Source organism: Argiope bruennichi, chromosome 5, assembly GCF_947563725.1.
Source record: "Argiope bruennichi chromosome 5, qqArgBrue1.1, whole genome shotgun sequence".
Classification (NCBI taxonomy): domain Eukaryota; kingdom Metazoa; phylum Arthropoda; class Arachnida; order Araneae; family Araneidae; genus Argiope; species Argiope bruennichi.
In genome coordinates, this window is record NC_079155.1 from 44,911 (window position 1) to 189,089 (window position 144,179).

General features: G+C 31.4%; 1 protein-coding gene across 3 annotated transcripts; it reads right to left on the reverse strand.

Moving 5' to 3' along the window:
- Window positions 1-23,740: 23,740 nt before the first annotated feature.
- Window positions 23,741-113,191, reverse strand: LOC129969382 (uncharacterized). Of its 3 annotated transcripts, XM_056083938.1 has the most exons (14): window positions 113,073-113,191; window positions 104,052-104,335; window positions 99,634-99,751; window positions 98,129-98,235; window positions 94,978-95,093; window positions 93,701-93,888; window positions 87,116-87,214; window positions 71,961-72,060; window positions 66,671-66,761; window positions 60,836-60,887; window positions 60,699-60,721; window positions 51,409-51,475; window positions 43,220-43,370; window positions 23,741-23,931 (listed from the first exon to the last, which is right to left on the reverse strand). In XM_056083938.1, exons 1-14 carry the CDS (start codon window positions 113,103-113,105, stop codon window positions 23,744-23,746), a joined length of 1,617 nt encoding a protein of 538 aa, XP_055939913.1. In that variant the 5' UTR covers window positions 113,106-113,191; the 3' UTR covers window positions 23,741-23,743. The 3 variants fall into 3 exon arrangements, with proteins under 3 accessions (XP_055939913.1, XP_055939915.1, XP_055939914.1); XM_056083940.1 differs by lacking the exon at window positions 51,409-51,475 and having other exon boundaries at window positions 23,890-23,931; XM_056083939.1 differs by lacking the exons at window positions 23,741-23,931; window positions 51,409-51,475 and having other exon boundaries at window positions 42,997-43,370.
- Between the last annotated feature and the right edge of the window lie 30,988 nt (window positions 113,192-144,179).

Consider the following 144,179-nt stretch of genomic DNA (forward strand, 5'->3'; position numbering starts at 1 on the left):
AAATAAAAAATTCAATTAAATTTGCATCAAAAACTATTGTTATGACTGTTTCAAAATCTATCAATAGAAGGATATTGGAAAACCTATCAGGAAAAATAATAGAAAAAAAAAAAAAAAAAAACCAGGAAGGAGCCCGAAGTGGAGCAGTTCTCTTAGTTTTCGGAAAGGGGATATCCTATAATGGCAAATTTTCAGGCATTGTGTTTTAATTTTGTTCAATTAAATCCTATTACTCCTTCCAATGGTTAATCCATTTATCTTATTTGGTATCAATGACATCATGTAATTTTGACCACTTGTTATCTGCTAGGAGAAAACAGATTAGGGAAAAAAAAATGTTTTTGACGGCAGATCAAAAAGATCCTTATATTTTCTAAAAACTACTTATATTCTCTTTTCAAATTTATCACAGAAATTATACAAAAAATAAATATTAAGGTGATTCGAACCTTTAATTCGAAATATCGTAGTATAATAATATTTTAGGCTTCATTTTAATCTATCTTTATATTATTCTTTTCCCTTAATTGCAACAGCAATAAAGTAAATAAAAATGGTGTTTAATATCGACAATATCAAACACATTCTTAAGATCAAAAATTAAGCAGGATCGGTCTTTAGTCGATTGCTTCCAATTGGGCGACGTTCATAAGGTCTCTTTTATATTTCCTGCATACAGGGTTAATTTTTCTTCCGCCTTGCCATGGACCTTAACAAACATAAAAGAATCCTAGTAGTCTTTTTACGAAGGGTATTGTATGTTCGTAACTTAAAATGTATAGCTACTGTGTCTATTTAGTAGGGGAAAAAGGGGGCACGAGAAGGGTATTGGGATCGGACATTTCCGTACGAGTCAAACGTCCAATAAATTATTCTTAGTTCATTTAAAAAAGGGGCTAGGGAGTGATTAGTCTTTGCTAAAAACATATAAGCCTGCTAGCCAGAATGTTTAGTGAGAAAATGCTTTGGTATTTTAATTAAATTTTGATACTTAAACATAAGAAAAAAGCTTCTGTCTGTTTGTACATGTGCTGACTTTACAAACCAGCCTTTTTGACATGTATAAATCAAATTTGGCAAATATTTAGTTTGGTGGGTAGAAATGTGCTTTTCAGAGCGATTTTTTAAATTTTTTTAGCTATTTTAGTTAGAATTTTTGAATAAAGTTTGCAAATAAAATACGAACAGAGTTAAATTTTTAAGGTTAAAGGAAAATATTATGTTGTATTTAGAGATTTTACTATTATTGATGCTATTTGCTATTGTTGTCAGTAAATTACAATGTATGTATTACAATGTCAATACAGAACATGATTTTAAAGCTGAATTGAATTGTCGATCAAGGAAGTGCTTTGAAATTTTATCAAAGCAAATGATGAAAAATTAAAAGTTTGGTTTCAAATCTTAAGAAAACTGATCATTAAAAAGCAATACGGAATAAAAAATTTCATTTATGAAAGGATATCTTTTTATCGATTATATCTGAATTCCTTAATGTTTCCTGCTATATTCATGAAATATTAATGAATTCATTGATTAATATTTCATGTCAATATTTGCACTGAATGCAATAATATGTATATTATTAAATAAAAAATTTTGAAAGAATTTAGAAGTTTCAGTAACATTCTGCGATATTTGGAAAGTAATTGAGGGCGGTTTTTTTTATTAATTTAAATTACAAGGATCTTGAGTACTAATTTTCAGAACAGTATTCTACAATATTCCTAATTAATTTCCTCTTGCAATTTTTATGTTTTTTTATTAAACTTTAAAATGTTGCTTTATAATTAAAAATGTATGATATTATAATTAAATATTAGATTGTATTAAAAATGTTGTCATTTATTTGTAGTTCTGTATAAATTATTTTTAAATTTATATTTGGAATTATTTTATAAGTAAAACATTGAAACCAGATTTCCATTCACAATTAAAAATGTTGTTATTTCAGTGTTTCAAAATTTTCTATTTGAAATTACTTATGCAGAAATGAAATAAAAATGAATAAAAAAAGTTGCAGAAGTTAGAGAAAGGACAAGGGGGCACCCAAAAATTTAATTCGACCTGGCACTTTAACTGTTATATTGGACTTAACTTCATAAGAAACTGGTTTTCAAACTTGCAGTCATTTAGCGTTTAGACTTAGCAGTTTTCGAAAGAATAGTGTTCCGAAAAAGTTACTTCCCAATTTCTTTGAAGAATAATTGGTTTCTATTTTAAAACTTGTGAGCTTTATTTTTCAGCTGCTTTTTAATTTTTAGTATTTTATCCCCATTAACTACATTCTTATACGTTGTAATGAAAATATATGTTATTGGAATATGTCTTTTTTTTTGTTTGTTTGTTGGTTGGGTAAACTCTTCTTTGCACATTTCAATTTGAGTTCTTTTGCATCTGAAGTCAATACATTTTTAGGAATAAATGTAATTTGAATTTTCACTTAAAAACTTTTGTTATCTGTTTATTAAATAAAAGCTTTCGAATAACAAATTGAAAATTACTCCCCCCCCTACGAAAAAAATCCTTAAAATTAGTAAGTTATTAACAATATGAAATTACAACAAGTTACATATTTTTTTAAAATTCAATTCCTACTTAGGTCAACGAAGAAAATTTTCATTTTAATTACTTTTTATTAAATTATTATCAAAAAAATTATTAAATATCAAAAAATTTCAGATTAAATTAAAGGCATTATTTAATAGAACCTATCGATTTTTTTTATTCTAATCATAAAATTTCTAGGACTTAGAAAAGTGCAAAAAAAAAAAAAAAATACTTTGAGAAACTTACAATTTACTTCGATAAGTACTTTGGGATTGTTCCATCGACCTGTCAACGCTCGCGAAAATGCGATAAAGGATTGGAGAGAATAAGCCAATCCTTTGGCGCCATCATAATGAAAAGCAATTTGTGGTTATTGGCGCAAAGCTACCTTTTGGCAATAATATCGGGTTTAGTGAAAATGGTCGAGGGAATAAATTAAATTTTCTTAATGAATTAATATTTGAAAAAAAAAAAAACTGTATTCACATCAAGTGTCATCCACTAAAACAGGGATTATCAATCTGTGAGGAGCGCCCCCTAGGGGGGCGCGAGCACACTATAGGGAGGGCGCAGGAATATCCAAGTGAAATTTTAAAAAAAATTGATTAACTGACTGAAATGAAAGCACACATACACAAAGAGAACAAAATACATTTCGACATATTTAATAACTTATTAAAGTAAAACAACTTATAAATCAAAACTTACTTAATCAAAACATTCTAAATTAAAAACAAATTTAATAATTATTAGTGACTTCCTTGGGCCTGTCTGGCAGAGCAAAGTTTTTCGAAGGATGGCTTAGTATTAGAAATAACCACTCTCAGTTCTGTTTCTATATTTTGTCTTCAAAGAAGCCACAGCAGAAAATCCAGTTTCACAAAGATAGGGTGTTGAATGGTAATAGAATGCGAAATGTCCTTGTTTTTAGTGCAGAAAATCACCCTTACTCCTGTCCAAAATTCAAATAGTGATTTATTACTAAATTGTCTTTTAGTTTCGCCACTTGTCGTGAAGTCTATAAAATTTTCTTCCTCATCAATTCAGAGTCCTTCGGGAGTCTTATGAAATGGATCCATAATCCACTCGTAACTTGATATCAGTTTGTCGTCAGCATGAAAATACTTTTTAAAATTCTTTGGCAGCATGGCTGAAGGATTTTCATGGTTACAAAAACAACTTTTATATGTTCTTCTTCAGTCTTATAAGTTTTAGTACAATCATCCCCATTTGCAAACATTGTTAGGTTTTTTGCTTTAAATTTCTTCTCCACAATTCCAATTTTCTACAAAAAGCATTAACTTTATCATTCGTATCCAACATATGTGTATTTGCTCCTTGGAGTTGAAGATTCAAGTTATTTAATTTCACGAATATGTCGACAAAGTACTTCAATTTCATCACAAATAAACCCTCGCGAAAATTCTCGGCCTCCTGTCTGTTTTCTTCTTCTAGGAAAATGGCGATTTCTTCTCTTAATTCATAAACACGTTGCAAACATTTCCCACGTGATGACCATCTTGCTTCGCAATAAAATAGTAACTCTGAAGGTACTGAACTCATGTCTTTACAAAGTGCGGAAAAGATTCTCGATTTCAGGGGTCTTCTTTTTATATAATTTACTACAGTTACAGCCGTAGTTAACACAATTTTCAAACCAGGACTCATTTCTTTCGAAGCCAAAGCTTCTCTGTGGATCATGCACTGTGTGCACTGAGGCGAATTTTGTTTTACAAGTGCTTGTAAACCATGGAATCTTCCGGACATTGAACGAGCACCATCGGTGCATATTCCGACGCAATTTTTCCATTCTATGTTTGCCTCGTTCATAAAATCATTTAAAATAGCAAATAACGTGAGCGCTGATGTTATGAGTTCTATTGGTTTGCAGAAAAGCAGTTCTTCTAATACTGACATATTATCATAAATTTGAACATAGGCAATTAAATGAGCACCTTTATTACTATTTGTTGCTTTGTCAAGCTGTATTGAAAACAATTTCTCACGCAACTTCGAGAAACGCATATAATGTACATCTTCAACTATATAGCCAATTCGACGAGCAACAGTATCATTTGAAAGAGGTATGTACTGCAATTGCTTTGAAAAATTATTTCCAAACATAGTTTCTACAATCTCAATTGCTGCTGGCAAAATAAGCTCTTCACCAATGGTGTGAGGTTTTTTACATCTGGCTATTTTATATGAACTTTGTAAGATGCAATTAAAGCTTTTTTATTCACAGACAAAGTTTCTTTAAAAAATGATTTTTACTTTTTATATGATTTTAATTTTAATTCGAAGAATTCTCTGGGTTTGTTGACGTACTCACTATGAAGCGTTTCCAATTTTCTTTTAAGTTTATTAGGTTTCATGCTGCATGCGACCAACATTTTCGGGCAAATGATACACAGAGGCCTTTCTTCATTTACTTCAGTACTGGTAAACCCAAAATTTAAGTATTCTTGAGAATATTTCCTTGATTTTACTTTCGGAACCACGCTCGTCTGGTACTTGTTGATGGTTGACTATCGTCTAATGCTTGCGTTCTTCCGCTTGAAAATTTATTCATGAATCTGCATAAATCTGCTGCCGTGAATATTTAATATGGTGAATTGCAATTAACACGAAAACATATATAACATACACGTTCACGATAGATTCGATAGCGATAAAAGGATCGACTCCAATGAGACTGGTTGGAATTGAAACTTGCGTTATCGAACATTTCCCTTCTTCCTGTGAGAAAACATTTGCTCGGCGCATGCTCGAGACGGCATCGGTCGTGGGGATTCCCTCCCACAAACATTGCTATTTTTTTCACTTTTGTTCTGTCATGCTTCTGTTTTATTTCTTTTATTATTTGAAAAAATATATTCCCAGTTTCTTAATTTAGCTCACCCCGTCTAGGTTAACTTTCATTAACGAATTTTCTATTTTCATATTGTAATAAACGACTTCTAAACGCAAACGCAAACACAAACGTAATTCGAATTCTTGTTTTCACTCAAACTTCAGTAGAAACGTAACAACAGTTTCAAACATAAAACAAAAGTGAAGAGTTGAGTTGATACAGCTATATACAAAGAGTTGAGTTGTTACAAAATGTAATGTGAGTATCTCGTGTACAAGCAATAACTGTTTAACGTCACAACAGAATTATCATTTACATTCAACCATCCTGACTATGGGACGACCTCGTCCCTCTAATACAGTTTATAGTCTTTCAAGTGGTGTGGTATGCGTCTAACCCTTGTTGGTTGAGTTTTCTCTATACATGAATTTTCATCGGAACCATCATTGCAGTAACTAGTAATTAGGTTCTCACTGCCACCATCAGATAGATCTTCATCTTCTGTGATAAGATGAAACAGTTTCAACTGAGAAGCGTGAGTGGTAGTTGTATAACTAGGTTGTTGTTGAGATTTGCAGAAACAAATTGTTTCCCTTTCTCCTAAAGCTTTTAAAAGTAAAAATAATCAGACATCTAAATTAAGAGCAACTTCGTTCAATCCATTTATTTTGACTCTGATTTTTACATGTTGCCACTTTCAAAAAGTGAAAGTGCTACAAGAAAGTAAGACAATGTTTCGTTCCTGGTTTTACCAGTTCAGTCTCTTTTAACAGTTGTCTTTTTCTCCCTTGTCCAACTGTGCGTAGGACAGTAACTTGATAAGTATCCGATGGTAATACCTTGATGATTGTTAAAGGACATCTGTACTTAGCTTGAGTTTTAGAATTTGGTAATAAAATTTGTTCAGGCAGTCGTCTTACAGCCACAATATCACCTATATTGTAATTTTGTGCTCTACATCGATGTTTGTCATAATTCTTTTTCATCTTTTCTTGCGCAACCCTAATATTTTCCTGGGCATCTCTTTGCAATTCTGTCGGCTTTACGTACTCATTGGACGTTGGTAGCAGATCTTGAGGAAAATATCCCAATTTTACTGGTGTGTATCCATACAAAAGTTCAAAAGGAGGATTCCCAGTCGACTCACTCGGGGACCAGTTAATGCATCTTCTGGCAATATCTTACCCCAATCTTTGTGAGATTCTGTTTGAATACTGGATGATATCATTGGAATGAGTATTCGATTAATGCGTTCAACTTGTCCATTAGCTTGCGGTCTTTGACTAGAATTTAATGTATGCTTGATTCCAAACTATTTGAAATAGTCTTCAAATAAAGATTATTAGAAACAACTTCCTCTGTCTGTAACGATACGCCTTAGACAACCAAAGTCATTTGTAAATTCGTCTAGGTACTTTAAAACGTTTTTAGTTGAAGAGCTAGGACATGGACGAAGACGTACAAATTTAGTCATATTGTCGATAAAAACTAACTGTTCCTTATTCCTAGACGTACTTGTTACAAAAGGACCAAGAAAATCCATGTGAATAACTTCAAATGGCCGACTTCCAAGTGATATAGAATTCAATTTGCCTTGGCTTTTCCCCCCTGATACTTTTGAATATGCACATACAACACACTGTCTAATATGTTGCTTAACCCTTCAACCGGCTGGAACGTAGAAAGTCGCTCCAACGTGTCTCTTGAAAACCGGCTGGAACGTAGGAAGTTGCTTTCCGCAAACTGCTATAACCCGGCTCCAACGTAAAAAGTCGTCAATGCTTTCCCCCTTAAATGCAATAAACGGGGTGGGTCATCTCCTTGTTAAGGTCATTTTGTGGTTTTCGCTGACAATTAGAATTTGGGTGGTCTCTCTAACTAGGGGAATGAACTCCCGAGAAGAGGAAATGATGTTTTTCGTAAGAATTCACGATTGCAGGATCGATTGGGGATATGAGCTGTATACTTCATTCCTGATTTGAATATTTCATTATTTCGCCACAAATTTAATATCCAAAGGAAAACTATTATACTTATTAAAGGGAATCCCTCATATTTACATGTCATAATCATGTATAACAGTTAATGATTGTGATTAATTCGCAAAAAAGTACGTTTTAACTTTTAATAATACTTTTATTAAAATGCAGTAAAATATAAAAAAAATTATTTAAATTTTTAAAATTTATTTTCATCCCGATTATTAAGCGAGACAAATATTTATTCATAAATGTAATTTTAACTATTGCTTAAGCTTTGTGCATAGATTTTGGTGAAGCATTTAATACGTAAGGAAAGGCAAATTTGAAAATTTTTTGATCTAATTATTTATTTTTTACTGTTTAGAGTGAGTTTTTAGAGAAAGCGTTTTTAATTATTTTTATAGACGTTTTTATTTAAAGTATCTTGATAAATGTAGTTACTATTATTCTTTTTTACTGCTTAATATTATTTTTTATTTCATTATTTGAATACAAGCGTTCTTTACTGCTTTTTGCAAATCATATTTGTCTTTCTTTTTTGGGGGAAGGGGGGGACTCAGGTAGAAAAAAACCCCCCGCTTCTTTTATAAATATAAAAAAATATTTTTTAGAAATTATATCTTTAAAATATATAATTATATTATTAATATATATTTAAAATCTCTATAAAAAATCAAGGCACACTCAAATTGGAGGAAGATTTGTATCTTGTAACGAGCAGCGAAAGGCGTAAATGAACAAAATTATTTAGTAATAATAAAGACTATTAAAAAAAAGTTTAGCATATGAAAGAAAGAAAATATATTTAATAAATGGAAAATATTTATTTATATTCAACAAAATTCGATGATGAGTATGATATTACTTTGAAGAATAGAATTAATAAATGTATCTGTGCAATTATAATTATTGCTTTGCATTAAAACAGCATTAGCTATTTAATGAAATTAAATAAATGCATTAAAGGCTGATACGATTTCTAACTGTTTGAACGTATCACAAGTCTGTGGATTCAGAACTTTTTTTATCTATGGATCTCGGTTCCTTTCAATTGCTAGTATTCGGTAAGAAAATAAATGTGTTTCTCTATGTGAAAGTAGTTTTTCGGCTTGTCCTCATTGTTAATAGAAGTTTTACGATCAAATCAAGCAGTAAAATGGCGGTAGGTTTAGTGCTTAAAATTGCCCAAGTTACATTACAAGAAGCGTTACATCTGGGGACAACAGCCCATTCAATAAAAATTAGTGTCTCAAAATGGGTTATATAGAACATGCGCCAGGCAGATTGTACAATAGAAGTACTTTTAATACGAATCTTGCATTGAAAGGGAGGATATTTTCCCTTGCTAGGCATTCAGCAAGACACGAATGAATTCTTGAAAGACGTTCTGAGTAGTTCTTTTAATCTTTACCATTCTTGAAATTTATGAGTCTTGGATGTAAAAGATTAATTCATCACTCCTGAAAGCGCTGTTCTTTTTATAAATTAACGTGGGTATTATGGCAATAATCTATGAAAAAAAGTTTTTAAGCTTTGCTCTTTAATCAGTTTTAGATTTTATGTCAAACAAAGTGTGTGCTCTACTATTTTTGATTTTCATATCCATTAAAGTTTTTTTTCATAGAACATTTAAAGACGTACTTCTTAATATATTTAATAATAATTAATGACTAAAAAGTAAAATAAAAAATTCAATTTATCTCTTCACTAATACAAGGCAAGTGGATTTTCTTACTAAATATGTTTATATTCTGATTGAAATTCGGCTATTGATCAGATACTACTGAATATTGTTTCCAATAGAAAAATTGCTTCTTTTAGGAAATTTATTTCTAATGCACCTCCTAAGGTCAATCCTAATAACAATTTTCAAAAATGAACTAAAAACTTTTCACCAGTGCTTGATTCTGCGCTTGAACTTTATCTAAAGTATAACAAAATTTTTAACAAAAGCATACCACTGAAACATACTCACCATTAAATAATTAGTTGGATCATATCTTGATATCAACAATGGAAAAAAATTAGGTTGAAATGATAGAAGCAATAATGAAGACAATTTAATTTCACTTCCATCATGAAATATATTGATGTAAAATATACTTAAATTCGATAAATTAATATACAAATGTCAAATTAATTAATTTACTTTCCTTTGAATTACCAGGAAGAAAATTTTAATTAAAATTTTTATTATGCTTTAAAAATTAATAATTTACGAAAATATGAGCTTTTGCATTTTTTAAAAGCTATTTGTGAATATTATTTTTACTTTGATAAGAAATGGTTACAGATGCTAAGAAGATTTTAACATCATGAGACTCCGATGAGTCATCTGTGACTAGACCATCAATAACTCGCTGCTTTACCACACCAACATGATTCTCCCACCCAGTCTATGCTAATTAATTCTATGACGTAAAAATTCACGCTTCTCTCTAGTTTTCTTATATATTTCTTATATGTATATTATTTCTGATTTAGCACAACCTTCTTACTATGTAATGTCATTGTTAAGCCACTTTTCTTCCATCCAGTTTTTGTGACCGGAGGAGAAGATCCTTTAAATGAAGAAATCTGCCCTTCCTCCACAAACTGGCAAAATTATTACAGATTCATTAATATCTATAATTTGTTTTATTTTAATTAATGTGCTAAAATTTGTAGTAAGTATTTTTATTGTTGCAATGAAATAAAAACCTTATTTTTCACTTACGGGTTTTAAACGTTGCTGAAGTTATGATTATTTACTCTATATTGTTTTTCTTTTATTTTATTGTGCATCCATCTTTTGAAATTCACATGCAGTGAAATACCTTATAAATATTTCCAATGAAATTCGTTTGAATTGTTCAGAAATGAAGAGCATGGAAGCAAGTGTCTGAAAGGGTAATTCTTAATTGTTGGACACATGCAGCTAAGTCTCATTTTTATCTACAAGAAAATTTACGAAATTTCATAAAAAAATCATAGTATTGTAACTTAGTAAAATGGGTACAATTGAAATTTTGATTGCATTCATGGAGTAAGATGAAGGAAAGATTCTTCGCAATATTTGTCAGCAGAGAAATGCATGGATTTATGAAAGTATTTCTGCACTGACTATGAGTCATTTTTACCAAGATTTGTGACAGGATTAGGAATGATATAAGAAATTGAAATTCAAAATATTCACTTATTAAAACTATGAATGAAATGATGATTTTTATCAGATATAAGCCTCGTGAGTAAATGGATGCATTAATATGTTTTCTTATTTTAGTATTAAAATTAACTTTAAAAATTTATTATTTCAATTTATTTTTTAATCATTTAAAAATACGATAATAAGTCAAAAATATTCAAGTGAATAATATTTTTATCAACATATTATCAATAAAATATTCACCTACTATATATTGACAAAAGATTATTTTATTATTTTCAGAATTTAAAAAAATGGAATGAAAAACAAAAATCTAAAAACAAACAAAAAAATACACATTTTTATTTATTATTTTCAATAACAGATTTATATCCGAAATGAATTTAGTATTTTAAAATTATTAATAATAATTTTTTTATAATTTATTTTAATCAGAGAACTATATATTCATCCATTATATTATATATATAATATGCAAGTAAAATGCTTACAACTAAAAATTAGAAAAAACTGAATTAAAATTCACTGAATGTCAGTAAAAAGAATGTATTATATTCGTATTGCAATTTGATGAATGATAATTCCTTTTAAATAATTTATTAAACAAATTTTTCTATTACTAATAAAAATGTATAAAATCATATTGAGGAATTTTTTTAAAAAAATTCATTTTTGAACAAATTCTATTTTCTGTAAACATTGCAGATTAAAAGACAAGTTCTTAGTTCTCAGAGCGAAAACCAACTTCTTAGTTGAAAAACCGCATGGCAATTGCCTTGCGTCGACAGTTTTATTACTTGATTGATCAGTCAGTACTATTCAAAATCCCCGGTGTTTAGGGGGCGGTGATGGTCGAGACGCGGGGAAGTTTACCTCCTGTTGTGAATGGTCAGGGGAAAGCAAAAACATACCAGGCCGGTTTACGAACATTCTGCCAATTTCTTATCTAGTAAATTGTGTTCAACCTTTATTTTGACTGCGGCCGTTTTAAGAACATTCTTAAGCTACACAGCCGGCGCTTGATGCGTTAATGTAGCTTGTCATACGGGGAAACTAAAATTGTTTACGTATCATTTGAACTACTTTTTCCATTCCAAAATGACCAGCGAAGTCGTGGAAGCGAACTGCAAGGTACTTTCGCATTGATTTAGGCATTACAAACAGTTTTCGCATATTTTGCAAATCGCCAGATTCATGATGGATGCATTCATCGCCAGATTCATGATGGATGGAAAGTATTCCATCTATGAGATCAAACCTTTCAGCCAACTGCTTTTCTTTTCGGGTTCTTACTTTCTGTGGCTTTTTTAAGGAAGGTATAATTTTTTGTAGATCCTTATCTTGAGCTTGTATAAGAGCTACCCGGTCTTCTTCAGAAGAGATGTAAAATACTTTAGGCTGACTAGTTAGTTCTACAGGACTCGTAACTTCTATTTCATCTAATGGTGCACATGTTATCTCTTCAATTGGTGATCGACTAAGAGCATCTACATGAGCCATTTTTGCACCATCTATATGTTTAACTTCGTAATCAAATTCGCTTAATAATTCAGTCCATCTTGCAATCTGAGGTTTAATGTTTTTTTGTGTATGCAAATATTGTAAACAATGTCAGTAAAAATATCGTTGCGGACGCCTTTTCTATTACAATTCACTCAAATGATCAAAAGATCCCCAGATGAGTGATATACTCATGAAAAAGTGTATTAATCAGTGTTCTTAAATGCAATTAACGACCTGATTGCATATCACAGCTCTTTATTAACGGACAAACACATTCAAAACAAACTACACTATTTACAAGATGTTGCCATACAGTACAAGCTAAATCAAAACAAAACAAATAATTCTTAGGTTATAGGTGGACGGTTTGTATTCAGACATTGAAAATAATATTGCACAATCTTAAATTGAACACATACCTAAGACAAAAAAATAAACAGAGTGAAATATTTTACAACATGTTACAAATATGTTATGGCTGAGCAATCAGCGACCAACGTGAAATGTAAACCTAATAAGAGAGGCCTAAGCCTAGTCATCGACCAGACAGCAGCTATTAGTTCCAAACGGCTTGAATGATACTTCTCTTCTTCTTGAGTGGTTCGACGGCTTATACAATAAACTAACTGAAATGCATTATTATATTTATTTCGTTGTAACAGCATACCTGCTAATCCTACTGAACTAGCATCGGTGTGTAATTCAGTTTCATCCTTTGGATCAAATAATTTTAATGGTGGTCTAGATATTAACTTAGAGAGTAATTCTTCAAATGCTTCCTTTTGATCTACAGTCCATATAAATAAGGATTTTTTCTTTAGTAACCTTGTGAGGGGTTCAGCTACTGAAGCGAATCGTGTTATAAAACGCCGAAAGAAACTAGTTAAGCCAAGAAAACGATGTAATTCCTCTTTGCTCTTAGGAACCGGATACTCGGCAATTGCAGCAACCAATCTTGGACCTGGTCGTATTCCATCTTTATCGATTACAAAACCCAGATATTCTATTTCTGACATCCCAAATTCACATTTAGACAATTTCAATGTCACTCCAATATTTAGCAATTTTTCGAGCACTTGTCCCAGCTTCGCTATCATATCATCAAAATCGGTCGAACCAAAGAATATGTCACTACAAAACATGAGGCACCGCTCTATAGCAAATCTCCTAAAGCCAAAGGCATGGCTCGTTGAAATACAGGAAGTCCATTCGACAATCCAAAAAATAAACTTGTTGGCTCCATCAGGTGTAGTAAACGCCGCTTTTCGTGAAAATTCTTCATCCATGGGTATCTGATTGAATCCCTGGCAAGCATCAATGCAGAACAAATTAAAATCTGAAAGTCTCTCAAGCAAATCATCAATGCATGGAAGCGGAAATTTATCTTTAATAGTCTGCGAGTTCAAATGTCTGTAATCAATTACCATTCTTTTCTCTCCAGTTTTCTTTTATACCAGCAAAACTGGACTACTATATTCTGAACAACTATCCCGAATGACACCCTGTCCTTTCAGTTCTTGAGCTATTTCTCTTAAAACTTGCCTTTCATAGTTAGATGCTTGATATGGTGAACGAGATACAGGTTTGCTACCTGGAGACTCAGTTATATGCATTGTTGTGTTGTTAATACATCCTAGTTCATCTGACTTTAGAGTAAAATACAGTCTAAATTCATTTAATAACTTGCGTAAAATTTGTTGTTGTTCTTCATTTATGGATGGACCAAATTTATCAGACTTTAAATCGATAGGATTTCGCAAAATTTCTTTTGTTAAAAGTACAGTAGGCGCTGAAGTCTTTTTTTCCTTCGATGTTAAAGTTACATTTGTTTTCAGGCACCCAATTTCCTCTAAAAATTGCACGATTTTTCTTTAGTTGTAAATGTAAATTGCTTGAATTCATTATAGGTACTTGTGTTTTGCCATCATATACAGCCAAAGTAACACCATTAGACATATTGTCTTGAGTACTGAAGGATACATACCCATCACTTTTTTTACCCTCACTAAAAACGGTGACCCATTGAACTGTGCGTGGTTCAATCACAAATTCTTTAAGAGTCCTTAACACTGCTCTATCAGGCATTTCATCCATTTGAAAATCACGTAAAAAGCTCAACTCATCAATATTAACTAATTTGGATCTCCCTTGATTTCGAACCATAACCACATTGGGAGAATCAATAATATCATTGCCTATGAGGACGTCAGGACCCTCAAAAGTATCATCAGTCACAACATAAAATAGCACTTCACGTAGCTTTACTTTGTCAATAATCACGTTAACAATAATGATTCCGAGTGATTCTTTCACACCTCCAATACCTCTAATTGGAACAGTAACTTTTCTGTTTATGTTTTTATTTAACCGTTGAGAAAACTATATTTCAACATAGATATATCAGCTGCAGTATCCATAAGAGCACTTGTATTTTCTCCTTCAATACGGATATTCTTTGTTGTATTATTAACGCGACTGGCAGCCGAAATTGCATTGACCGATGGTGAAGGTATTTTATTTGGACATTCTTTTGTCCCGTGACCCTCCTTCTTACATGCAGTGTAAAATTTTGGTCCCTTGGGCTGTGCACAATCACGAGCAAAATGTCCACTTTCAAAGCAATTATAGCAGATAGTTGGATTGTTTTTAAATCTACTTGGATCAGTTTGCTTACTAATGGCGTAATTTTCTTCTTTTGCAAACTTAATGCTATTGAGTTTACTACTAAAATGACCACTTTTCTTGAAATTATCCTTTAGTTCAATAAATTCATCAACCTTTTCAGCAAGCATGTATGGGGAAACTATTTGTGTCCAGTGATCCAAATAATGTTCACGAATTTATGGAGGTGTGAGAATTTCATTTGATATGCGATGATTAAATCCTTCAAACTCGCAAAACTGTTTATTTTAAGCTCTGCGGTCCACCCATTAAAAAATATTTCCAGCTCATGATAATATTCTTTCCATGTCTTACCACAAGTACTCTCATGTGAATAAAATAATTGCCTAAATTTTTCAGCACTCAATTTATAACGCTTAAGTAAAAGTGACTTCACATACTCAGAATTTTCGGTTCTCTCATAATCATTTGCACAATTTCAGTTGGTAGCTGATTAACTAAGCATGCCACCCACAGCGTATTTGGCATTTGTACTCGTTTCATGATCCTCTCAAAGTGAACTAAATAAAGGTCGATGTCTTCACTAAATGTTCAAAATTTTCTCAATTGTGACTGCCAATCAATTTTTGGCGCCGATGAGCCAACAAAATCTGAAGTTTCATCAGCAATCTCTAACTTTTTAAGTTCTAAAGCATGTTTTCTTTCTGCTTCTTCCCGATTTTCTTGTCTCTCGGCTTCTTCCTGTTTGGCCTGTCTCTCGGTTTCTTCCCGTTTGGCTTGTCTCTCGGCTTCTTCCCACTTGGCTTGCCTTTCGGCTTCTTCTCGCTTGGCTTGTCGATCCTGTTCAACTTTTTCAATTAAAATATCAACATTTCCTCTTACCATTTCTTCATCATAGTTTTTACTATTTAATATTAACTTCCGCAAATCTGGAATTTTCAAGTCACCAGATGTAACATCGGATAATTCTTCGGCTACGAAACGTAACTGTTCCTTACGAAGTTGCGTTAGAAACGACATTTTGTACTTTAAACAGAATTAAAAATTAAAATGGCCAGTAAATCCCACTTCTGAATTGTAATAAACGAGTTCTAAACGCAAATGCAATTCGAATTCTTGTTTTTACTCAAACTTCAGTAGAAACGTAACAGCAGTTTCAAACATACAACATAAATGAAGAGTTGAGTTGATCCAGCTATACACAGAGAGTTGAGTTGTTACAAAATGCAATGTGAGTATCTCGTGTATAAGCAATAACTGTTTAACGTCACAACTGAATTATCTTTTACAATATTCTTTTAACGTTTTCTCCCTGTTTGGCTTTCATTTCAAATATAATATTTAAATTTTCTCCTCTTTTATTCGCTTCATCTGTTCACCGCCCGCTTGTCCAAAATTCAAGATGTGGTTTCTCGCCAATGTTGGCTCGATTTTTCTCTTGTTTTGGCAGTTAGTTAAAAACAATTTAAAAACATAATCAAAAATACTCAATACACATTATTGTTGTATACATTTTATTGTTAGAGGGGCGCGCGATGAAAATTATGATTGAAAACTGAGCCACGAATACTGAAAGGTTGAGAAACGCTGCACTACAAGTTTTAAAATTTTTTTTCCAACTTGAGTGGATGAATAAAAAGTATATTATTAACGATTGAAATTTGAACAAGATATATAAATAAGTATATATAGGGTGAGTGTGGACTAATAATAGGAATTGAAAAAAGGTATTTTGCAAGGTTAATACATAAGAACACATTTCATATAAAATTTAAATAACTTTTAGAATAAGCAGTTTTGTTTCAATACATTCGTTTTTTACATAATTTAAAGACAAACCTGAAAGATCTTCGCATCTCATACCATTTCATTATATATATATATGATGGGAAAGAGATATTCGTTAGGTAAATATGATATACTATTTCGAAGAACTTATATATGCCATGCATATTCTTTGGGATCTATAGTGGATCTAAATTCAGGAAAAGTGGCATATTCACCTTTCCGTGTCAATGATATCGCCATCCAAGTCTGAAATTATCGATTCAGTTTCGAGGAGTAAAAATTTTGAAGAATGCGTTTTGACTTACGAGGAAATTATCCATTTCGGGGATCGAAAACCGAAAAAATCTTGAGGAGGAAGTTAGGCTTTAAGGGCTCACTTACATGGAATCAGTTCCAAAGGATCGGTTCAGAACATTTTTAATAAGCTATTATATTTCCATAAAAGTAAAAGGCTTCCTCAATTCAATTTAGCTATGTTAAACCTTTATAATCAATATCAATTGAGCGTTATTTTTTTTTTATCTACAGATAAATTATTTATTTGAAGAATGCTTTTTTTAAAAGTACAAATTTTTATACACACCCATGCTTGTAATATTTGATATGAATATCCTTAAAGATTTATTTCAATACTAACCGCCTTTGGCGACCAGGTGATTAGCTGCTATTAATGCTCACCAAAATTGTCAAATAAATATTTAATGTCACTTGGTCCCTTAATAGCTCCTTCAGCAAAATAATTTTAAGATTCAAAATTGATAGTCATATAACTCACACTAATAATGGCTATAAGCCGTTCCGTTCTTTGTACGATGCATCTCTCTAATTTTTTATCTGATCCAGTCAAGTTTGATCTTTAAATTAAAGTGAAAATGATTAAACTTCAATTAATAATTTTTTTTTTTTGCTGAAGTATGTTTTTTAAAAATATATAAAAATCGTTCGGCATTGAAGTCTTATACGAACAACAGAATAGTTTTCATAAACTATACAATACCTCAAAGAATTATTCATGAAAAAACATCTATTCATCATAAATTTTAGTTTTTAGTTTTACTTTCAAAAGAATTTAAACGACGTGAATAATGATGTTATATTTTGTTTCAATCAATAAAGGTACTTCAAAAGATCATGAAGTCTAAATTTTATAACCACACACCTTTATTTCTTTTATGATGAAATCCGACAGAATTAAGAAATTACGAACATTACTTAAAAGAAATAGCATTTTCATAATCGTAAGTCAATCAGTCTTGGGGAAGTCTGGGCGCTGATTGGCTTATGTTCGTTGAGACGGTTAACTAAGTTGTCTAAAATCGTGCGTTTTTATAAGATAGTAATATTCGAATTTTCATAACTCTCTCAATTTTATTTGCAGTAGAATGAACCTTCCTTTTTATTTAAAACTATTCGCCTTTGGAGACTAAATGGTTCGCTAGGAATATTGCTTATATTAAATTTTTTTAAAAAAATCGTGTATTAACTTCATGTTTTATGATAATAATTTCATGCACTATTTATTGTGAACATGAAACTTTCAAATGGATTTAAGTACTACGACATCAGGGCTCTATAAAAACACAGATATCCAGTTGATCTCAATTTCACGATATTACAACTTCATTTTTTTATACGTCTCGTTACTACACAGATATTAAACGGAATCTTCATTCATTGGCTTTCAACAATGGAAAAAAAAATTGCGATCAGATAGTTGATGGAACAATGAAAGCAGTCTGAACTTCAGGGCAAAGAGGCAATCTGGTTTTGGAAATCAAGAAAAAAATTATTTTTAAAAAATGCATTAAATTTAGCAAAAATTTACATTATTAGGAAATTGGTATCATGAAAGAGATTCTTTTTTAAATTCGAAACGATATAAAATTTACTTTTTTGGGTTAATATTTTCGGAAGGTAAATGCTAAAATTCGGCTTTATTTTTAATTAATTAAAATTTAAAAAATTTGCTTCGAGATATACTACATTTTTGACTCCAAGGTATACTTATGTCAAATTTGGTAGCTATAGGCCAAAAAGTCTGCCTTGTAGAGCGCCAACAAGAGCGCGCGCACTCGCACATATACACATACACTTACACTCATCTTTATTAGTATAGTGGCGAGAAATGTATGGAGTTGTGAGTACATGGAAATATAAAAATTTAGTCAAACTGAATTATAATAGATATAGAATTAAAATACCCATCTTCAATGGCACAATATTTAGAAATAATTAAAATATTAAAATTCGCACCAGATCATCAGTAGAGTTATTTTGTTCTCGTTTTTCAATTTTAAAAAACTATAATTAAGAAGTTGCTTTCCTTAAGAAGAAAGCTCTAATTAAGAAGAATATATTTCATAATAATCATTCTTACAAACTTATTAATTTCCATCTATGCTTTTGAATCGAAAAGGTCAAAGAAATATTTTTTTAAATAATTTTAGTTAACATTCCTAATTTCAAAAAAATGGCAGAAGATATTTTTGCTAATTATTGAAATGTATCATTTCGTAAAAAGATTAAAAGGTTAAGATTAAAGAAAGATTAAAAAGATTAGAAAGAAAGATTAAAAAGAAAAAGATTAAAAAAAAAAAACCTTATTCCAATGAAATATAAGAACTTGTATCTTACTTTTTTGTCTTTTCGATGCTGTTTTTTGCTTTTAACCTTAGAAGATACACATCTTGAAATTCTATTATATTTGCTTTTGTATATGTGTGTAATATATATATATATATATATATATATATATATATATATATATATATATATATATATATATATATATATATATATATATATATATATATATATATATATATATATATACATATGTGTGTATATCGCATTTTATCTATATGTTTGCATCTCTAATGATATTTTAATTTTTTCCAACATTGTTTCTTAAGCATATTTTGTATAGTTTTTTAAATTTGCCTTGACAATTTCTCTATTAGAATCAGATATGAAAAAAGTTTTATAATTTCACTATTTTTCGATTTTGCTGTAATTTCAAGATGTTTTTAGAATTTTAACTTTTTATAGTATATTACCATATGTTTTAAACCACGATCCTGTTTATCCACCATAAGTTTGGCGCAGTATAGCCAAATTTGGCTCTTGCGCCAGTAAAACTCACTCAACCAACCAACCTGGCAGGGGGTGAATAGTGTTCGAAAATCGAATTTGGGCTTCAGATAAGTTTTTCCCAATCGAATGAAATAAAAAATTTGAGACAAAACTGCACTTGCAGTCACAAAATTTCATACCAAATTGGATATATTTAAGTCATTGTTTTTTTTTAAATGATCGTGTTTATATGTTTTTTGAAAATGCAGACCCATAGGCAGTCAACTCGCAGTTGGATATGCTTAAAATTTGATAGGTGTCTGCACTATACTTGTTACATATATGTACCGAATTTCATTAATGTAGTACTTTTCGTTTTGTAACTATCGTGTTAAATTATAGACGAACTACCAGACAGGCGGACTTCCTCTGAACAGATTTTACTCAAAATTTGATAGAAATCTGCAAATTTAATGTAAGGACCGTAAACCAAATTTCACCCGCCTAACTCAAATCCTTTTTGAGTGATCTTTTTCACTGACAGACTGACGAATATTTCCTAAAAATGTGTTTTTCGAACTCAAAGAGGTCTGAAACGCGGACATTCGTCAAAACTTCGAATTTGAATTTTTTGACGGTTTCTATATTTGCTCTGTATCCCGTATATAATAAAGTAAAAAAAAAAAAAAAAAAAAAAAAAGTCCTCCACAAACACATTGTTCTCTGAGTTAGCACCCTCCCCCTCCGACGTTCGAACTAAAGAAAACATCTGTTTTCGGAACGGTGCTAGGCTTCATCAAAGAATAGGCGAAGTAATAAGTTTTCTGTATGAATGGTAGTGGGACAGGAAATTTGCGTAAGAGTCATAAATCAATAGTAGTTCATTGAAAAAAAAAAAAAAAAAAGCGGGTAGAGAGTGATTAGTTTAGATTTGCTAAAAATATGTTAGCTGTTAAGAATATTTGGTATGAATATTACTTTGATATCTTTTTAATTTGTAATTATGATGTGCAATATCACACATAATAACATACAATAATACCAAGAATAGGAGAATAAGTAGAGAGCGAGAGATGCTACTTTTAGAAATCTTATGCAATCAAATATTTCGATGCTCTACTATTCAGAGACGTTAAGATCCATAACAATTTATCTGAAAACTTAAGAATGTGGCAAACTTCTTAATGAAGACACGCGAAAGACTTAAAACTTATAAAAATTTTAATTACTAAACTTGACACAAGAAGATGTATTACTGATTTTTGAAAAAATTCGAACAAGAGGAAATTCTAAGAAGAAACTTCATGTTCATTTTGTATAGCATCGTAGAGTCATCGTAAGAAAGACCGTTTTACGATCAGCCCTGTGGGTGCTGATCGGATGCCGCGACAGTGATCTCAGAACTTGACAACCATTTGGCGAATTGGCGATCAATTTGGCGACTTTGACAACAAAATAGAAATTACTGAAAACTGAATTTTATAGATCCTACGACTGATTGGCCCGTAAACTTTCTCGACTCGCCCCCCGGGAACTATGAAAGGCCGGCAGTCTCAAGCCGGAATGAATTGGCACCGGAATCGGAGTTGGACTCGTAAACAAGTAATGAATCGTCGAGAGGATAGCGAAGCAACTGCGGTATAGTCCGGCGAAGTGCCATTGTTGTGTGGAGCTCAAGCGAGTGCGGAACTGCGCTGTGTGCCGAGTCCTTGTGTTTATTGTGGAAGCAGCATCGAGTTCTCTGAGGAGTAGCCAGTCATGTAGTAGTGTGTCGGCAGCTGGATACAGCTAAAGCGAGAAGACAGTGTAGAATTTCAGCCGTTTGAAGAGACCTACGTGAGCGTAGAGTGAATCTACGAATATTCCCTCTCTTGCTGAATTCTGTCTGGCTGCTTTGTGTGCTGTGGCTGTTATTACTACCGTTTACGACTTGTAAGCTACTGTTTGCTGTAGAGTACTGATGTGTGTTGATCTGTGTTCGTCTCGGCTGTATATATATTTGTCGTCCTTGTGGTAGTGTCTCCGTATCAATAAAAGTGTCGTTGTTTTCTATTAGAGGACTGTTCATTTCTGCGTCGTCCATCAAGTCAGAAAGAACCCCGGCGGAGAACAATACTTAGAAAGAAAATTAGGGCACGCCAGACGGCTTTAGTTTCACTAAAATAGAAATCATAGGACATAATTACTTTTTATTCAGCACATTTAAGAAAATTCAAAAGTTTCGAATTAAAACAAAATAGTGCAATTCAAAATGAAAATGAGTATCGAAGAAGTAATATACATAAAACGCTCATAAAAAAAGAACTTCGGGAAAGAGATCTTCTTTCCCATTGTGTATCACATCTCTAGGAAGTAAAATAATTAAAAAAAGAGGCAGTTGTGGACTTTTGAAACGAATGGTATGTTATTTTAAAAAAGCTATTTTGTAACTACATATTTTAAAGTTAAATGTCTTAAGTATCTCATCATTAATAAGCTAACCACATTTTCACCTAAATTGAATAGCTGCGGATAAGTACAGCTCTTTGTAATTTTTAATTTATGTAGACCTAGTACTTCTTAAATAGGAAATATAGAATCTTAACTGCGGAAAGGTTCATTTTCATTGTTTTTCAGTCTGCTAGTGGATAATTTATAAAGCCAAATTTCAGTCTGATTTTACATTCAATGGTGAATTTTCGAATTAGTCATACAGATGCGCACAACATCGTGATCAGTTTTGTTTTCAAATAAATGTACCCTTCAGAATTCACACTGCTGCATAATAATCTGGGATTCTCTTCTGTTGATTCGCGTTTTGTTTTACTTGTAATGTTTACTTCCATTTCTTTACTTAATAATTTTGAAAAAAAAAAAAAAACTTATGGTACTACAAATTTGTATTTATTACTGATTTTCGTTATCTTCGAATAGTTATATTCTCATGAAAGCACAAGGAAATTCCATTTGGAAGATGTCCCATGAACTTGCTCTTGTTATTTTGTCGTGCCATTACACCTCAATTAAAATTACTAGATAAGTAAAGAAATTACTGGAAAGTAAGCAGGTTCTCGCTTACCTGGAGGGTATAATAATGGTGAATATGGACTTGTATCGTCCTCATTTCCATAATGTGAAGTAGGAAGGGGTAAGTTCCTGGGCTGATGACAGTCATTTTATTTTACTTACATGCTCAGACAGGATGGAGGATGCTACTAATAGATGCAATTTCATATTGCATGTGATATTAATATTATTCACGAGAGAGAGAGACTTTGCTGTATTCAAAATTTTTTCCAAAATATGTACGGATTAATATAGGTTATAATTTTTTAAAGTTTTTGTAACGATAATATTAAAAAATAACAAGAAACAAAATTAAAAGATAATGAGATTATATTTGTGTTAACGAAAACGTAAAAAGAGATAGTATGAAATATTCTCTAGCCGATTTATCCATTAATAAACATATTTCAATTTTTTTTTAAACAAGAATTGTTTAGAGCCAAGACAAATGTTTGTCATGTTTGCATTGCTTTCTTATAGATAATTATTTTCTAAATGACATAAGAAAAATCAGATAATTTCTTAAAAAAAAATGAAAAAGAAGAAATGCAAAAAAAATTTTACACATCACAAATTATTGATTTATTAAATCATTTTTTTTTTAATTTAGTGAGTAAGACTAATAGTAGTATGCAACATTGGCATAATCTTAAATTAATGTAATTAGTAAATTTTAATTAATTTTCTTTTTAAAAACATCAAAAGATGACCCTATTTTCGTTACATTATTCTTACCTATCCCATTAAATCTAATTCAAACCTATTGAATTAGTATGTAATGTGCCGTAGATATTGATTTGTTGAAATTTTGCCTTGTTGTGATTTGAATCCCTATCAGGATTTCAGCTTTCAAATTTATGATCCATATTTGAAGAGTGAATTTAACCAAACAGTTATAGAGTATTTTGACGACACAGAACAGTGCACTCTTCTCCGCAATAGCATGCGGTCATTTGTGTCAAAGCCAAATATCTGCCTATGGACTTTAACTGTCCTGACATTATTAGAAAACGCAAGAAAATAGTTCCTGAGACTTTATTTTTTTGTAGATTTGAGTAAGCATAAAATTGTATTCAATTTACTCACTAAAAATATAAAGTTACACTGGATAAAAAAAAATCCGTATTTTTTTAAAGGGGTGATTCAAGTGCATTTCTCAGATTAACATCTTGTTGCAAACATTTAAAATTGCAAAATAGAAGATAATTTTTTCTTAACAATCACCTCAAGCATTTTGCCCTTGTGACAAGGGAGGCCGTTGTCGGTGCGGCCATTTATCTTCACTAGTTCTTGCACTATGTCATTCTTGAAGTCTTCTTTGTGTTCCTCTGGAATGTATGGCTCTAAAACACAAAGCGAGGAGCAAAAGTCTGAAACGAAAGAATGTATTACCAATTTCATATCTTAACGAAAATATAAAGAATCGTAGAGCAATTTTGCAATAAAGTAGATTTATTAGCTTTCAACAGTTGGTAACATAAGAGAACTTGCCGAAATTTGTAGGACTAAAAATTTATATTTTTAAGAATAACTTTAAATAATGGAATTCCTAAACTGAGGATCACGAGTCCATTTTTTGGCAGGCAGTGACAAAGTTTTGAAATGTATATGAATCTTTCTACAATATGCAAAAATGTGATATGGGTTCAAAATTTCAATCAAGCCACATATTAAAAATATTTTTTCAATAAAATTATATTTAATAATAAATATTTTTTTAAACAAAAAGTCATTATTGCCTCAGAAAATCTCTTTCTTAAATAATGTGTATTATTTGTTTTCGAAAAAATTCATTACATGGGGATAAAAGGAGTTGTTATAGTTTAGATTTCTAAAAAAATGGGTAATATATAAAAGTTTGAAAACTCTTAATCTAGCATAATTATCCGAAATTTAAAAGAAAAATATAGAAATATCTCGAACATGGAAAAGAGTAAATAATATTTTGAATGAAATATCCAAGTTTTGAGTACTGTGGCCGGGGAATATTACTCAAGAGATTAACAGTTCAATGCTCAATTATCTGAGCCAAAATTACATGTGCAGAATTGTTCGTCTTTTAAAATGACAGTTCTTCATTTTCAGATCAAGAGCTGATTGCTTTCATCCCAGATCATGTTCTTGGTAAATATCTTGCTTTGAAGCAATCTTGTTTGGATAGGCCTTCTGTTTTAATTTGGTTCTTCGGTTCATATAATTCGGGTCCATTTCATATAAAATACATGAATTATATATTTTTTTTTATTTTCGTCTTCTGGAAGAAGGGTCAAAGTGTTGAGCCTCACAGACCAAATATTATAAATAGCCCAACACCCGATGTAGACAGAAATACTTTCTTGGAATTTTTCGGAAAGACCAACTTGTTAGATAAAGGTATGGATCCATACTAGATGATATCATACTAGATCCATACTAGAGATGGATTGTATGTATTCATACAGATCCATATGGATTCATACCATCCATCTCCAGGGTGTGTAGCATCAGTCGATGTTTAGAAACATAACTTCGATGACTTTCAAGAAGTGTTCTTTCAAAATTCACAGTCTGGCCATCTTTTTTAATTCTTCGATTCTCGTAGTCTGTCTTATACATCTGATGATAAACCCTTCATAAATCAGATCAAAAAGACTTGCCCCTGTTTTTATCATAGATCAAAGTTAAGACATTGTTTGTTTCATCTTCTTCTCTATGTAATAAGCAACAACATGTAAAGTTCATGGTTACCTGCTTTGGAGCATTATAAAGCAAATGTTTCAAGTGGCAAAATTCATTCCCATTTTTTCATTCTGTATTAAAACACATAGTCAACATATCACCTAGGTAAGTTAGTTAAATTGTATTGAAGAACACGAAATTAAGAAATCAAAACTGCTTTAAACATCGTGTTAAATTTTGCCAAATCTGACATTTTTAGATAACGTTTAAAATAATGCAACCTCTTACAGAACTGATTATTTTTAGTAACAAAACCGATTTTTAAACAAGACCATTGATTAAAAGTTTTATGATCGGTACGGAAATGTCCAGGACGGAAAAGTCATACAACCGAAAAGGAGAGATCCCGTGCTAGGAATGACGATCGTCTCATTTTTGAAGGCATTTGCATTTATGTGAAACCAATAATTGATCATCACGTCATCCCCACCCCTGTTGTAGAGGGTATTGATGCAACAATTATTGAGGTTAAATTAGGAAATCTTTCCGCGTCAAAATTATGTCGGCCTTTGCGATAATAAGGGGTACACATAAATTTCCTAAAGAGGATTTCAAAACCTTATAAATTTAGGCCCATACGTCATCATTGCGGGCGATATGAATGCAGCTCACATCGCATGGAACAACCATAGAATCATTCAACGTGGTAATCAATTTTTAAATTTTTAGCAGGAAGGAGTGGGTGTCAGTATTTTGACACCCACTATGTAACCTAAATTAATAAAGTTAGGGAATACGACACCGTCCTCGATATCTCTACATTAAAGAGAATTAGAAATCTCAAATTAGAGTTCTAAATTGTTTTGATTCTGATCATCTTCCAGTAGTTTCGACTTTCGATATTGGAACCTTTTCAATAAATTCACCAGCACAATTATCCATCAACGAGGAGAACTTTCGGCATATTCTAAATTCAAAACCTCTTCTCCCTCTCAAAATTAATAGCAATGATGACGCAGAAAATGCAGTTGGTTTTTTAAGGAAAATTCTAAAAGAGTCCCTCGCAGAAGCTTCGAAACCAAAATTTGATAACCTTCCAAAGAAGCTTCTTTTAGAAATCCTAACCAAAATTAAACTGCCGAATTATTTGCAAAGAATATGGCAACGTTCTCGTGATCCTTAGACGAAAAAAGAACTTTGCAAAGCCCAAGTTTTTGATAAAACTAGATCATTTGGAGCAGCGGTGAGACGAACAATTAGAGAATTGCAACAACCAGGAAATCGGCGTCGCTCTTGGTTTCTTAGGAAATCATACACTCCCTCTTGAAAGGGGCAGGGGGGAGGCTCACAATTACTCCCATCGAAAAAGCTGAAGTCTTGGCTGATAGCCTTCAAAACCAGTTCGAACCATATTCTGAGACTTCCCTTTCCAAACTTAGCCGCCTATCTCTCGACGGCCATGTTCCAAGACCTTCCTCCTTTCTTTCACAAACATACGCAAACGAATTAGTTTCTATTCGGCCAGCTGAGATCACGGAATTCACGAAAAACCTGAAATCGAACAAATCGCTAGGATTGGATTTCGTTAGCAATAGTATGATTAAAAATCTCTTACCTAGGATTATTTAACACTCAATATTTTAATTAAATAAATTGTTAAAATTGTGCTATTTAGCCAAATGTTGGAAAACAGCTTTGGTTATCCCTGTTCCAAAAAAGTTATTCTATACAAGTTACTTCAACTGCTGACATATTAGACAGCTGTGTCCAACTCTAGGAAAAGACGTAGGGCTGGAATTGACAATATTTACTTAAATTTTTCGTCCGTGAAAAGGCAGAGAGTTCTCTAACTCCTTTGCCAATCTGGTGGATTAAAGTTTATTCAAAATTATTTCTATTTCAGCCTTAGATGGATACGAGAAGCTACACGCATAAAATTTTTGGGATTTTTTCAAAAATAACTAATATAAATAATTAAATCAGTTTCCAAAGTTAAAAGACGCGTGCAACGAAAAATCCATTAAAGTTTCTCTATTCCTCATAAATAATCAAAATATTATTTTTCTATCAATATCTATATCATAAAAATTAATTTAATAATTATACCAAATTTCATGACGTTAGAGCTTTATGCGGCCCTCTCAACAAGTTCTAATTAATTTTAATCTTTCCTTAAACTTACAAATTATAATTGCTATTCCAAATTATGATGTGGAGGTGCTCGTTACCACTTTGTCACACAAGCGGAACTCTGAAACATCAGGACGTTGCCATTGCCCAAAATCTTAAAAATATGAGGTATCTCTGTCAAGTGTATTGTAATAACGTCGCTAAGGAATGAACCGCTATTCACGATGGAGTCATTTTAAGTAAGCTTCAATAAAATTTGTTCTTTGTGAATTATATATTTAACATTATAAGAAGAATTTTAATTTTTGATTATTAATTTATTTAAAAAAAAGGAGTTTTAAAGAAGATTGCAGATTTGTGAAAAGTTACTTTCACTGGACCGGAGGGTGACTTTGCCGAATTCATTTTTATCTACCGTCATCGATGACTATTTCCAGAATATCAATGATGACTGATCTTTCTTCTCTAGCGAGAATAATTCAAAATTCACAAATCTCATTCAAATAAGTTTGTTCCAGATGACGAAATAAACGTTTTACCAGGCTTGGAAAAGGAAATGATCACAAAGAAAACGCTTTCCCAAGGACTGTCGTTTCGAATAGAACGATGAAAAAGGAGTTTTACTTCACAATAAACATGAACACTTATCAGCAATGTAGCAGTAAAAAAGCAGTCCCTGGAGTATAACACTGCAGCAACTTTCACTTTAAACGAGCCATTCTTGTGTCATTCAAATGAAAGTTTCCCTGTTTGAGACGCCCTGGCGAGAGACGGCATAACGACTTCCTATTTGGAGGATATGCATCTCATGCCATGGGAAATTGATTGGTGCAATAAATTAAAAAAACTGTCATTAGCTGAAATGTGACTGAAGGTCACGAGAATGTTACATTCTTCTCAAATAGTTTTAAGCTTATCTTCTATCTTTCTATCTGTTTTCAACGAATTCTGACAAGAAAATGCTCTTCAGTGCTTCAGCAAAATCTGTCGTTACAATCATTTTGATAGAATTGTGAATATCAGAGTTAACAAAAAGGTGCATTTAAAAAAAAAAAAATTATGAATGCCAAAAAGTATAAGTGTGTGAATCGAATGTTCCAAACGAAATAGTTCCATATTTATCAATGAAACCAAAGGGAAATAGAATATAAACCGAAATGAATGCTGATGGTGATGATAACAAGCGCATGTTTATATCTACTAAGTAACCTTCAAAATTGATTTTACTTATTTTCATCTAAAATTTTTGAGCTTATTTTTAAAACAACTTTTTTAATCTTTCCTTAATTCAAAAAATCATACCCAGAAGCAGTTAAAGTGCCTATTTTAGAATAATTTCCTTACATTTATATATAATTTGTTTGATTCATATTTTGTTCAAAGTTTATATGTGTGCATCATTAATGCAAATAGTACAGAGTGCCAGTAGGTATAAATTTGAATAAAAAAAAAGCATTGAACATTTAATTTGTAGTTACATTTTAATTTAACTTTCAGCACTTTGTCGCAATTATCAAACATTTTACTATCATCATTACGCTCATGATCCGTAGTTTTCCATGTTTCTCGAGAATCAGATGCTAAAATGTAAGACTTTTTTCTTTTTTCCCAAATTTAATTTTAACAACTTTATATATTGAAATTCTCTTATTATTAATCATTTGAGATTACAGAAAAGCATTTTAGGATATACTTTTTCCCCCCTTTCTGATTCCTATTGGTAAGAAAAGAATTTGTAGACATTTTTCGACAGGTATGTTTTTATTCGCCGCAGAATCGAATTTTCAAAAAATAATGGAGATATCGATATTAAATTTTTACCAATTATTTACTCATATAAACATGCACTTAAGTGAGATTTCAAAAATTTATCTCATATTTAAAAACTGTTTTTACCAAATTTTCATATTTACTCATGATCTCATAAATCGATCACTGCATTTTGTAGTTCATTTTGTCGGAGTTGTTTCAAATAACTGTTATATATATTCCCTCTAGATTTAATAGCGTTTTATTTGAATTCGATAATTTGATATAATCCTTATCTGGCAATATTCATTTTAAAATTCAGAGGCCATTTTTATATAGATTGCTCAGCAGCTTAAACCAATAAAATGGCTGTTATATATTTTTTTCCTAAGAAAAATAGAATTCGGTTAGACTATTTAAATTGCAAAAGTTAAAAAAAATTTAATTCCTAGTTAAAAAAACTTTTTAATATTGTGAAATATGATTAACACAATTAATATTTTTTATAATGTTAATATTTAAGAAACTGTTTTTTTTATTTGTATATTTTAAACTGTCATTGTAAAAATATTATATTATAAGCAATTTTTATGAATACTTTTGAGTTTAATATCTTAACTCGATGTCCTCATGATACTTTTTCCAAAATCTACCTACAATAAAATGCTCAAATTCATTTACATTTTACTTCAAATTGAATGAATTTGAAGTATTTAGTTTGAATAACATATGTTCACTTCTCTACTACTGTGGTTCTCCGTTTCATTGTATTCTTCAACAATGGCATCAATTAACATTTCTTTATGAAACAAAGCCATTTGCGATATTGCTCACCTGCGTGATCCACGTGTACTTCACCCGTGTGTTTCGCATCCCCCCCCCTCAAAAAATATTCGCCATAATGAACTTCAATGAATATTCACCTGATAATGAATATCGATGGATTATATACAATTAAATATGTACAATGAAGAGAGATTTTTTACAAATGCGTTCTCAGAAATGCATTTCCTGCTATCAGATATTCTACTGTAGATGTATTTCTATAATTTTTTAACATGACTTTCTTACAGCGCTTGGTTTTTTTCTCAACAAACCTATAAGGAGGGTAAAAAAAGAGAGTTCTGGGACAGAATGACCTCAATTGACCCCGGTTGAAATGGATGAAAGTGAAATCTCTTCCCTGCCACCCACCCCTCCCCTCCCCAATCCCTGCGAAAACTGAGAACTGATAGGGTTTATCTTTCTTTACGAACTTTGAAGATTTTCGGAGTGTTTTTCTGGTTTTTGGAACTTAGAATTTTTTCAGAATAAAATGTCTTCTAATTATTTTTGTTATTTTTCGAATTTAAATTCTGTTTTTCAGGAATACGTTTTAGAGGATATTTAATGAAAATCTTACTTAGATTAATTCTCAAGAAAGCGGTTTTATTGATTATATGACATTAATTTCTTTGGTTTTTATTTATTTTAATTCTTAGATAAAATTTCAATTCAATAAAATAAAAAATTTTAAATAATAAAATTTCATTATTTTTTTCATGATCTGTTTTAAAGAAAATGTTAATATTTTACCCATTTGAAATATACATATATAATATATATTCCTCCAATTTATTAACTTTGATTATTTTTTTTATCTGATTCAAATTTACTCTATCTATTGAATATAAATTTTCCAATGACAAAGGTAATGATGGAATATTTCTTTAATAAAATATAGAAGTGATATTTCAAAAAATTTTTTTGCTTGTTAAGCATTTCTTAGATGTTGAAATTCAACCCAAAATATCAATTTTCTAATAATTTAGAAACAACAAAGCATGAAACTAATTTAAAATTGATACCTTTAGGTGAAAAAATTGTTCGAAGCTAGAAAAATAAACTTTATGTTAACGTTTCAAAATTGAATTTTTTTAAAGCTGAACATTGTCTTAATTATTTTATCAAACAAATCTTAATAGCGATACCTCTCACGTTTTAATTTCTTAAATGCAGATTAATGCGCTATCCGATATATAAGTCTATCTTCAATAATAATATCAATCATCGGAGTATATTCTATATGCAATGCTTACAGTGTCCCACTTGCCAACTGGATTTTACAGTATATCATATTTTGGTCTATTTCCCTACTTTTAATTCTCATCGTATTCGTTTCTTCCATTCATTGCCTTTAACTTTAGTAGATTCGGTAGATGAGAATTACCACCCGAATATTTTTAACTTCTGAAAAGCTATTCAGTTCTACATTCACTTATGTTTGTTATATTTTTTAAATATTTCATAACTGTTCCCGCATTCTTTTGTTTTTGAATTATTTTATTTTTTATGAACTGAAATTTCAAAACTTTTTATCTCTCATTTTAGCATTACCCTATTTCATGCGTTTTTATTTTGTGCTGTTTGCTTTTACTTTCTTTTTAATCATATGTTCTTATAATCCTACCATTTGCTTGGCGCATTATGGCTATATATTGTTGGAGTTTTTCTCAACAAAAATAGCAGAGTATAAATAAGATTAGCCATTTAGATTAAAATCAAATTCTTTTAATGAAAAACTAAAAGGCCTGCATCTTGCAGAGTATACAGTTACGGTATATACACACAGGCGGTGACTGTTTTTTTTACTTAAAAAGAACAAACATCCAATGACAGTTCATCCGGAAATACAACGTACTTCCGGTTACAAAATGATTATCCAATAATGTTGCTCCTCTGGCACCGACCTCTGCTTGATTTGAATATGGAACATATATTGCCCTTGCGCGAATAAACATAACACAAACAAACAAACTGTTCCAGAACTATCCTTTTTACCCTACTATGGCAGGGCTCAATCTTCCAATGAAACCCTGACACCAAAAATCATACCACACAAATTTTCCATCACTCACATGCAATGATAAAATTGCCATGTAGCTATCATTCTTTATCATCTCATTTACCGCTACAGGCTGGATCTGTCGAACAGGAGCTACCGTACTTGGAACATACGCTATACTTTAGAAGGTAGGAATGTGCACCTCTGAGTTTTTTTTAAACTTTATTAGAATTTTAATCAAAAATTAATTTTTTTAAGCAAACTGCCAAAAATATTGTGGAATAATATAAAAATGATTTTTACATTATCGTTAAATTAAAAAAAAAATGTTTTCCAATAATATTCATTAATTTGCGCTATAATTTGGCTCTTAATTTTTAATTAATTTTTTTAATTAATTATTTAGAGCATAATTCTTAAAAACATATATCACTCAAAATAAAAATAAAATTTAACGTGCAAAAGCACGTTATGCTCGAATGGTAAAATTAGTTTTTATCAAAATGTTGACATCACGCTGACAGAATCTCAAATTAAAAGATAATTCTGACTGGAAATTGAGCTTAGAAAAGTTTAATTTTCAGTTTGTGTCTACATGAAATAAAAGAGGAGATATTTTCTAGAAATGTAAATACAAGAAAAAGGTCACCGTGATTTAAAAATATCTGCATTATAATTCAATAATTCACTGATATTTAAGATAACATGATTTGATATATGCAGTATATCTGTGTTAATCAGTGCTCCATCATTAATATCTGAACCGTTAGTATATATATATATATATATATAAGTTAAAAGTATTAAAATCAAGTTAATAGGCAAATCAAATAAACCAAATAAAAAAGAATCCGGCCTGAAGACTTTTTCAAGGGTCACCCACCCTCAGGCAGGGATTCAAAGAAAGGGATTTTTTCTGTGAGGAAATTCAGACAAAGGTCTAATAATGATTCCACGTGACCCGAAAATCCCCTGAAATTAGGTCGAAGAGATATACCATTTTAACAGAAAGGAAAATAAAAAACAACAAATTAGAAGAAAATAACCACCACAAAGTAAAAATACAATAACAAAATTAACAATATAAACAAAAATATCATAAAATAGCACTAACGGAAAAAAGAAAGGCAAGAACTTACCATTAGCAATCAAGGAAATTTTAAGCTATCGATTGTGACACCCGCTTTTTAAAAAACAGTAACGGTAAATTAGGTAAGAAATTGTAGGCTCCCAGCGCCATCTATTGAGTGATCTAATATGCAAGGAAAAATCTATTTTTATTTAAGCTAAAGGATTAATCCCAAACCATACCTTGTTTAATTAAAAAATTGACATTACAGTAATTTCTTGGAAATTCATTTTTAATTAAATTTTTAATGAGGTTGTTTGATGCTTCAATATAGGAATTTGATTGCTAATTGGTAAGTTGGTTGATTGCTAATGGTAAGTTCTTGTCTTTCTTTTTTCTGTTAGTGCTATTTTATGATATTTTTGTTTATATTGTTAATTTTGTTATTGTATTTTTACTTTGTGGTGGTTATTTTCTTCTAATTTGTTGTTTTGTATTTTCCTTTCTGTTAAAATGGTATATCTCTTGGACCTAATTTCAGGAGATTTTCGGGTCACGAGGAATCATTATTAGACCTTTGTCTCGATTTCCTCACAGAAAAAATCCCTTTCTTTGAATCCCTGCCTGAGGGTGACTCTTGAAAAAGTTTTCAGGCCGGATTCTTTTTTATTTGGTTTATTTGATTTTCCTATTAACTTGATTTTAATACTTTTGTATCAATTCATCTGTGTTTTTGAAGTAGCTGCAGTTGCGCTCTCTAAATACTATGAAGTTTCTTTCCTTTTCCTTTTTTAGTTTTAGTTTGAATAGGTAATAATTTTTAGTTGCGATTTCGAAACTGTTTTGTTTCGTTTTCATTTTAGTTTCGTTTTCAAACTATTCTTACTTTAGATTGGTTACTATATATATATATATATATATATATATATATATGATAAGAAAAATGGTCTGAATGAAGAAAATAATTGCATTTTATGTTTTATGTAGTTTCAATTAATAAATCTGATGAATTATTGAACTTTTATACAGACATTTGGTCCTATGAGTCAAAGGGTTTGTTATTAATTTAAAAAAATGAAAACAGACTATTTTGGGATAAGGTATATTAATACATCTATTTCAGGCATCGGTGATATTTTGATTTACACTGTCCCCATTTTTTTTAAAAAAAATTTGCCTTTAATTTTAAACATATTCTTTGACATAGCTCTTCCAATGGCCCTGATTTAACGATGCCTAAAAGCAAAGACAAATGAATTGCCTTAACCCAGGCAGGAAAAGTAAGGTTTTTTCGATCAAATAAAATTGATGTTAAAAGCGGAAGCAGTTTCAAAATTAATCAAAATTTTTCGAAATACTAATTTTAATAATTTTCGAAATTAAAAAAATTTTCTTTCATACTAACAAAGGAGGGATTCAGAAATATATTCTCATACCACCTAAAAATTAAAATTTTTACTTTTACAATAGTAATTTTTAACAAGTGAGTATATTATTCATTTTTTAAAAATAATTTACCACAGGCGATTCTGAAATAATCAAAATTAAAGGTGCTCTTTAGGAAGGTAACGTTAAAACCTTGAAACCTGTACTGCAATTTTTTTCTTTCTTTTTTTTATGATAATACATATCTGTTGATAAAGTTTTTTTGTTCCCTCTAAAGCAGTATTTCCCAAAGTGTGGTACGCGTATCCCCAGGGGTACAATAAGAGTTTGATAGGGGTACTATTGAGGCGAAAGTCAATCCCTGGAAAATTACGTTACTCTGTCCAAAATGAAAGAAAGCCCATTCGTCTGTGGTCCATTGTCCTTTCCCACGTGACCGAAATCATAGAAACCTTTGATTTTTACCCCCCGTCGCTTTGGCTTACTTGCTTACAGCAGTGCTTGAATGGAAGGGTGTGTGTGGTATTTGCGCTCAATAAATTTCCCCCTTTCCGTTCAAGTGTTAAGCAATGCTACCACATTATAAACTTTATCTTTGCATGTAAGATTTGGCGATTTTACAATGTACGCCAAATGGTAATCAACTCACTATGAGTGAGAATGAAACTCCTTGTCTCTGATAACGAAACGAAACTTCCTTGAGAAAAATGCTGATGACCCTTACCACGTTTCAGACGAGTGTTGAAAATAATAAATATAATGTGTGAGAAATTTGCTTTAAAAATGTATTTATTAAAAGGAATACGTTTATAATTTTCCCACAGGAAAGACATTTATAAAAATTATAATTCTGATGCGCATAATACAAATTTAATCTATAAAATGAGTTATAATTTTTAGTTTTATGAGGATTTAATCTTTATATCTCTTACGGTTTAACTTTATTTAACAAAATGAAAAAACAATACATAGAAAGGGCTTTAAATTCAAATTTAAATGTATATCAATAATGTTTAGTTCTTCCTATATGTATGTATGCTTTTATGTATATATATTCCACAAGCTGACACTTGAAATGAGCTAATGTATATTTTACGTTAAAGCTGTTCAAACAAGTTTTTTTTTTTTTTTTTTTTTTTTTTTTTTTTTTTGCAAAATAATAAGCTTTTTTTTGGATAAAATAAATGATAGGAATCATATTAATAATTTTAAAAACAGCTGCTGGTTAATTCTCGGGAGAAAAAAGACATTTTCAATAAGAAAATGTTGACAACTACTGAAATTCCTTCAAATCTGAAATATATTACTTCATTTTCTAGCTTATTTACTGTCAGATTTAACTATACATAATCCAATATACCAGAAACGACATTTAAATGCAACATCTAAACTGCTACATAAAAAAATAATACGAAAATAAAAAAAAGGCGCTAGAAATTTTTTAAAAAATGAATTTAATTTCTAAATAATTTTTTTTCAATATTTCACAATATGCATTATATGGTCACTTACATTTAACAAAAAAAAAAAAAAAAAAAAAAAAAAATGTCTCTGACATTCAGCATAGTCAAGACTGTTCCGCCTTTTTGAAAGCTTATCCGCAATTTTTGTTCATTTGTATGTAACTAAAATTTTAAAAAAAGTTTTGAGAGATTCAATTAAATAACTTGGTAGGAATGTTACTTTTTTCAAAATAGAAATTATGATTACTCCTATATAATCATGAATTGAAGAAAAATAGTTGTAAATATATTGTTGCACAAATGCTAATACACATTACAAAGCATTTTTTAAAAAAGTTTTTATGAAATTAGAAACCAACTTAATTTTATAATTCAGATTTATGGTTGCTAAATTTACTTTTGTTCATGATAGCTTACTCACAAGAGCATATTTAACTTCAAATTCTATTGGAAATGTAACATTTACTCCTGTTCTAAAAACCTTATACTATTCCGCTTTTTATGCAATGCATCGCTTTTAATTTTCAGTAATCTCAACAAAAACGGGAACTTGAAAAACGAAAGTGTTTAAATTTCAACTAATACAAAAACTTTCTCCTTCAGCATTGTTTATGAGCATTACAGATAATATTCTTATCTAACATTAATTAATTTCACTAACATTGATCGTTATACATTCAATAATTTATTACATTAAGGAGTAACAGGATTTAAAAATGGATACACTTTCTAAAAATTACAACGCTATAACTTCCAAAAAATTACAGCACAAAATTGACTTTTGCATTAAGATAAAACTCAAAAATTTTTCTTTTTAATGATAACAATTCTTTAATCTACAAATTAATGTTTAACATGCTTTTAAAGAAATATTTTAATTATATTTTTCAACAATGTATTTCGCACAAAATAAAAATAAAATTTAATCTGGAAGAGCACGTCAATGGGAAAAAATTATCTTTTATCAACCTGTTGTCATCACATTGCCAGAAGTTCAAATGAAAAAATAAATCAACTATTATTGTAAATTAAATATATAAAAGTGTAAATTTTAGCAAATGTCTGTGTGAAGAGAAAAACATTTGAAATATATTTTCTAAAAAGTAAATGGAGGAAAATATTTCTATGACCTTTTCAATATCTATAGTATTAATTAAATCAAACAATTAAATTTAAGGCAAACATGGTTTAATATGTCTATTGGATAATCACTGTAATCAGCGCCCATCAGTTAATTTTAATCAGGGGCACGCATCTACTAACAAAATGTTCTAAATGAACTAAACAATTACATTTTAAGTTAATTGAGTCAATAAATGCTCCGATGAATTAAGAATTTTAAATTTTTACATAGGTCCTTTACATTACCCTTTGTAATCCTTTTACATGTTTACCCTTTACATTAACCTTTGAATCTTATTTAACAATTTTTTTTTTGAGACATCAATATTTTAACACTTAGCACTTCGATCTCTCCTCTCAGGAACCATTCAAGGAAGTGCCTCATTTTGGCGTTTTATTTAATTATTTTATTAAATTTTGACTGGTAAAAATACTCAAGAGTGGTAAAAATATGTAGATTATTTTTCTGGGAAAATTCATATATATTAATTTTTCGGAGCAATGAACAAGTTCTCTTATTCGACAAATATTTATGCATCTAATTACTTTTCGAAGCGCTAAGGATTAAATAAAAGTCTTTGAACTTCAATCAACTAAATCATTCATTAAAACTAAATAATTTATGAAGTTTGAATATCACTCTTCTATAAAAATTGGCGATTTTAGAACACTTCATAGTCCGTTTCAAAGAAGATACGCCAATCTTTTACCAGGATTTCTCAACAGTGATTGGCTTATGATTATGAAAATATTGATTGTTCTAATATTGATATGTAAAAACTGACAGATTTAATCGCAGAAGATAGAAAGTTTATTTATTGAACTTGAGTTAAGAGTTGAAGTGTCAAAAGTACTTCGTAGAATATGACTCCTTAGGACAAAAGGACTGTGTAAAGTTTAAACTTCATAATTTTTTTATAAGAACATTTATTGACTGAAGTCAAATAAAATATTTTCATTTGCATCTTTTAAATGTTTTGAAAGTAAAAATAAAAACTGAATTTTACGATTGCATATACAACTTCAATGTTGAGCGACTCTACATTCAATTTTCATATTCAAAAAAAGATGTGCTTGGTTTCAGTAAAAAATCTTTTTATATCAATTGCAGTTTAACATTTCCACTCTACTTTACTGTGCAAATTTTATGAACTCTGACAGAAATTAGTAAGTAATACAATGAACAGAACTATTTAAGGCCTACATAATAGTATTATTGAATTATATAACTATCAAAATCTGAAACTTTGATAGTTAAATATTTTGTAGAAAAAGCTATTAAGAGATCAAGTTACATAAAATATATTTGAAAATTTTAGAGATCTTTTATACTGGCGAACTGCTGGTCACCAAAGGCGACTAGTTTCTTAATAAAGATATTGCTAAGTGAACTATTGTAATATATATACATACACATACATTTTTTCCCCTTTTATGAGGATAGATAATAGCGATTTTCAAGAAAATTCATTCAGAAATATGAGATTGTTTAAATATTAGTAAATAAAACAGCTATAAATTCTCTCATATCTTACTTCTTTTTAAATGCATTTAATTCCGCTATTTATTTTTCTTACAAAAACTCTTACTTTTCCATTAATAATAGAATTAATTATCATTTATTGCAAGATATATGAATAGGATAATGTACAAGATGTATGTACAAGATCTCATAAATAAAAGATCAAATAAAATTTTTACAAAAATTATCACCATTCCATTATCACCAATTAGCCCGACCGGAAATGCAGCTATGCAAAACTAAAAATCGTCCCCCCTCCAGATGCGCGCCAAGTTTTCTTGCCAAAGATCCAAATCTCAGTAAACCTACAATGCAACCGGGGTAGGGAATAATTTATTGAGCGCAAATGCCCCATTCCCGAATGGAAGTGCCTGTTTAGTCTGTGGTTGCTCCGGAGTTTGGTGGGGATGTGCACTGCACCGTGCTTTTTACAAGAGAGGAGGAGGGAAAAAATCTTAACTCAAAAATCTCGAGGAAAAGTTCTGAATAGATTGTTTGCACTTAGACGTGAATTTGAATGTTTTCTTAATGATACATTTGAGTTGAGAAATTTTTTACATGACTGGAAATGGTTGTGTAAACAAACCTATTTAGCAGATATATTCTCTGTTTTAAATTGCCTCAACTTATCTTTACTAGGCAAAGAAATTTCATTGTTTCACGTTCAAGATAAAGTGAACGCTACCATCGCAAAACTAAATTTATGGCAAAAAAAAAGTTGGTAGTGGAGAAGTAGACTCGTTTCACTCTCTTCATGAGTTTATAACAATTTCGACTACTAAAATGGATGCTGATACTCTGAAATGCATAACACAGCATTTGGAGAGTTTGCGAGTGGGAGTGAAAAACTTTATCCCTGATTTAAACAAAATATTGAATGGATAAGAGACCCATTTAACATTGACACAACATCCCTGCCAGAAGATTTGACGCATGAAGAAGAAGAGTAATTATTGGAATTGGCTACAGTGGGATTTTTGAAAATTAAACATAGGGAGAGTACCTTAACATCATTCTGGTTAAAAATGCAAAATGTGTATCTGGTCTTAACAGAAAAAGTTCTGAAATACATCTTGCCTTTTCCAACTTCATATTTTTGTGAAGTTGCTTTTTCAACGTGGAACCGCATCTGATATTAAAATTAACAAATAAGGAACCAAACTATGACGATCTGCCCCCAGCAAAAACCATTTTATCCTTCTCATTAATCCAAATAAATGTTACTTACAATACAACTTTTATTTATATTTTATTATGAATAATTTTATTTCTCTTTTCTTATTATTTTGTGTATGTCACAAAAAAATAAATATATTTTTGATTATTATGAAAATACATCCATTTTTTTTTTGACGAGGGGTACACAGCGTTACGAAAATTATAGCAGGGGTACAAATATGTCAAAAGTTTGGGAAACACAGCTCTAAAGTAATGATTTATTTTCGCTCCTTCTAAAGTAGTGATGTAACGATGACTAAAAGAAAACCTGAGTATACTCTTCAAATTTAAATGAAAGCTAGAAAATAAAATCTTTCGTGAACAAATGAAATATATTCTACTGTTGACGAATATACGAAAAGCTATTTCCAGAGCACATCAGCGAAAATCTAAGAAAGTTTTTTAGAAGCACGTATTTAAGAATACGCACCAGGAAAATTATTGGTTTAGCTTAATTTCCAAGTTTTTTATTAATAAAAAATTAATTATCCCTCAAAATGTTTTTTAAAAATTTCCTTATACTTCACTATTTTTGAAAAAAATTTGCAGCAGTAATATAAAAATATTGAAAACTTATGAATAAAATCAGCCATTGGAGGTGGTTGAAATAACCTGGTTCAACTGATATTCTAATTTTTAATTAAATAGCCTTTTGGACTGTAAAAAGATTTTGGACATCATGATATTCCGTATAAAAATAAGTTTTATGTCAAAATACAAGAAAAGGCTTTTAATCCCGGAAAGTTAGAAGAAATATGATGCTAGTTCAGAAGAAATATGAAGTTAGAGGATATAAAATTACATATAAATTTTCTTTCATACATTTTTATCCAAAAGCATTATCAATAATTATATTGTTTATTATAATTATTGATTTGATTTGATTGATTATTATAATTATCATTTTTTTGGTATAAAATTAAAATTAAATCAGTACAATAAATTTTTTTACTGCTTAATCTGTAGCCGTATTTGCTTATTTGATGAGAAACTATGAACGTAAGAATTGAATGCGTCATGAAAAATCCTGCTTTAAAAGAAAATGATATTTAGAAATAGCAGTAGAAATCACTTCTCACTTGATTCATTTTGTAAGTAAATGTTTTGTTGAAGTAACATTCCAATGCGAGGGGAAAATATTAATGGACTTTAGATAGATGAATATGATTAGAGATAACTTTATGTCAAAATAGAATAATAAATATTTAACATTTTGTTTCGTATCATTACAGTTATTATTCAAAATTATGTCATATCAGATTCGTGGTTTTGTCACTAAATTGTTACCTCTCATAATGATTCCTGGGTTTTGTAACATTCGTGACATTTATTTAAACTTTCATATTCCGAGAATCTTTTCTCGAAATACTCAAAATGATCTATTGGTGATTCGAGATGAATAATTCTTAATGAAATAAAAAGTTTAATTTCTTCTGAATATAAAAGGCACAAAATCAAATTAAAAATATAACTCAAACAATCCATAACTGTCGTTCGAATGCAAGCATTTGAGAGGTAAAAACTTAAATAGTAACATTAGAAACGCTGTTGCCAAAACAAATAAGAACAAACAAATTTCTGCAACGATGCTCTTTTAATGTAATCCCTTCATTTTTCGCGATAGTTTTCGCCCAGCATTTTATCACAAGTTTTTTGGAGATCCGTGAAATTGCTTCACTACTGCAGTGAATTTCATTTATTTAAAATTATTGCAATTCAAACAAAATCTTAAAATGTTTTGAAGAATATAATTTTTGAATCTACGTTTTTGGAATTGTAAAAGTATTCCTGAAAAAATTTTAGTTGAAAATTAAGCAAAACAAAACAAGGGGAAAATAAATTAAATTTCAGATTTAAATAATGTCTGAAGACTGTACATAATCTTTTACATTTATTATAAATTCGCATCTGTGAAGCACTTTTTCAAATGAAATAATCATTCTTATTTATAAATTTATTCATTTATTCTGTGTCATTGCCAAATTTAAATTTTAATGTGTTATCATTGTGCGTTTCTCCTTCTCACATCTTTCTCCGTTATGCAGTGAATTGACTCTACATGCGAAAGCTGTATAGAATGCCTTGAGATTAAAATGCATATAAGAATGTATAACTGCAATATTTGAACTGTTTAAGGATAGTTGCAGATTTCCAGCAAAGAGAAGTTTAATTGAATTATTAAAATCAATGGTAGAATCTAATTCAAATTTAAATAAAAAGAATTAAAATGTTGAATAAGAAAAGTTTTTGTGTTTCAAATAAAAATACTGGAAATTTCCAAATGTTTAAAAAATAATATTTTAATTATGCAATATTCCCCTGCAACATGCAAAACTGTTCGTCTCATTCTCTTGTAATATTTATTTTTAGAATTTCATGCAAGATAAAGAAATTTCCATCATATCCGAACATATCAGACCGATGAACATTTAGATTAAAGTTACTTTTTCATTTAAGGGATACAATGACAGATCTCACCTTTTCGGTGCAGCAAAGAAAAGATTCGAATTAACATTTTGCAGAGTAAAAGTATAAACATTTTTTTAAAAACTTTTTCTAAAGGAAAATTCCATATATCGTCAGTTTCTATTCATAAAATTAAACTTATCATGTTCGAGATTTTTTTATTGGTTTCGTTCATGAAATTAGCTTTATTTTATCATCATCCATTTTTCTGAAAACTTATTAAGTCTTTCGTTTGTACGTCCTCTATATAGATGTTTAGTTCATATAAAAGTACGGTAAAAAATGAAATTCTGATTTTAAATTAACAGTTAAATGAATCGAAAATGATATTATAATTCACAACACAAGTACTTTTGTATATTACATACTATCAAAAATTATTATTTTTAAATTATCAAAATTTACCGTAGAGTTAATATTTTTAGTTCATTTCTTTCACCTTTTCTTAAATAATGATGGGTTTTCAGCAGACCAGTTTATTCGTAATGTGAGGTTTCAAGATTACTGTGTTGAATCCTGCAAATTATGAATATGAAACAGGAAATGAAAATATTTAAAAATTCATATCCTGTTTCTTGAATCTAGAAAACAACAAATATTTAGCTGAAAGAGAAAAAAGTATTCCTAAGTTTATTAATTAGAGGACGGCACTGTCCAAAAAAGAAGTAATTAAAAAAATAAGTTTTTTTCTTTTTCAACTAATACAAAAAAAAAAAGAGTAATTCAAAATCTTCAGCAATAATAGAATTACCTTTATTTGTGTTTAATATGCGGAAAAGTATTGCGTTTATGCATATAATCTGATGCAGTTAACACAAAAGGCGTAATAATAGCATAAAAATCCAATAATAAATGCTTATGAATATACGCATACTCTGAATGGTACATTCCATTGCATTCAAAGAACAAAACATCTGAAGAAAATATGTTTCTCAAACAGACAATAAAATTTGGCTCAATTAGTGAAAATTTAAAAAAAAGTAGTGCTGCTCGTATGAAATAAAGCATATCACACATGATTTGCGTCAGTGAAATTAAACGTTTTTCGAACCTGAAGACGGCTGTCCCCTTTTTTGCCTGTAATTCCGCTTCAGTGTGACAATCTTCTGTATAAATTTTTCAAAGATACTCGTGAACGCCCAGACGGAGATGCCGAGCCAGCAGCCGATGAGACCACCGATGTAGCTGAAGAGCTCTCCTTTCTGGAGAAAGACAAGATGAGAATCAAAATAAATTTGATATTCACGATGAGATACATGGTGTCACCGAAAACAAAGGAACTCATTAAAAGAATTGCTGGCGAGCAATAAATGATACAGATCAAACGTCTGCCTTTGCGCTTTTGGGTGGAACGAAAAAATCAATTTTTGATTTTTAATTTGTAATAGTGCGAAAAAATTGCCTTTTGGTGTAGATAAAATAAATTATAAACATGAAAAATATTGGAGTAGGTCTTAAAGTGCCGCAAGGACGTAAAAGTTTCATAAAATTAAAATTTTTGCTACATTTTAAAGTTTTTTTTACGAAATAATCAACTTTGGATTTTTAATTTGTAATAGTGCGGAAAAGTTGCCTTTTGGTACGGATAAGATGAATAAAAATTATTAAAAAAAACATTAGAATGTATCATGAGGTGCCTCAAGGACGTTAAAGTTTCATAAAAAAACACTTTTTGCAACTTTTTTTAAGGATAATAAAAAGCTTTCATTAGGCATTGTCATATGTGTCAGATGATATTTGGGTTCAAACCAGGTAATTGTCAAGATCAATCGTCTGTAAGGCCCTCAGAGTAAAATGTTCTAATAATAGCAGTGAAAAATGCATGTGACTGGTGCTTATAAAATGTTGCAGGTCGAGAAGACTTCTTAAAAATACAGACTTTTATTTCTTGCGACAAACAGACATTTAATACATTATAAAATATCATATATTACACCGACACAGACTACGAACACAAGTGAAAAAAAAAAAAAAAAAGAATCTGAATCTACGTCTGAGTATGCGCGCACGAGTGCTTCCGCTCTTATATAGAGTGAAAAAACATTTGCATCACATTGGCATAAAACCGTCAAATAACATCTTGCATAAGTAATTGGAAGCATCATTTCACTTCATGAGAAAAATCGTTGCGAACGGGGTTCGAATCATCAACAGTTTGTGTACACGCATTCGGATGGAAAGAAAAACCCAATATGAAACGAGCATCCTATTTTTGCTAACATCTCCCCCCCCCTTTCTTTTCATCCTCATGCGTGTCCACACAGTTACAGAAAAATAACCTATTCTTTGGGAAAAACAAGTACTTTGCCTCCGAAGGCATTCATTAATCAACATATTTAATACCAAAAGAATGAATTTCTTTGAATAACAGCTTAAAGATCAAACATTTCCTATCAACTTAAAGAACTGTGAAATAACAAATGTACAGCATGTTTTGAGTTACAGAAATAAACCTTACACAAATACATTACAAATTACATTTCTTGTGTCTTAAAAAAAAATAATATTTATATAACACACAATGGAAATACATTTACATTAATTTGCAGTTACATAATATATATATATATATATATATATATATATATATATATATATATATATATATATATATATATATATATATATATATATATATATATATATATATATATATATATATATATATAATATACTAAAGTCGTATTTAAAAAAACAAACATTTTAGTTCAACTTGAACGATTTCACATGATCTTATTCAAACGAAAGTAACAAAATTCAATTCTTATGAAGAAATGTCCATATTATATATCAGTGAATATTTGATTTTTGAATTTTTGTAATTCAATTTTAGTTAGGGGCTTCGTGAAAACATCGGCTAGATTAAATTTACTTTATACATACTTTAAATCAAATATCTTTTGATATACCAGATCTCACGAAAAATAATTTCACGTCTATATGCTTTGTTCTGTGATTTTCGATAGGAGATTTTACAAATTCAATACTGGCTTGATTATCAACCATTAATACATTATCTGCTATATCCTGTGTGATAAACTTTGATTCTTTACATTCGCTTAGAATTCTACTAATCCAGACTAATTCCTTAGCTGCCTCTGTTAAAGCCACAAATTCTGCCTCCAATGTGGAGAGTGCAATCGCTTTTTGCTTAAAACTCCTCCATTCGATCGGGACTTTTCCAAAAAAAAAAAAAAAAAAAAAAAATTATTTGCCCTCCCATGGAAGTGCGATCTTTATTGTTTGCGTAGTCAGCGTCTGAATAGGCTATCAATTTCAATTCTTTATGGTTTGAAAATATTCAATTTAAGTGATTGTGTATACTTTACATAACCTAACAATTTTAACAATCCCTGCCAATGAGCCATGCCTGGTTCTTGCTGGTATTGTGAAAATATGTTTGTAGCATAGGCTATGTCCGGCCTAGTTCTGCTTGCTAAAAATGCGAGACATCCTATTAAATTTCTATATGGAATTTTTTCCATCTCTGCCATTTCAGCTTGCGATTGTGGGCATTGTTTCTTACTATATACAGTTCCTTTTGCTATAGGAAGTGAAATTATTGGGTATTGGAAATTATTGGGTCTTCATATTTTTTGCACATTCTTTCAATGTAATCAGATTGATCTATGAAGATTCCACCATTATTTTCAACAAAATTTACCTCTAGTAATCTTTTCGTTTTCCCTAGAATCTTCAAATCAATATGTCTTTTTAATAGTTTAACAGTTTCATTTGCATCTGTTTCACTTCTACCAAAAATCACAATGTCATCTACATACAGTAAAACCAAGTTTGTACGCGCAGTTACACTACGAAAATTTTTCGAAACCTAACTCTTTTAATTTACTATTAATTTCAAAGAACCACTCCCTTCCAGATTGATGTAAACCATATATTGCCCTATTCAGCTTACATACATGGTTTTCACCTGTTTCAAAAACCTGGAGGTTGTTTCATTAGGATATACTGTTTTAATGGGGCGTACAAATATGCACAGTGGACATCGTATTGCAGATTAAACCATTTGCTATAACCAACTAACAATGCAAAAAAAAAAAAAAAAATCGAGTGATACTAAAATTAATGACAGGATTGAAAAACTCGTCATAGGTTTCACCCCTTTTTTGACGATTACCTTGTGCTACCAGTCTCGCCTTATATCTCTCTATTTTCCCTTGCGCGTTTCTTTTTATGTTAAAAACCCATCTGGAACCCAGAATTTTAGCGTTATCGGGTTTAGGTATTAAATCCCATACCTTTCTTTCCTTCATTATTTCTAGTTCCTTCTGCATTGCTTTCATCCATTCCCTTCTTTGAGGTGTTTTTATGGCATGTAGATAACAGGATGGAATTTTTACCCCATCCTCTAGTCATTCAGGGTCATAATCTGTAGGGGGGGTTGAAGTCTCGACATGAAATGCTTGCTTCTGGTGTTTGGTCCCCAATTACAACACCACTAAATTTATTCGCGCGTGAAAAATCAAATAGTTCACTTTGAAACTTAATATTATTTTTCTCGCAGTACTGTTCTATTTCCCACAGCGATCTCAATCTCGTTTTCATGTTTTCCTCTGTATAGTAAATTTCATTTGAACCTTTTTCGAGGGGTGCCTTCTTTAACCAATTTATTATTCTTTTTCCCACCTGAGGTTTCGGTGTCCCGGTGCAGTATCCGTCAGTTTCCAATCCCACCCCCTTTGGGTCTGAATCGAGTTCGGGTAATATCCCTGGACAGTCCTGATATTCATCTTCAGAATCTGTTTATATAGTCCTATTTCGGGTAATTCTGAAAGTTGGGGGGTCCAGGTCGCTTTCCTTAAATATTTCAGGTTGAGGTTTTTCTTTTTCGGGAAATTTGTTTTCGAACCTAACGTTTATTGTTTCAATTATTTTTCGCGTTTCTGGCTTTCAAATACGATACCCTTTCGTTCGAAGTGCATAACCTACTAAAATTCCCGGTTTTGCTCTTGCATCGAATTTCTTCCTTAAGTGTTTTGGGATACCCATGTAGGCTTGGATCCCGAAAGGCTTCATGTGCTTTACAGATGGTTTTTTCCCTCCATATAATTCGAAAGGGGTCTTGTTTTGTTTTTTATGGCATATTCGATTCCAACTGTAGACAAAATGTAGTAATGCTTCCGACTAAAATCCGGTGTTTAACCCACTATCACGTAATAAAACTTTAATGCCATCCACGGCGGTATAATTAAACCTTTCCGCGATGCCATTCTGTTCCGGGGTATATACATTTGTAAGTTCATGTTTAATCCCGAGATTTTCGCAATACTCCTTGAATTCGTTGTTCACGTATTCTAGACCGTTATCCGAACGAACATTTTTTATTTTACTATCTAAGAATCTTTCTGCACGTTTTTGAAATTTAACAAAAGTCTCTAATGCTTCTGATTTAAATTTTAAAGGAAAACAGAATATAGAAGAAATAGAAGAAAGGAAACAGAATACTACGAACTACAGAGAATAGTTAAGTTTAATCAAGAGCGGTGCATCAGAAACGATTATTGAAGAACAACAGTGTTCTTTACAAAAAGATGCAAGCCAACCAGAACCAACAAATAGACAAGAAGCGATAAAAACTACCAAGTGCCTGTGCGGTTTAATATTAAGTTAAAACTTTATACAGAAGGCATCTGAAGCCGATCCAAATAGTATAGGGGACTCGGTTATCGACTTTCCCTGATTTCCTTGTCACACGCAAGCAGTGGAAAGATCTGTGAGACTGGTGGCCGAATCGGCTCAAAGTCTCGGTGGTTCAGTCGCAAGAGAATGTTGCATAAGAGCAAAAATTGATTCACGTGTGAATATGCCAAAATCAATTTAAAAAACTGTTTAATGTAGCAATGAAGAAGAAACAAACATTTTGTAGCTGTAACATTTGTAATCATTAAAGACACAGAAGTAAAAAAAGCAGAATTAGACATAAAAAAATATTTATTATTATTATTATACTTTTATTAATACTTTTTTCCATTTTTAAAGCTTATATATGTATTTAAAATAATCCCTTTTAACATTATATGTACGAAAAATTCATAAAAATATTTTATCAAAGTTTATAATTTTTCATTTTTTTTACAAACTTTAAGCTCTTTTCGGCACCTCGAAATATTGTTGTATTGGAACCAGAATGTTTTAAAATTCTTTTTGAACATAAAAACTAATTTTTCACCACTATTGCCAAACTAAAATCTAAGAAAAAAATTTAAAGTTCCTATGAAATAATTTCAATTTTTTTTACAAATTTCAAGCTTTTTGCGGCACCTCAAGATCATGTAATCTTGCAACCAAATTTTTAAATATTGTTTTTGAACCTAAAAGGCAACTTTTTCTCACTATTACTAAAGTAAAATCTAAGAAAAATTTTTAAAGGCCCTTTTTAAAAATTTTCATTTTTTTTTTCAATTTTTTTAACGAATTTTAAGCTTTTTGTGGCACCTTAAGATAATGTAATATTTCAACCAAATTTTATAATATTGCTTTTGAACCTAAAACGCAACTTTCCCGCACTATTACTAAACTAAAATCTAAAAAAAATTTTAAAGCCATTTTCTTTCCACCCTATTGTGCATATTTTCAGATAAAGAAAACGTCAGATGACCAGATGTTTAAAAAAAAATGCTAAAATAACAAGCTTCCGATACTATGCATTTCACAGGAGTTCAATAATTAAAAATTCTCCTGGAGGTTTCTTTATTTTAAGCCAGCGAGGGATGAATGGCCGCTTCCTGCAAGGAGCTGTATTTACAGCAGCAGAGACTTAGTCTAGGTCTAAGATGAAAAGAAACGGCAGTTGCTTCCCATCTTTATGAAGAGGAAATGAGTGCATTGAACTAAAATGCTGGAAATCACTTTTTTCAATTCCGAGCTCATTTACAATTCCATTTCACTTCCGATGAAATTAATTAAAACATTATAGCATATTTAGACGCTTTTATTCTTATCTTACTTGGAAGCTTGACAGATCCTCTGAAAGTGACCATTGCCGCTTCAGATGACCGGAAGGTATGCCTGTTTCACTAACGGTGCTCCAGTTCTAATTTTTTTTTTTTTAATTTTTACCTAGCATCACAAATGGCATCTGTTCATTATTAGTTTTTAAATGCTTGTACCAAATTATGCCTCTCAAAAAATTTAAATCTAATTGTTATGAAACCATAAAATTTAGTGTCAGTTTTCTAGTTTACAGTAAAAAAAAAAAATTGATAAAAAGAATTGGAGGCCATTTTAAAAAAGAATTAATGTTTGTTTCCTTGTCACCCTTAAAATCTTTTAGAGAGTCTGTAATTTGCTTTTCCTTTCATTTTAGATATTTAATTGATAATAATAATTATATTCAAATAATAAATTATCTAGGCTATGTAGAGTTTTCTCTTTAGGCCCTTTTATCGAATGGATTACTCTCTCTCTGAACTTCGTTTGTGACTGATCTGCTTTGTTTCCAATTGTGCTTCCAACTCTATAAATGAATCTTGACCGTTGGATCTATTGCGAATATTGTTCACTTTTCTTCGTGCTGCAATCTATTGTAGAACCAGACTAGAGAAACTTAATATTTAGTATTACAAAAAAGGGTCTATTTATATTTTGTTTGCAAAATAGATTGTTCAATAAGATGGAAAATTGGTAGATTTCTTTTTTTAAGTCTAAAATATGTTATGACATCTTCAATTTATTTTCATTAATAGAGAAAGCCCCCACTTCTCGTGAAAACATCCACAAAATCACTTTGAATTTCAGTGTGTTTAATAATATTTATAGGCAAGAGAAGCGTTATGGAAGTTAATGTTAAAAAAAATGTTATGAGATTAATAGTATTATTTCTGTAGTAAACATCCAGCATCATTTGACAATGACCTATTTAAGCTATTGATATGGTTTTAAAGAGATTATTTTAAACAGACATTTATTAAACACGATACATATTGTTACGGAAAATTCCGTCCAGTAGATGCACACTGAAAAGTATAACAGGCTCAATAAGGGGTAGCGAAGCAACATGAAGACAAAATACATAATAGTAATATACAGCTTAAGCTAACACAAGAACAGTACAGCAAATTGGTATTGCAGAAAATCGGTGCAAAAAGAAGCCGTAATTCAATATTAAACAGCTGCAATTGCGCAAAGCGTTGCACAAGAGCTCAAGGAATCTCGCTGAAAATCAACACTCAAAAGAGAGACTTCGTTCAGTTACTCCTCTCCATTCTATTACTGACTATTGACTAATTCTCTTGTGTGCGTCTCGCTTTTTATAGCTCCCGTGATAAGGCATAGGATTTCCTAGAACAAATATTAGACCTCTAGCTTGACGTTTGCATTAAATAACGTCAATATTTCTGAACATTTGGAATTCTTAATTTTTTTCTCCAAAGTTACATATTTTTTCCAAATGTAGGGGAATACTGACATTCATTCAGTACAATAGATGTGAACAGAATCCATCAGACTCAATAGCAAATAAAGAAGTTTTATTCTACACGAAAACACGCCAATTTTTTTAAAATACAGAGATGATGGACTAACAGCTGGTCGCCAAATGTCGCTAGTATTAAATAAAACTTTATCCTCATTGATTATATTGCTCAATCGAAAACGAATATGTTTCGAACAATTATATAAAGAATAATACACATTTTTATCATGAAATTAGACAAAAAAAAATTGATTTAGGTATAATTATTGTGATTTCAGCAAATGCGATTACTTTTACTCCTTGAATGCATACCTCCAGGATGCATCAACGGGTAGTAACACGATCTAGAATCTTACACATCACACTTTTTACATCTGTTTGCATGATTATAATTTTTCACGATAATACGAAAATTCTTTATTTTTCGGCCGCCTTTGGGTCTGGGACCAGCTGTGCCTGCTTGGCACGCCTTATCTTTTAGCAACGCCTGATTACATTATACATAAGATTTCCGTATAGTTAAGTAACTCTTTTTATATGAAATATTCTATTATAAATATAATTAATTCAATACTTTCCTTTTCTTTTCAGAAAAGATTTCTATTTTTTTAAAAAAATTACCATGAACCCTATTTTTTGCACGTTAACATAAAAAAAAAAATATCTTGCAGATTAAATTACATGGCCCCTTTCCTTGAGAAAAGATGCCTGAAATCAGAAAATTTGTGCTATATTTTATTATTTGGATGAAGAATTGAAAGTACCACTGAGATGTCTTAAGGTTCCAAATTCGACATTTTACTTACCGCATATAAAGGATCATGTGACATTATTTTGACTTCAGGAGTTTTCACCAGAACTACAATTATTGTGCTGCAGAAGAAATGAAAGAAAGAAAATTATTGTATAATTCCTCTGAAATACCTTTGTAAAGTATTTTTACTAACAAGAGGATAACTCAATAATCATTTGCACTTTATTCTAACTGTTTGGATGTCGGCTACATGACTTTATGCTTTAGCTACCAGCAGCTAGATGGCATTATTCTTTTCAGTTATGAAGGTTTCAGTGTTATCAGCTCACTTCTAATTGCGCCTTAGTGAAGTAAATATTGCTGCGTCACTCTCCGCTTACACGAATGAAGGAAGTGTTTCGTATTCCATTGTTTCGTAGTTTGCAAGGCCACAGAAGCCTAAACTCTTAGAAGCATTTCTGCGCAGGAGCAATATTTTACCAAGACGAAGTGATTACTAGAGAATTTAAAATTTCCAATATAATTTATTCCACATACAGCAGTGATTTTTCCTTGTTAGATTATCATTTAGTGAAAATTATTAGAGAAAGTAATCAACTGCCACTCAACCTTAAGAGGCCGCCCAGTTGCCTCTAGTCCTCAAGTAAAGAAAGCGATGCATTTGTGAATGAATGTTCAATCGAAAAAGGTTTTATTTTTAGGGAGGTTGAAAAAAAATTATTTCTAATTGAAAAAAGCAATTCTTTTGTCTGAAAAGTAGGCAGACTATCTATAAACCGTTAACGTACAAAAAGGATTCTTCCTACTTATTATCGAATGACAACAATAAAATATAAACAAATCACCATAGGAATGTTTTCTATTGTATCGTTGAATGTTTTTGAAACTATGCTTAAATCAGAACGTAGTTTAGTTAATTAACGGAACTGCAAAATGTTATTAAAAATGCTAAGAAAAGAGCTCTCTGTGTTACTGAAAGGCCCATTCATCCAGAAGAAAGATGATATAAAAGAAATCAATATGATAGAAATAAGCTCACAACAGAAGAATTTTTCGAGTACGAAAATAAACAATTGTCACCATATGCGCAATCCTTTTTACTTGCATTTAGAAATTGATGTTCATATCCCTTTAAGTTATTATTTCAGGAAATTGATTTTTGTATTATTTTAAAACTTAAAAAAATTTCTTTTTTTAATAACAACAAATTTGTTTCCGTACAGTTTTTATTTTTTATTTATGGATTTTTTTAAAAAAAAAATTAGCTTGATGCACATTCTATAATATTGCTTTTATTCTTATGATGAAATTCGAATTCATCTATCAAATCATTCAATAGTGTGTCATCATCATTGTAACTATTAAAATAAAAAAAGAATGCCTTCCTTAAACATTAATCCTGAAATAGGATTTTCATGTCCGCTTTTATTTCGTAATGTATACAATTTTGAATTTGCGCCGGCAGTAATTAGAAATTGATTGATTTTATTGAGTTCACATTTTTCAGTTTTATCAAATTACAAAGCGAAATAAAAAATGCCATAGTTTAAAAGTAAAAAAACTCAATAAAGTGGGTGAATAAACTGGTCAGGAAACTTGGGTTATTTTTAAAATGATGCCCTTTTAAATTTTGTACTGTTAATACAATAAATTATAAAAAGTGAGTGCAAATAATGATTGAATTACTTTCGCATACAAACTTATAAGTTTTATATCCACTTCTATGTTATATCTAACTAGCAGTAACCACACAGCGTTGCCCGTGGCATAACGCCCAAGAGGAGAAATTAGCTTTGAACTTAAGTCTACCTCCACCCGATATCACATAGGCATGTCACGCAACATCAAAAAACAAAAAACAAAAACATAAAAATATATTTAGAAATAATCAAAAATAATTATAAAACCATTTTTTATTCCCCACATTCAGGAATATTAGTAAGCTTTGATATACAATCATTTGGCGCCTTGCGAGGTTGGCAATTTTTCGGTGGCGCTTTTGCTACCGTTACGCTATTGCTGCCCATTCTGTCTTTACGTTAAAATTTGGCGAAAATGATTGTATATCAAAGCTGTTCCGAAATATTTAGACTGTTAAAAAGGTAAAAATATGATATGTTCATAGACAAAACAATACACTAAAAATATACAATAGAAAAGTGGCTTTGAAATTTAAAAATATACAAAAAACTCATTGTACCCACTATTCCACACTTGTTTATCAACTCCTGTATAATTTTATACGAAAATAAAATTCAGCTTGCTTCGAAATATTCCTTTGTAAACTATATTGGCTGTTTTTCCTCCTGGTGCCAAAGCAAAATGATTTTGTTTGGATGCAACTCTAAAAAGTGCCACATAAAGTTGTCCATGAGAAAAACTTTCTTCGCTTAAGTCAATTCCAGCAGTGTGAAACGTTTTTCCTTGAAATAATTAAAATCGCAATTTTAAAATTCCATTTTTTTATATTATTTAAATATATTATTAAAATGTATAATTTAAATAATATTTTTTATATTATTTAAATTATACATTTATTATATTTTAAATATAATAAAATCTTTCCCTACAAAATGAAAAATCTCCCTAATATCAGTTAATTTTTGGAGCATAATGAGTTTTGAATTGCTGTTTGAAATCAGACTTAAACAAAGAAATGTATCACATATGCATACCACAGCTCTTGCTATTTACACATGCGCAATTTGAAGATTTCGCACATGCGCGGGTAAGTGTATTACGTATACGCGAATTGTAGTAGGAAAATAATTAAAATCGCAATTATAAAACTCCTTTTTAAATTTTGATATGACTTCAATATACTAAACCATTTCCCAATAAATGCCCAAACAAAATGGTACAAATATCAGTTAACTATTTCTCGAGTTTTTCTGTTTTAAACTTACAGACGCTTTTAGGAGACTTCATTTTATACTATGTATAGATGAAAGTTATTATTATTATGAGATGCTATACTAAAATTGCTTAAAAGAGAAAATATTCAGATAGAAAAATTTCTTCAATAAACTAAGTTTGAGAAAAAAGACATAGTTTTCTCTATTATTCTGATAAATTTTTATAAAAATTAAATGAAAAGAAATTTACTATTTTTAAAAATATTTTATTGCTTAAAACTAATGTCTCTTTCGTTCTTACGAAGCAACTAACATCGTAAACATACTTAAGATTTTTTTTTATATATAACTTGTATTTATCTTCATCTGTAAATTACGTACGGGCGAAATTTCAAATATGGAAAACAGGGTAATATTTGAATTTTCATTGGAAGATAAATGGCGTCTTTGATACATAATTCCTCTCCCTATTCGCGATCCATTGGTGCATTAGGATAAGGAAGTAAAATGCCTGCAGTACACTTCGCTGATACTATCTATACAGAGGTGCGAATCTTTTATCGTTTCGTAATGCACCTATATGACGACGGGGGAAAAAATTCGAATAACACAGACTCTTCATAGCTCCCCTAAAGAAAAGGGTCACTTTGTTGAAGTTGGCTAACATTACACTGTTCGCTTTCACACAAATTAAATTCAAATAAGGCAAGCAAAGATTCTCTTATGCGCATGAGAAAGTATTTCAAAACACTATTACTTTATATTTTATGCTATATAATAGAAAGAATAGATAATAGAAAAAGAACAGATAGTAGGATTAGAATAAATAATATACACAGAAAAAATTATAGAATATTTTTTTAGAGATAATTCTTTATTAATTCTGAAATTGTATAAATAAATTACAAATAAATAATAACAGCAATTTGATCACACAGGGCAATCAAATTTTGTTGAAGACAATTTTTTAACCGATTTCATACGTATTTTATATGCCAAATGATAAAAACAAATACAACTTTAGTTTTTACATGTATGCTTTTATTTGTAAGATATATTATTTGACACATTAAATTACGTCCATTTCAATAAAAAACTCTTTTTATTGATAAATTCTGTAAAAAAAAAAATAATTAAATAAAACTTAGCAACACTCTTGGAAAAAAAAAACTACAATAGTTTAACGAAAACTTAGAAATATCAAATCAAAACTAGAGAAAATGTCATTTTTCTTTCTTCATTAAAAGATATTATTATTTGAGAGTTTTAAATGAAATTTGTTTATCCTGTCTCTTCACATTTTCCTACAGCAAAGAGACCGGGCTTGTTGCTACGCTGGATAAGTTGTTATATTTGAAGTCAGTCGATTGAAATTCACTTTTCTCTTGCCAGTTGATAGCTCTCGTTCGTATGGTTGCCTCGACGATTTTTTGGATTGTTTGTAGTTAACAGCAAAAATGAAGCAAACGAAGACATTATTTATCTAGTTATTTGTAATCTTTCTCTTAAATTAAAATTTTATATTTGCGTTTGAATCGTTGGTGATAGGTCAGTACCACGAGAAATTCTGGATTTCAGGTTAATGATATCACATTTAAAATTTCTGTCCGACTGTATCGCATCCTTCACGGATATCCGGAAATAAAATTGGTCTGCAAGGAGAACATTTTAATTCCATTGGCACTAATTATCAGTTGTTGCCCTGGAACTCCTTGACCGGATTAAATTTTAGTTTCATCGAATAACTTTTCTTTTTGAAGTTCGCATGGGCAACTGCAAAAGAAAGACACATAAGCATGCACCGGTGAAAGAAACATTTCTGAAGATAGCGGAAGAAGCTATGACTGATTGTTCATTGCGAAAGAAAGCCAATTAATGATATTTGATTTCGTGAATATTTCGAAGTAAAATGAAAGATGCTGGTTAAGGGAAGCTGCAATTTTAATTTATAGTTAATTTAAGGATAATTAAACAATATAGATCCTTTTATTAACTCTTTAGGAGATAATTTTCTTGGAGATGCTGCATAAAAATTGCATTAATAAGGCATTTTTATTTCTGAGTTAGAATCAATTTGTGTTTTCCCAGATGAACAAGAGATAGAGCATCAACATACATAGTTAGTGCCTCAAAACTGTGGTACAGATTTTCAGCTAATGAAGTAAAAATATTTGAATATCAGTGTGCAATTAAAAATGAAATAAAACTCAAAATGTTTCGGAGGGGATGTGCGAGGCCTTGAAGTGACTGATGTTAGCTTTTCTTATGCATAAAGAAAAAGTCTTATTAATCAGTCTGCAGACGGATTTTGGATCCATTGCGCGTTCAATCAAACCTTCAATCAACAAAAACGAATGCTGAAAATTTAAAATTAAAAGCAGATTCGAATTAAACATGAACGTAAAATAGCTTTACAAGGGGAACGAAGAAAGCGTAAACGTATGCAGTGTGTTGTAGATCCTCAATCGCAACACTCAACTTCAAACACAGAACGTGTCCATTTGGATTCTGAATCACAACCGTCAACGTTCAATGCAAAACATCTCCGTTTCGATTCTGAGTTTCAAATATCGCTTTCTAGCTCAAAGCAATTCATCGAAAAAAATGTTCTCGCATACTAACTTGAAATTTGGGATAACAGATTTTATTTTTACCAAGTTAGCATATATATGTATTAGTATTTTGAATAAAAGTAGTTTATCTTTCTTAATGTTTTTGGCATATATTTTTTTCTTGTTTTTTAATTTTGAAATTTGTCTTTTCAGTTTACATGTCCAGTTATCCTAGAAAAAATTTTATACTAGTGTGGGATTTTTTCTATATTTGTATATATTTATGTGTACATTGATTACCTCTCTCTTCCTCATTGACTTTGTACTTGCTATTTTTTTATATAAGATTCCAATTAAAAGTTCAATCACCACTTTCTTCCATATACAAAGTAACAGTTCCTCAAAAGAAAAGACATGACGTGAAATGCAAGTTCAGCAAGGATGCTGGTGTTGAAAATTTTAGAGCTGTTTTGTATGCCTTAAATTTAATTCCAGCTTTCTAAAGTTTTTCATATAATTTTTAAAAGTTCGCATTCTTGTCTTATAAGATAAAAAATGTCGCTTTTCATCTTCTTTTCACTCACATCCATTCTAAATAGACTAGAAGTGACCAACTTTCTAGGATTAGGAATGGGAAGCGGTTGCTATGATTTAAAGAGCCTACTCTAAAATCATAGTTTTTCTCAAAATTTTCGAAATTGGTTTTATTTTTTCCTATAATAGACAACACCAAGTTAGCATGTATATGTATTAGCATTTTGCATTCAAAATGCTTTATTTCCATTTTTACGATTATTATAAGCAAAGTTATAGTGTAAATTACAAACTTGAATTGAAGCTTTTGAAATGTTTGATTAAAGAGCTATAAAGTTGCAAACTATTTGAACAACTATTTTCTTATTCCCAAATAATATATTACTTTAAAATGTAGACCTGAGTTTTCTTCATTCATTTATTCTTTTATTTGTCTCTAGGAACTATTTTTTTTTTTTTTTTTTGAAATTTAGGTTTGAATTTAATATAGAGAAGCCATATGTTCCAGTTATTTCCATTAATACTTTGAAAATTTTAGACTAAGAAGCAATTTTAGAATATCTTAAAGCGAAGTAAATGAAAATTGTGAGCAAAACTTGGTCGTCAAATTATAAAGAACTTAAGAAAACACCAACATTTTTGACAGCATGTAGAATTTTTGAAAGATCACTGGCAAAGCAAAGACTACAATGAAGAGTATATTATAGAAATTATGATTCTAAATCTCTAATAATGGTGAAAGTATTTGCAAGAAAACAACAATCTTAACATGAGAATAAAAATAGGACATATGCAAAAAATAAAAAAGGACTCATATTTCTTTCGAAATTAAGTGAGAATACTTAAAGGAAAAGTTAAAATTCTCAATAAACTTAAAGGCAAGAAATTACTATGCGGTTTTTTTCTATGAAATGATTATTATCGCTGAAAGTTTAAAAAACATGAAATATATTCTAAAGGCAGTCTTTTGTTTTCCTTTGCCGCTTCTGCAAACAAACTCCGTATACCAAAGCAAGATGTCTGGTGTAAATAGGGAAACATAATAACAATATTTTTCAAAACAATTCATAGAGCTTTTCCGATTCAGCTATAAAAACTAAAAAAATCAGCTTACTCACCCCTTTGCAATACATATTTTTTTAGGAATGATTACATGGTCACATAGAATAATAAAAACAATTCTTTAACTACCTTTAATGGATTATTTTGGGCAAAGAAGCTTTAGTTAGAAGAGAAATTAAGGATTACGTGTTACAGCGTTATTATTTAATTAACCCTTAACTGGGGACGTACGGTCTGTGAGACCGCTAGCGATGGATTTTCGGTCACCCCTATTCTATTTTTAGCTCAATTGAATGTATTGACCCTATAGCTTCGTGTTTTGTGACCTTCAACACACGTGTACTTTTTCCAACCGATTTCAGAGAATGCTTTTTAAAATAATTCAGTTATTTCTTTGAGCGAGGTCTCTAAGACCACATCTCCCTGTTAGTGTCCCAGTGATAAACAAGGCTTAGCAGATGGCTCTAAAACTTGGGCCCCGAAATATCACCCAATTTAGTGATTTTATTATGAAGCAGTGCTTCAGATACTTTTAAATGAAGTAGAGAGTGATTTTAGTGATAAGGATAATTGTACAGAGGAGTTTTTCGATGAAAGTTCGCATTCAACTGATTCTGATAGGTATGTTCAAACATAATTAATTTTCAAGTGATAATGTATTTTGAAAAAATTATAAAATATATTAATATACCAAGATATATATACAAAATTTATAGGTTAATTTTTATAATAGTTCTTTACTTGTATGTTTAAACTGCCCTAGAAAACCGTGCTATGAAAGTCACACAAGCCGATAAAAAAAATGGCCAATTTTACTCATTGTGAATATTTTTATTTTTCATATAATTGTTGAATTTGATATTAAATTGTCTTCTATATACCTTCATATACTGTAATAATAAACATGATTTAAAAAGTAAAAAGTAATATGTTTTTTCAAGAATATTTATTGTAACATGTAATTTGAGAAGAAAATGTATGTTCCAACGCATTTACTTTTTTCAATGATAATATATTTCGAAAAATTTCTAAAACATATCTATATATCAAGAAAAATATCTCCAAAATATATTGGCATTTTTTCATACTAATATATTCATTGGAAAATTTAATTTGAGTGCAAATGAAATGCGGTCTCGTAGACTGTACCTCCCCGGTTAAGTCCTAACATTTCACCTCCCCAGTTAAGGGTTCATGATGTCAGGATGCATTCCTTTCTGAAATTCTTAGAAATACAGATAGATACACTGATGTTTTAAAAGTACAAAAAAATTCTTAAAGGGCGTATTTAGTTATAAGACATCAGTAATTGCCTCTAAAAATATAAAACAAAAATAAAGAATAAAATTTAAAGAAAATAAAATCAATTTAAATTGGAAAAAATGAGCATTTGACTTGCAAATGTGGTGAATCTTAACGATTCTAAAGTCATAACAAAATTTTTTGCGTTGTATTAAAATTTTTAAATGCATTTTCTGGACAGCTGCATTTTTTGTTATTTTCATTTGAAGTAAACATCCTTCCAGATTTTTTTTTTTAAATGTTGATATATAATTTTGCCAAAATATTTTACTTGGTTCCAGCTATGTTATGAGCTAGAATCTAACCTTTCGGTTCCTATTTAATTATTTTACTAATCTTTAGCTGAAAAAATTCGATAAATTTGATAAAAATCTTGAATTTTCTTAAAAAATTAGACATATTTCTAAAACTTTTAGAGTTACTGGAAATCTTTCAGTTTATAACACATCTAAATATATTAATTATATTATCTGTAAAAATAATCGAAATATATTCATCTGAATTTATTAGGGGATGTTTGGCGTAACTGCAAATATGCAATAAAATTTAGTTAAAAATTGCTTATAATTTCAAAGTTAATAAAGCTTCCACTGAAATTTCATTGGAATTCCTAGTTTTATGCTTCATTGCAATCAAAAATATTCTTGTTTTATTAAACTTTTATAAACTTAAAAAAACGTGCTCCAAAAGTGGTTACATACCTTATTATTAATATTTTTCTTATTCAAATTAATGCAATGTTTAATACATAAAAAATCCAAACTTTAAAAATAATTTCAGAATCTTATTTTGAAATTTAACACAAGTACACATATAATGGCTAATTCTTCTCGTAAACTTCTGAGGCTAACTCTCGAAAGACACCCTATGTGAGAATTCCTTTCACACCCCGCATCCCTCGTTTGAAAAGAAACTGGCCCAAAACTGGTAATCCAGAGTAGGCTCTGCATGACTAGGGGGAGCCGGGTATCGAGAAAAGAGTTTTTAAAACATTGCATTGTTCTAAAATTAAAAAAAAAAATAATAATAAATCTTACTTTTGGTTCTTTAATCCGGTTTCCTATAAGTACCAAAATAAAAAAAAATATGCATAAGAATTTAAAAATTACAATGAACGAATAAGTGAAATATTTGAATACTTTAAAAGAACGTCATTGCAATGAAATGTTCTTACCGAATTTCGCTCATTTTCTGTTTCTACAACAGTGTATGGGTACTTTAGTTTTCTAAATGAAAAAAAAAAAAGTAGATTTCAATATGCATAGAAAGTACTAAACTCTAATTTCTAAAAGTTTCAGTTGAGTAAAAAAATTTAATTTGGACCTCGGAGTAAAAATCATAAAAAATTAAATAGAATAATCGAATTTTATTTTCTATATAAATATATTAAAGAAAAAGGATGTATTCAAAGAGCTGATGTTCATAAAACACAGACCTTTGAAACGCTTACCAAAGAATACAATATATAATATGGTAATTCCTTTTCTTTTTTAATTTCACAGTAACTAAGTTTAATATAAACTGTTTACACTGTTCAGTAGTTTCTTTAAAGGGTTTAAAATTTACAGCAGCAAAAGGCAACTAGGAGGAGGATAGAGGAAGAAGAAGAAATAATATATTTATAAATTTTTTTGAGGCTTTTGTTAATATTAAAAAATTTAGATACAATGGGCAAACTTTACTAAAATTTTTCATAACAGCTATTGATTATAAGTTTTCCAAATTTCTCCCTGATGTCTTAAATGCTAATTTTATAGCTTATTAGAGGAGTTATGAACTAAGAATCGCTTTCTTTGACATTTTTTATTTTTATTTTATCTTCTACGCTAAAAGCAAAATTTGAAAAAAAAAAAAAAAAAATGTAGATGCGAATTTTGGGAGAAGAACAAAGTTGAGCTGAGCAGATAGATGAAGGATTCACAGGACCACAATCCTTGATCTGCCGTTGAGTCCAAAATGAGAATCACTTCATAAAAAAGTGACTGAATGAATTATACATTTTAATAAAATTTTGTAAATAAATGCTTGCAGTGATTCTAATTTTTAAAAATGTGCTTGGTCTATCGGAAGCAGTTCCCCAAAAACTGTTTCCGAATATTTTCTAGCAAAAGATGTTATCCCTATTTAATCGAATAAAATTGCGGAATTTGGGTTACTTTGCGTGGCTTTGACGAACGGCAGTTACGAACACACAGATATTTGGTGTGAATCCCTTGTGTTATCTTTGGCGATTTTTTTTCGGAGATTAATCAATTGCGAAGTACGCGAAAATCGAATTTGTGTTATAGAAGCGTTTTTTCCAGCCACCTCTGAAACCAAAATTTGACACAAAACTATAATTATAGTTACAAAATCACATACTAAATTTCATTTATTTCAGTAATTGTGTTTTTGAGTCACATGCATGAGTTAATGCAAACTGACAGACGATCTACTTTTTCACAGATCTGTTTCCAAATTTTATAGGAATACATATTTTATATCCTAAATCTGTGTACGAAATTTCCTTTAGCAAGCTCTTCACATTTTGTAGCTATCGATTTCCTGTGAAATCTAGCGGTCGGATAGAAAGACTTCCTTTGAATCGAATTTTTTCAAAATTTGGCAGAAATCTACAAATTCTATGCCAAACCCAGATTCCCCGAATCTTTGAGTTATCCTGTTGGCAGACGCCAAAAATGTATTTTCCGAATTAGGAAGGTCGTTAAGAATTAGAATTTTTCAAAAACAATTTTCTTTTTATGATATGAGAAAGTAAAAAAACAATCTCGATTAAAATACAAAGAGCAGCAAATAAGTTTACATGTTCTTAGCAAGTAACCACAAAGAAGCTTTTCAAACATATTAGTAAACACATTATTTTTTGGCAGAGGAAATTTGCGCAAATTCTTTTTTTATTGCAACTTTATGCAATCACTTCCTTTGTATCAAACATTTCCCTCTATTACGTCAATGCACTTATTGCTGCGAATACATTAAATTGTTTCCATATTTATATTATAATGCCATCATTAATACATCTGTGCTAATTATATTGTATTATAATTTATTTAAACCTTAATATAAGTTTGTTGCAAATTACCAAGTTCATTAAGGATATCTTTGTACAATAGCTTCAAAATCTGTAGAAATGCATGCTGATTTTAATTAAAGTTCACTTATACATAATTGCGTACACCTATATGTTTCCATCAGAAAGTGAGTTAATATTGGTTATCTTTTATTAAAAAGGACATTTAACGAAAAAATAATAACAGACACTGCCACAAAACAGGAGAGCGTTCCTGTTTTATTTAGAAATTTAAAAGCAACATTATGAAATTCCTCCATCAAAATAAATATCGTCTAATGGGTTAGTTATTAGTATCCATCTAAAAATAGCGTTTTGAAAAGTCAAGAGAATCGAATTCTTTGAAGCTTATAGTTTCTGAGTAGAACTGCCTGCATGGATTATTGGGCTGCTCCTCTTGACCAAATTTTGAATGTATCTTGAAAGCGAAGAATGCAAGGATTCAAGAATGAGGATTCAGCTGAATTGATATGACAGAAGAAAAAAAATGACATGGGAATGAGTCAAGTAAGTTTAACAAAAAAATTTCACAAGCAAAGAGTGATTTTACAATTTCAGCTTTATATTTCGTAATAAAGGACAGGAATAAAAATTTTTAATTGTAGCAATTTAATCAAGAGAAATTAGCAAGCAAGGGGAATGAAAGCTCACCCTGGACACTGCCTCGGTCCTATACCCTCAGGAGTAAGCAGATCGTAATGGGTTGTGCAAAGTAAGAAAAAAATAAGCCGCACAATCGTTAAAATTTGAATTTATGTTATAATTTTACAGTCATTCTGAGATATTTTAATAATAAAACTATCACATGACAGTTTTTCTAAAATCTCTACTATATCTATATATTTGCTTACAATAAAGATAAATGCGTTGGCACTTTACAGGCCAGACCATCTCATTTAAACACGATGCATGCATATTATGGAGAATGGAAATGTGCATGTTGGAACGAGTTTTTTGAAATTTTAATTAAAGATTAAGCAAATTTTTGTCGTTTTTCAAAAATATTACTGTCCAACAATGTTTTTAAACCTTGAAGTTCGAAATATTATCTTTTCTGTGATGCCAATTTCTTAATGAACCAAGTATGAAAATTATATATATATACCGGGTGTCCCATAAATTTGTAAATACTTTAAAAATTCATAAAAATTGAAGGAATGAGTATATTTTAATGCGGTTTGCGAAACTGTTAGTCTCATGAAGGGGGATTTTTTTTCATACAAAAAAAAAAGTTCAAAAAATTTGTCGATAGAGGGCGCTAAACACAAGCAAAACATACAATTCTACGGGAAAAATACTTTTATTTGCATGCAAGCAATTACATGCGTACCACACCAGTACTACAGTACTTGTTCTATGCGTCCGCCATCACCACAAATAACAGTTTGGTAGCGGGAGACAACACTGGTAACTGTATCATACAGCATATCCGGATGAATGCATGAGATTTCGTGGCGAATGGCTTCCTTTAGCTGCACTAACGGAGTTGGCCTATGGCGGTACACCCGAGACTTAAGGTAACCCCATAGCCAAAAATCAAGGGGTGTTAAATCTGGTGAGCGTGGGGGCCATTCATGTGTAAAGTGACGGCTGATTATCCGTTCTTCAGTAAAAGTTCGTCTCAAAAATGCCTTCACTGCGGTGTCGATGTGAGGAGGTGTCCCGTCTTGCATGAATGTCACTGTGTCAAGGACATCGTGTTCCAATAAGGACGGTATCACTTCCTACTGTAACATTTCCAAGTAACTTGTTCGATTAACTGAACATGTCTTCCATCCTGCTTTTTTGCAGGGCTCTTCAAAGAAAAAAGGGCCTAAAATAATGGATGCAGTGAAACCACACCAAACAGTAACTCGTGGTGAATGCAGGGGCTTCTCAGTGTAAGTATGTGGATTCTCATGTGCCCATATTCTACAGTTATGGGTATTAACTGCTCCATGCAAAGCAAAATGAGCCTCATCTGTTCACAATATTTTCAGAAGCCATCGCGGATCATCTTCAATTTTCGCCAAAGCCCAATTTGAGAATTCCAATCTCTTAGCTGTATCATTTGGTAAGAGCTGATGTAGCGATTGCAATTTGTATGGGTACAATTGCAATACACCATGAAGGATACGGTACACCGAAGTCTTTGGTATACCAGTTATTCGTGCCACTTCTCGTGTGCTACTGACTGCACTTGTAGATTGTTCCCTTAGCGTGTCCATTTGTGAAGAGACGTCGGGGGTACGGACTGTTGTTAAATGAGGTGCACCACTGCGTGGCCGATGACACAAACTTCCAGTTTCTTCGAAACGGCGTACTAGGGAAACAAGTTCAGCAGGAGTGGTCGGACCTGAACCTTTCTTCAACCTTTCTCAAACCTTTTCTGGGTCCTAAACTTTCGTAAGGCTTCAGCCGCCGATTCGTTGCTGACATAAAACAACTTTACCAATAGTGCTTTATCCACCAGTGTCAACATCTTACCTTATGCAAACCTTTAGAAATGATGTGTCAATCGCTCACTCTGCCTTTCATAAGACTTTAATTTGCATATTTCCACTGATTTGCTTGTGTGCAGCGCCGTCTATTGACAAATTTTTGAATTATTTTTTTTCCTGTATCAAAAAAAAAAAAAAAAAAAAAAAAAAAAAACCCTTCATGAGAATAATAGTTTCGCAAACCGCATTCAAATATACCCAGTCCTTCAATTTTTATGAATTTTTAAAGTATTTACAAATTTATGGGACACCCGGTATATATATATATATATAATCAGAGGAATCCCTCTAATCAGAGCGTAACAGCTAATTTCCAAACCTTCAAACTTTTAGTAATTGGCATATACGTCTAATAAAAATGATCTAAATGCAATAAATAATCATATTTTACGTAATTTGAATCTATAAGTATTTTGACGAATTTTAAATTCTAACACATAAGTTCTAGCATGTGAGTCACATTTAATAAAATATTCTTGAGACATTAATATTTTAAATTAAGGAAGTTTCACCCTTTTGCAACTAAAACGTATTGAGTAGTTAAAATCTGAATATAGCGTGCGATTTTAGACATTTTTATCAACCTTCTTGAAGAAAATACGTCACGAAACTGCAGAATGTTTGGCCTAAAACAATATTACTGCTATTTGTTTAAAAATAATGATATTCAAAGCTTTATAAGTGGGTCAAATTTTATGGCAGAATATTAAAAACGTTAGATCGTCAGGATTATTATAATTAATACAATTCAAAGGACTGGAAGATTGTATAAAATTTACACTTAATAATTTTTTCAAAAGTACATTTGGGGATTGAAATAAAATAAATATTGTTACTCATGTCATTAAAAACGTTTTGAAAGTGAAAATGAAAACTGAATTTTATGAAGAATCAAAGAAATTTTTATTGAATAGTTCTTTGAGATATTGCATACATTGTATAAAAAATATTTTGTTGTGCCCACAAAACTTTAATGTTGAAGAATTCGATTTCCTTTAAACATGTTTGGTTTTAGCAAAAAATATTTTGTATTTATTGAAGTTTTATCACTTACGCCTCAATCTCAAGTTCGAATTTTACAGAACCTGATAGAAAATTAGAGATATTTGTAGTACCAATAACAGAATATCGTAAGGCCTCTGTAGTAGTATCAATTAAATGACCATCAAAATTAAAAAAAAAAGTTATAATATTCTTGATTTTAAAATAAAACTTTATATAATTTATAAATTAATATATATAATAAAATGTTTGTAATAAATTTTAAAATATTTTTAAAACATTAAAATAATTTGCCGAAGAAGTTTTTAAGATACCAAGTAACAAAATATTTAAATGAAAATTTCAGCGAGCATTAATTCTGGCGAATCAGCTGATCACTAAAGGCAATTCGTAATAAATAAATGTTTGTTGGCTGAAATATTTTTAGGAATGATATCAAATGAGGGGAGATACTTACACGCAGTCTGGGTTACATCCCATCAAACAAGTGCGACGCGCATCACTCAGCTCTTCTTCGGGCGACGAAGAATAATGGCACCCCACGTACTCTGGAAAATTTCACTTTTTAACAATGATGTGACATCAGAACGTAAAATTTCATCAAAATGCTTCCAGTGGAACTTCCATAGATTAAAAAAATATTGAAAAGGTATGAACACCATTTTCAAAAGGTTGCCCATTCACAGGAATACAATACACTTATTTTAAAAGTTGCTGCATTCTGTTGAATACAACCAAGGAATAAGTTTTTGAAAATGCACCAGTAATCTATAATTAGTACTGACTATTTATATTTTGAAAAGGATGAACTTTTCAGAAGTATTTTACTTTTGAGAAAGGAAAATATTCCACAGGAAGTAAATTTAGAGCGGATGAGAATTGAAATTTTTTCTAGTGTAATCCATCAATTCTAACTTTTCCCCTCTAATGACAGTATTAGTTGACATACTCTGCTTAGCTAGGAATTTAAATACGTTCGTGTATAGCATTTTTACTATAAAATCTAATTTTATTTAAATATCATAATGTACACAATCCTTTTATTGGCCACGCCTCTCGACTGAGTACTCTCGTAATCGCTTTAGAGTGCAGGATATATCTGTTCTTTTTGACTCCATTAAAATATCTATTTTTAGCCGATGGAACATTTGTAAAAAGAATCCAGGCGCAAAGTCAATAATTATTTTCAGAATTCTCCTAAGTTTTTTAAAGAAATTAAGGTTAGTATTTGACTTTCATGACACTGATTTTGATTTTAAGAATTTAGGATACCTTCTAAATGAGTTGGTTTCAGTTCCTCAATTCGAGCAGTATCTTGAATCATGGGTTTCGGTACGGAGACGAAATAGCAATTTGTAGTTTGTAGATCTAGATAATAGCTTGCAATCTCAAGTATATTCACTGGTTTTCTGCACATATTTTTCAATTTTTTCGATCATGTTACTGATTTTAAAGCCATAGATACTAATAATGTTTTCAGTTTTCCTTAGGTTGATTTGAAAAATTGGTAAAAGCTCTTTAATATTTAATTGCTTTAGTTGGTTGATAACTGCTACTTTGGAAACCTTTCTTAGTTACTAATTTTCTTTTTTAGAAAATAGAGAGACAATCCTCTAATACCTATTGCAGCAGATTTTTGTGAACTAGTAAGGATAGTTTATAATTTTAAAACATTTTTTTTTAAATCAATAAATGGAAGTTCAAAAGACATGACGCAGACATTTTAAAAAAATTGTGGCAGAGTAGAACAGAGTTTTACTATAAATGTATTTCGAAATCGGCTACGTTAAAGCTTAAAAGAATCAATAAAAATTGAAGAAAAAATTGCATAGGAAGAAATTTGATATCACTGAAAAAAATCGGTATTAAAATAATTTACAAAAATTATTCTAGTTTTAGTAGTTAGTTCGAAGTTATAGTAGGAGAAACGGAAATTTTCTGTTAATTTCTAATTGATAGAATGAGGAATTAATTTTTGTACTTTGAAAAATTGGCATAATTCTTTCCTTTGAACCAAGGAATAAATGTGCAAAATCTGATTGCAATCGACTCAATTGTTTAGGAAGCGATGAGGGACATACGTATGTATACACACACACAATCACGCTGACTTTCATTTATATTAAGATGAAAATGCTTTTAACCGAGAAAATAATGAGCTTTTTTTCGTGATTATTATCTTTGATTATCTAAGTTCCTTCTGTTACTTAGAGCCCTTTGCTTGCTCCTTTTGTTATGTCGAGTCTTATGTAGAAAATTCTTCGTATAATTCCGTATGTGCCATCGATGGATAATGAAATGTATAACTACAAAAGAAAGCAAAATTCGATAACATTACTTTGTTTATTGAATTTAATATGTTGCATTGTTTACATTAAAAGGTAAAGAGACTTCATCAAAAATCCATAAAAAATGCCATAAATCTCTTTTAAGTAGGTCGATCGAAACAACGAATTAGAAAAGAAGACATTAACACCCAGAACGTTCGACAATTCTATTCTGAAAGACAATATCCTCTCTTGAAGAAATCATTATTCTAATGTTTAAGCTAAACACTCCGTTTGCTCTCATGGAAAGTTATAGACAGACTCTCCGACCCTCCCGAAGGCACGCGGATCAAAAATGAATGATCAGACCACCGTGACAGCAACTCTGGCAGGAACTGTGAGTTCTAAGGGTCATCAATGGCCACGGTACAATCCTTCTTTAAGGAAGTATGTCCCGTCACGTTGGGAGGAGCCAAATCCCACCTCCTTTTCGTGTACCCACAGAGACAGTGAGAACCAACCACCATGCCGGAAGCTTCTCATCCACAATTATGAGGTGTTCCTGGGAGATTGCTCTAATGGAAAACTATCTTTTTTCTCAACTTAAGGAAAAAATTGAAAAAGAAAATTGGCAAGCGAAAGTAATGATAAATCTCTGTATTTAGCATTCGCAAAACATTAATAGTATCAAACTACGGTAAAAGTGACTTAAAATAAGATGAAAATTATTCATAAAGAAGGAATTTTGTTTACAAGACTACGTAAATTAATAAGAGCAATCACAAAAATTTTCTCATATGTAGTTTAATCATTATAAAATCATTCACATACATGGCATAACAATTTAATAAAGAGCATTTTCTTATTTATCTTTAATGAGATTCTGTATATGTTTGGATACGAGTACCAGAAATTGAGAGCATACATTTTTGTTGTCGTTATTATGAAACTCAACTTTTATGATATTCATAATAATTTTCCCCTTTATTGAAAAATCCATGTTATGCATGTCTCTTTATAATTCTACAGAAATTTTCGATGGAATTTACATCTGATGAATTACTAGCCCTATCAAAACCTGTTAATGTTTTGTTTTGAAATTTTTTTATACCAGCTTAGAATTATTGCAGGGAGCAAGATCTTGTGGAAAAACATCAAAAACAACAGTGAGCATTTGTATAGAGATCACAATTTTGTTTCTGCTATAGAAATGCATTCTTTGGAATTTAACTGGTACTAAACTGCTAGATCTGCGAAATGTGAAATAATTCTCAAACACCTGACTTTGAGAGTATTTAATTATTTGATTAAAATGCTGTTCCGAGAGAGAATCCCCAGAAGCTCTCTTGGTTAATATTAATCAAAACCCTTGTAGAAAAATATACGTTTCGTCTCTGAGTAAAACTTTAATCATTTCTTATATAATGTAGGGTCGATATTTCTCGGCCCAACACAAAGTTTCCTCGCCAACTGCTTTTGAATTGATATTCTTACTCATCTCATTGTTTCAATATCCCTCAATTGTTTGGCTGATGAATGAGCGCTCATACAGCAACCAATAATTCTCTCTGAAGGCCTGTGCTTATCTTGCAAAGATACATTTTACTATTTTTTACATGAAATTGAACTACCCGGAGCTGTTGTCTTATGTCCACATTTACTCTACCATTATAGTGAAAGTGTCTCAAACTTATTTTGCAGATTTGTAATTTTGAAAACATTAGATTTTCAAATTACAGCTACGGTATCATTCATAGTTATAGAGGTATACTCACTTAAAATAATTATTTTTCTTTCCCTGGGAGTTTTTCATACACCTGAGAACCAGATACAACTGACCACTTCTAACAATATCTAAAATGCACACTAGAGGGAAAATGCCCTATGTGCTATGATCACGTGTTCTGTTTAGACATCAAATCCATTCCACCTTCATTACAAAATGCTGTCGAAAACAATCTGGGGCAGAAATCTCCGTGAAAGAAAGAATGTTAAGAAAAATGAAGCTGTTTCAATTAATTTGTCCACTGATGTAATAAAATATTTGTAGCGTGAAATTATATACGATGAAGATGCCGTAAAATGGTAAAGTGACCAAACACATTGCTGAAGTACTTGAGTTGATGGTCAAATATAATATTGAAGGTGAAGAAAAACACGTTTGAGGAGATATAGCATTGATTTTCATTGTGATATTAAATGGCGTAGACATTATAGCATTCAGTCTTTCAATTCAATTCAACGTAAAAATAAATTATTTTCGCATTTTTTAGGCTCATACAAATGTTTCCAGTCCGTGAACGTGCTAAGGATCAATCATATCTTTGCAATTTTATAATTTCAATTCCAAAATTATGTTGTATTTTATTACAAGCTAGACCAGACGATGAATGCAGTACAGAATTGATTGAAAACAAATTATTGGATGAATAAAATCGTCTCAAAATGACACACAAATATAGAAAATTTTCAAAAAAAAAAAAAAAAAAAAAGGTTCTCATGTATAAAGGAAATAATATGCTAAATTATATAACTTTTGCTTGAAGTTAGTTCATGAGAGAGCTATTTGGATATAAGAATTAAATTATCAAATAGCATGAATTAAAAATGAGCGTAACAGCCAGTCACAATAACCCCTGTTTATACGGCTTAGTTCTGTGGTAATGGAGGGAATGGCTGTAATTTAAAAATAATGCATGAATTAAAAACACTCAAATGAAAGCATTGCAATTGTATACATGCGAAAACACGGAAAACAAAATTATCTATTTCCAAGAAATAATCTAACAAAGTAAAAATAAAAATGTTTTGAGTATAAAAAGGATAAAACAACTTTTCTTCGATGGAGTAGTACAAAATGAACTTTGAATCATCTTTTTCGTCTGTCTTAGGCATCGATTACCAAAATTCTAATGTTTGCTTTTAAAGGTAAATTTTTTTTCTAGCAAATATTAATACTAGAAGTAAACAAAAAAAAAATTTCATAATTTATTGATTCTGGAGCCAAAAATATTTTAATGAAGCTTAAGGTATCCATAAATAAAGATGAAACTTTTGTTTTCAGTGCTATAAAGTCATTTTATTTCATAATACTTAAAAATATTTCTGCACTGATTTTCTACGATTTGAAGAATTAATTTTTTTAGTATTTTTTAAAATTATTATTATCATTTTCCAGATTATGCATAGATTTTCTTAATATTTAAACAATAATTCTCTTGCAAGAATCCTCCATTGAAATATGGGTTACGAAATAACGGATTATGAAATTCCCAATTTTTTTAAAGCTTTGTTTGCCAGAACACAGGCGAAAATAAATAATTATTTTTTGTGATCAGCATTTGAAAGGAAAGTTTGAATCTCTGTAACAAATGAAAACTTAGTTTTCTCTTATTATCCAATAATCAATCTGGGACATTCGAAGCCCATTTACTCCTTGTTTACATTCCAAAATAAATAGTTGGTTGCCCATGAACTTACTTTTGTGGCAAACAAATTCTTTTGTGAAATGCATCGTCACACCCATGTCACAGCCGATGCATTGTTTGAAAAATTCCGATCTGCATAATTCTCTACACATCTATGAGAAAAAAGACATGCTATAAGGATTTAAGTCACACTAGAAAAGAAGAATTATTTCAATTTTCCCCACTTGAATTTATAGAATTCAAACATTTTGAAACGTCATATCAATTTCCTACTATTTTAAATAATGTAGCAACTTTTTACTCAAGCTCAGAAGTTTTAGTTTAAGTTAAATCCAAAAAGTATTTCATTCTAATAAGCATATTTTTCACTCGTGATGTTTCCAGATTTGTAGTGGAGCTCCATCGAGAGATTTAACCATACCAGTTTTTATATGATAATATCTTATAAATATATATATATATATATATATATATATATATATATATATATAACCAAAAATATTAGCATTAGGTTATTAAAACCTATAATTAAAACATTCTAAAAATAAAAATATTTTGGAAATGAAACTAAATTATTTCAGAATCGTAACTAAAAAATTATTTTAGATTCAAACTAAAAATTAAAAAAAGAACTGAAAAAACACCATTGTATTTAAAGAGCGCAAATGCAGCTACTAATACAGATGAATCAAGACAATAGTAATAAAAACCAAGTTAATGGGAAAAAAGGAACAAAATTAAACCAAATAAAATAAGAATCCGACCTGAAGACTTTCTCAGCGGTCACCCTCAGGCAGGGATTCAAAAAAAGGGATTTTTTTCTTTGAGGAAAAACACACTAAAAAGTCCAACTATTGATTCCTCGTGACCCGAAAATCCCCTGAAATTAGGCCTAAGAGATACACCATTTTTACAGAAAAGGAAACATAATAATAAATTAGAAGAATACTACCACTAATAAGCAAAAATACAATAATATAAAATAACATAAAATACCAAACAATAACACTCAAACCAATTATGAAAAACAAAAAGGAAAGCACATACCAGCAGCAGGCAAATTTTTTTAAAAACATAAGTTTTCCTGTTGTGCTTCCCACGCCCTAAACTACCCTAGCTAACGCCATTCAAGGTAAAAATAATTGGAGGGTCTCAGCGCCATCTATTGAGTTATTTAACATGCAACGGAAGATCTATTTTTATTTTAGGTAAAGGATTAATCCCAAATCACCCCTTTTTTAATTCAAAAATTGATATTGCAGTAGTTTCTGGGAAATACGTTATTAGTTAAATTTTTAATGACATTATTTGTTGCTTCAATTTAGGAAGTCTTGTTATTACAAACTCTTTTGATCCTGTTAAATTGTGAGAAAGTTAGATTTTTGAAAATTTCAGAATTTAGATTAGAATGATAATTACAAAATTTCGTTATTTTAAAGTTGAATTCATCTTTTTTATCGTAGATACCAACTATTGTTTTATCATTAGCTATTTCGATTTTTAAATCCGGAAAGGTAGCCTCAAGTTGAATTTTATTTGCCTCAGTTTAAATTAAATTTTTTGGAGTTAGTAGAATTAAATCAATTAGCCACAATGTAGGTATTATCTAAGTTTATCAAAAGTAAGTCATCAATTTACTTCCACCCGTTTATTAAATTATATTAAATTATTTTTTTTCTCATAGTAATGTAGGAAAATATCGGCTACAGCACTAGAGAAAGCTGTTCCCATTGGAATGCCCTTTACTTGTTTATAAAAATTAATACCATTAAAAACGTAATTTTCAGTAATATTGAAATTACATAACTCAAGCCAGTTATTTTTAGGAATAATATCTTCATTTAAATATTTTTTATATATAAAAGTACAGATTATTAATTTTTCATGAGGTAGATTGGTGTATAAATTTTCGAAATCAAAAGTATTAAGTTTATTAATGTTATTAAAGTTATCTTCATCTTTGATTTTGTTCAGGAAAATTTTTAAGTATTTAAATAAACGTTCCCCCGTATAGTAACTATAACTGCCAGTGCTACAAGTCACGAATTTGAATTTTGTTGGATTTTTATGAAATTTAACAGTTGGGAATAAATAAGGATAGTTTAGAGAACAAGTCTTAATTTTGGTTTTTTTTTTTTTTTTTTTTTGCGAAAGCTAGCATTCTTTTATCTAGTTCCCTTTTCCCGGTGTTCTTTAAAATATAAGTTGCGTTAGAGTTATATTCATTAATTAATAGTTCTTTATGATAATATTTACAAATTAAACAGAAATTATTTGCTGATCTATCTATTACTGTAATAATAAATTTTTCTTTAAAATGTTTTATTTCTTTTTTTAATGTTTTGCTAAAATAAATCCCGCGTTCTTTTAATCGTTTAGTAAATCGTTTTTTCCAATATTAAGCTTACATTTAATTAGATCAAGAATTATACATTTAGTGTACGAATGTTTAAACTCTAAATCCCCGAATTTATTATTTAATAACCATTTCATTTTATTATTTCTAAGACCATAAATGTATTTCCTAATTTTATGAATGTTTTCACTATTGTGTTCCAGATTACAGTAATTTTGAAATTCCTGAAATATAATTTGAAAATTGCCACCTTTTTCTTTACCTCTTTTAAATCTTTTAGTTTAGTTATCTTTATTTAAAATTTTTTTTAAATATGTTAAATTTGTAATAAACGCAGTTATTGTTTAAAGCTCCTTAACCTTCCCCATTTAATTTACTATTGAGTCCATAAGGAAATAAAGTTTTTAGGTTACAAATATAAATGTTTTCTAGCTCTAGTCCTTTGTTTAAGTCATTAACATTATCTTCTAGAATGTAGATATTTATTTTATTAAAGTTATGGTTTTGAAAGTGTTCTATTTCAAAGTCAGTGGTCTTATTTTTTATAAAGTTTTTAATATCAAATCTATGGTTATTAATTCTTAAATTGAGTTCGGTGCCAGTTTGTTCAATATATTTTAAATTACATTCTGAACAATTTAAAAGATAAATCAGGTTTTGGTATTTACAGAATACTTGTAAGTTTGAAATTTCATTATTGATTTGTTCTTTATCTGCTAATGGACATGTCTTACACTTCCCGTTTCCACAAATTTGATATTTTTTTTTTTATATATTTAAGATTTTTATTTTTATAACATAACATTTGTACCAGTAATTTTTTATTCGTGAATGCTCCTGATGCAAAGCTATCCACAGTGCCCCTTGATTCAGCACACGACGGGCCATGAACTATGAGAAATTTCTTACAAGCTTCTTGCATAATTTTATTTATTTATTATATTGAAGATATAACTCCCTAACGCCAAAAAACATGGAATTCTCAAAAAAGTAAATCCAGAAGAATAATCCCAAATATTTTTAAATTAAAAATTTTTTTTTAGAATTTCTTAAAAAACCTTTTGAAAAAAAAACTGTTACAAAATTATTTTTTAAAATTTGAAGTTAGTGGAAAAGCTCAAATGATGCTTAATTCCAGCCAAATGCAAGAACAAGTAACCAAAAAATATTAACATTAGGTAATTAAAACCTATATTTAAAACAATCTAAAAATAAAAATATTTTGGAAACGAAACTAAATTATTTCGGAATCGCAACTAAAAAATTATTTCGGATTCAAACTAAAAACTAAAAAAAGAACTGAAAAAACACCATTGTACTTAGCGAGTGCAAATGTAGCTACTACTAAAACACAGATAAATCAAGACAATAGTAATAAAAACCAAGTTAATAGGAAAAAAGTAACAAAATTAAACCAAATAAATTAAGAATCCTTCTTATTCTTATTTTATTTGGTTTAATTTTGTTACTTTTTTCCAATTAACTTGGTTTTTATTACTATATATATATATATATGATCTTCCAAACTATTTGAAAGGAAGTATTAAATGAGAATTATATAGCGTTTTGAAATTACCACTAACAGAGGCCTCTCAATTTTGAACTCTTATATAATGAATAGTATATGCAAAAACCGAAGTTCTGCTCTCCAAACACCCATATTAGAACAGCAGTTTTCAGTTTTTAATCTGGGATCTTGCGGTAGAGAGGTCGAAATTAAAGGAAGGATTAGTATACCTTTCAGAAATCCATTTTTCCCATTGATGTGCCACAGTATGGCCCAGATAATCTCCTTTCTATTGGAATATTGTATTTTGCGAAATTTACCGAGGCTCCTTTCTTCCTTACTTAAGCATTGTGGCATCTTAAGATATCACGAAGCTGCAGCATATCATGCAGTCCCCGGACGTTAATATCAATTTTACCTTCCAACTACTTTTAGGTGTTATTTAGCATGCCTAAGCAATATGCTGTTACCTATATGGAAGAAAACCTCATCCGAAGAGGCAAAGTTGCTTCTTTTCCTCCTGTAAATCTTCCCGGAGAAAGCTCATTTTCATAATGATGAGCGGAGTGGAAGACCTTCACCGAATTATTGATCGATATGAATGCCGGCAATATCTGGAGAAACTTTCATGAACGATACATTCGTGAAAGATGTAACTGCAGAAAATACATATTATATACTAGCCGCCTTTGGGGACAAGTTGGATTGTCGGGAATAATGGTTTAGGAGCATTTCCAATTTCTTTCTCAACAAAATATTTTTAAAGTTCAAATTTTGATAGACATGCAACTTACATTATTAAAAAAGCCTTACACTGTTCTGTTCATTGTGTTTTGCATTTTCCTAATCTTCAGTCTGCATCTTTATATATCCAATTATATCACAGGAAAAAGTAGTAATATTTTGAATTGGAAGCACTTTAAATTTTTTTCCACTATTGCATAAGAAGAAGAAGAAGAAGAAAAAAAGGGAGGGGGCGACAGGGAGCAAGATGAAATATTATCAATAACAGGGCGAATAGTTTGAGTTCAAATTTAACAAAGAAATATCTTGATGTAAAATACTCTTAAAATATTTAAAAAATTAAGACAAATTATATGGCGAAAAATTTGATATCATTTAAAAATAACGCTTTGAATTTTGAAATGAAGTCAAAATCATTTTCATGCTGTAATATTTTGGACTATTATCGCGGAGAAACACCTAACTTTTTTTTAATTTTTGATTCAGATTCTATTCAAAATTTCAAAAAAAAAAAAAAAAAAAAAGGAAACATTCAACATTTACATTCCCAGCCTCAAAATATGCATGCATTTACAAGGTTTGATAACTCTAAATAAATCGGTTTAGCCCGCCAACACACACACACAAAAACACACCCATGCACATATTTATTTTTATTACAACATAAAGACAAATAGTATATAAATGAAATATTTGTGGACATTTTCAAAATGCGCTTTCCTAAAGTATGCAAATATAAAGAGAAACTTTCATGTGGAACCTAATTGTAGCAGTTTTGAGAATGAATTTGATTTAATTTTTCATACTTCGATACGTTTTTATGCCGTAGACTTAATCAACAGGAATTTGAATATCTTAATTTATAAAAAGAATGAATGTGCGCTTGTTGGCACTCTGCAAACCAGACCATTCGATCTTCAATTACCAAATCTGGCACATACACAGAGTGGGAATGTGCACCTCGGAACTTCTTTTTGAAATTTTGATCAGTTCATGGCAAGTGCCATTATAAACAACAACAACAACAAATTAAGTAAAACGTACAGGTCGTCTTAGCTAAATGTACACAAAATCAGTGGTTCTTGTCTAGATAAATAGTAGCTATGATTTCATTTTACTATTGAGAGTTTGCTTCAAATTCATGTTTGCGCACTGTCAACTGTTACTTTGAAATACTTTTCATAGTAGACACCTCTTCATGCCATAACTCTTATTCAGAGTTCCACGTTTACTCTGTAAAACAGAATTAACCCTCTGGGTGGTTTCATTTTACGTGTGAAACTTCTTAAAATCGAGAGACACCAGACTAGTGATGTATCGTAAAAGCGCATCGGTTTTCCAAACGAGATGCACTGAAAGCGTTAGCCGAATTTTTGCTTTCCCCCAAACGTCATGTGGGGTCAAGAGTCCCTAAGGGTAGGAACAAGTTACCGCTCATTCAAGTCAAATTTTATTGCTTTCCTTTATTTTGTACGGCTACAAAAATCAGAGGGTTTCTAAGAATAGTGAATGGGAAAACTTCTGTTTCTTTTTAACCCCGATCGCTGAAATAACACTTTGCGAATCGTTGCACAGCAGAATCGTTGAACAAAAATTTCATTATATATTCGATCTCATTTCATTATATATATATATATATATATATATATATATATATATATATATATATATATATATATATATATATATATATATATATATATATATATATATATATATATATATATATAAGAGAGAGCAGTCAATGTAGGATAAAATTTTCTTCATATTTCCTTATTATTCTTTTAAATAAATCATTGTAATATTTTTGTATCAAGCAATAACATTTGCAACGCGGTAGCATATGTCTAAAATTAGAACTAATCATAAATAGCTCTGTTAATCTGAAATGCATAAATAACAATAAAGAGCTGATGTATTATATTTTAGAAGAAATGGCATCATCTTCTATTATAATAAAACATACAATTTTTGAATGCAAATCAGCAAATTGGTTGGACAGCTGAAAAAATATATTATTTTAGAGCCACATAATTGACTACCTAGGTATTAGTTATCCAGGCCCTGAAACATCTCGTAGCAGTTTTATCAGAATTCAATATTGTTTATAATCATTATTTTTTATTGAAAAATAATGACATCTTCGTTTTTAAATTATTCAAAATAATGAAATATACAATTTAAAACCTTATAAATTGTGCCAGTGTAAATGCACATCAAATGTTTTTATTTAGAATTTATTTTTGAAGTTGTATACTGTTCTAGTGATTTTAAAGAGTTAGTGAAATTTAAAACAATCAACATTTATTTCTATTTTTTCCCTCATCTATTTCCATCATTTTGTGTTCACATTCAATGAAATTGTCAAAATTCAAAATAATTCAAAAACATTCAAAGGCAGCTAAAACAAACAATTCTTTTAAGATATTATGCAGGAGTATATTATTACTCATAAATTTCAATATGTTTATAACGCTTAAAATTTTCTTTAAAAAATACAATATACATAAATGTTTTTTTCTAATTTTCGTCTAATCTGAAAAACTAGTTTGATACTTTTCATTCAAGCAGTTTTAAACTTATTAATTCAAGATATCTCCTACTGTACGATATTTAAAAATTGCACGTATCACACACCTGGTTTTTGCAAATTTATCACCAAAATTTGATGTAAAAAATTTATTCGCAAGTTTCAGAAATTCTATATTCATAAATTTTTCAGCACTCAGAGAAACGGAATTATAAAGAAATGCTGAAAGAAAACAAATAGTATCCACCCACAATATCATCCACAGATGTTTATTATTATTATTATTATTATTTTGAAATTGGGAAATCATAGAGAGCTAGCGATCATCGATGACATATCTAATGGGCAAAAGTTTTAATATGAAATAAAAATTGGCAGAATCGGTTGGAGCAGCTTAAGCACCGAAAGGTTTTGGAAATAATTTTAAATTGCCGCCATGTGACGAATCTAGTGAATATATAGCGAAGATAATAATATATATATATATATAATATTTTTCTTGAAGGAAGGTGATGAGGGACATGCGATCTTTTATGATGTATCTATGCTTATAAGCTCTCATATAAAGCAAAGATTAATGAAATTGGTCTTGTGGTTGAAGTTGGCGCTGATTGGAATTATATATATAAGTGGGTGAAATTATGAAATCATTCGGAAATCTAGTTATTAGCGGATTTGAAAGTATCCAAGGTTTGTAACATAGTCAGTAGACTTTTATATATTTATTTATTTAAAGTAAATGTTCACCACAGAAAAAAAATAAGATTAAATAGAATTTTATACAAAAGGAACATTTAAAAAAAATTCTTTTATCACCGAACTATGAAAATATTGTAATGTGGACTGGGAATTTGAAAGTTAAAGACATTTGAGATTCTAAAAGCAATAAACACTGGATTTTAAATGTATTAAGAAACATGCATGGAAACTAAATGCAACTTTTAAAAACATTAAAAAGCAGATTAAGAATTAAAAATGTGTAATATTTAAACGTAATAACGTAGATTAAAAAATTCAGCTTTTTTTAGAAACTTGTTAAAATGTTTGGAAAATTTGCATAACAAGTATTTATTTATATAATTGACTTAAAAAACAAACAATTGTTTCTCAAATTTCAGATTAATACAGCATACTGGATATGGCTTATCCCCTTTTTTCAACCATTTAAATCCCTTTACTAACCTTTTTTGACCTCCTCTCAATTCAATAGCTAGGGTTAAAAAGGCAGAGCATGTACCCTTGAAATCATTCCATGCAAAGCATTTGGGATAACTTTTAAATTCTTTCTGTTTCGTACGGCAACGTATTGCAATTTTCATAAATTAATTGCAATTATCTCAAATATTAGATGAAACTGGTTGATGGGAAATCTATCTGACCGTGAATGCGTGAGCATGATACCCCAAAACAAAAGCGACTAGATCAGTTAAATGTATCATGCAATTTTATCTAAATGTAGATTTATATTAATTTTTTAAATATAATTTGTAAAAGGATTAATTATCCATAAGTCTGTCTATTCGTAAGTGTTTGATTAATCATTTAAAATTACAAAAAATAGATAAATGAAATTTGGTTCTTTGCTTTGACATCATTATTACAAATATGTATCGAATTTTTGCTCCAATCTAAAAGGATAGGAAGACGTACCTAATTTATACTTGATTCTATTCTAAAGAAATGCGGATACCGCTGCACTCATAAGCATATGCATAGGAGAAAGTAGAGAGGTAAATAATAGCATTGATCTTTACCTTGATTGCAAATCCTTAGATTGCTTTTAATAATAATAATAATAATAAAGTATTGATAAAATTTGTTTTCCAGTTTGGACCCCGCAACTTTTAAGGTTGATCTGCCCCAATGTGTGCAGTTTATGAAATTTTGTTCCATAAGTAACACTCCCATAACAAAATCTGAGTGAAGTAATGTATAATCCTTTATTTTACACTAGTAAATAACAGGTTGTGATTTCAGGGCATAACTATGAATGTTACACTTTTAAATATTCAAAAATAATTTATTGTCCTTGCACCATTGAAGCATTTATCTGCATTATTTTGCATTAGAACGTCCTTAAAAACATGTAATTAAAAATCTTTCTGCACTTTGCACACGATTCATCAAAAGCTATCTCATTTATCCACTCAGATTTTAGGCTTTAATGAAGAATTTTCATTAGCATATTAACAAAAAATAAATGCTTCAAAGTACTGTAAAATAAATATAGAATTTTTGAAATTCCTATTTTTTTAGATTTTATAAATCTATTACTTTATCTAAGAAATATATCTTCTTTGATAAATTATTGAAAAAAAAATCTTAAGATAATTTGCTGTATTAAAGATTTTTACGATGTTTTTAGTCTCTTAATGTTCCTAACAAAATTATTCAAACATTTGATTCAATTTATTTTGCTATTTGTTTTCATCTACATCAAGGTAAAAATACTAGTAACTAATCATTAACAACTAAACTAATATTAATAACTAACTAAATATTAAAAACTAAACTAATATTAATATTTTTCAGAATAGAAATAATTTTTTAAAAGATCTTTTTGTTGTTTCTTTTACGACTTTGAAAGAAATTATTTTATTCAGTTCGTTAAGGAACTTTAAAAAGGAGTTGCATTATAAAAATTCGGACACACAATTCGATATTTTTATACGATGTAAATCTGAAAAGAGAAACAATATAATAATATCCTTTATTATATTTTTGAAATTTACGACTGTTTTAAAACACAAAATTCAGTTTATCTGTTTACTTTGAACGAAGAAAAATAATTGGAGGTAGAGATTAATGTAAAAAATATAAATTTGCATTATAAAAATACTTGAACTAAGAATGAGAAATATATTTAATGTATTAACTATATATATAAGGCGATTTTTCAAATATATCCCTCCGAGTTCCTAATAATTAAATGCGATGTTTAATCATAAGTGATTTTAAAACTGCATTCTGAAAAATACTTTAATGGAACTTTAAAACAACATTTCGATCAAATAAGCTATATCAAAGAAATACTATTGAAGCCAAATGCAATTTAAATCCAAGTCCACATAGAGCATTAAGGGACACACATTTGGGGAAAAAATCATGTTCCTCTTTTCTTGAACGAGCTTTCGTTCCTCCCTAACGCCGACACCATGACAATGCCCTATGCCTAAAGCAATCTTCGGGCCCTCAGATCCAGCGACATCCATAAATGGCCGTAAAACTTCATTGTGTTGTCTCCCCTCCAATTCATTAAGATGTCGAAACTTGTAGGGGGAAAGAAATACGTTAAAATACGTCGACACCATTTTCGGTTCAGTATGACCCCTACGTGATTTTCCGTGCAGAACCAATTTGCATCGTTCGTTACCCTACGTTAAAATGCGTGCAGTGCACTTTAAAGACATCTATAGGGCTACGTCAAAATACGTGTGGAACCCTTAGAGGGTTAAAATCAGTGACCAGTGTTAGATGCCGCTTCCAATAATTAAGCAAGGAGCAACCAGACTACTGGATTAAAATAAGTTTTGTTAAAAAAATAGTGCAAGATAGTTTCGGTTTCAAGAAATTAGCAACAGATTTAAATGTTGCTAATTTTTTGATTATTGATGACATGTTATTATTAGAGATTCCGCGGAACTATTAATCACTTTGATACTGAACTTCCGTCACTTATAAATAGTTCTTAAGCGGAAGAAAAATATTCCTTATTGAATGCATATAATGGCTCTTACTTTTCATTTGTGATTTTCTGAATAAAAGCGGTATCTGTTGTATTTTAAACCTAAAAAATGTAAAAACAAGTTACATTATATTAAATTTTTAATTAGATGAGCTTAAGTTAACGGATGGAAATTAAAAACAGTCGTAGAAATAGAAAATTATATTTGTCATACAGGACGAGTAAGAGGAACAGGCAGCTCTAGAGACGAGCTGTGTCCCCTAGCAATAGCATTTCAGCCAGAGACACTGCTTTCAGAACGATGCATTTTTGCATGCGACTGTTCTGTAAAGTTACTGCGGTCCAGAATGACTGCCATCGCAAATTTAAAATCTACGAAAATGCCTCTATTCCCTTCGTTAATACTATCTTAACAGAGGTTCAAAATCTCTAATCAATAGATTCATTAATGAAAGCAAAACATTTGTTAGCTAACGTTCGTCACACGCACCAGAAAATGTGGGGAGAATTGGAAATACGATGTTTGTTCGGAGATACTTTGCGGAACTTCATATTGGCAATCATTTTGAGATGCGCTTATCACTCTTGCTTGAACACAGTCGAAGTTTGAGTGTCGTGATTTTTTTTTATCCATCTAGCTCAAGAGAGCTAGAGGAATAAAATTAGTTCACAAATTTAAAATTTAAATTATAGGTATGTATGAAATTTAAACTCAAATTCGCTATAAAATGCTGACTGTATGATGACTTATACTTTCACAAACATGCAAACAAGGTAACTGAAAAACGGAGTGAATTAAATATGTGAAATTTGGTAAGTGTTTTTGTGACTACAATTGCAGTTATATGTCAAATTTTGGTTTTGATCGGCTGGAAAAAAATATTCCAAAATGTACATTCGGTATTATTAGTACTTTTCTATTAAAGTATTCCAGTGATTAAGCTTCAAACAATTGCTAAGGATCGCACGCTAATAGGTTTTTTCGTAAGTATTGTTCGCAAACGGTTAAGGGTTAATAATACCCGTGGTGTGTCATTGGCTAACAGAGAGTATATGAGAGAGCTACGAAGAAACCACTTCCACTGATTTAATTCTTTTCTTCAGCCATGCTAAATACTCTTCTCTGATATTCCACTACAAACCAAGTACAATTGCAACAATGCTTTTTTGTTTCAATATTAAATATTATGCTTCATAGTACAAGTGCGTAATTCCACTTGTGAATTCATTCCTGTCTACTTGTTTAACGTACTTTGTCACTCTATTTCCGACTGATACATTTAAGTATCATTTGATGAGAAACCTCAGAGAATATGGTGTGCTTCTTCGTAAACTGCTCAAAATGCTTCTGTACTGGCATGTAATAGCAAACGTGCAATTGATATTTTGCTTCTTTGTTTCATTAGACCGTTATACTATATTTCTAAGTCCCATTTATCCTAAAGAGACTTGCAAATTTATTTTAAAGCAATCAGATTGAGCGCCTAAATGGCTCTAGTAATCCATTTTAATTTTCCATTGATTTTACCAATTCTTTCTCGAATATTATGAAAATGGGGAATAAAAAATAAATTAGGATGAAAACCTATTTTAAGATACCTAAGCTTTGAATTCTTTGAATAACTAATTCTGATGCTACACAAATGTACTACCCGAAAAATGAGTGATATCTTTTCATTTCTTAAAAATTATGCAGTGGGATTTTGCGCTGCTGAATTTAAGGTTAAAAATACACACCCTACTTTCTAATTTCTTTATTGTTTATTGGCTTTCCTTAACGAAATAACAAGGAGGCTGCTAACTTCTTTCAAATGAAAATATCAACGTTTTTTGGCCAATGTATTTAATATCAAAATGATAATAAACATATTGGCCGATTTGGCTGAAATTTCGGCCTTTGAAATTAATATTACTTTTGAAAATATTCCTATTCTAAATATCAGTTCATAATAAAATCAAACCAACCATCGTCTGCAAAGAATATTTCTTTGTACGAACTGCCCATCCTACCAGGCGCTCCATCTTTTTTTATATCTTGATACATTTCTCAATTCCTTTACTTGTGAATTTATAAACTTTTACATCCTACCGTTCTTTTACATTTATTTCAAAATCATCTAAAATCCAAAGAAATTAGTCCTAAAATTGTAGCTTTTATTTTCTTCAAACTCCTGTAAACTCATCATTGCCTATGATAATTTTGTTGATTCTAATTTCCACATTTATATCTTTAATAACGATTTCATCATCCCAAAATTGATTCTCTTTCTGTTCAAGAAGAAAACGAAAACAATAGCCTGTCGTTTGGGAAATCATATTTTAAACTTAACTTGCTCTTCCTCTGCCATGAATTTTCTTCCTTTTCATTCACTCTCTTCTCTAGTATATTGGAAACATCTTCTAAAGGCTTGCACTTCTTACCACTTCAAGGCTGGAATTCTATCAAGTTATGCTTTTATTTTATTTGTACTAAGTAGATTCTTCTGGTTAGGTTTGCGAATCATTGTGAACAACTTATTAAAAGTCTTTATTGATTTACTCAAAATAATACTTTTAATACGAAAGTCATGAAATTTTTAGATTAGCTTGATTGAATATTTTCTAAAATCTAAATTTAATCAAATCTTCGTTTCTCACAATTGAATGTTTTTACTCTTCCTTTGGATCTAGTATAGATTTTATTAAATTTGTGATCGGTTTGTATTTTCTCTGTATTTACTTTCAGTTGTAGATGTTTTCGTTTATAAAGGTTTTTCGAAAATGTGACGTTGATCTAGCTACAACCTTTCATACAATCATATGTTGGGGAAGAACCTACAGTATTATCGACTTTTAAGGCTGTTTCTACCAGTTAGATTCAAATTATTGCCAAATTATTAGGACGATCCTGTACCTCTATTGTTCATATCACTTCGTATCCATGCTACATTCTTCATATTGAAATATCCATTAATTGTTGTTGTTGTTTATAATGGCACTTGCCATGGACAAGCTCGCTGACGAAGTCAGCGATTTTAAGCCAAGGGAGCGTCTCTTGTTTCAGTAGTGCCAACTAGGACCAAGAGTGCGTCTTAGCTACTCACGCATCACATTCGCTTGCACAACCCCTTTTTACGGGGAGCACATTCACACATCTCACAGATAGAACAGATGAAGAACAATCACGCCCGAACCGGGACTAGAACCCAAGACGCCCAGTCACGGAAAGACGCGCTGCCCCTATGTCAGGACGCCGTCATCCATTAACTAAAATCTTGAAATGCCTTTTTTTGAATAAAATTTTTTGTTTCTTATAATTTGAGTCCTAATTCTTTACCGGAGCCAAAATAGACGGTATTGCAAGAACGTTCTTATCTATTTTGACAATCACATATTTTATTTTCCTTTTAAAAAGAATATCTTCTCTCAAATTCCAAAAGCAGTAAGTTCCTCTAAATTCTTCATAAATGTTTGGCACATGACCTTTAACAGCATACGGCCCCGAAGCTGTAAAAATATCAACATCCTTGCTGATACGATCTCAGTGAAGAACAATGAAAGCTGCCTTTGAGCGATGGAGATTAAGGAGACTATAGTTAAACGCATTTTGAGTAGGACTATTGAATTTTATAACATTATTCTCCCCTTTTATAACTCTTTTATAACGATTCCCTTCCTTCATAGAGCTCACAATTTCTCTTTTAATGTATGTTTTGCATCAATATTTGCTTTGAATTTTCTAATTATGTAGAATACAGTTATTGAGATTCAATTCCTGTGACAATTTGCATTTTTGTTGTTCTCATATTTATATTTAATAATATTTTTTTTATTTTTCCTTGTTTTTACACAATTTTCGAAGTATGATCACACTTATAAGACGCAGATTATTATATTTGGTTTTAAATAAGTCATTGAAAGGCATAGAAAAATCTATGTAAATGAATGATTAGGAAAAATAATTAAAAAATTAATATTTAATGCAATGGTCTAACCTTCGCGTTGAAAAAAAAAGACATTAGGTCAATGAAAATTATTAAAAATTTTTTTCTCTACTTCAAGATAAACTGTAGAAAATAAGGCGTATGCGGTAAAGTTAAGATTTCTATCATTTTCAAATATCCAGATTAATTTTTAAAATTAAGCATGATATAAAAATAAGAAAGCATCGCTTTAATAAGAGAACAGGTGTTTTGTTTAAAAGCATTTTTTAGTTTAAATCTGATAATGATTTCATGCACAATGCTTCATTCTTTCTTCAATCTTACATTCCCCCTCTTTTAATTCATCATTTCATGTTCTCACGCAATAAAAAACGGTCACTCCAACAGAAATACTTAAAATTAAAAAAAAATTGTCTTTTTGAATTTATAAATTTAGAAAAGGCAATAGAGAAAAGATCTTACTTCTTGAGAACGAGGTTTTGTCTCATTGATATTTCGCAGCCTTACGTTATAATTCGTGCAGTTGGTTGGGTATGGCAGTGGCAAAAGATGATATTCTTCCTGAAAAAAAATTGTATGAAAGAAAAATAAATTGATATGAATGATTATGAGTGAATATGCATTATTGTATTATTCAAGTTTCAAAATAAATTATTAAAAGCCTTGATTTGAAATATAATTTTAATACCCTGATAGTCTGCGAATTTTGAATACTTTTGCTTCTATTACATTAAATTTTTTTTAATGTTTTGATACATTTCCTTTCTATTATTTTAATATATTAAAATATATTATTCCAAATTACATAAAAAAAGAACAGAAGCATATCAACCGAAATTGTGCCTATAGGTCCATCAGTTCTTAGAAAAAATTTCAATAAACCTTTACAAAAAAGTCTTAGAAATGATAATGTTTCATATACATCTCCAAACTATTATTCACTGTGTAGCAAATATGTCATTAAATAATTTTATTTTACATTATCCCTGTACTGCAGAATGTCAATAATATTAATGTAGAAAACCAAGTAGTTTTTACCATGATTTAGTTATGAAAATGATCCGATTTCATTAATCAGTTCGAGTTTTTTTTAAAGAAAAGTTTTATCTTACTTCCGTTGCTAAATCGATCTCATTACATCGCTACTCTTGTTTCTTGTATTGCCTAACAAGTCATCATATATTATTTATATAGACCATCCCATCATATATGATATCAATTTAATTTCAAAGCATCGCTATCATGAAGTTTCTTTTTCCTTCCTTTTATTTTCGACTTCATTGAAGAAATTCGAAGTTTATAATTATTTTGATATCTTATCATGTTTAAAAATTTTTTAAAGCTGAATTTGAAACTACTGCACTATAAATAAGAAATGAAACTACTACACTAATGAAGTTTATACTTATTTCCCTGTTTAGTTGTTCAAAAAATAGCACAATTTTTTTTTAATTTCAGAAGAAGCTTTAGAATATATAGCTTTTGTTTCGCAGCCTAAAAATGAATTAAATCGCCGCCTCAGATATAGAAGGCAATATCGAGATAATGTTAGCTGGTGAAAGCATAGATACCGGTATTGGGCGTGATGATAAGCAAGCAATAAAGCCAAATCTCAGTGGAAAATTCTAAATAAATTTCCTTCTGGTATTCAAAAAGTGTAAATTGTAATCTTTTAAGTTGTAAAAAATTCAGCGAAAAATTATTAATGTGAATTTAATCTCAAACTCAAAGTGAAAAAAGAAAGCCCCAAATGTATCTATGTATCTAAAAAAGAAGACGGTTTATCTAAATTTAGACTTCAAAAGACTAATTAGTTTACAGGTTTAGGTACTAAATCAAATAATTTTGAAACAGGTTTACAGGTTTGAAGTTTTAATCATATCTTAAAAACTTATAAAGTTATTGACCAAATTTTTTTGTTATGAAAATATACGGTTATCTACACATTTTGCATATATATTTAACATGAAAAAATAAGTTTAATGTGTGAAAAAATTCTAAAATTAGAGTTTAAAAATTGTTAAATTGAGTCACACTTAAATTTTGGCATAATTTGAAGAACAAGACAATTTTTTGGAGCCATGCAAAATTTGATATATTTCTTGCGAGTTATTTTCTCTTTACATTAAGTTTTCTGCATTGATCCTAAAGCGATGCAATTAGGAGTGCATCCAAAAATTTCAAAATATCGTCTGCTTTCTCTTTGGCTTTGAAATGCTGTCGATCATGCATTCCTTGAATCAAATATCATTTTACATATAGCTGCAATTTAAAAATATATTTAAAAAATTCGTTAATGGCAAAGAATATGAAATCAGAATTAAAAAAAAATCCATTGCCATAATATTACCATTCGCCGCTTTTAAATCTGGAGGATAGTTTCTATCCTTGTGATGATGTAGAATTTTTGTTCGTCATCTCATATAATATCACTTACAGAATATAAAAAAAATCCAGAAAAAGGGGAATTTATTTCTTAAAAAATATTTAACTATTTAGGATTTAACTTTTACAACCTTTTTGATGAATTATTTCTCTTAATAATTTATGGATAACGAACTGCTTTTTTTTTCTAACAAGAAAACGGCTATTTGTGTTTGTTTAAATTTACTTATATTTATATGAATTCACAATATTTCTTACGTAAGTCTCAAATTTCATAAAATCGATCTGCCATAATTATAATTATTGTATTATTGTATATAATCAAAAATAGAATTGAAAAATTTAGGTATCAGAGCATTATTTATTAAGCATTTAATATTGATATTTTGTAAGAACATATTAGCAACATTTTTAATTTTTTATTTATTTTATTAAATCATTTAATACCGATGATTAATTACTAAATTTTCCAATGCAAATTTAGTTAAATTAACTTTGTTATGTTGGAGCAAATAGGTTCTAATATAAATTTTTGATTATTATTATCTGGTTACTTCTTAAAGATATCCAAATGAATAATTATGCACTTAATTATCTTTATATAATACTTATTCTTATAGTTATATGTAATTATTGTTATAGTTATATATAATACTTCTTATAACAAGATTTCCTTTCAAATGCCTATTCACATAAGAAGCAATAAGGAATAGGAGGAATTGAAAATTGCAACAACAACGGAAACGAAAGATACGAATGATCATATAGAGTCCTGTTCTGCAATTTGCTTTTGATGTCCGTAACACGCATACATCCTGTTTACATGACTACAGACAAAGAAAGTTTTGGCATTTGCATCGAACACTAAGTTGCCGGTAAAGCACGAAAGATAACTGATATGCATTTATAAGTATCGACTCTTAAGTAGAATGAAATTGACTGCTTCTTTGTATGTTTGTAAAATACAGGAATGCATCCTTTCATGTCTATTTATGAATAGTGAATAGTAATGATAGGAATAATATATACTAAGAGAAAATGCAGAAATAAAGCGCAAAAGAACAAAAACCGGTTATTTTTTTCTCCCTGAATCGGTAAAATATGAATTTTAACATTAAAATTTGCATTTCTTTTAAATGATAAAAATATATATTTAAGTTTATATCTTTTGCTCATACACCAAAGTTTTCTATTTTGGTACTTTCAGATGAATGCGGAGTCAGGATCAGGTGCCATTTCAGCAAACATTTCAATGCTCTTGAATATTTCTTTGCAGAAAATGATCAAAATGATTCTAAAAATCTTCGTTATGATTTTCACTACGAATCCATTTGATTGTCGTGAATGAAATAATAATCGCATTTGAAATTTAGACTGCAGCTTTACGGATGACTTTAAAGAACAAGAATTAAAAAAAAATGACCGATGTGCAGAGAATATCAAAATCTCTCACATATAAGTATGGAAGCAACACCTTAACAGAAAATGTCCAATATATCCCGATATAATCATGGTATATTAAAAAAAGTTATAATTCAGGTATTTTTTCCGTGGGGAATCTATTCACTGCAACAAAAGAAGGTGTTGCCGCAGAAAATTTCAAAATTTGTACAATTTTCAATATGAAGACAACACCCTACGAATATTTTAGGTACAACATTGTGTAGTATACATTACTTTACTTTTAGTTCCCACATAGGTGGATCGGTTACAAAATAAATACGAGTCACTTCTTCCCCCCCCCCGACTTTACATTGCCACTGCGTACTTCAAAAATATTGATAATTGTAGGAAAATCAATGTTTTCAAAAATTTTAAACAAAACCCATAACCTATGGCTCAAAATTAGGAAGGGAAACAATGGCCACAGAGAAAAAAAATTATAATTGGCAATATAAATAAACAAGAAAATGACGAATGTTTGAGAAAAAAAATGGCAAAAATCTATGAAATGAAAATATGCTGGTCAAACTTTTTTCTTCATTTTATTGAAAATAGTGCCAACAAATATTTTTTTAGTTCATTTCAAACCTTTTCTTCTTTTATCTATAATTTTGTATTAATTCAGTGAAATGTCAAAATGGATGATTAGAAAAGAAGAGTTTATTCATCCAAAACTTCAGTCTCTTTCCTGTACATAGGGCAACAATTGCATCGATAGGAAAGAAAGTTTACTCATCTGTCTTAATCGCGATGCTTCTAATTTTATTAAAACTAGAAGCCTTTGGCGACCAGCCGGTTCGCCAATCTTAATGTTCGTTAAAATTTTAATAATTAAATATTTTATGCAATTCCTACTTTAATAGCGTCTTCATCAAAATATTTTAAAACTTCAAATTTCGATAGTCATATAACTTACTCATAATATTATAAAGGCCTTCAGTCATAACGTAATATGTATCTCTCTAATTTTCTGCTAGCTCCCATAGAATTTATGCTTTAAATTAAAGTGGAAAGGATTAATCTGCAATTAATCTAATAATATTTTTTACTGAACAAAGAATTTTTTTTTATAATATGATTACTGAAAACAGTCACTGAGCGTTTAAACTTTATGGGCACAAAAGCTTAATTTATGTAATATCTCAAGAATGTGTCAATAAAATTTTCTCAGATTCATCATCAGCAGATCAATTAATTAACAATGTTTAATTTTAAATGCATCAAACACTAAGAAAATAAAACGAATCGTTTAAAGTAATCGGTTGAAAACAGGTTAAAAAAACTACTTAAAAACGATATACTTAAAACTATAAGCATATACAAAAAATATATAACTAACATAAATACAATTTAATTACAAAAACATACAACTAACCTAAAAATAATTTAAATCAAGTCCGTATCCGTTGATAATAGTTGTCAGCAATCAGAACACAATGCGCATGCATGAATTTTCATCGCCAGTTACGGTAACGCAAATGCATGTATTTTTTCTACGCCAATTGGGGTAATGCTATGCAGACTAGAAATTTTTAATTTCTTTTATTCTGTTTTATTTTAATTCAAAAGCACTTCAGAATCAATCTGAAAGATCGATTAATTTATCAATGTTTATTTTAAATGCATCAAACATTAAGAAAATAAACAGAATCGTTTGAAATAATCGGCCGAAAAATGTTAAGCTTTGCCTCATTAGTGTGGGAAAAAAAAAACCGAAGCCTTACTCATTTGTCAGTGGAGGGAAATGAAAAGAGTTTTTTGGCAGGAAAGTTAATTTTTAAATAATAATTAAAATTCTAATTAAAAATTCAAAAAGAGGGACCCCAGATGCACATTCCCGACCTCCAAGGTATACATGTACCAAATTTGGTAGCTGTAGGTCAAATGGTCTGGCCTGTAGAGCGCCAACACACACATTGAGCTTTATATAAGTATAGATAATTTTACTGCATTCTACTATTTAAGTTAAATTCTGCATCAACAAATTTATGCAAATAGAGCTTCCTTAATCGTCAAAAGTTAATGGAAGAAGATAAAAACAAATTTTTCAGAATATAATCATTTTTTAGAATTACAAAACTTTACCACACTGACAAAAAAAAATTATTGGCATAACATATTTCTGCACACAAACAATTGCATTACTTTCATATTTCAAGCTCAAAATAATTTAATAAGTCCTTAAATAAAAGTTATTGAAAGAATAAGGATGATTTGTTATTTAAGTGCATTTTATCCTTGTGTCCGAACAGAAATGCGAAATAAAGGAAATATGAATTGAACGTAGTTTTACACTAAGATCGCACTTCAAAATAACATTTCACGCAGAGCTACAAGGAAAAAAAAATATTTTCTCCCTGTTTTTTTAATTTTTCAAAACTGCATTTAACATTGTCTTTGTTCAATGGAATTGAAGTTGACTTGTTTTTCGGCGACTGACTAAACATACTAAGGAACAATTTCTAACAGTAAAATTGTATTATATTTTTAGTTGCTCAATTTTGCCTGCTTTTACGGCAATTAATCATTATTAATGTCTGTATCAGAATATCATTGCAAAATATAATAGTATTATTCTATATAAACTATCCTTAAATTTTTTCAGTTAACTATTAAATGATTCATAAGTATTTAATAAATTTAAGGTCTATATAATGCCGAACTGTCAAAGTTTATCACCTTCAATTTTAAAGCTTTTATCTTCACGGTATGAAGAATTCTCTTTAATTTTTCAAGACACATTTTGAATTTTTATCAAATGAATACCGACATGAAATGCATTTGGGTGTTTTTAATATAGAAAGATTGTACTTCTAGAATGTAGTATATTGTCACACTACATACTACCTGCTGCTTTTTTTATGTGTTTCACCGGCATGTTATAGTAGCCTTGAAACGTAATTTTTCCTTATAATAGTTGCACTAATCACTGGAGACACATTGCTCTGCTAAAAAATACTTTTGCTCGTGGTATGTGAACAAACTAATGTAATGTTTCCGGTTGGTCAGGATGTCGCAAAGTGTGTTTAGCAAATGTAATGTTGAAGATTTTTAACTGTCGAAAAAGTCGAATTCTATTTCATAAGTCAAGAATAGCTCTTCCCAAGTTTTATTGTTGGAAAATTATATTTAAAAATATAGCAACGTTTCAGAAATATATTCTCTTGTTAATGCAGGTTAAATTTCAAAGTCAAGTCTAAAATGGAATCTAATACTTACAAAGTTGACCTCCACCACATAAGTGTGTCCCGATCTGATGGCATGTCCCTCGTACACGGGATTCAGCGGATTGAAGGGGGGGTGGATGGCGAAGAAAGCCTGAGGTCGGCCGCGTGCGTCAAAGGATTCCGGTTCGTGCAGGCTTAAATTGTAACGGTAGAGTTCATATGCTGTGAATGTTTCCAGACCTAATAAAAAAATTGAAAAAAGATTTATTGGTAAGAAATCCTAGTGCAGAAGACGACATGTAAGTAAAATCTGTATGATCAAAGTTTCTCAAAAATCTTGCTAAGTAATATAAAAAAGAACACAAAAAAATAGAGCTTAATTAAAAATTATTTTTATTGGAATATTAAAAATGTTTTAAATTTGTCAGTGGAAAAAGAATTCGCTGTTCTTGATTTGAGTTTTTTTTCTTCGTTGAATAAAAAAATATTTGAAAATTCAAGATAATCTTGAATGAAAAAACTTTTGTTACATGAATAAAATTTTGAATGTGAATTTAAATTCGGATTTGTAATAAAAGATATTCTAAAACGACTCCCCATGCAAAGTAAAATAAATTGTTTATTTTTATGTCCATTATTTTCAGGGTAGATTCGCTATACAACAACTATTCACCAGAAAAAGTTTTCAGATATATTTAGTAAATTTTGTAAAGCTAGTACCAAAATAAAGCTTTTAAGTAAACCGTTTTCACAAATAAACAAGTCGAGCCACTCGCAGCTATCAGACTGCCTTTTTCGCTTTAAAATTTGGCTAATTAATTTAATATAATTCATTAAGTTCATTTATGTCGCAAGTTATTATCATAAATTCTATTTCGTTTCTTTTTGTACTAGAAATTTTATAACAAAACAATGAAATATACTGAACTAACTTTATTTCAAAAGGGGTAAAAATTGTAAAACAATTTTTAAATGGAGGGGGGTAGCCCTTGTTTTTTTTCTGGGATTGGGATTGAAATTCGCACTAATGGAAGAAATTTTATTGCCTTGCTAAACAGTTTAATCGGAATAATGTCCCATTTTGGAATGGCATAAAGTCTATTTTTGGGTGGAATCTTGCAATTTTAAATCATGGTTAGAAGACATTTAAGCCAAGATTCCATATTCATTTACTCTCACATTCAGATTTCATATCGCACTAATGGGAGGGGGATTTTATGTCTACCAAGATCTGGCATGTGGCGGAATCGAAATTGCCACCCACACTTTTAACTAGCCATGATGAATTTCTTTTATCATTTAAAAAATATATCTTTTTGAAAAACTTACTATAGGATACTATTCTCTGCTTTAATCTACTTTGATATAAATGAAGATTTTCTGAGTAGCATTTTACGTAGCCATCTACACCTTCTTGAATAAATGTAACAGTCGCATTCCTTTTCCTAAAATGTAATAAAAAATAGAATTATTCGTGGTAAATACATGCCTGTAAAAATAAAGTAGCAATAAATTCTAAATATACGAAGTGATTTATTTTTAAAAAAAGTTTTGATTAAAAATAAACAAGCTAAACACATAAGCGACAATAAGCTAGCACAACGTTCTACTGCCAAAAAAAAAAAAAAAAACACTTCATTTTTGGTTTAATATACTAAAAGAGCATAGTGTTGCAATTAGTAATAAAGCGCTTCGGAAATATACATTTTGACTTACAACTGATTTTGCTAAACATTACAAAAAATAATCTTTTATTTCTTCAAAATTAATTTTTGGTTTAAATGACCAAAAGTTGTTGTTCTTTTCATTCCTTCGGTCATTAGGAAAAAGTGAATGATTCGGAACGCTATGACAACATAGGTGATCGAATCCTAAGGACCCTCAGTGGCCACTGTAAATCCTCTCCCGTAGGAAACACGTTCCATCATTAGTAGAGGTGAGCCTACTCTACACTGTTTCTATACCCACCAAGATAGCGAGAATCAATCACTATACCCGAAGTTTCTCACCCCCTTATATTAGGTGGCCCCTCTGGAATTTGCGTTGTAAGAAGCAACTAATGTTACCTAATCCACTGAGGCCCATTGATTTTATTCGAATGCAGGTAGCCAAGTCCGAGTTCATTTATAGAAAGGAATAAGTGTGTTTGAATAAACGGAAAAGATACAATATAACGTCAGTTTTAGAGAAATTAGTGAGTAATTTTATCTCCAGTGGTGCTGGACAATCAAGATGTAATTTGAGTGGTACTGGGCAGTAGAGCGCAAAGGGAAAAACCTCAATAGATTATTGACACCATCAAAATTAAGTTTATATTATTTTTTTGGAACTATCGATTGAAACATAGACTTCGTCAAAAGTATCAATAGTTGTTTCCTCAGATAATACTAATATTAGCTTTCTCTTGAGCAATGCCATCAGCAGCTGAATTTTCGGTTGATAGTTTTGAAATTATCGATCATTTTCTTTTCATCAATCGACTATCAACTGCTCGAAGCATTGGAACTATTCAGTAGCAGACTAACTGCAGAGGTGATATAAATATAATATCTACTGCTCATTGATGCATAAGTATATTCCAACTAATTCTTTTCTGAATTAATTAGCATTAATGGCTTTCTGATCAAAGCGCTTTTACTTTCTGATATATAAAGAAAGTGTTTTAATTATCAAAAACATGCGAACTCGAGATTTTGGCGAATCGTTATATTTCAGACTTCTAATGAGTTCAAAACCTCCATGTTTGACATTATCTGTTTGTAAAGTTGATAACTCAAAACGTCCTCAGCTAAGCTGATGAAATTTGGCATAGAAATTTATAAATTGTTCTAAATTCATATCTGATTTTAAAGGAAATAAATTCAGAAGTCTGCTTGGTCATTTGAACTCGATAGCTGTAAAAAGTAAACAGTTCGATAGATAAAATTGGTTACACAGGCTTAGCGTCTAAAAAGAAGACTCGTATCTAATCTTGAACTGAATTTGTCAAAGAGTAGATCATCTGTTTCTATGAACTTTCGCATGCATATAAAGACAATAACTCATAAAATGATGAAAATCAATGTAAATCAATGAAATTCTGTATGATCTGTGACTAAAACTGCAGTCTGGTACTAAATTTTGGTTTCAATTGGTAAGAGAAAAAAAAAACTTTTAAAATACATATTCGCGTGATGGATTTATTAAAGTTTCCGGATTCCCGCCAAAGATCTATCTTTCATAACTATTACACACCGATGGAATGCAAGGCATTCGTAGCCTTAACTAAGGCTCAAAATTTTAGACGGGGGGGAGGGGGGGGGGAAGGACGTCTTTATTAGAGAGTATGCGAGAAAGTTTCGGGGAAACCACTGTCTCTGGTTAAGCATTTTGTAATTTATGTAAGACAGGCTTAAGAGAATCATACAGTTATGCTCAGTGCGCTAACTATCTGTATTTTCCTGACATTTGAACCTAAAATTTGAAGTCTATTTTTAAACTTTTTCTGATCCAATGAAAGGTTTCTGAAACAAAGTACATAAAAAACAGACAGAAAGGAGCTCAAATGGTTATCATTGAAGTTTTGTGTGTATTATGCAACATATTTTATGATTTGCATAACATATAAAGATTATTTATTCAAAGATACTGGTATTCATTAAGATGCGCAAGAATATAAAAGTGAGTAGAAATGAACTAGCTCTAAAGAAAATTCCCACATTGCTTACTCTTGAAGTTAAATGTTATCTGCAATTACGACAGTTTTCAATAATTTTAATAAAAGCGTGCTCTAAACAGAGATTTATTCAAAATGGATAAATATGCCGAATCTTCATATCTTGACCATCAGCAATGGAAGAAAAAAAAATGCTGAAATAATCGTATGAAGAATGAAAACGATTTATAACAATGAAAATAATGTTGTAAAATATATTTAAAAACATCTTTAAAAATTAATTAAGTTTCGATAAAAAAAATTTACGATCACTAAATTAGCACTAATGAAAAGATGATTGCGCACAGTTTTGCAGTCTTAGTCAACTTTTGCAGTGTATCTGATGGTGTGTCACTTAGGCAGTTACCAAACGTGCACATGCGTTATCTTTTTATTTTTTTTTTCTGTAGAAGAGAAAAGAAAATGTTATTAGTTCTCAAAAAATTAATATAAGCATGAATTGATAAGAAACTTGCTTCATCGACGAGTTATGATGATCGTATTAATATTTTAGTTTTATTTTGGAGGATTTTTAATTATATTTGTGTAAGGAAAAATTTCTCAAATTCATGAATCCAATTTCGTAATATTGCAAATATAATTTTTAAAAATTCTGGGGAATAAAGGGCTTTTGCTTTTATGGTAGTTACAAAACTAGGCAATATCGAAAAATAAATTGATATATTTTTTCCTTAAGCAGAAGATATTATTTAAAAGAAAAGTTCCTGAAATTAAGAAGAAAAACTGCCATGGAAAAACTTCTAATAAATCTTTTGTATACCTTACCTTGGAGGCTCTATGAAAGGCATGTCGTCACTTCTGTTGACTAAAAGTTGTTGAGATACCTGCGAAACTTCTCTTGAGAAAGTAGTGTAGTAGCCGTGTTTGGGAATCTAAAACAGAATTTTAAAGAATAAAATTTTTTGAACAAATTAAAGCTGAAAAATATTTGAAGATAATTATCTGTCTATTTATTTTGCAATTGCAGGTGAGCTTTTATTTGCTGATCCGACGGAATAATAAGATCGAACCTATCTTTTTTTTGTTTTTTTTTCACGTTTAGTCAGGAATGAAAAGGTTTCTATCGAAAAAACTTCCGGGCTTGGAATAAATAGAACTTTGCATAGTAATTTTAATTTTGTGTCTGTAAAACTTTTAGAAACCAACTATCTTTTCATATACATCAAATATAATGGAAACAGTAATATGGATTGAAGATTATTAAAGAAGAAATGAGAAAAATCGATAGGTATCTGGACTGCGGTGCTTCGCGGTTGTCTGTGGAGAGAATTTGAACCTTGAATGGGTGTAATCGCACAGTCTGTGACGCTAAATCTTTATATTCGTCGATGAAGAAAGGCAGCACTAAACTGGATTCTGAGCATAAATATTTGATTTTAAATGTGAGAAAATTAGCTAAACGATCATTTAAGACCATTAATAAAGTAATAGTATTTTAGATACGTAGAATTTATTCTTATTTATCTAGCGGAAGGTTGAAATGTGATCCTTGGCTGATTCTGCTGTTGTTTCAAAATATTTGCAGATTCGCTTTATACGCAGATAAAGACGTTCCATTATTTGCTAGTGATATTGCACATGCATTTAGATTTTTATTGCAGAAAGTTAATGTTGGCCGAACATCGAGACTTTTTCTTCCCTTTCCAAGGTGATTGGTTCTTAAACCTCTCATTAGTAGGATTGTCATCAGTAGGATTGGTAGAAAATTAATGTTAGTTCAAATTTTACTATTTGAAAATTTAAAGGCATGGCAGATTATAATGTATTCCATTGCAAGAATAAGTAATCCAGTTTGTTTTAGATAGCCTGCAAACTGAATTTATAAATACTCTTTTTCCTCGATGAATGCATCTTAATTGCAATCTTATTTAACACTCTCTATTGAATTATACAAAACGAAGCAAGACAAGACATTAAAAATGCAATTCACCAATTTGTTGAAGGATAAATGAGCGTAAAAGTGCCTTATGGATGGAAGCTGATTATATTTGCGAACTGATTTTATCAGCGAATCTGTTCTCGGGTAGATGAATACAATGAACCTCATTCATACGACGTCTGAATCATTTAACAACGGACAGCCTTAAACAGCTGATTGGTATAGTAGTAGAGACTCATTATTGGCAGTAAGCACCAAGTAATAACAGATAAAAAAAATCTTTCGAAAAATTAAACATTGATTCATATAGGCATCCATTGATATGCCTATTATTCGTTTAAGAAAAAGTTTGTTAATAACTAGAATTAAATGTGCTTCCAAAGAAACTTACCATCAAAGCCGAAATATTCTCTGTGCAGAACTCAGAATGCTTTAGGCAATACTCTTTTACATTTTTAGGACTTTCGCACAAATTGGGATACATCTCACAAAATTCATTAGCTGAAATTCTAAGAAAAAAAAATAATATAATTTATCTGAATAGAAAAAAAATCCTTAAAAGTATTTAACTCTAGAACGTCAAGGATTTCAGTTACTCTTAAACGTCCGTCCGTGTCGTTTATAATTGCAATAACTAAATAATTTGAGGATTACTGTTCAGTAGGGTTTAGTTTTAAGACTTTTTAATATTATTTTATGTAATTATCATATATTATGAACCTTTATATCATAAAAAGCTGTAACAAAATAACTAACTTAATCTTGTAAAATGAAATAAAACAATATCATAAATATTAGTATAATAAGCAAAATCGTAATTTTTGTGAGAATGTAAGAATTTAAATCATTATTTATCGTTTTTATGCATAATGTTTTGTACATACCTCATCTGCAAAAGATACAATGATATTCAATTTTTCCTGTACATTTGTACATTGCTTGCTGGACCACAGCTTTGTCGCAAAACATTTCGAGTAGCATATCTGCCAGGAACATTATCATTATGCGGTATCCATTCTGTGTCAACCCTAGCGACATATATATCAGGATTTACTGGAATATTATCAATTTCATCTGCACTTTCGTCAGATTCTTCGCAGTCACTTTCACGCAATCTTCTTCCAAATTAGAACGAGACAGCTCACCACCATCCGATGAATTCTCAGAAAGCTCTAGCAACAAATTAGCAACTTCATCAGGGCTTAGACTTTTTTTATGATCCATCGTTTCAGGGTGTCTGCTCGGCGCAGGTTCGAAAATCGAATGATATTTTTTTATGAGCAGATAAGCAACGAAACATTTAGACAGTAAGTGACGAAGACATAAGTAACATAAGACACGAGCACCGAAACATTTAGACGCAACAATTTCAGAATAATTGATTCATTTCGTTGTGAACCCGATAGCACTGCATTTATGGTCAAACAACTGTGCGATAGAACTTTGAAAAGTTTATTTTACTTGGTGAACTATCATTTGTTGAACGACAGCTATTTATAATGATAAATTAAATGCCTGGGGGTCGAAACGACACCAGCGGACATTCTGGGTATATTTAGTTGTAAAATCTTTCCTAATTAACCTAGGAAAGTAATTAATTTCCTAATTAACCTTTAGTTGTAAATTCCACAAAACTTTTTCTGTGTAATCACCATGGAAAATGATTATAAGTCACGAAAATTTTTTAAACTTCCTGCTAAAATGCGGAAAGGAGAAACAACCAAACAGGCTCCTGTGTCCAATTGACATCGGCGGACGTTCTAGTGTTAAATAAATTATATATTAACTATTTCAAAGCAGGATCGGTAATAATCAATTTTTAACATCAATGCATTAACTTCCATATTATACGAGGGGTGATCCAAAAAAAAGTTTACAAGGCAAAGGAAAAATGCTTTATTAATTATAGACACAGGATACAAATGGTAATTAAGAGACATACGTTGCGCTCACTTCTCTACATAATCAACAAACCTGTTGAGGCATTTATCACATCGCCGGACCAATTTGTTTAAACCGTCTTGGTAATAATCAGGTCCCTTGTTATTGAGCCAGTTCTCGGCACCTTTTTGAACTTTACTGCCTGATACGAACTTTGTTTCGGATGTTTCTTCAATGCCGGGAAAAGGAAACAGTCATTGGAAGGCGAATCGGGGCTGTGTGGGAGGTGGCTCCAGACCTCCCACCTAAAAGCTTCCAGCAGTCTCTCTGACCGCTTCAAAAGAACGACACCATTTCGCCACCTGTTGTTTACATTGCTTCGCCCCCATACACTTCAACGCTTTGTCTGTGAATGTCTGATGGGGACACTCTTGGCCCATAGAAATCGTATCACGGCTCACACCTCTGTGCGGGGCCACTTCTCTAGACGTCTTGCCATTACTGTCGCTGTTTCAGGTCTGAGCACTAACACTATCGGCTCGAACGGCCGGTATAAGACAACTAGCGCCATCTGTTTCCAATCTGGGTAACAATATCCCCATTCATAATTTCTACTTTCCAAATGCTGCAGCTCGTAAATTTTTTTTGGATCACCGCTCGTATTATAAACTCTTTTTCAAAATAGGGTGATTTGTTTCGCCAAGATAACAATATATTTTGATGATGCTCCAGATCTATACAAGAAGAAATTTTGAAATTTGTGCTTTGGATAGTAGTGAGGACGACAATAGCATTCTGTCTTCAAACTCCCACTTAAAAACACCTAAGCAAGTGCCTTACATTGAGAGATATTGGGTAGGACGTCCACAAAGATGACGGAATTTCGGTAGAAGGTTTCGAACTGGACGCTTAATGTTTCAAAATCAAATTTATCTTTTTCTGTACATTAAAATAATTTCATTTTGTATGTGGGGCAGATGCATGAAGGCCTTGAAGAAGTTTTAATTTTAATAAATATTGTATACTAGCTAGTGCCTGGCGCGTTGCTGCCGCAATAGAAATAATTTTGGAAATATCGATTGAAATTTAAAATAGCTTTCTTTTTTAATTAGAAATGTTAGAAAGAGTGATATTTATTTTCTTCTCTACAATGAATGCATTAATTAAAATTCAGTGATGTATAAAGGAGAAGTATAAAAAATATTTATTCTATTTTTTTCGACTTCATTATTCAAGTGCCTTAGGGTAGATAATATTTTTGGTTTTTCCGTCTTCAGCAAAAACAAATAAATTTTTTTTGTCTGTCCGACTCTTGAGTATCCAACATACAACTGGCCAGGTGAAAAACATGGATTTTTTAAATTCAATCTGCACGCTTGAAGTGATTGAACTTGCACCTTGTTAATGACCAACGAGAATGCAAGTCGATGGGGAACTTCAGTCGTTTGAAATCAAAAAGCATGTCGGTGGGAATAATGGGAATGCGTGGAATGAGGACATTTCTCCTTTCGACTTTTCGTTAAGAATAATTTGCATGGATTCTTACCGTATGTTGATCTTTTGATTTTGATGCTCGAGATTAAGTAGCATATAAACGTTGCCCGCTTTTTGATATTGAGATTCTGAAGCACGTGAATTTGCAATTTGTAAACGATCCGCTTCTTTGCTTTCTTGTCGTTCCTCATGTTTGAGAAGCTAGAATTTGCTTATTTCTACGCGCTGTGCTGGTAGAACTACTACGTGTCGAACACATGGGAAGCATATTTTTTAACGAAGCAACTAACACGATACACGCTTGTATAACTGAAATATCATTTGTCGATTCCCTGAATTAAGAGAAAAATTGCTGTTCGCGATGGAAAATTCTCATTATATATAACTTACTTTTATCGGCATCGATAATAATAATTCTACTTTGTATGTGTGAGATAAACTGAATAAAATGTGCGGTTCGCCGCAGCTAAAATATTGCACACGCTGAATGACAATATCTTGTGTTGATTACTATTCATTAACAAAAAAAAAGTTCTTGCACTAAATATTTTCAGTCTTATTTAAGTCACTTTGATTGGCAACGACAATAATAATTTTTTTTATATATATGTGCGATTAACTCCGAATGACGTTTACCGTTTACAATTTCTCTTTTGTCAATTTTAAAATAAGGTAAAATAATAGAAAACTATGAAAAAATTCCATTGTTTTCAAAATAAATGCTAATATTTGTACTATGCCTACACCCTTCGCGTAAGTGCAAAAAATAAATTGGCAGAATTTTATCGCAAATCGAATGAACGGTGCGGCAGTGCATAAAACAGCGAACAAACAAAAATTCATTTTTATATATTAGATAATACTATTTAATAAAAATTTTTCCTGGCTATTTGAAGTTATCTCTCGAAGATTTGTAAATTGTTCAGAAGAAACTTTTGAGAAAAAGATGTTACACACTTATGAGACCCGGTTTCAGATCACATTTTTTTTATTCGATTGAAGGCTTTGCACATTTAAGTGGAAATTTTCACATAGCTGCAATTTTTAAGTTTTTATTTTAGAATTTTGATGATTGATTACTTTTTCTATGCTTAAAGATTCTTTCTCAAAGAATGAATTAAAAAATACTCCTAAAATTAAGATTTTCATTTTTTTTTGTAAAACCATAAAATGAGGTAAAAAATATGCCAACCCGCTTTCACAGTTGGCATCTCCATCTCCGGTTTTTGGTTTCTTGTACAGTTTCATATGCATTTAAGAAACTGTTTTAGTACCTTCTTACCTTATTCTAAACTTTATCGATTTGGCCAGTTTGTTTATTTTGGAGGAGGGGAAGTCTATAGTATGCGTAAAAAAAAAAAAAAAAAAAAAAAAAAAAAACATTATTAGAACTGTTTGTTTTGAACTATTTCCAAATCGTAAACAAAATCTCACCTGTTCCTGTAGCACAGGGTCGACGCAGGCAGCTTGATTTTTTTTAAAGATTCAACGCGGATGTTGATGTTTGTTGGGTAAGTGTAGAAATGCCCATAAAACTCAGCCGACTGATTCAGTAGATAGGCTAAGCAGGTCAGGAAGACGACGCACTTGAAAGCTTTCCAAGCGATATGGCTTTTAGATGTGCTTCTGTCTTTAGTTCTATCTTCAAAGGCAATTTCTACCGAAGACAAAATCTTTCTAGAAAAGCTGCGGTGTTTCTCACTTCTCGTAGCAACGTGCTAAAAATGCAGGAAGATAAAGAGATGAAACGTGAATTTATTTGTATTATTTCTTCTGTGAATTAAAAATCTCAGTTGTTAAAATTATGATTTTTAATTCACATAGAGGAGACATGAGACAATAGAATTAAAAATTGAAAAAAAAATCGTCATCGAAACTTAAGTTAGAAAGGATTATTTCTGTGAAAGCAAAATCAAATGCCGTGCTTAATCCTCCACTGAATATTAGTGAATATCTGTAGGATTTTTACATTTTCTATCTTATTAAAATGATTAATAAATACAATAAAAGAATATAAAAAAATTTAAAATACACTTTTTATAAATGTATTAAAATTAGAATGCTTTTGGTTTTAATACTTTTCTATTTTATAATCTTTATTTAAAACACTCCTCCCTTTATAACTGATTTCCGTTCTGACACATGCATTAAGTGGGTTAGAGAGGAATTTATGCGAATTATACAACAGACCAAATAAAAATATAAAAAGCATGCAACGAACTTAAATTTTATTCATAAAAAAGCCATTTATATATACAGGGTGCAGCACAAAACTCGGACAAAGTTATTACAACATAGAATAGAAGTTAATTTATTTCTTTTTAATTTTTGTTCATTTCTTTCTGTCTACCAGTTCAATCATATCATATTTGATAACGCATCTTTTAGCTTATGTGCTGAGTTTTGGCCTTTTTACAATGCCAAGCAGAAGATATGCTATTTTAAAGTTGGAAAACGAACAATATGAAGTCGTTCGTTTTCTTAATGTGCCTCAGCAAATAGTGTCTGAAGCAACCTATTGTTTCAAAGAGCTTGGCAATGATGGTAAAAGTCCAGGAAGTGAACCAAAACGTGCAGTGAACTCTTTCAGTAGTCGTAAGGTTATCAAAAGGTGAGTTAAATGAAATGCGAATGTTTCCACGAGAAAGATCGCTGGTGAACTGGAAATAAGGGACCGATCAGTGCAACGAATGACAAAAATCAGAGTTCGATTGAAGTCTTACAAGATCCAGAAATTTCAGCATCTCACCGAAGAAAACAAACTTGTACGGCTCCAAAGATGCCGAAAACTTTTGAAACGTACCGCATGTCAGCGTTGAGAGAGATTCCTTTTCACTAATGAGAAGCTCTTTACCGTCCAAAAGCTCGTAACTCTCAGAACTATAGGCTTTGGTCTGTAGACGCACCAAGCACTTCATAAACTGTTGAACATCGCAAAAATCCAAAGTCGATCAGTGTCTGGGGTGGAATTTGCGAAAGCTGCAAAACATGTCTGGTTTTTTGCGGATGAGGAAGTTAAAATAATTCAAAAAGTGTACCAGTGGGACATTTTAGAAGCTTTTATATTTTCGTGGGTCAAAACGCACTTCGGCAATGTATAGTGGGAGTTTAAACAAGACTCTGCGACAGTTCACAAGGCTAAAAAGACTGAAGAGTGGTGCCAGGAAAATTTCCTGGACGTGATATCATCTGGAGAATAGATACAATACTCGCCGAATCTTAATCCCGTGATTAAAGTGCATGGTCTGTTTTGGAGTCTAGGGCTTGCACTAAACGACATAAAAGTTTGGACTCTCTAAAGCAATGGCTTCTGCGGGACTGGGATAGATTAAAGGAAGAAGACTTGCGGTCCAATGCTGAAAATTTCAATAAGCTTTTGCGCCTCTGCATCACTGGAAAGGCCGGCCACTTTGAAATCAATTAAATATATTTATCAGTAAATGTCTAATCTTATTATTATTTGTTATATTTTGTTAATTAATTAATTTTTAAACAAGTTATATTAAAATTTGTTTGACCGGGTTTTTCTGACGCATCATGTATATGTATTATTGATTATTTGGCTGTCTATAGCTACAGAACTGCGGATAAGGGAGATGAAACAGAATTTGTATCGTTAAGGATGGAGTTCATGGATATAACAGTCAAAAAGAAATCTTTAAATGTGATTTGATTTGCTATCGTTTTTATAATTTCACTCCTCCAATGTTGAAGCCATGTTCATCCATATTCTAAAGTTTCAAAAAAAGTCACATTAATTTTTAAGATTTTTCATGCAATTAATTTTGGAGAACACGCAGTTCACCGTGAATTTCTTTTTTCTTCTTCCTCTTCTAAACGCTATTAAATCTTCATTTGTTAGCTCTCCAAAGTAATAATCCACTCATAAAAAATAGTAAAATCCACTCATTCAAGTAGGTTTTCCATCCAAACATCTAAATTAAGAGAATTATCAAGGGCTCCAGTTTCTCGAATTACATCAGTTTGCACAAGATTATGAGATGATTCGATATTGTTCTCGAAATTTTCCATGCATTCTTCCATACGTCTTACACACACTTTGCCCCATCAATTTGATATCCATTTCACATCTAAGAAGTTAAGGTAAGTTTGTCCCACTCCAATCTAATATTTTGAATGCGATCGGAAATGCTGTGGGATTTCCAAAAATCATGAAGGCTTTCTATGTCTTTTTTTTTGTCGCTGCTCTTACTTGGAAAAAGTTGTACTCAAATAAAACGCCTTGAATTTAACATTGTTGTAACTTTGTATTGTGGTTCATTGACGTACGAGATCGGTTGTATTTTTGTTAAGATTTGCTACCTTGACGTCTGCATGTAGATCGTCAAGATGCTTGGAATGGCTTGCATCAAGCATGTGAATAGTTTTAATAACAACTATCATATTCAAACAATAGTACAAGACCGAGGGTATGAAGCAGTTCACAAAGCCATCTTCAAGTAAATGTTACGTCATTCCCTGCCATTTTGTTTGCAAGGCATTAAAATAGGGAGACTGTTTTTGCTGACGTCCTTTAAAGCACATAAATTTTTAGAGCAATTGATCAGGAACAGCTTTATTTTGAACCTATCAACATTCGCTCCTAACAACAGCATGAAGCTATTTCCAAGAGCCTTGAAACTGGGAATTGCCTTAGCTGTTAGTCATTTTCGTTCAAATTGTTTTGTTGATTTTTATCAGTTGCTTACAATAGCTACTAAATTAATTATACAATTCAATATTCAGCTAAAACCTTGTCTGCTGCTTCTATGTAACTGTTGTCCGCTTCACCGCTGATTCTTCAATTATGTAGTTTGAATCTCCGCCCAAGCCCTCGAAACCATTCGTGATTTGCTGTAAATGATTCTATAGACATTTAACCTTCATATGACTTCTAACCTTCATATTTGTCTCAAAGATACTGCGTGCTATAGTTTGGATTATTAAAAGACCGAAATTGTTTAAAATAAATTCAAATCCCGAGTGCGAAATTTACATTAATTAGAAACAAAAATATTATAGATTATATTGGATATATTGGAGATTATATTGGAGCGTCCAGATTATATTGGGCTCTCTATTAAAAGAAATCCTGAAGAATTGCAGAATACCATACAGGAATGAGGAGTAACTAAACAGGAAAAGGAGAAAAAAATATTCTGTGAGACAATAAATGCGATAAGAGGTAAAAATATAAACGTTGAGAAATAAAGGACGCATTCTATCAATATAAACAATTCTCTTAAATATTCGCAAATGCTTATAAGTAACACAAATATTTTGATATAAATAGTTTAAAATTCAACAACACATTAGAAAAGTAAAAAGTTAGCATTTTCTTTAGAATTATTGCGAAATATATACAATTTCTCACCAAATGTGAAAAGACTAAAAACTGTTTCTAAAGAAAAACTGTGCATGATCACAAGGTCTGAATGATAATCTTGCGATTAAGAAAGACCAAAATTCTAATCCAAATTCATTACCTTTGGAATATATTGTATTCATAATCAAATTTTTTTAAAAGCTGCAACAGAATTAGGGATTCTTAATGAACCATTCTAAAAATTTGATAAAATTAGGAACGAAATTCTTAAATTAAAAAGTACGAAAGCGTACACAATACAAATATTTAAAACCACATTTACTTATTCTAGACTCGTTAATTTTATCCGGTTTCGCACAAACTACAGAAGTGACATGACCATTAAAAATATTTTTGAAAAGAAAAAAATCTTGTCCCAATGAGCAATACTTTAGGAAAATAAATTTATCTATCATTTTCAATTCGACAGCTTGCAAACTTGTACATTAAATATGTTTTCAGTTAGATGGTTTTAATGTCTCATAGTACATAATACTATGAAGTATTAAAACCATCGTTCCTAAAGTGTGTTTTACCAGCCACCCTTTTACTGTAGATGTACGAGAAAAATGATGAACGTTACATGATTTAATGTATTTGTTGTGAAAGATGGTGATACAAATTTTAAAAAGTAATTACTAATCTATACTTATATAAAGCTCAATGTGTGTGTGTGTTGCGCTCTACAGAAAAGACCATTTGATCTACAGCTACCAAATTTGGTACGTGTATGCCTTGGAGGTCGGGAATATGCACCTGGGGTCCTTTTTTTGAAATTTTAATTAGAATTTTAATTATTAATTAAAAACTAACTTTAACGCCAAAAAATCTTCCTTTCCCCACCGCCAAATGAGTAAAGCTTCAATTTTTTTCCCACGCTAATGAGGCTTAGGCCTAACATTTTTCGGTCGATTATTTCAAACGATTCTGTTTATTTTCTTAACGTTTGAGGCTCTTAAAATTAAACGTTGTTAATGAATCGATCTTTCAGATTCATTCTGAAGTACTTTTGAATTAAAATAAAACAGAATAAAGGAAATTAAACATTTCTAATCTGCACAGCGTTACCCCAACTGGCGTAGAAAAATTCATGCATTTGCGTTACCGTAACTGGCGTTGAAAATTCACGCATGCGCATTGTGTTCTGATTGTTGACATGACAACCATTATCAACGGATGATTTAAATTATTTTTAGGTTAGTTGCATGCTTTTGTAATTAAATTGTATTTATGTTAGTTATATATTTTTTGTATATGTTTATAGCTTTAAGTACTTCGTTTTTTAAGTAGTTTTTTTAAACCTGTTTTCAACCGATTATTTTAAACGATTCATTTTATTTTCTTAGTGTTTGATGCATTTAAAATGAAACATTGTTAATGAATCGATCTGTTCAAGATGAATCTGAGAAAATTTTGTTGACAAATTCTTGAGATATTACATAAATTAAGAAAGATATTCTTTAGAGCCCATAAAGTTTAAACGCTCAGTGACTCTGTTATCCGTAATCATATTATAAAAAAATGCTTTGTTTCAGTAAAAAATATTATTATATTAATTGCAGATTAATTCTTTCCACTTTAATTTAAAGCATAAATTCTACGAGAGGTAACAGAAAATTAGAGAGATACATATTGCGTTATGACTGAAGGCCTTTATAATATTATGAGTGAATTATATGACTATCAAAATTTGAAGTGTTAAAATATTTTGATGAAGAATCTATTAAAGTTGGAATTGCATAAAATATTTAATTATTAAAATTTAAACGAACATTAAGATTGACGAACCGGCTGGTCGCCAAAGGCGGCTAGTTACTAATAATTGAAAAAGTGCGGCAGTTTTTTAAAGTTTCCCAATTTTTTTTATTAGTAAAAAAAATATGCCAATTGGGGAAAAGGGGTAAAAGTCATACTATAAGCATATGGAAGTGAGACAGAAAAATGTGCTGGTTTAATAAGATTTCGAGAATAACACTATGAAATTCAATATGACCAAGAATGTATATCACGGATTAGGGGAGGATTAAACAAAATATCATGAAAGTTAGAAGCTCGCAAATAGGGCCGAATCGGGTGATTGGGAGGTGAATTTTCTAAGCTTTGTCATTTATTTTTGTACTTAAAATGTTGGTGAATGAGATGAAGAAGAGATTTATAACTTTTATGAGCGCGTAATCATATTCTGCAGGATTCATTAAGCAATACCATTTTTCTAAGATAATTTACTAATTAAAGAGCCTTCCCTATAGGAATATTTCTAATGACCTAGACGTGTTCGCAATTGTCTCAGAGACTGTGGGGTAGTTGAAAAAGGCATTTCAGCTTCTGATAACAAATATATATGCATAAGGATATATATTCCGTAAAGTATTAATTGATTTGTAGAGGATGTAGTTTAAATGTTGAGAAACTACTGTACGGTGCAATAGGATGAATTTTTAAGGATTTTTATCGATTAAAGAACATTTCTTCATTTCTTTTCAACAAAAATGTCTTCTGTTTAATGTAATGTCACATATGAAAAATGAGAAGTATTTAATACTTTCAATGTACCATTATTTATAATTCTATGTCCAATTTTGTCGGGAAAAAATTAGTAAATGGACTGTAAAAAGGCTAGTGACTGATTATTATAGCAGAGAAGAAAGAATCTTTTAAGATTAATAAACATATATTAAAATTGATCGTGCGGCTCAAGTTAGCAATTGGAAGTAAAATATCTACTTCAAGTAGAACGTTCAGTTATTATTTAATTCAATCTTTGATGTTTACATTTCCATTAAAAACACTTCTTGTCTACCATTTACTTTAACACTGACTCTAGAAAATAGCAAATTGCCATTCTGTAGCAAAATTGGTGCTCTTTTTTCCTAAACAATTGGCACCTCTCAGCTTTTTCGGCCCTGCAGTTGTACGAATAAACAATCTTCATCTTCGATAATATCGAGTAAAATATGCATATTTATTGAGAAACCAGCCATTAATAGTTAGAGATACTTCAGCTATTTCTACAGCCTTCAGTTTTTGTTGAAAATAGTCGGAATACTAAACTTTAATTTCCCTGATACGATTTAATGTTCAGTGTTTTTGTTAAAAAATGATTAAATACTTCTTTTTTTCGATTGAATATCGTTTCTTTTTTCCTTCGATTCTGAAAGACCAGCTGTCGCGACAGTCGTACTAAGTCCCGTCCCTCGTCAACCCTCTCCGGTGCCTTGTCGTCGGGTTCTGGTAGATAATAACGAACCATTCCCATCTTTATATCTACCGTATCCTCAAGAGGGAGTATGCTTATTAAAAGACAGCTCTTAGTTGGTCTAACGAGCTTCAAAATCTCCTTGTCTAATGTGAGATTAAGTAAAATATTAAATTAAGAACAATAAAATAAAACAGAGAAAACAAAATGTTAAAATTTGGTAGACCCGTTTAGCTGTATGAATGACATCAGATTTATCTACTGAAAGTGCAACCGGTGGAATTTTGCGAATAATGTTCAATGATTAATTTTCATGTTGGTTTAGTTTGTTTCTTACGCAATTTTATTAGCTGAATTCTATTATACAACCAAAATTTTCTGTCCTTCCGTTCAGTGCTTTTTTATTTTTAACCTTGCATTTTCGTATTTGTGTCTTGTTTTCAATAATAATTTATGTCGTGAAAAATATCTTAAATTTAGCATACGTTTATAGCAATAATTAACTAAAGCGTTTTTAAAAAATAATTTGTAAAAGAGTCAAATAATTTTTGCATCATCCTGCAAAGAGATAACATTTAGCGAATTTCAAGAATTATTTTCACAAAATGCAATTCATCGAAAACAAGTCCGTTTTTTTCAAGAGTTCTCTCCCTTTATTATTCATCTGCATTTTTTATATACGGAATGTAAATGGCTTGTATTCGTAATTAATGAAATATGTCAAGGAAGTGCAAAAGTAGTTCATATAATATTTGTTTTTTTTGTGAAAACATTACATTTCATCACCAAAACCGGATTAAAGTATCCGCTGCTCAAAGAATTTTATAAACTAAATACAGGATGTAATTGGTTGGCATAAATAAAAGTTGTAATCTTTCGTATAAGCTGTTAATATTTTTTTGTACATCTGAAGTACTCGGCTAAAAGTTACTGTGGTCTAGCTTGAACCCTCAGATATAAAAGCATCAAGAGGCTATTCAAGAAAAATTATTAAATAAAAAAAATCGGGCTATACAGGAATCCCTTATACTTGGAGAGAAAGACGTATATGCCTAGTAGTTAACTCTAACAAGATTATTCTACCCTTTTTCATTCTAAGTTATGAATTTTTAAAACTTTGTTTACTTAATAGACAAAAATAATATGAGACTTCATTACTTGAAGATGAAATTTCAGTGTATAAGCGAATTTAAATTCTACAAAGAAATGTTTGTAAATTTTTTGAAAAAAGTATTCGATTAAAGATGCAAAACTCAAAAATTAATTAAATGAAGTTTTAAAGAAAGCCGATGTAGAAACCATTGTGAAATGTTATACTGAATTTTACAAGAAATCATAAAACATCAAATTATTAAGAAATCTTCTTTGATAAACTTTATATATTATATAATAGTTTTTGGGTCCTGATTAGAATGGGCATCTTGTTTGTATTAAAGAATGTTTGTCCTAATAAAATAATTTTGAAACTTTAATATTTAAAGTAAAAAGGTTTCCACTCCTTTGCAATTAAACTTTATCGAATTATGAAGATAAGAACGTTTCTATTCCGTTAAAAGTCTATTTCAGAACTCTTCATCGACCTTTTAAAATAAAATGCGCTAATCAAGGCACAGACTTTCCTCAAGACTGATTGTCTAAAATAATGTAATTGTTCATTGTACTAATATAATGATATTCAAAGCTTTATAACTCTGCCAGGCTTCATCTCAGATGTTTCAAACGTTAGACTATCAAGATAATTTTACCGAATATAATTTATAGGAACGAAGAACCATATAAAATTTAGACTTAATAATTCTTCAGAAATACCAAATCTTTACACATGAATTTATTTTAATTGGTTATTTATCGCGTTTTATAAATATAATTAATATTTCAACAGGCAGGAACTTACTTCAAGTGGACGGGAGCTATCGTTGCCGTTCATTTCAGGTTTTTTTGAACACTGATGTCACCGACAAGGACGTGAGGCAAAAGTGAAAAATAATGGAAGCGATGTCTTTTTCTCTGCCAGATCAATTTAGCTGAGCTGAATAAACAGAACAATGTCCAACTTTTTAGAATGAATTTCCGATAAAAGGACGCATCAATTAACTGTATTACTTCTTTTTTAATTTGTTTAAAACTTCTTCTCGAAAGGTGTCATAGCTTAATAAGTTTCGACATAAAAATTGCTGGCAAGGTCATATGAAGGTGAATTGCTTATGATTTCAATAATTGTTTCAAGCGACGTTTAATTATATTTCCACTATTTTCCATTAGAATGATTACGTTATTACCGCGTGTATTATGCATTATTTATAATCATGAATATTCTGTGATAAACTATTTGTTTTCTAATTGGAATGCTTAGGTCAGTTGCACCTGTGGAGTTACCTTTTAAAAAGTTCTGCTTATTTTTAATTTTCATCAGTCAACAGGAGTTTACGTTAAAAGAAATTAAGTTTTCGAGTATTTCATCGAAAACTGATTAATAGAAATGTTTCTCATATATCAAATTTCTAATTCTTCTGAAATCCTATAATTTTTAAGCATATTGTTGCTTGAATTAAATAATAATCAACACAAAATTATGACTAATAGCATAGTTATGCTGATTGCTTATAGAAATACTTCTTATTGCAGTGGCTCTAATAACAAACCATCTGGGAAAATTTTCTGTATATCATTTTAAGCTGACATATTCTTAAATTAAAATATAACATTTCAGTTTATTGCTCTTAATTTTCAGATGAAATCCTGAGAGATGCCGCTGAAGATTGTCCAATCTGTCGACTGCAAAATAACTTCTTTTGGTGAAGGAATTTGGAAAGTGGGTGCGAAGATTCGCGTGTCGCCATCTGAATAGTCTCAAATTAGAAATCATTTTTAAAACGAATTCATTTGAATACGCTTTTAAGAGTGGAACATTAAACTTAAAATAAATTCACTTGCCCAACATTCATCAATGCTTAATTTACACAATTCTATGGACTATCTTGAAAAAATGCGCCAGTTAGATTCAAAGCTCAGTAGCTTAAAATTATGAAATATTTGATTGTTCAAAAACAGTGATGTTTAGAACTTCATGTCTTGATCAGATTTAAACGCAGAAGATAGAAACAGTTTTTTTTTAAATTTAAAAGTTAGATTGCTGTATATGATTTCTTAGAGTTAAATAATTGTACAACCGTAATTTTAACTTAGGATTGAATAACTGTACAATTGTAAATAACTGAAATTTTTTCAGAAAAAACTTACTGACAAAAATAAATTATTATTAGCATGATTATTATTACCTTTTGAAAGTAAAACTTAAAAAAAATGTAATAAATCAAAGAAATCTTTACTAAATAATTTTTTGAAATATTGCAAAAATCATAAAAAGAATTTCCGCAGTGCAGACGGGAATTTAATGTAAGCGATTCCGCTGACTGTCCTAATATTTTTAAGAAACATGCTCGGTTTTCAGCTGAAAATTTTTTGCATTAATTGGTTTAATCAGTTCCGCTTCAATTTTATCTTATTGAAAATTAGAAAAAAAATAATATAATGAGCTTATAAAAATATTAAATTTCAAATTTTAGAAAGCATTTATTCCAGCGAGCCAGGTGATCGCCATAGGCGGCAAATTTTTAAGAAAGAAATATCAAATATTACGTGAAAAATGTCAGTGGAGAATAATTTGCTTGAACGACTGGAATTTAGAAAAGCTGTATGGAAAAAGTAGCGAAACAAATATTTTGTTTTTCGATTCATTTGGGTTGTAAAAAAATATATTAAAAATTTTTGGCAGCTTTTAAATTATGATAAGAAAACCTTTTCTTTGTTTTTGCACTAATTTTAGAGGAAGAAAATTTCCTAATACATGATGGTCAAATCATAAGTCTAATTTGCGCATTTCAATTAAATATGCATCTGCATGATTTTGAGTGCTTGTCGTTTCCAATAGCACTCGATAAATTATTTTCACTTCGTCCACTACTTCTGTAATGCAAATAAAATGGCAACTGCCCTACCAAAAAGCTTCTTAAGTTTCTTCTTCCATGGAATTACAATAAAAATGTAGATCTGGAAAATTCAAAGTAAAATTTTAAGATTATATCAAAATGCATTGCACTCTTCGAGGCATAACATAATTGAATTGAACTGTGCACTGGTATAGAGAAATACTAACAATGAATATAAATGTATATATGCTGAAAGTCCACTTTTGGTATGAACCACTTCTGAATGGATTTCTGAACTGTTAGAGATAAGCATACACTTTTAGTTGGAAATAGTGGAATTTGCCCCCCGAAACTGCCTGTCATATTCTTTAATAAATGCATCTGCGAATTATGAAACATGTGCGATTGGTTAACAATAGTTACGAAATAGTCTTTTGGAGTTCAGTATTTGGTGAGTTTTGTTTGGGTGATTAATCACTGCGATACAGTTAATACAAAAATATCAGGAAACAGAATGTGTATGTATTTTGGATGGATTTCCTTCAAAATTATTAGAAATTTACAATTTTGAAGAAGATATATGCCAAACCTATACCAAATTTCATCGGTCTTGTTTTTTGTGTTTAGACGGATAGACGGACATAATTTCAAAATCTTTTTTTGAAATTAGGAGTCAGTAAGGCTGAAATGTGGAGAATGACAAAATCTTGAGTTCGAATTTTTTTGACGGTTACAGTATTTTCTCTTTGCATACTTCGTATTGAGAAAGCTAAAAGGCTATAAATGGGATAAATAAGTATATTTTATGTTACTTTGATGAGAAAATACGCATTTGAAAAAAATGACTGTGCCAAAATTTTTGCATCAAGAGTAGTCAGACTCTGAAAATTTTTTTGTAAACTTTAGGAAAATTTTTGTGAAGTTCTAATGTGCTTCAAACTGACTGAATGATGAAACTTTGAATATCGTTACTTTTGATGATTATGGATAATTTCAATGGTTGCATCTGAGAAGATCTGGCAGTAAATAGAAGATTATTCTCTGGATACAGCCACTGGTTGACACAAAAAAATGAAATGCGAAACCTATGAAAATAATGAATGCATAATTTGATCAGTTTTAATTTCAGATGTCTGATGTTTCTTTAAATGTTTGAGTCAAAAAATATTTTACTCATTGGATCTAATAGAACTGGGAAATTGTATAAAAATGTAATTTTTGCAAATTTTTCATCTATATTTTATTATTTCAAAAAATATAATATATATATATATATATATATATATATTTGCGCTATTCAGAGAGTTTTCTTAATTGGAAGTACATACATGCCTTTAACGTTTTAGAAATAAGCCATGGTTAGATTGAAGTAAATATATTATAAATAGATGTCATGATGTTTTGCTAAAAAAGTTCTGGAACTTTTAAAATATTCTTGAAATATTGTATGTATTTTTACACGCACACACAACACACGCACAAAGAAATATAAACACTAAAATCCTCAAAAAGTAAAGGTGTAAAAGCAGGACAAGATTTAAAGTAAATTGAAATAAAAATTTTAAAAAAAGTACTAAAAGTGCGAAATAATAACAACAACAAAAGGATTCCTATTTAAGGGGGGGGGTATAACAATTTACGCAAATAACAATTTACGATACGAATTCCTAATATAGCCCAATCCGAAGAACTCTCTGGAATGATGGCTTAAATCGGTATCAGAAGGCCAGCATTGCAATAACGTTTGCAATCGAGTAAAAATTGCATCAACGTTTTTATCAGATAAATGAAATTAATGCAAAAAACACAAAAGAATTTCTGTGCTTTTTCTATACACAATATTAAAAGTCATTAAGTCATTAAAGTCAAGAAACGTTGTTTTCATCCAACATCTTATTCAGCTATGCATACATTATTTTAATTTTTATATTACAATTCTTTACTGATTTTTATCTAATAGACCATCAGTACCGATTCTGCTTTTTCCCTTTACTACTTATTTCACCGTTACAATTCTATTCATGCAATAGGGAGAAATGCGATATACATCCGTATCGAGCCCACTCTATGACCTCGATTCTGATAATTATGCGGTCATTGCACATTTCCAGATATTCCATCACTTCTCAGATGTAACGGAATCCTTGTTGACAGCGTATGGGAGTATGAATCATTTATTGTACCTAACAGCACGGGGGAATCCCTCTCTTGACAGTCGACTGCGGTTTCTTAAGTGCAACGATGGCTATAGCTCATGTTGCGGCTGGTAGTTTAAATCCTCAAATAGGCATCGCCCAAACCAAACGGATCGTTGCATTAGAGTACATCAGATTCGTCCAATTATTGTCTTTGAAGTAGTTGACTTTGTTGCCATGCGCTCAGTGATAAAATTTAGTAACTCATAATTTCTTCCGAATTTTTATAAAAATTAAATAAATAAACAAGTTTATTAAAAATACCCTTTTCGGAAAGCATAATAATTTGCTTCCCACAATATATGACATTTTGGCGTAACTTTGGAATAAAATTCAACGAAAAAAACATAAATATATTGGATTAATATTTCCATGTTTGAATATTTTAATACATCGCTTTTTGAAGCATTATATAAATAATTAGTGTATTGCTTTGTATTAAAATATTTTAAAATCTTGAGAATAAAGTTATGTACAAATTTTTTTTTCTGTATTGTTATTTCACACGCTTTTATATATTTACTAAAGGAATAATCAACCTATGTAACAAAATGGTGAATTGTAAATGTTTTAGGGTATTTTACTTAATTATCATTAAGAATAAAATTTTCTCACTCGAAAGTAAAACGACGGCATTTTTGACCATTTCTTGGAATGAAACTCAACTAACTATTTAACTATGTAGGAGAAATTATTAATTGCAAGTCAAACAAATAAATTAATATAATTTCAGGCCATAAGTAGATGTCAGAGAAGAAATATTTGATATTAAATGTGTTTTTTATTTCAGCTATTGAATTGTAAAATAATCATCAAGAAGTAAATAAGCTATTATAATGCAGCATGTGCTTCAGTTTGCAAAATAGTAGATTTATAAATTCCTTCTAGTAGAAAATAATAGTAGATTTATAAATTTCAGCAAAACTTTAGCTTTCGCATCTGTGAATTTATAGGATAAAGTATAAAGAAATATAATTTAAATTATTTCTTCGTTTCCTTTCACAAATAATTGCAACTTCCTCTGTAATCAATGTCTACCTTTGTAGAATCTTTTTTCTCAACCATCTCGCAATAATATTAAGAAGCGATTCTTGTGCTAATCTTACATTTCATGATGTTTATTTTCATATACAAATTGTGTAATCCGAATATGAAGAGTTGAATCTGATTTACTGTTAAAATTAAATGCTTTATATATATTTTGCTTTATTAAAACATTTAATTTTTTTTCTTGCTATTATTTCGATTCTGAGCACGAAATCCCATGAGTAAAAAGTTTTGCATGATTTTTTATGCCGCCCCCCCCCTCCCAAAGAAAAAAGAAGGGAAAAAAACATTTTTTTTTTAAATTCTTATATGAGAGTCTTACAGAAACAGTCTTTTTCTTATTAAAAAAAAATTGCTGTTCTATTAGCTTAGAACTTAAAACATCCAAGCAGATAAGTATCAAAATGTAAATTACTTCCTTATCATACTTAATGTACTTCTTAACAAGGAGATTTAAACTCTGTAAAAAAGTCAGAACTGTTAAGTGGACACAAAATACGCTTTCTAAAATTGGAGCCTCTACTGTGTTGTAAAGTTTCACGTTAAAAATAAATCTCACTTCGTTCTCTTAGTAGAGGATGCATAAACAGAAGAGTTTTAAGGTGAATATTATTAAAAGAATCATTTGAAGAAAAAGAATAGAAATATAAGGCTACAACAAGCGTACGAAATTTTAAAGTCAAGTAAAAACTTCCATAATATTCGCGAATTTAAAATCAGCAGAAAGGAAATGAATTTTAAGATTATTACATGTTCTCATTTATCCAAAATACTATTAGGGGACGCTTGTTTTCATTTCTGGTCCTAATAACGAATTGATAAGTTCTTTAAAGGAATAACTAAATCTTTCGAGATTCTTCTAAAAGGAATATTCAAACTTAGAAATGTTCTTTAAAGCGAGTAAGTACTAGCTGTTCAGTTTAGAAGTAGGATTTTCACTCTCCTGTTAACCACATTTTCACTGTCATTTATGCCACCTGAAAAAGTCTACTTAAACGATAGGATCTGATAGAATAGCTTTAATCTGATTCTCGGAAATTGCAAATTATCATTAAGCCTAAAAGCAAATTTTGATTGTGTCAAACTTGTCACTGATCAACTCCATTAATTCCGCAAATGCTAGAATAACGGGTTTTCATTCTGGTATTTTCTACTTAATTGATCAAAATATACATATTTGTTGAAAGTTCTACCATAGATCATTCCAAATAAGTTGCTTATTCTATCTCCACAACTTCCGTAGCTGACAGAAGTGCAACTGCTCTTACTTAAAATATTGTTTCAAAAATATTTTGTCAAATATGATTCACAGAGTAGAGGATCTGTGTAAACATCTGATGTTACAAGAATATAATTATTTATTTCGTTTAGAATATTTTGTAAGCAGATGTATGTCAATTTTTAAATTTTTACAAGATAGCTGTTGTGCCTTGATCAGAGTGGATATCCTGTATACAGGGTGGTTATAATTAAGGTTACCCTGTTTAGACATACGTAGTGTCCGCTCTAGTGGAAGTATGTCGAAGAGACTTATACTTAGGTTGTATGGACAATGGAAAACAGAAATCTTCAAAAAAGTTTCAATTTTAACCGCCAGGTGAGAAGGCGGCGCATGAAAACAAAAAACACAATTTGGAACTTAAAAACTTTATTTAATTACAATATATGTTCAATGTGCATTCCATTTACGTCAAGCACATGTTCAAAGCATGTTATGGCGTGTTCAACAGTGGCACGAAGGGTTTCTTGATCAATTGCAGCAACATGATGTGTTATACGTGCTTTCAATTCATACAGAGTCCATATGCTTCCTCCATAGACACGATCTTTCAGGAATCCCCACAACCAGAAATCACAGGGATTCAAGTCCGGAAAACGCGGAGGCCAGACAGTTGTAAAACTTCTTGAAATTACCCGTTGATCTTCTTGGCCCGTTGATAGGCAGGAAGCAATGCCGTCACTGGTCGAGCAATGTGAGGTGGTGCACCATCCTGCATGAAGACAGTAGTCCATAAACATTCTTGTAGTTGTAACGCAAGAATGACTTGCTGCTGAAGAAGGTCGCGGTAACGGGCACCCATAACGGAACCCCTTTGAGGGCCATGAGGCGTGTTCTCCTAAAAAAAAAAAAAAGGACCAAGAATGAAATCAGTAGTAAAACCACACCATACAGTAATGTAATAAGGATGTAGAGACTGTTCATGCACGTCATTAGAACTTGCAGTACCCCATATGCGACAGTTCTGAGTATTAACTGCTCCGCCTAGGGTAAAATGAGACTCGTCCGACCACAAAATGTTCCAAGGCAATGAATTGCCAACGGCTACTCTGGCTAAAAAATTCTAGCAAATTGATTTCGTTCATCCGGATCTGCAGGATTCAGCGCATGCACATGATGGATGTGTATGGATACCACTTTACAATGGGTCGAAGAACTTTTCGTACTGTAGACCAAGGGAGGGACAAATCACATGTCACCGCTTGAACACTTGTTGAAGAATATTACGAATCAGACGCTCTTTCGACACGGCAGGAGCGACATCTTCCGCAGTTCCATTTGAAATCCGTTTCCGTTCTCTCCGTTGTACTACACCCAACTCTCCAGTCTCTTCAAATTTAATAATCATCTTTTTCAAAGCCTGCCTGGACATAGGCCCTTTTCGTAAGTCTTTCAACCGCCGATATTCTCGCAGTGCAGCTGACAAATTATGCTGTTCTGATAAAACAGCTTTATCAGTAAAGCTCTTCCTTTCTTCTCTATCGATGTGGCGAAGAATGATTTTGCGGCAGTGAGTACTGGCTTTTTAAATTACTCTAAATTTGCATAACGACCTTTATCGTACATGAAAGCCGCCATCTATCGGTCGAAATTTGAACTAATTTTTTTTATTGCAGATTTCTTTTCCCCATGATCCATACAACCTAAATATCAAGTTTCTTCGACATCCTTCCGCTATAGTGGACACTGCGTAGGTCTAAACAGGGTAACTTTAATTATAACCACTATGTACATTAACCCATGTTTACCTTAAATAAAACCGATTAATTGAATTAATAATATAGATATTATGAAAGATCACAGAAAATTTTTATTTTATTTATTTTTTAGAAAATATCATATTTTATTCTATTTCACACAGATACAGGCTGAAAATAACACTTTTCTAGGTTTAATTTGTAATAATAGTTAACTGTTTTTTTAAAATTTGATATTTTGTCAATGTAATAGCAACACGTTGATGAGTGGTAATTTTCCCCCCATTCAAGCCTAATGTCCTCGTGCAGGTTAAATTTTATTTTTATTTTGTGCGAAATAAATTGTAAAAAAATACATTTAAAATATTTGAAAAAAAAATTGAAAATAGAAACTTAGTTCATAAGTTAAAACATTGCTATCATTAAAAAGATAATTCTTTAAACTTTAACTTGATGTAAAAATCATGTTGAGCGATAATATTTTCGGAAGTTATAGCGAGAAAACGTCACGCCGAAATGTCGCTTAATTTTGAATTAATTTAAATCCTAATTAAAAAAAATATATTTACAAATAAAAGAAAATTATAGCTCAGGGTTTCAAGAGGCTCAAGTTCAATCTTAGAAGGATTTTCTAGAGGATATTAACGAATATAATGTTTGGTAGAAAATATATACTTACGGTATAAAGCAAAACTTCATGAAAAAAATTGAAGTCTTTGGGATTCGCCCTCCAAATGGTTCCGTCACTACTTCTATGGACGAAACTATAAATGAGATTTTAAAAAAACGCTTTCCTATTGATACTATTAATTAGGATACTCCTTTCCACGCACTGCAACGGACTAAAGCCTTGGCAAATTATTCTTTGCGTCTTGATCCTCTATTTACTACTGCAGAAATAGATGGAATGATTAACTCCCTTAAGCTTAATAAATCTCCTGGTCCTGACTGCATTCAAATTGAAACGTTGAAACGCATTCACTTGCCCTGTTCTTTCAAAGCTTTTTAATGCTTGTTTAAAGCTTAGTACCTTTCCGCGCTCCTAGAAGAGAGCAAACATCTTTTTAATTCCGAAAAAGAATGACTTTCGTGGTCCATATCTGGACAATTTGAGATGTATCAGCCTCCTATCAACTATTGGAAAATGTATTGAAAAGCTTGAAAAGTTAGCAGGATTTCCTGGTTTTTGAGCAGTACAAAAACTGTTGAAGACCGAGTTTGGTTTCACTCCTCAAAAATTTTGTGAAGATGCTCTCCTTTGCCTGAAAGACGCAGTTGATGGAGGCAAGAAGAAGAATTTGCTTACAATTTTAATTTTTCTTATCATAAAGGGAGCTTTTGACCTTGCTTGGTGACCGGGTATTTTCGTTTTGCTCAAAAATTTCGCTATTCCAAGTAACATATTTCATCTGGTCAGAAATTTCTTGAAAGATAGGTCTGCCTTGCTTACGCTCCGTCGTGTTTCAGTTTCCAGTTCCTTGCAAAGGGGCTGCCCAAGGCTCCGTCTCTGATACATTTCTTTGAAGTCTAATTATAAACAGCAATTCTTGCTAGACTTTCGAAGCTCTCCGGATGGGAAACTATAGCCTTCGCGGACAATCTGCTCATCTGCTTTCAGGGAAAATGTCTTGATGATATTTCTGGACTCAAAGCACATTGAATGATATTTTAAACTGGACAAGAGATTACAAAATGGAATTCAATCCGAATAAATCGAAGGTTATGGCAATTAAGAAAAAGAACGTGGACTTTCCCAGGAAGCAACTCTTTTTTGATAACATACGGCTTGAAATGGTGAATGAAATCAAATATCTAGGGGTAATACTTGATGACAAATTTTGTTGGAAAAATCACATTGTATATCTCTCCAAAAAAAATGTGAAAACATTCTTAAAGCACTTAATCGTGTCTCCTTCAACACTTTTGTATTGAAATCCAATGTTATTGGTATTATTTATAAACAAGGAATTGTACCTTTTGTCTGCTATGCTTCTAGAGTTTGGGGTAATACTTTGAAAAAGAGATCAACTGCCGTAATCTATGTAGAATTCAAAGAAGAATTTTACTCTGAATTATACGTGGCAACAGAACTGTAAGTTATGAAGCCTTCTCTGTCATTACGGGGTTTACCCCAATTCACCTTTTCGTCCTGCAAAATAAGGATTTCAAAGATAATGTTGTAAATATTACCCAAGATTCCAAAATGTTTATTTCTAATCTTCCACATCCTGCTGAACGTGTTTGTATCGAAACTATCGGTTATGATGACAATGTTCTTAGCTTTTTCCCTGTAGTGTGTTTTACTGATGGCAGTAGTCTCAACCACCGTGTTGGACTTGCTTTTGTTGTGTTACAAGACGCCACCGAAATGGAACACTTTATTTTTAGAATTCCTGATGAGTGTAGTGTGTTCCAAGCAGAATTGCTGTGCCTCAGTAACTCCCTCAAATGGATCTTGAACCACCGTGCTGTGTCATACAGGTTTCTTATTTGTACTGATTCTCTTTCATCCTTATTTTTGCTTAGTAATGTTTCTTCCTGCAACAAAATTGTACTGAATTTTCAAATCACTCTTTACGAGCTTAAGCAAGAGGAAGTGTCTGTTTTTCACATGTCCGAGGCCATTCTGTCATTTTAGGGAATGAAACAGCCGACTGGCTTGCAAAGCAAGCTACAAAGCTAAACATCATTGATGCTGTGAGCATCCCCAAATCTCACATTCGTAATGAGAATTACAAAAAGACCATTCTCTTATGGAATGAGCTGTACTAGAATGCATCAACTGCCTCTTAAATTAAATTATTTTCCCCCACAATTTCACAGAGTTTAAATAACAAGCATTTCTTCAGTGACTTTCACTTTTCAAAATTTCTCACTGTCCATGGTAATTTCAATTACTATCTCAAGAAATTTGGATTATCGGACACTGATCTGTGCTCTTGCAGCGTGGGTGGAGTTCAAAATGACTTTTTGACTGCTCCAAATTTACTGAAGCGAGAAGGGATTTTATTGTGGATATCGATGTCTGTAATATTAAGTTTTCATCTCAGCTTCACATTTTGATCGACCACAAAATGGCTTTTTTCTCATTCTGTAAATTTATTGCCTTTTCTGCTTCAGCTTTTAATTAGTCTTACTTTTTATTTGTTTTTTCCTGTTTTTTTTTAATCTTTATCTTTATTTGTTTTTATCTATGTATGTAGTTGTTTCTACTTACTTCTGTAAGCCTTGTGCAATACTTTATGGAGCACAAGGATTGCCTTATTACTAATAAAAAAATTAAACATCAAATAAAAAAAAATCTCTCCTTGGTGCACATTTCCAATCCCAAATGTATACATGTGCCGAATTTGGTAGCTGTATGTCAAATAGTCTAGCCTGACGAGCAACAATACACGCATTAATCCTTATTATAAGTATAGTCAGATACAAATGTATAGAACAAATACAGGCAGATCGAGCAGCGTGAAATTGTATTTATAAAACAAAAAAGGGCCGGGATTGCTTAGTTGCTTGGGCGTTGATTTCACATCCCTTGGGTTGTGAGTTCGAACCCCACCGGTCGAAGACTCTCCGTTGTGTGGTGGCTGGCATGAGTAGCCCTATATGGTGCTACTGAAAACAAGAGACTTAAAATCGTTGACCTCGTCAGCGGACTTGTCTATGACAAGTACCATTAGAAATAACAACATGCAACAAAAAAAAAAGTGTTTGCTGCGTTTCAAATTTGAAGTAAAAAAGATAGCAAGATAAAATATTTGAAACAAAATATTGTATGAGAAAGATTATTACAAATATAATTTTTTCTATTCTTGTTACCTCTAAAACCTAATGCATGAAACATGCTAAGTATTAAAATTTTAACATGGTGTAATACATTTTTACCTTAAACATGCATATATTTTCAACTGAAGAATTCAATTTCAATTCCCTGCTGGCTGATACATATGCTTTATATTAAGGATAAGCAACATAACTACAACATCCAAATTTAAAGGAATCGTATTTTTTTCTCATAATTTCACATCTTCAGAAATGAGTTTCGACAAAATATTTCGCTGAATATTTAAATGACCATTGAGTAATCTTCGGGATGCTGTAGTGATTCTATTCTCGGTCGCCGATGCAAGCAGTAACAAAACAGTGCGATGCAAAACAAAAGTAAAAATGCGAAACGGAAATGAGAATAGCAGAAATGAAAAATAACGTCATTTCATTGAGTGTAATCTCTTTCGAGCACAATTGAGTTTCTTTCTAATAAAGTTGCTTTTATTTCTTATAAGACATGCTGCTTATCCTACGGCTTAAGGATTTCAGATTAATTTCCGTGAAGGTATTTTTTCCCTGATGTTCCTGAATAATGCTCTGTCCAGCTTTTCTGATTTTTTATGCCACCAGAATCTTTTTTGAGAGAGGAAAATGAAAAAAAAAAAAAAAAAAGATGTTTGCGGAATTTCTTTGCAAAATGAAATTTAGCATTTTTATTAAATGTGAATACAGTTCTTTAGATATTTATTTTCGGTTTCGTCTTCAGTTTTAAACCTTCCAATTTTAGCAATTAAAACTTTTTTTAGATGAACAAACAGATGATTTTAATCTTACTCTTGGCCCTACACAACACTACTGAACAACAACAGACACTCTAGCTTGGCTTAAAATCGTTGACTTTTCCAACCGGATCATCTATGACAAATGCCATAAGAAGCAAAAACAATAAATATAAATCAGTTCGAAATATAATTTAATGTAAATTTCTGTATTAAAGGTTTGGTATATTAGAATGTACTTCCGATTTTTTTTAATGATATTTACACTCATGTCCATAACTTAAGGATAATTCAGTGTCACGCGGAAATCGAACTTTAAAATATATATATCACCCGTAAAATGACTGCACATCTTCAAAAATCATATGCAAATTGCAGGAAGCCACCAGATGACACCGTTGGTCATAATGACGTGAGAGTAAGAGAGTGATGAATAAGGAATACAGGCAAAGAAGTGAAATTGCTCGCAAGCGCTTTATAAGCCTTTCAGTGCAATATCCGCATAGGTATGACATAAAGGACGCATTTGGATGATGGTAGAATGATCGGCCGTATGGAATGTGGTCGTATCCAGCTGGAAGTATCCGAGGAACTTGGAATCGCCCAAAGTGTTATCTTCAGGCTTTGGCAACGATTCCAAAATGATGGTAATGTGAGTAGACATTACAGCACAGGTCGCCCCCGAGATATAACATAGAATTAAGATAGGTATTGAGCCGTTACTGCCAAAAAAATAAAAAACAAAACAAAAACAAATGGAGCACAGCATCAGACCTGTCTCATCAGCTCTCTTCAGCCACTGGTAAGACAGTTTCAAGACAGACCGTATATACAGACGCTTAGGACAGATTGGTCTATATGCTTGTAGACCTGTCAGATGTAACTCACTGTCTCCTGCGGTTAACCTTGAGTAGAGAGCCTCCATTGTGGACACCACAACAGTGGGCTTGTGTGATGCTTTCCGACGAGTCCAAGTTTAGCTTGCAGTCTGATTCTCACCGGACTTTCACATGGAGAGCGCCAGGTACCCGTTACCACAAAGAGAACATCATTGAACGACACCGTTACGGTGGTCAAGGATTGCTCGTTTGTGGAGGAATTATTCTGGGTTACAGACTGGACCTGCATGTTCAAATTGGAACCATCACAGGATATATCTATCAGGACGTCATTCTGGAACAACATATATGTTTTTTTTGGGGCGCCATGGGAGCAGAATTCTTGCTTATGGATGAAAACGCCCGTCATCACCGTGCAAACATCGTATGAGAATGCTTTCGATCGGAGGATATCCCCTGTATGGACTGGCCAGCATTCTCACCGGACTTGAATCCAGTAGAGCACGTATGGGACATGATTGGCCGACGAATTGCAGCCCGTCAACCACCTCTTACATGTCTATCGGAAGTTCGGAAAGCATTGCTTGATGAGTGGTGTAATATTCCCCAAAATCAGATCGATAATTTGATACTCAGCATGCCCAGGCGTTGTACGCACTGTATTGCATCGTCTGGTAGACATACTATGTATTAACCATCATACCAACCATGTAATATTGGTTTTTGTAAATAGTTTTTTTTTCTTTTTTGTAATTTGATCCAGAGAGCAAAAAATCGCAATTTTTATTCATGATATCAAACATATAGCATCTTTTTTTGCTCTTTACCTTTTGTTTAATAAATAGGCTTTACATATAAGTCACGTTTGTTTTGCTTCTGAGTCTTTCTTTTCCTGAACTTGCACTATCCTTACTTTATGGACATGAGTGTAAAATGCATAATTAACATAGATAACCACAAAAATCTTCTGAAGCTGAATTCTTAAATGTTACCGATACTTTCTTACAACATTATTGTAAAGTTCCTTATAAATGCTGTTGAGCGAAATTCTGTAATTTGCTCTAATTATAATAAAGATGAATGTGTGAGTATTGGCGCTCTACAGGACAAACCTTCTGGCCTTCAGCTACCAAATTTGGCACATGAATACCTTGGAGGTCAAAAATGTGCAATTCTTAGATTTTTTTTCAATTTTTTTATTTGAATCATAAATAATAAAAAACTAAGGATTTTTTTTAACGATAACATCTGAAAATATTACAGCAGAAAATTGATTTTTATATCAGTTTCAGGCGCAAAAAATTTTCTTTTAAATGACATCATTGTTTTGACCTACAATACAGATTTCAATTTTTAATGAATTTCTTAAAGAAGTATTTTGACTATAATTTCCAATAATTTATTTCGCAGAAAATAAAAATAAATTTAAGCTGAACTAGAAAAATCAGCTTTTATCTTGCATTGGCATCACGTAGACAAAAGCTGAAATCAAAATATTAACTTAAGTATTAATGAAAACTAAACCTAGAAAACTATAATTTTTAATACGTGGCTCTATGAAATGAAATAAGTGCGAAATATGATATTTTTCAAACAATAAATTCAAGAAAAGGTATTCTATGATTTTTTAAAATATTTATATAATTAGTTCAATAAGTCAGTTATATTTAAGGCTAAATATTTAATATATACAGGCACAATAGCAATTTTGTAAACTTTTAATAATAGATATACATCTGCTAACAAAATATCTAAATGCTACAAAAAATTACATTTTATATAACCTTAATCAATAAATGCTCAGATGAATTACGAATTTTAAATTTTTCATCGAGCCTCTGCTCTGAGAATCATATTTAACAGTATATTTTTGAAACATTAATACTTGAAATAAGAAAAAAGTTGTACCTTAGTCAATTAAATCAATCACTAAAACTGACTCATTTATGAAAATTTGAATAGCACTATTCTATAAAAACGCATGATTCCAGGCCTTTGCATCCATCGTCTTGAAAGAAAATATGTCAGCCAGTGCCCGGAGTTTGTACAAGGCGGAATTTTAGATGCAAGTGTGTCTGTGTTAGCGTTCTACACTCCCGAATAAAAATATGCACTTCAGAGCGATTTCTTTAAAAATGTTAATTAGAATTTTAATTAGAAAATTAAGCAAAGTTTTCATATTTTTCCGCTTTAACTTCCAAAAGCATTACAACACAAAACTAATTTTTATATAATTTGAAATTCAAACAATAAACATTTCAATGATGCACGCCAATGTTTCACTTATCTATTGTTTCGATTTTCAATGATATGTTTAAAAGTATTTTACACCTATTTTCCAATAGTTTATTTATATATTTATAATAAAATTCAATGTGTGTGTGTTGGCGCTCTACAGACCAGACCGTTCGATCAACAGTTCCCAAATTTAGCATGTGTATACCTTGGAAGCCGTAAATATGCACCTAGAGCGAGTTTTTTGAATTTTCAATTATAATTTTAATTAATTAAAATCTAAATGAAATTTCAGCGTTTTTCCTCCATAACTTCCGAAAATATTACAGCAAAATTGAATTTTACAAGTTAAAGCTCCAAATAGAAAGAAAAAAGAGATTAGAAATAGACAAATTACAAATAATAATGATAGAAACAACAAACAAATTGATACCAACATGACTACGAATACAATTGACAGCGGTTATATAAAAAGAAAAGTCCATTGAATTTTTAACAGAATATTTAAAAAATGAAGATTATAATGTGTAGTATAAATAAAACCTGTAGTAAAACACTACTTGATTTTTGCTGAAGTAAAGATGGCGATAAAGTGCATTATCTGTTGAAAACATACATTAGAAGGAGGCATAGAAAAATGTCCGTTACGTGAATTTAAGTGTCGGTTTAATAATTAATATTAACCTTCCAAGAGATTTCATGATTTCGGTACTCACCCACAACAATTTATTAAATAATTTTTTTCTATATTTATCTAGCTAATTTTCGCATTGTAACAATTTTTGTTCCCAAATAAATTACTATATAAACAAAAAGAGATACATGGGAAAGCAATCATAGTTTCATCTCAGCCAAATGCCGTCCGGAAAAAGTGATGAGGTCATTGTAAGAGAATCCCACCTGTTCGAAGTCATAAAAGATTCCAGGCAGAGGGATGGCTAAAATCCAGATCTTTCTTTAAACTCCCCGGGAAAGCGCATCGCCCAGGATCGCAATCAACACAATAACTGCCATCCAGTTGAAATATCTTTCCCGATTTATAAAAATATGTAGGCATTAAAAAAATGGGGTTACTTAATTAAAAAAACAAACAAACTAGTTTTCAGTTTTTATAGTATTTTTAATCAAATGACACATTGAAAAAACTTCATGAAATCCGCAGGGAATTTTGCATTTTGCATGCTGTTTGGTAAAGGAAAAAAGCAATGAAGCATGCTTATAACCTTTGCAATGTATTTATGGCAAAAATAAGGAGTGTAGCAGGAAATCAATCATAGAATATTATTTAATTCTTCTTGTATGAAATATATTCAGAAATTCCTTTGCTTATATTCCTTTGCAGAAACACGCTTGATCAACATATTTCTTGTAAAATGGGTGCTCACTCTTTCAAAATTTATTTCTTTATATAATATCATTTTAATTTCTTTTTTATTCATCTCAATTTAAAACTCATTGGATATTTTTAATTTCCGCATAAAAAATAAAACGACAAAATATGTGAAAGTAAATATGAAATATGTGAAATAATATATACAATCCTGCTCAAAAATAAGCAAGAATTACCAAAAGACAAGGTACATATGCAAAAGGATGAATTAAAATACGCAATTTACATATGAGGCAGAGGTTGCATCGTCGATTGCAAATGGTAACCGAAGTTAGCATAAAACGCAATCCCACAATTCCCTAGTCACACCATACCACCTTAAAAAGGGACTTATAGGATGTATGCTTCAGTTCGCAAGCAGCGATAATTCCGCGAAATCCCAGATAGTCACTATGGGATACGCTGGAGGGCTTTCAGTAACTTTCAGGCTGGTGCAAGACAGTCTGCTGCTGCCAGAGAGCTGAATGTGCCTCGTAATGCCATTCATACACTGTGGAACCCTTATGAAAGGGATCAAAACTCCAATAAAAGACATGGTATTGAACGCCGGAGAACGCCATCACATGTTCAGAGGATCGCTACCTGTTACAATGTGCCAGACACTGGAGGACACTATGAGGGTGACATTCATTACGGCACTCCATCCCAACACCGTGCACGAAGCACATCGTTGGCGGAGATGATGGAGACCGGTAAATTATCTTCTATGAGCTACCCACATGGGTCTTTGCCAAGGGAAACACCCAACCCACCCGTTAGGCAGAGCTAACAGCGGTGGCTAACTAGAGCCTAGGAAAGTGATCATTAACCCACGTTATAATTTGTTGAATAACGTGTAGGTTCTTGGGATCTTGTATCAAATGATCTTTTGATGGAATGAGGTTTTTTGACGGAGCGACTGTGTTAAAACACACTCAAAAACATAGTGGTCAGTTGTGCCGACATCACCGCAATCGCAGAGCGGATTATCAGTGATGCCGAACTTCTTGAAATAAGACGGGAACCTTCCGTGACCAGAAAGGAATTGAATGATTGAAGGATGAAATGTTTTAATCTTGGTAGAAACCTTGGGCAAGTATTGATGGGTCTGTGGACCTTTGGTGGTGGACGCCCATTCATTTTGCCACTCTTCAATTATGTTACGGCGAATGTCTGATTTGAGAGTATTGTGTGACCTAGGGACACGCGAATCAACTGTATCCTTGCGTGTTGCAAGTTTTGCTTGTTTATCCGCTTCCTCGTTTCCTGTAATACCGATATGTGCCTTAACCCAGAAGAACTTGGGCCGGTGGTCGGCACTGACAATTTTAATTTTGTCAATGAGTTGTTTTAAAATCCAGGTTTTTCTTTTTGGGGAAGCGAGAGCAGTCAGAAGCGAGAGCGAATCCGAGAAAATTGAGGTGTTACTCCATGAGTTTGTATTTACAATAAAATCAAGTGCCATGTATAGAGCATAGGCTTCGGCTTGGAAAACAGTGGCGTGGTCTTCCAGCCTGTGCGAGTCGATATGGACAAGTTTGTTAAAGTAGTAACAGGCAATGGCTGATCCTACTTTGTTGTCAATTTTGGAGCCATCTGTGTAAATTTCGATGTCGTCACCGGAAGGTGGAGTTTTACCAAAAGGATATGTAGCCCACTCACTAGGGTGTTGCTCGTAAGGGTTAAGTGTAGGTTCGTATAAGTCTGGGTCAATGATAGAATCGTTAAACTTAACTTGAATCTTTTGGGTTTTGACAAGGAAGTTGGCAAACAGCTCTTTGGCTCTTAGGTGGAGAGGTAGAATGCCTGCCAAAACTTGAAGGGCATGAGTACTAGTTGTCCGGTATGCCTTCAAAATTTTGACAAGAGGTCTTCTCTGAATGATCTCAAATGTTCTTTTTATTTGCTTGTATTTAAGTCTGTGGCCCCAGGCCCCATAGCCGAAAAGGACATATGGTTCGAAGGCACCAGAGTAAATACGTTTGAGTAGGTGGTGGTGTCTTGAGAAAAATTTGTTAGCAACGGTATTGAGATTATAAATGAGGAGGTCACTTTTTCGACGGACCTGCCGAAAGTGCTCGGTAAAGGTGAGTTTGCTATCCCAGACGACACCAAGGTAGCGAAAAGATGTAGAAACTTTGATGAAAGAATTTTGAAAGGATATGCGCGGAGGATCAGCTGCATCGAGTCTGTTACCGAAAGTAATTGGCATTAGAATCGTTTTGTCTAGGCCAAAAGTCAACTTGTGCGTTTTGCCCCACTGGAAAAGGGTGTGCAAGATTTCAGTTCCCTTAGTTTCCAGATCAGTTTTGCTTGTTCCCCTAATTACCACTACCAGATCATCAGCATAGGCTTGAATGAAGCAGCCAGCCGGAAGCGGAAGATTAAGGGCAGTGTCAGCAATTAAGTTCCAGAAAACCGGCCCACAACAGGAGCCCTGTGGAACGCCTCTTTCAATTTGGAAACTCCAGGAGTTTCCCTGTATTTTTACAGTGCCATGACGTTGGCGGAAGTAATCTTTAATGATGTTAAACAGATTTTGTGGGCAGCCAGCGAGAGTGAGCTGGTGCAGAATGCTTTCTCGCCAGACGTTGTCAAATGCACCACTTACGTCAACTGACAGGATGCAGGCTTTGCCTTTGTGCCGGAGGGCATTTTGAACTGCTTTCCAAAGTTGGAATTGCGCAGTCTCACAGGAGCGGCCTGTTTTAAAACCATGCTGATTTAGATGCAGGAGATGTTTTTTGTTGAGAAGGAACGTTATTCTCTGGGTGATTAATTTGTCCAAAATTTTGCCTAGGATGGAGAGAAGACAAATTGGTCTGTAAGAATTGGCTAGTTGTAGGTTCTTATCCGGCTTAGGAATTAAAACAACTTTAGCTTCTTTCCAAGAGGTAGGGAAGTGTCCTAAACTTAAGCAGGTATTGAATAAATGTTCAATAACCCCTGGATTGTGACGGAAAAGGATTTTGATGGTTTACAGTGTAAGTTGATCCGGACCAGGAGACTTTTTTGGTTTAAAAGTATGGATTACCTGGCGGATCTCTTGCCGAGTGAATTTAGGATCAGAAAAATGAGAGAGGTAAAGTTTATTAGTGTTCTTGATTAATTTCTGCGACTGAGTTTCGTCCAGTAGTTCATCTCTTGGAAATAGTGTTTTGATAATTTCCTGAATGGTGTCTTGCAGACCAGAGGTCAATTGCCCCGACTGATTTTTAACTGTTTGAAAAGCTATTTGTGGTCTGATTTTTCCTCTGGCGATTTTGTAAGGAAGTTCAAAAGGGTTGAAAGTCGTTTCGACACAGAGATTCACCAGGGCTTGTCTGCTTTTGGTACCGATTAACCACTTATATTTAGCTTCCTCCCTTTTAAAGGTTTGACGCCTTTTGACTCTTTCCGCAGAGTTTTTGCATCTCTGGTACCTCGAGCGAAGTGCTCTGGTCAATTTTCTTTGAGTCTCAAGCGTAGAATCCCACCAGGGGACTACGTGTGGTTTTGAGTTTGTTACGGAGGAAAAGCAAGTACTGTGTATAAGGGAAGTGAGATGAGTAATGAAATCATCCACTTCGGCTTTTGATTTAAGTTTTTGGACTGTGTCCAAGTGAGTTCTATAATAATTTTCAATAGTTATTGCGAGTTGTTTAAGTTTACGCTTGCTGATGTGGAGTTGTTTAGGAGGAGAAAAGACTTGACTAGCAAGGGAAAAAAGAATGTATGAGTGATCACTGAGCGTAGATCTCTCGAGTTGCCACGAATCTTTGCGATCATAGAGGGATGATGTAGATAGTGTGACATCGATCCAGCTACGACCGTTATTGGTTTGAAAGGTTGGACCAGCAGTGGGGTCATTCCACACAAGGAGATTCCGGAACAGGATGAAATCAATCATTGGCCTGCCAAAATCCCGTTTGCGCTTGATATCGTCCCTGTCTGGTCCCCACAGCCCAGACTGAATATTGCCGTCCCCGACAAGGAACCACTGCTTTGGTCGGATTGCGTCTATTAACTCGTTAAGTTCTTGGAACAAGTTGTTTTTATTTGATGATGGTGGAAAATAAAATGAGATGATTGAGAAGGTATCGAGACCTTTGCTAACTTCAACACAGACAAAATGTTTATTTATATGACTAGTGACTACTGCAATGTTGGTGTTTCGGATGGAAATTAACACCCTACCTTCAGGGTGGAAGATAGTACGCCATTTTGTGGGGAGAAAAGTGGAACCTGCGTAGATATAGGGCTCTTGAATACAGTAAATGTCCGGGATGTTACTGGAGAAGAGATTTGGCAACTCTTTGGTTGCTTTATATGAGTGGCCAACATTGCCCTGAAAGAGTGTCCAGCTAAAAAGATTAGAGATGGGAGCACTACACATAATTGGTAAATGCTCGTAATCTGGCTATGTTCTTTAGATAAAAAGGAAAATTTAAGGAAGTGGCTGAATGGTCCGTTCTGAACGAGGTTTTTTGTTTTTGATTACACTCCCGACAGAAACGGCACATTTTGTTTGTTTTTGAGCATGTTTTTGTGGGATGGTTCTCGCAGCATTTGCTGCAGGCGGTTTGTGATTTGCAATTGCCTTTTGTGTGGCCGAATTTAAGGCAGTTTTGGCAACGGATTGGTTCCAGATGTTCTCTGAACTTTTTGGAACCGAATCCAAAATGAAGCCTTTTTTCTGTTTTGATTACTTTAAAAATCTGCGGGGAAACTGAGAGAACCCAGTGCGATCTGGCCCCCCTGCCAGGCTTCCTGAAAAGGACCCTTATGTTGCCAGGTGGCAGGTTGTTGTCGGCTCTTAGTCTTGAAATAAACTCTTCTTTTTCATCAGATTTATTCTGGTTAGTGTGGTCAATGTCATAAATGATTATTTGTGGGTCGCGCTTGTTTGGAAGGCGTGCCTCACAAATTTGTTGTAGGTTGGCATGTTGATTTATCGCTGCCATAAGTTTATTAGCCATGTCTTGCGTTTGGACTGTAACTAGGGTGTTGTTCGAACTAGTCACTGTACAAGTAATGATTCTAATTTCCAGAGCCTTGGGACTGATGTTTGCCTCCAAAAGAGGCTTGATGTTGATTTTTTCTTTTACAACTTCCTCCATGGGATCCGATGTTTTGGGGACCACGAGGACTGTGGGTAGTGAGACAAAGTCTGTTTTCCCAGCGGCCTTTTGAACATTGACCGGCTGTGGAGTTTTTTGTTTTGGTGGAAGTGTCTTGGGAGGACCTGTGATTTTTGGTTTAATAGTTGTCGTCTTGGGGGTGGGCTGGAGACCCTGCGACCACTGTTGAGCTTTTGAGGCATAGGTTTTTGTTTTGACTGGTTGGGCTGGAGGCGTCGCTGAAATGCCCACTTTTTCTTCGATGGTATCAATTCGCTTGTTGATCGCACTCATGTCGAAAGATTCAACAAGTCGAGTGAAAATCCTCATGAGCTCTTCTGCAGCATTGCTTTTAAGCTTGTGTTTAGCTATAAAAGCCTGCAGATCGTTCACTGCGGAGAAGTGAGACCTTTCAAAGTTGTTAATAATTCCCTGTTGGGACTCCGGGGTACCCGGGATGAGGTCCTCACTTTCCATATTGTCATTGTCAGTACAACTGACCTTAGGGAGGGGTTGAAGCGAAACACCCTCTGGAAAGAGGTTAAGATGTTTTTCCGTAAGTTTTTGTTTCGCCTTTTTCAAAGATTTGGCCAGGCGCTTTTTACGCTTCTTTTGCTTCGTAGAGTCTGTGGTGGTAGCAGTCTTTTTGGCCTTGTCCGCAAGAAACCGGGAACTGAGCGAGTGTTTCTTGTGTTTAGTTTTCTCCACAACTGCCGAAGTAGTTGGAGGATTGCGCAGAGGAGAATCTGCCGCAAGAATAGCATTTTCCTTAGCATTGTCGTAAATGTCGCTACCATCTGATAGAAAGTTTAAGCTTGAACGAGAGTCGCTTTTCGCCATAATCGCATTTACTTTGTTTGTAGCCATATTTGAAATTTGGGACAGGGTTTGTTCTTCTTTTTACGGTAGATGAAACCAGAACCGCCCCGTTCCTCTGGACCCCTAGTCAGAAAAAAGTTTCCAACGAGAAAGTCCCTGGAGTCTACGAAGGCAAACTAACAGGGCCCTTACCAAAACTGACGCGTCTCAACGTGCCGTCCCAGCACGATCCGAGGGTACCTCCTCACCAAACTTACGCGCAGCAAGGGACTCCCCCCAGAGGATTTCTCGAAGAGATCAAGTAAGTCAGGAACGTGGAGCCGTCCGTCTCCCCTTCTAAGAGCAAGGGAACACAACAGGTACCGAGCTAGAGGTGCCACTCCGAAAGTCTCCATCTGTTTTACCGCCATCCCCGTTCTGCCGAAGGGCCTGGGTCACCCCAGTGATTCCCAACAGTGGCGTGAGATGGCTGCCATTGAAGGGCAGGTAAGACAGATTTCCTCTTCCTCGGTTTTTACGACTAGCCCAGTCACCACACAACGTGCATAATAGCTTCCGTGGTGCGGAATTTTATTTTATTTTTGTGTTTTATAATTTTTAAAATGTTTTTGTATTTTTAGTGCGGCACTTAAACTGAACAGAAGTCTAGAGGTGCTAATACGCACAGAAGAAGAAAAACTAACTAACCAAGGATATTTACATTATTTACAATTTTGAAAAAGTTAATGAAATATTTACCGCGTAAAGGATCTAACACGCGAGCGAAATAACTAAGAATAGAAAGAGTTTGCTTGTGTAAAAATGTGTTTTAACCTGCAATTTAAACTAATAATTTTTGCCTGCAGAGGCCTGATATTTCAAAGTTAAGTCGAAAGGAACTTGTAGAAATTTATGAAAATGAATTAACAAGTATCTAACTGCACTGCATTAAAGGCGAAACCCATTGTATGAGTAACGAGAGACCGCAAAGGCCACTTAACGAGAGAGACCCCCTCCCAGGCTCCACACTACAGAGAAGACTGCTTAGACCGGTTAAGCACAAACAGCAGAGGTTGGTCCGCGAGGGCTCCATTCTCCAACTGTCCGGCACACACAGCCTAGACTGACGTCTCCTCCCAGCCCAGAACTGAGAGAGGGATGCGGGGGAACCAGAGGTTGGTTGTTCAGCAGCTTCCAATCGCAGACGGAGTTCAAGCTAACGCCTACTAAGGGATTTCGCATCGTAGAAGTGCCAACTAGGGCGCCCGGTCGTCAACAAGAACAGAACCACCGCTATGGTTTTCGCAGCTGAAGCTCCTCGCAACTGGTATCCAGTGGAAATTTAGTTTGGAGTAAGAAGACTCTGCTACGCCAAGACAAGTTGGCGGAGTGTCTTCCTCCGTAACGTCTCGCGCCACGAGAAGGCATTTCCACTTTGGGTGAGGAGAGCCTATTTGAGACGGAATCACTCACCCTCCTCTCCTTTCGGAGAGGCGAGACAACTATGAGGGTGACAGCTGGCATTGCAGCTCTCAGCTGCTGCAGGAAGACACATATCCCGCCAAACTGTGTCGCTGAGACTTGATGAAGGCGGACTGTTTGCACGACGATCTGTCGTTTGTGTGCCTTTGTCCCCAGTGCACGTCAGAGCGCGGTTGCATTGGGCTCATGAACATCGCAGTTAGACAATAGAGAAGTGGGACTATGTACTCTTTATTGATGAGTCTCGATTTAATACCCAGAACGATTTCTGAAGCTCAAGGCTCGGGGCTATCGAGCTCCAAACATTGTAGAAAGGGACCATTACAGAACAGACGGTTTATTTGTCTGGGCATTCTTAGCAATGAACGTCCTCCACGTATTCAATGAGGGTTCCGTCACAGCTATCCGTTACCTGTGGGACTCTCTACAAATTCTACACTCTCTGGTGTGTCCTTTTATCGATGCAACGGGTACTGACGGATATTTATGTACGGTTGCGCCCGCCAGCGTAGAGCACGATTGATGTAGTTACATGTCTTACACAGTTGGCTTAACCTACTAGATCAACGGACCTGAATCCCATAGAGCATGTATGGAATATGTTAGGAAGACGGATTGTAGGTCACAGTGTGCCACCAGGCACCCTCCATGAACCCCAACAAGCTTTATTATAGGAATGGACTGCCACAACAAGCGATTAACCACAATATTATCAGCGTGTCTCATCGTTATGAAGCTTGCATTTTAGCTAGAGAGGGCCATACTCTTTTTAGAGTGCCATTCCCGTTACACATTCTGCATACCAATTTGGGCGGTCCCGCCGCGACAACCGTAATATATATTTGTCTCTCTTTGCTTTATTACTTGATATGTGATCTTGTAATGTCACACCTATCTCATATATAACGTTCACGCATATATATAAAATAGTTTTAGTTTTATTCCAAGCATGCAGCTTTCTTCCAAACACAAAAGAAAATAAAAGAGGTAGACTTATACAAAGTATGAGGTTAAGAGTCTTTCTTTATTTCAGTCACATTTCTTTATCCAATAAATCTGCGGAAGTCATTTCAACTCAATACATAAAATGACGACCCTGGAAAAGGAATGCAGAATTTCTCTCTTAACATACCTTCCAATTTCCGAATTCTGCTACAAAAGTTAAGTAAATGACTTTTTACCCTGGTAAAAAGAGACAGTAGAAGAAAAAAAAGAGTCGTCTTTATTGCACATCCAAGTAAGTATTTTCTTTCTTTGGGTATGCAGTCCCTTGGTAATCATTAATCCACAAAATTTTCCGCAGTATTTGAAAAAAAAAAAAAAAAAAAAAAAAAAACTAAAGGCAGAAATTCCAAGGGCCACAGTGGTAATGCAAACATTTCCTGCAGAGTACTTTGACAGCACTTCCTACGCTAAAAGGGTTCTAAATTGCTACACTGTAAAATGATGTATTTTCCACGACCTTTCGTCTTTAAGAAACAATATGATACGAAAGGAGTTTTTCCCCATTACCTTTTGTTCTGAAACTTTTTCGAAATTCCACTTTCCTAAACAGCTGTTAATTGGTCCTTTTGCTGACGTTCTTTTGGAATTTAAATTTTATGCTTTTGATAAGCTTAGATTTAATATTTATTTAGCTAAAATATTTTGTACTGCTACGCAATTTTTAAAGATCAAAATTTAAAACCAGTAAAATACTGCAAGTATGGCATCTAACAAAGATTCAAAGAACAATTTTAGCAGAAATTTTGAATTTACATCAACACTGAATATACCATTCCAAAATGAAAATCAAAATATGTAAATATTACTTATGAATTTTATAATTCCTATTTTAGGTTATTTCAATAGCTGTTATGAAACAAAAATGTTTGCGAATTTACATATACCTTTGAATTAAATACAAAAATAACATATTTTTGATTTAAATATTCAATTTAAGTTTGAGAATTTAAACATTATTAACTTTGATTTCTTTATTAAAATCTCCTTTTCTTCAAGTTTAAAATATAGGAATAATAAATTTTCTTTCTGAAAAAAAAAATTAAAAGAAAACCCTAAATTTTTTGTAGTACAAAAATAAATCGATACGTTGTGCCGAAATGAAATAAGTTTTCCTATTACGAAACAGAAAAGAATGTTCTTTTTCTACTATTTTGCGAATGAAACAGCCAGATTATTTTGTTCTTCCGTTTTTCCCTTACTTAGTTATCTCTATTTTGAACTTTCAACTTTTTAGCACTTTAAAGTGTCGTCTTCACTTAAAATCTAGTAGGAATGGAAGATTAACTCGAGATGGATTTAGACCGTAGCCATCTGCCATTCTGTAATAAAATTATATACCAAGTTTCATTTAGTAAGCTCTTCGAGATTTTGATTTATCATATTCGCGAGTACAAAGAGAGAGAAATAAATATAACACCGAAAATCTATTTTTGGATTCGGAGAAATCTAAAATGTGGAGATTAATCAAATTCCCGACTCCGAATGTTTTGATGATTGCAATAGTTTCGCCTTTTATATTTCGCATACTACAAATTAAAAATGAAGGTGAAAAAATGTTACCTGAATCATCTCAAAGAAATATAGTGATTTGACAGTTGTTTTAACACACTTTTCATTTTTGATACGTTAATGAAATTCTATAATAATGTAAATTTAATTAAAAGATTTATAAACTCATATGGCTCAAAAAAAAATAGATTATCAAAATATGATCACTGACATTTCTTTTGAATGTACTGGAATGTTTAAATTTGATAAAGACGAAGCATTCTTTATTTGAATAAGGATGAATTAAAAATGGAATCTTAAATAAATGTATCTATGCCGAATCTATTTGATAGTTGTTTTAACACACTTTGTGAAAGAAAAGATTACTCAGAATTGAAAACCCTTTTCTTTTGAGAAAATCTTGTACAAACTTTCATAATATTCTTATTTTTCTTTCTTATGAAATAAAAGTTCCCTTTGCAAATATCATTTTTCTAACACGAACGAAGCAAATTTCACGTCAGCCAAAGTGCAGAGCAATTAAATTCATTTTTATTTACAGAGCCGTATAATTGTTTCCACATCTGTCGGAATGAAAATATAACAACTTCCAAAATATTTTGCCTTTAAATTTGTAAGAAATATTTTTCAACATTTATAGTATATTCCTGTACATCATGGTGTTGTCATGCACGATATTATATGACATCTCTCTGACGTTGTGCGATATTCTAAATATTGTTTAATATAGGTAAGAAGCCATAACAATAATGACGATTATTTTGTTCTAATATGGAAATAATATATTTTAAATGAAAAATCAATGAATATTATAAAGAAATAAAAATAAAATGAATACCATTGGAAAGTAATTCCTCTACATTCATTCGTTTTAAGTGTATCAGAAAATTCCAATTTTATATATTAGTAAAATTCCAATTCATATGTAATATTTCCATCTGAATCTTCCGCGTCTGCGAATTCTATTTTAGGGAGTATCCTTATTTCTGACAAGGATTTCATTCAAAGTGAGAAATTAATTTTGTTATAAGAAGACAAGAGGTAAAATATGTATTCTTAGAATTACGATTTTCTTTTTAATTTTCCTTTTTTTTTAAAAGTAAGACAGTACTAATAAGATAGTCCTGTAAATAAGATATTACTTTTCAAAAGTCATTTCTCTTTGATCAGTCTCATAATCTTTATATATACAGTATGATGGCATGATCCTTCTAAGAATGATTTTTGGGGAACGAAAAACAAGGAAATATAATTCAGTACTTGAAACTGTTATTATTGAAGTTTGTAAGAATTTTTACTAATTTGGACAGCAAGTACTTTGTTTTGTGAATGAATTAAGAAAATCATAGTATGCAGGCGTATTATTAGTGTTAAGAATGAGGGATGTGAAAATTATATGTTAACTGGGACGTAATTTGACTCATTTCAAAAAATGCAAAGCGTGTAAATCGAAATAATTAACTTCTACTGAGTCGATTAGGCTTAACTTTCAGATCATGGCAGGATGAAATTTCAAACATCTTCATTAGTAATAACGAATAATTTTCTTAAACAGTAACAAAAAAGACAAAGAAAAAAAGAAAGCATGTGTGCAAGAAAACAAAAAAGGGTTCAAGAAGGCAAGCATTATGCAAGAAATATTGTAGCACATTTACGCTTATAAATAATTTTTTAAAAATAATAATAAAACACACACACACTCCATAAATTGCATTCTCAATAAATTCTGCCATTTCATATGGACAGAATTAAAGACTAAACGTTTACTTTAGAGCGATTTACTATTTTGTGAGAGAAGTCCTGATGGCTTAATAGTACATCCAAAGTGGGAAGAAAAACTCTACTCATAGCAGAGCCATCATAAATTCATATCACAGAAAAGCCATATGCTTTTCACACACATCTATCCAATGAAGTCTCTCTGAGCGGCCACTCCTCCGTTCAAGGAAAATTTGGCCATTCAGAGGGAACGGCAGCTTTGAAGGGTTTTCTTTGCAATGCAAGATATTGCTATAATGCATAAAATAAACAAGTCTGACACATTTAAAATGAAGTTTGAGACTTATCCAAAGAGAAAATAGTTTTTAATTTTACATTTTATTGTAAAAATGATATAATTTGATTCTATGTAAAATTTTTGCTCTTCTTAGAAACAATCGTTTTTCCAAGTTCGACTTTCAGTTTAAAAAGGAAATCTCTAACCGTGAAAAAACGCTTACCTTTAACAGACTCGTCAACCAAAAGACGTACTTCCAATCGGATCTTGCATCAAAGCACTTCGCTATTGCTTCGTTTTGGAAGGATTTGGATCGTACTCTTTCCCAGCAAGTTTCGAGAGCTCTGCTACTTGATCTGCCACCTCCGATTCTCCGAATGTTCTGATTATATCTATAATTTCTCTGCTACCGATTCCACAACTAACGAAACATATAGTGATCATTTCTTCATTCATTTTTTTTCCTGGAAGATTTTAATCTGGTCAAGAGCCTCTACAACAGAAAATTTTATTTGAAAGTTTGTTAAAGTGATATCTTATATAACGGCTGGGGATATCTTATATAACGGCTGGCGAACGGACTGTTTGATATGCAGTGGAAATGATGACAAATAAAAAGTCTCCAAAGATTGGGTCCGACAAAAGGAAAGGTTTAAATTAAACACAATTTATTAAGAGGAAATAAAATTAAACACATAGATGAACTATTTACAGATATGATGGAAAAACTTATAAATACATAAATCACCAAGGATGGTTGATAAATGGTTCGAGAGGCTGGGAAATAAGATTATTCAGGTTATTTTGATCAACAGGAGTATGGTGAAAGACATAGACTGCAGACTGTAAATAAGGAATGGGTATGGATTTGAACAGCTATTGCCTGCAAAGGAGTATTTAATGCTAGCGGAGATGAAGCAAATGAGCTCGAGATAAGCAAAACTACTCCATCCGAAGCTCTATCGCCTATACCATTTTTTTTTTGTAGGAGTTCATAATGCTTTAATGGAATTGTGAAGTTAGGCTTTAAATAGATTTCCTGGAGAGCAATAATAGAAGGTTGGTGTACATTGTTGATGTCCTTAAGGTCTGAAATCTTATCTTTAATTCCTCGGCAGTTCCAAGAGACAATATTGACCATGCAAAAAAAGAATTTAAAGCACAAAGCTTAAGAGCTTTTAGGAGACCGTAAGGAAGTATCAGTTTCTCTAGCTGAGGACAGAATGTCGTCATCTGATGGATGGATGTTGATAATTGAATCAGCACTTCTTGCGTCTTCTGTTTTTCACATTTTTTTTTCAAAAAAATCATCTTTAATTTTTGGCGGATTTTGTAAAAGTTTTTCTTTTTTTAAAGCAGCAAGACGGGTTTTCCTAGTTGCTTTGGGTTTTCTTTTACGCGGTCAGGTTTTTGTTGTTTTTTACTTTATTTGATTGTTTTGGCACTTTTATGGATTGTGATCAGTTAGACGGTACAGGTGTCCTTGATGCATTTGAATGGAATGAAATTCCGGTTTCTGTATTATTTGGGTTTGAAATATGTTCTCAATGTGTACATTGTTTAATAACCGATGAATATGTAATTCCTGGTTTGAGAGTACTTTCGGTAATTATTCTAGCTTCTGCAAACGAAATATTCTTCTTTATTCTAAGAGTCAGAATTTCTTTTTCCAAGGCCCATTTAGGACAAGATCTTGAAAATGCTGGGTGAGCACCTTCGCAATTCCTACTTTTAATTTCTTCTGAGATGAGTTCCGAAGAATCGGGCTCAGGCATTTGGCACATATTTTTGTACCTCTGCAAGCTTGCTGCGAGTGTCCGAATCTCTGACACTTAAAGCATCTGACTGGATTAGGAGTATAAGGTTTGAAAGGGCATCTTAAATAACCTGCCTTTATTGACTTTGGTAATTCTGTAGTGGAAAAAGTTAAAACAAAATGTTGTGTAGGGATTAATTTACCATCGCGTTTGATGTG

Coding starts and splice junctions, on each gene's coding strand:
- LOC129969382 (XM_056083938.1), bottom strand. CDS start 113,105: ATGAACGGCAACGATAGCTCCCGTCCACTTGAA. Junction 51,476..60,698: donor ACCGGATTAAAGAACCAAAA/GTAAGATTTATT, acceptor TTTCTTCTGCAG/CACAATAATTGTAGTTCTGG. Junction 23,932..43,219: donor AAGGGGACAGCCGTCTTCAG/GTTCGAAAAACG, acceptor CTTTCGTTTCAG/ACTTTTGCTCCTCGCTTTGT.